Here is a 113947-nt window from a genome sequence, read left to right as displayed (position 1 = left end):
CCTTGAAAATTTAGCCAACGCACCTTGAGTTCAATTCATTGGAAGCCTATTTATACCACCCTGGGTTTATTGAAACATCCCCCCCCCCAAAGACATTCCTCACACTCAAACTGATTGCAGGTTTCATTTTTTTCTGAACAGACCTGCCTCCAATAGTGGAAAGCCCACTAACATTACCATGAGGCTTAATTCTATATTTTCACAGACACTGGGATCCTCCAACACTGTTTCCGCAAAGGTCACCCACTAAGACTTGTTCAGGCCTGACCCTACTTAACTCATATAGCCTGATAAGCTCACAACTCAAATCCTGTTCCTGGTCAATTTGATGGCAAAGCTCAAATTAACTTCTATAGGCGATGCTCCTGAAAGGGGGATTACTGAATGGAAGCACTGGAATGCAGCAGCTGTTAAACAGAAACATTACAAATACTTGAGGAACTTTAAACTCAACATTTGTTGACTTTTTTAAAAAAGAAAGATGGCCACCTTTTCTTAATTACATAGACGCCATGAAGTCAACATATAAGAGAAGCTTAAGTAGTCTTAATTGTATGACTTAATTATCTATTGCCCTTTGGTTTACAAGCCCAACATCCTTTTCCTGTGAAGTTCTTTGTGGCATCTGTTGAACAACTGAGAGTGCAATCTTATGCATGTTTAGATAGAAAAAAGTCTTACAACTCCCAGCATTCCCCAGCCAACCACGAAATTGTAGGACAATTTTTCTGTCTAACCATGCACAGGATTGCACTCTCAATTGCCTTTCTCACTTTTGTGTCTGTAGTAATCTCTCTTTTTTTCTTGCTTATATTTTTGATCGATAACAGAATGTCTTGTAGTCTTAGAATATTGTCTAATTTTCCTTTCTTTTGTTGTATTTGTTATTAAAACCTATAGAATTCCCCATGGGACAGGTTTTTTTTAAAGAGATTCTAGAGACAGTTTCCTTTCTGAACTGTAGGAAGAAAATTTGTCCTTTACTGGATCATAGGGATCAGGGCTGACCCAAGATATTTTGCTGCCTGAGGTGAAGGACATGATGGCACTTCCCCATTCCAGCTACGGAAGCCAACTGGACTGGCAATTGGATCTTACTTCAACTCTGGTAATGGGACAGCATCTTCCACTTCCTCTGAGGGCAGCAGGCTAGTTCAAAAGAAGCAGGGCACGTTGCCTGGAACACACACTTCTGTCCACCAACATCAGGGTAGGGAGATGCTGCTGCCTCCTCCACACCAACCAGCATCTGCCTCCTGAGGCAACTGCCTCACTTGGCCCAGGGCTAGGGCCGGCCCTGACAGAAATAAGTTTCTATATTTGCCCTACCAACCCAATAGATCAGATGTACCAAATGGCTTTCAATGTACTGGGGATCATCCATGTAAAACGTATCTCTCAAACTGATTATGCAATATGTTTGTGATGACCAATGGTTTTTAGCAAAGGCATTTGACTGACTGAGTATAACTACAAACTAAATTGTTCTTATTGTTCTCTCGAGTTTTAATACTCGAGAGTTGCCTTCAGCTGCTATCCTTTAAAAATTGATTTCCTGATGAATCATTTAAAAACAAAATGGAAAATGATGTCGCTCAACTCAGTCCGAGGCAAAATATTAATAAATCAACCTAAATTCTTCATGAATGGAAAAGGAGCTGGAGGGGAGGGGGAGGATAAAAGATAACCAACCCCTTCCACACGATATGTTCACTCAAGATTCTAGCCTTCCAAGGCTATTTTTCTTTAAAAATAAATAAAAATAAAGCAAAACTATAGGGAAACGGTTACACGTGTCTGCAATGTAACTTCGAGTTTAGCCAAAAGGCACATAGACAAGATTGGGCTGGTGGGAGGCAAGAATCCCCAGTTGATGCACTATCTACAAAGGGTTATGTTGACATAGGGAAAGCACAGTGGATTTGGCTAGCAAAGATTGCTGAATAAAAGATGGGGTTATTCATTTATTCCCACCCCATCCCAAAGGCTCAGGCTGCATTTTAACAAATTAAAAACATATTCAGAAAACAATCCGTTAACATCAAATAAAACCTATTTTAGAACACTGTCCCCCAAAGTTTAACTTTGGCCACTAGGTGCTAGATCAAAATCAGAAAACCCGAGAGGGAGGGAGAGAGAGAGAGAGCGCTTCTGAAAGTTAGGAGCTCTGCAGAGGATGGGAATATAGATGTGTTCATGTTAAAAGCATGTTTTTTTTTTGGGGGGGGAGGTTGCAAGGTTGCCTGGGATAGCTCCATCCCCTGCCAGCCACACATTCAGCTAGTTTGTGAAGTGGTCCTATGAGTGGACCAACATACACATCTACAGCACTATTCTACGCGCATACATCAGTGCCTGTGTAGGACAGTTCACACACTTGCTGAATGTTCAGCAAGCTGCAGCTTGGTTGGAGGATGTGTTGGGGGTGGCGTTCCCCATGTGGCTCCCTCGTGCATGCTTTTAATGTGTGAGGAGCTTCATCTGAAACCCCTTAGAACTTACACTTGTAGCCACTGAGAATGTGCTCCATAGCTAAGTGGTAAGAGCACATGCACAGCATGCATGCAGAAGGTCCCAGGTTCTATCCCCGGCATTTCTAAGTAGGGCTGGAAAAATTCCTGCCTGAAACCCTGGAGAGCTGCTGCCAGTCAGTGTCGATGATATGGGGCTTGATGGACTGATGATGTGACTCCGTATAAAGCAGCTTCTTATGTAGCAGAGCACATCTGATCACTTACAAAAAAAAGATGTAGGGGAAAAGAAGAGCTTTTGTGATTTGGGGCCTAGGGATATGTGGATCTATCATATCTTTGAGATTCCTGGTGTGTTTGTCAGTGGGGCAACAGACGTCCTACATTCTCATGTGACTAACTCTGGATACTGAGAATGTAACCAGCAAGCCTAGCTGTCATTGTATAGTTGAATGTTAGCTAATCTTGCTGGTGTAAATGGAAAATGCCTCTGCCTGATTTTCAGGCATTCCCCTGCTATTTAGGAATCCGCCTACCCTCTCAGCTCCACAGCTCCCCCATTCAGCACATTCCCCCAACACTGTGAAAGGTATTTTGGGCAGCTGCCGGGGGTGGGGGAAGAGAGACTGGATAGTCACCTTCCACCCACCCCATCCCATGGGCTTTTCTCTGGATCCAACCCATGATGTCTGATCTTCTAGCACTCTGCAGTTTTGGCCTCTTAACTTGAAAGGTACATGCTGCACTTAATGCAGTTTCTGCGACGCTGTGAAATGGTTGGTTGCTCCCTTCAAGTAAAGAATGCTTCCTAAGTAAAGGGACATCTGGCAACCTTAAGGTTAGAGTAATATTTTATGTGTTCTTCATCTTTCCATAAACTAAACCACTCTGAAGAAAAAGCAATGCTCACGTCTAGCAAAAAATCTCACGAGAAAAGAAATGGATGCTGTAAAAGCAATGTTTGCAATCTGGCAAAATCCGCAGTAACTTTTAGCTCTCGGCTCTCGAGACGCAGTCGCAGAGGAAAATCTAAATTCCCTCATTCCTCAGTCTGTCCAGGAAACCTTTAGTAGCAAGGTTTATGCTGAAAAGAATAATAAAGAACAGAGTCGGCCTCATGGGGTGGGCACACACTTCAGCCTGCTCCTTTATCAGCTACTAGGAAAACGTCTCTGGGCTGTGTTTTTCAAACACTGCTGCGGATGTAATGATTATGGGTGGAGGCTGTTTTGGAGCCAAGGGAGTTTGTGCGAACAAAAGCTTCGCTCCTAAATCTGGGCTATTTCAGTTTCCTTCCTTGTTCTTTCCCTGAAAGGAGCAGCACCGAGAAAAATCCTCAAAGCAGAAGAAAAAAAAGAAGACGTAATTCTATGGAGTTGTAAGCAAATGGGTAATATTCCATAGAAAGGGTCCATTGTACTCTCTAATAACCACAGGGATACAATTAACCCTTTTTCTTTGTAGGGCAGAATACCTGTTTGTTGTAAGGACACAAATGAAAACAAATATGAATCGGCTAGATGGAAGTATCGCTATTTGTACAGAAGCATGCCCAGATGTGGTCTTCGTGGCATAACGCGCACTCCCAGCAACAGCACATTTATCTTGCAGCATTGGTACCTTGAGACCGTAGTACAAACTTGAGTCAAGTCCAATGTTGAAATCCTGGGCATGTAATTAATTTGGCATTTCTTTTGGTTTCCGAGGGCTAGTTCACACTTTACACACCCACCACACCTGTGCCTTGGGAGTACATGTGAGCCACCAGCCAGTGTGCAGACAGGAAGCTCTAAACACCTAGGGCCCATTTGTGAGGATCTGTGGTTTCATGTGGGGCTGTAAATGTCACCACAGCAATTTCCTTGATTATGCTGTCCTGGATAATGTATTGTTAGACAGAGGCCAGAGGGCATTTATCAAGTTATACACAATTTTGTGTTTTCAGTGTTGTATTTGATGTATTACATGGAGTTTCATATCTTTTGTCCATATTCCACTTTTCCTAGGCAGATATGACTTCATTTGGAATGGCATTCCATAGTGTCCCCATTGTGTTCCCACACTAGGAAAGCAATCAAGACCAGGGACACTGATGCCAGAACATCCAAATAGGTCACAATCTACCCAAGTAAGGTAAATATTTCATTAATAGATCCTTAGGTTGCTAGTCAAAATTACCATGAATGTGAAGAGATAGAAATGGATATAAACAGACAGGAGAAAAGAGTTATTTAACAGTGTTAGCATTGAAATATAAAGAACTAACCAATAAAAACCAAACAAAAACAAGCAAAAAAAAAAACCCACGACTGCACCTTCAAGGAAATATTATCACAGGAGTGAGGAACCTCTTTCAGCCCAAGGGCCAAATTCAATTCAATTCAATTTTGGAGACGCTCTGGGGGCCGCATTCCAGTGGTGGCCAAGGCTGAAGGCAAAGGTGGTAGGGTCAAAATACAAACATACCAGTGTATTTTAGCTTGAAGCTCTTACTGCTAGTAACTGAGCCCTAGGAGAGAAATTTCAACCTTTTAGGATGGCAGGAAAACTGCAGAAAAGCTGGGGAACTGTCAAATGATTGGCACCTTGGGGAAAGGGGGTGGGGCCAGGGGAAGATAAATAGATAAATAGAAAGGGGGGAGCCAGATTGGTACCAAGGTCACAAGGGGAAGGTTTAAATCCTATGTGCCCACCATGATCCCCACTGGAATCCCCATAGGACACTTGCTATTCGTAGGTGGAGAAAAGTAATGGCTCAGCCGTTTTTGCCTGGGCCCTCCTACTGCCACTCCCGCCCTGCCATGCTAACAAGGAGGCAAAATTTAAAGATCTGCCAAGATTTTATGAAAAATGAGAGAAACCATTGCTCATTTTGGCATATACGGTTTCTCGCATTTGTTTAGAAGGTTGCCACTAATACCTAGCCCCAAATTATTATTATTATTATTATTATTATTATTATTATTATTATTATTTACATTTATATACTGCCCCATAGCCGAAGCTCTCTGGGTGGTTTACAAAAGTTAAAAATAATGAACATTAAAAACAAATATACAAAATTTAAAACCATAAAAAGCATAAAATACAAACAAAAACAGACAATATCCATTTAAAACAACTAAAAGCCATGATCTTAGGATAATCAAATATGTTTCATTTAGCATGCCAACAGCAGTTAGATATAACTTAGATTTGAATGTTGTTTAGTTCTGAACTACATTCAGAACTAAAAGCAAAACATAATTTAGATAATTTAGATAACATAATTTACTTCACTAATTGTTTCAATCACATTTTTATCTTTGATTTTACTTTCATCTAAACCATTCACTCAAGATTCAGGGTTGAATTCAATGTTTCCCAGCTTTAAGATGGCCGCAACAACTTCAAAAACTGATTGCGTTTCATAGTCCAAAAATCCCAAAAATTGAGATTGTCAGTATCAGCACTTTGAAACTTCTCTGAAGTGTGGCCTTTGCCAATAAATGGATTAAAGTTCATAAAACTGCTTATGGAATATTCAAAATTCTAAACATGATTAGAATATACAGAACATTTAGAAATTGTCTGTGAACTTTTTCCTTCCTGGAAAACACAAACGCACAGAGGTATTTTGGGCTTTTTAAAAAATGACCAAGGAATGGTGTGGGTGGAGCCAGTGTGGTGTATTATTATTATTATTATTATTATTATTATTATTATTATTATTATTAATAATTTCTATAGCACCATCAATGTACATGGTGCTGTACAGAGTAAAACAGTAAATAGCAAGGCCCTGCCGCATAGGCTTACAATCTAATAATGGCTAAAGTGTCGGACTGGGAGTTGGGAGATCTGGGTTCAAATCCCCACTCAGCCATGGAAACCCACTGGGTGACTTTGGGCCAGTCACAGACTCTCAGCCCAACCTACCTCACAGGGTTGTTGTTGTGAGGATAAGATGGAGAGGAGGAGGATTATCTATGCCACCTTGGATTCCTGGGAGGAAAAAAGGTGGGATATAAATGCAATAATAAATGTGGAAATGGTGAGCAAGTGAAAGAGAGAGACCCTATTTTGTCACCATTTCAACTCCTGCTCCCTTCTGGTGGCAGCATAGTTGGAGTCTGTCAGACGGCTTGGAGAGGAAGTGGACTGGCAAGACTCCACCGGTGCAGAGTTGCTAGGTCACTGGAACAATAAAGAGGCAAGAAAAAAACATCCTGGCTGCAAAAGAGGCCAGCTGAGAGTATAAAGGGGCGGAGGGGGGGAAGATACAATGAAAACCACTGCAGCTCCGTGGGCGTGTGGGGAACAGGTTGACTGCAATGAAATACAGTCTCAGCCTGGGTGATCAGAATATTCCCTGGCAGAGTGACTTTGCTAGGTTAATTTATATTGTGTCCGATCTGGATAACTGTAAGGGAATATACATTTGTCTGGCATCTCCTTTGAATATGCCTTTTGATAGGGCAGGAGGAGGCCATGGAAACTTGATTGTTTTCCATATATGAAGATTTTCATTGTCATCCAAATGCCAAACATGTCACATCAAGCTCAGGCTCAGAAATTATGCTAGACAGTAATCAGGAAATAACGACATTCTTATATGACCTGCGATGTGCAGGAAAGCTGCAATTAAACAGGAACAGAACCAAACAATAAGATGGAGCAAAATATTCAGCCAAATTGAATGCCAAAGCTGTTTGAAGGATTGGACATTTCGCAGTTCAGATCTGGGATGAAAAGAGCCTCTTAAGTTTGATTAAGGTTCATTGCCTTTAAACTGATAGCTGAATACAATTAACACGTAAACACTGGAGACATACCTGTGGGACCTGCAACAATATGTTGCAGTATGAAGTGCTTCAGTTCAGTCTGCCAGCCAGCCATGCCTTCTTCCAGGATACTCCATTCCCTTTTCCCTTCCCAAAGGTTTTATGTTTTTCCTCCCAACAGGGCTTTTGCCCCCCCCACCCCTTCCCTGTGCATTACTGGTCGTAGACAGCATCTCATTACACCTCACTGTCTCTGGTTTAGGGCCAGTGTGTATAAAATGGTATCCTAGAGGACAGATCAATTGTTCATGGTATTTAGTAGAGAGAAACTACACAACATGGTGTATAAAATTCCTTATTACGAATGGGTAGTACCCAAATCAAAATTTGTGGATGCTGGCTTCAGCATAATGTGGCCTTCCCAACCTGTGGAACCCTCCATATGCACTGGACTACAGAACCCATCATTCCCAGCAAGCATGGGGGAGTTGTAGTCCAACACATCTGAAGATTGGCAGATATAACCTCTTTATCTACTGAAGCAAAATCTCACGTTGCTGCCGCTGCTATAGCAATAAGACGACAAAGAATCTTGTGGCACCATCAACACTTACACATTTATTATGGCATAAGCTTCCACGGACTACAGTTCACTGCATCTCAAGTGGATTCCCATCTTCAAAAGCGTCTGCCATAATAAATGTATGAGCTTTTAAGGGGGTACAAATTCTTTGTGGTCTTTGCTGCCACACACTAATACGGCTAACCCTCTAGCGATCAGAGTATACATTCCTCTTGCTCCACAAAAATAATCATCTGCACACAACTTGCCATTTCTGTGTGACCTTCGGCCTACTCCCCCCCCCCCCCATTGCAATCCAGGTTTTGTGAGATCTCAGTGACAGACAGACAGGTTCCTACAGACTTTAGCAAAGCTGGGATTTTAGCCAGGAAGTTAGAAGCAGAGCTAAGAATAGTTTCAGATCCCAATCCTGCACTTTAAACCCTAATAATGCCTCTGCCTTCCTCTTCTTAATATGTACTTGAAAAGCTGCTAACTCTGAAAGAGTGGGCCAGGTGTCACCCTTGCTTGTCACAGTCTCCCAGTCATTCTGCTGGCTCTTGATGCTCCTCCACCGTCCTGCCTGCAACATGCAGCCAAAGCCAAGCATCGCTAGGGTGGCCGTATGAAAAGGAGGACAAGGCTTGTTTTCTAGAAAGGGGGTGTCATTTGTATGCCTGCAGCACGTGGTGAAATTCCTTCTTCATCACAACAGTTAAAGCTGCAGGAGCCCTGCCCTCTTTTGTATCTAGTCACGCTAGTATAGCTCCTGCAGCTTTCACTGTTGTGATGAAGAGGGAATTTCACCAGGTGCTGCATGTATACAAATGACACCTGCTGAAATTCCCCTTTAAATGCAACTGTTAAAGATACAGGAGCCCTGTCCTCCTTTTGGATATGATCAGCCTACGCATCACAGAAACAACAACACAAGTTACTATGGCTATCAACAACCCTAAAACAGATCTTGGGTTCTCAGGATGGATAGTTCATAAAAAATAAGCCATCCTGTAGAAACCACACTGTGTTCACACAACACGACAACCCACCATGGGTGATCAGCTTCAGCTATTGGGCAGTATAAAAATGTAATGATGATGATGATGATGATGATGATGATGATGATGAAGAAGAAGAAGAAGAAGAAGAAGAAGAAGAAGAAGAAGAAGAAGAAGAAGAAGAAGAAGAAGAAGAAGAGGAGGAGCCATATTGGATCAGACCAAGGGTCCATCTAGTCCAGCACTCTGTCACACAGTGGCCAACCAGCTGGCAACTGGGAACCCACAAGCAGGACACAGTGTAACAGCATCCTCCCACCCAGCAACTGGTGTATATAGGCTTATTGCATCTGATAGTGGGTTGTCAGGTTGTGCAAACCCGATCAATAGGTATACTAAGGTAGGCTTAGTTACACATACATTTTTAAAAAGCAAGCAAGCAAGAAAGAAGCAGTATGTAGAAACATATTACTAATTGTATATGCTGGAACATTTACCAAATTTCTAAAATGCTACTAGATTTACAAAATTTATCATTATGTATTTGCATTTTATAATATGTAATAAAATTCTAATAATGAGAAAAAAATACTTTGTACTGAGGCAACGTATACACAGAGAGGCAAGTGGGAAGTAAGAATCTATGAAAAGGAACAGTGTGATTCTGTAGTTTTAAAAAAAAAAAAGTGCAATGAATCTGCCAAAAGGCAATTAGCTGGGCAAAAGCCCTAATTAAAATGATCTTTGCATGAAATTGAAATAACCAGGTTTTGTAGTTGAGCGAGTATTGCTTTTTTCAGCATTTCTGCCAGCTTATATGCACGGAATCCAATTCCGCCTCATTGATTTTAATAGGCCTCAGGTGGGCAAGTCTTCCAGTGGAAGTGGTTTGTGAAATGCACAGGGCCAGCTTCCAGCCAAGCCCAGATGGCATTTCTCCCATTTATGGACTGCAGGGCTGCAAGATTCTCTCCTTCAGTGGAGCACCAGCCATCTCCTGTTTGCCTTCCTCCCTCTTCCCTCCTCCTCCTCCCTTTAGACCGTGGCCCACCGACAGTGGAACTCGACGCTCCAGTCCCTCCTCCCCAAACACATACTTCCAGCGCATGTCTCCAAAGGGAGTCATTGCTCCAGCTTGAACTGCAATTGGATCTCAACACCCTGCCATTTTCACCTCTCCCCAACCCTTGACACGAACCATCTTGCCATCTGGCAAGAGGCAAAAGAAGAAGGAAAAAGCTCCAAACTTTGGACAGGCTTTTCCTTTGCTAATCGAAGCCCAACAGGATACGTTTCAACCTTGAGCTCAAAGCGACGAAGCAAGGAGGGAGTAGATTGCAGAGGGCTAAATAATCTCCTGTGATTTAACATCTGCTGCATTCATCCCCACAAAAGCCACAAGCCATTTTGGCCGGAGAGTGGGGAATTGCTTTACTCCAAACCAAGTTATGAGACTAGAAGAGGCTTGTGTGCTACCAAATCTCAGTTTCCAACAAGCTGCTTTATGCAATCTTATCTATCTATCTATCTATCTATCTATCTATCTATCTATCTATCTTCCAACCTGCCCTTCATTCTGCCAGCCAAGAATTCTTGCCAATCTGGCATGCCAGCCTTTCTCAACCTTCCAGATGTGTTGGACTACAACTCTCATCATATCCAGCCAGCATGGCCAATGGGGATGATAGGAGTTTTAGTCAAACACATCCGGAGGGCCACAGGTTGGGGAAGTGTCTTGCATACATGGGCTTCCAAACGGCCTCTGTTCTTCAGCAAAGTGCCCACTTCTTCCATTTGTTTCATTGGGTGCTTTAAATCTCAGCACTTCCTTAAAAGATTGTGGGTCTGAACATTTTGTTCCGTATCTTCTCACATTTATTTTCAAATGCTGTTGTATATTTAGTTTTATTATATTGCTAAAGTCTCTAGAAAACTTTGCAATTATTAGATTCTAATTTCCCTATTTGTCAGCTTTCCTTGGATCCAGACAATTTTAATGGAAGAAGGAACTACATCATGGTCAAACCCAGAGCCAACAACCACTGGTTGCACACACCTATGGTTATACCCCTGGTTATTGCTCTTCTCAGTTTTCAGTGATCATATGAACTGAAACAAAAAAGGGGTTGTTACTTTGCAATATCTTTATCTTGTATGCAACTTGGAAAAAGCAGTTATTTTGAATGAATTAATCTGAAATAATATAGTCCAATGTGTGAATATAATATCACTCCCTCTAAAAGCAAACTCAGGTAGTCAGTTCTGACAGGACTGGAGTCAAAATGGGGCCATTGAGAAACAAGAGGGTGGTATCTCCATGCTTGGGAAAGCCTAAGGTATATGTACAAAAAAAATCCTTAGAAAACCAAAGCTAAGGGGGCAAGTCTGCCCATCTAAAAATAGCACAGTGAGAACTGAGCATGCTTGTAGCCATACTGTCAGATGGAAAAGCAAAATAGGCAGGTGTGGGAGAGAATGGAATAGAGTATCCTGGAGGGCACATGGGTGGATGGAAGCCTGAACAGGATCACCGTTGTTAAGAGTTGAGGGTATCCTGCAACATTTTGTTGTAGGTCTTACTTTTACTCCCACCCACCCAAATAGCAAACAAGTCTGGGATATAATAAGCATGTGGTCACCCAGGCCATGGCTAGACCAGGCCTATATCCTGGGATCGTCCTGGGATCATCCCTGTACATCCAAATGACACAAAGGGGATACCGGGAGCAGACAGGGACAACATCTCCATTTGCCTGGGATAATCCTTAGGTCCCAAGGATTAATCCTTAGGTCCCAAGGCCCCAATCTTGATATTTGGGTTTTGTTGTATTGATGTCATGTTACTAATCCACAGGTGAGAATTCCAGTTGTTGTTGTTACTATGATGATGATGATGATGATGATTATATTTTAAGTCAGACTTCATGAACACCAGCTTTGAAACTTATCTAAATACAAGTAAGTAGGGATGAAAGGGTATCTTTTTCAACTCATTCATTCTGTCACAGAAAATGTGCAGTTAAAAAGAAAGGCCTCTGACCAACTCCATTCAGCTGTTTCTGGGTTTACATTTGCCCAATTCTCTCCATGATTATTCCAAGCTGCGATCATATTACTGCTTTAAGAATGGGTGGTTGAAAGAGCCTTTCTTTGCTGTGTTATCTGCCAGTCCAGCATTATATCACATCCCACCCTGGATAAATGAATTGATAATATCAAAGTGGACTGAAATTTAGTGTCTAGCCCTGTAATTCAAGCTGGAACCAACTAATGATGATGAATGTTTAAATGGCTAGAACTGTTCAGGGCTAAATGTTCATACAATCTTTCAGAACCTGCACCAAGGGCAAAATGTCTTTGTAAGTGATAAGCACTAAAATGTCCTAGACAGACATGCAATTATGCCCAGCTTCCACAATAAAATGTGATAAAACAGTAGCATTTTATACCATGATTAATTGTGAGCCATCAATAGCCCATAAAACAGTCAAGGTCTCAGCTTCATTTTTAAAGTCTCACTAAGCATCCTTGCCACCAGAAATTTCTTCAGCTCTACGGGAAACTCTGAAAGTAGAATTCTTCACTTGGTCATATCACTTCAGCTACTGTGTTTCACAAGTAGTCCCTCTTCACACATGAAGGGTTAAGAAGTGCTTATCCCATCACATCTGAAATGGTTCGTGAAATGGTACATATATACTAAACTGGTCTTGGTCATGTGATGGCAGCAGAAGGTTCTTAGGTGCTGCTGCTGGCCCAATCCAGGCAGCATCAGTGGTCATATATAACATCTAGTAACCAAGAACATTAACCTTGGGTGTCCTGTATATTCTTGTCCCCTTTACCGTAAGCCTCTTTGATCCTTTTTGGCCCTTCTTTCCTCCTACTTTTTGAATTTCACCACTTCTTGTTGCGTTCCCCCCTCCCAACCAAATACCTCACTTTCTGCCCTTGAAAGCAATTCACTTAAAGCCCCTCTTATCTCCTTATCGCCTCGCAGGATGTCCTGTTTCATTGCTCAAAAACAATAGATTATCCACATCCCAGTGTATTCTGGGCTACATCATCTTTCTTTGGGGGAATATTTAATACCGAGTGCAGCTACACGTATAGGGGACGACACCCCTAAATGATCATGTTTGTCTTGACAGATCACACTGACTTTTCTGTCTAGAGACTTATTTTGGGATTTTGACAAACCTGTTGTTTTTGAATAAACCATTGCCTGTGCAATCATTACAATTGTCTTTCTTGCATCTGGTTTGGGAGACATCACACCTCATTTGTGGCTTCCTCCTTCATTGACTAATCCTGTCTCCACCAGGTTCCACTGGTTCGGTGCCCTTCTTGCACCTTTACTGGCCTGCTGAGATCCTTTATCCAAGAGCCCAGGGGGAAAAAAGCAAAGCCGGGCTTATCAGTCTCCAAACAGATGTTGTTAGGGCCTTTATGGTAATAAATTTAACACAACAAATTTAACACCTTGCCTGATGAAGAGATTTGGAGATCTCAAAAGCTTACACATTTTTTACGATCTTTTGGTTGGCCTAGTAAAGGTCAATTATTGAATTTTATTTATGGCCAACACCACTACCTTCACATTTTGGAAATTTTAATGAGAACAGGCATTGGGATATTGAAGTGTGGCAAACACTGGGCCTGTTCAGACAACACACTAAGCCATGGTTAGGCAGCTAAACCTTTTGCAGCAAATGGCTAGTGAACATGTTTACAATTGTGGTTATGTAGCCACCATGTTAGGAATGGTTCACACGCCACACTAAGCCATAATGTTTAGCTCAAAATGCTTAACCACAGTGGCTTAGTGTGTTGTCTGAACAGTGTCACTCTCATCTTAAGGATCTTGCCACCTCCGTCATTGACGAGGAGGCTCTTTCCCCCTATTGTACATTTTGAGGCCCTGAGCACCACGGCATTTCAGAAGGGTGGGTCTGAAGACAAAGTTACAACCAAAAAAGCTTTAGCTATTTTAATAGCTCCAAATGTTGAAGTTTTTAGAACTTCCTTTACTCAAGGGAGCTGCATTCTTCTAAGATTATATTATTACTTGGGCGGGCTGCCTCGGCAATACAGACTCTCATTTCCCTTTTGGGTGGGAAAGTTTTTTCTCCTTATCCGTGGACTCTCATTATGATTTCAGCTGAAAGGATGGGTGTGAATGTTCTGAGCGGTCCAACAAAGCACAGGCCTGCTAGTTGTGCCTCACATGAAACTGCAGGACATCGTGGCAGAACATAGGAGGAATATCAAAATATGTGCCTGCATCGCTTCATATAATTCCCACACAACTCACTCTGCATCTCTGGGACTAGCTTTAAGGAAACTCAGGGTTAAAAGCCTCAGGTTTTATGGGAGTAAGAGATCTCCCTGCATTCAATGACCTCCGAGTCTCCCCTGATGCTATCTGCTTACAAAATTACAGTCCAAAAAGCATGGTTGTTTCCCCCACCCCATCTCTCTCTGACTCTCCCTCTGTGTCTTTGTTGTGCCTCCAAGTGTGCCCTATCACAAAGACACCCAAGATAAAGACTTCATTTCCACGTACCGGCAGAGCAGAGTTTATGGGAAGTGATTGTTATCTCTCTGGAGTGCAAAATTCAATACTTGCTAAGGGGGTTCCAAAACCAAGGAGACTGGAGTGGGGCTGGTGGGTGTGGGGGGAGAGGCAACCTTCAAAACAGTACTAAAAATAATAAATGGAATAGTAAACTGCTCGACACATTTCAGGGGAAACTTTCCTCAGGGACACCAGAATTCCATTTGTTGAGTTATCCTGTTAAGGCAACATCTCTGCACAAAACAAGCACAGCAGAGACACAGAGAATGCTAGAGTTTCAAAGCTATCACAGTTCTAAGCTAAATTCACCGAGCCTGCTATTCCTCCTCTTCCTCTGTGCTGTTGCTGCCTACATGGCCATCCTCCCCTGCTGGACCAGAGGAAGGGAACAAGTGACGAAAAGGAGGAAAAGACACAGAAGCAGTTGCCACCTGCCATTCCCTCCTCTTCCTCTGCGCAGTAGTGGGGATCAGCCCCATGCTGGGCAAAAGCGAGCGAGGAGGCAGAGGCGAGTAGTGGATTCTCCTTCTTGTCACCATCACCACCAGCTCACTCCCCGAGTGTGCAAGGGAAGGCGGACGAGGGCATAGTGACAGTAGGGCAGAGGAAGAGCAGTAGTTCCTACTGTTTGCTCATTCTGGCCCAGAGATAAAGCAGGTAAGGAGGTAGCGATATCACTGCCCAAATGTCACCAAAATCTGGAGTCCATAGTTGTTCTGTCCACTAGAAATAATAGATGCTAAGTCCTAAAACTCTAAAAAGCCTTTAAAGGCTCCGCATCTATACAGGCCTAGAGCTAAAATGATCTTTTCTTCTTTCCAGAGTGTCTCTTTGTCTACTACTATATCAACTGAAGACCTGAAATTGATTAGTTTGCAATCAGGGTCTTCGAGTCTAGTATGAAGGCTAGTATAAATCAAGGCTAGCATGAAGCAATGAAACATGGGAGATGTCTTATACCAGGTCATTCTATTACTCCACCTAGCCTGGCTATGTCTATTCATGGTCTTGGGCAAAGACCCTTTTCATCACCTGCTACCTAACCCTTTTAACTAGAGATGCAGGGGATTGGACCTGAGAACTTTTGCATGCAATGCGTACATGCAACCACTGAGCTATGGTCCTTCCTTTATGATGGATTGATTGGTCATAATGGAGCCATCATGAACACTAATAGGACATGAGGTCATTTACTAGGCAATTCCCTGAGTTTCTAATAACCTAGTTATATATCTAGTCATTTTGCAATGGTGGTGCTGTCAGAATTGACCTGTTTCACTGGAAATCACGGAAAGCCTGACATGGGGATGTCCAAGAGAACAGATAAACTCATTTTGACTGAGAAAGAGTTAATTTTGAATTCATGAGCAGAAAGCTAGTGTGATTATACACATGATTATACATAGTGTGATTATACAAGACAGACTTGCACATGGAAGAATCTTAGGTTCAAGTCCCAGCTGGCCAAAGGTGACCAAATCAAAGCTAGAGTTGAAGTCCTACCCAAGAACTCTGAAACTACAGCATGGGTTCACACAAACATTTTCAGCCATGAGTGCCCATTCTGTAACCCAACCCCAATTTGTAGGTTGTTGTGTCATCCAAACCTGGTGAGGGTGATTTGCTGATGTTGACCACCAACCAAATCACTATCTTATTCCTCTCCACTTATCCTGCTTTCTTCTACTGAAGGGATGAAGTGAGTCTTTTCTTATACACCTGTTTGCTTGAGTGTTTTCTGAATATAGTAATACTAGAACATAAGCTTTTAATAAAACACAGTCTATAAATCTCAATAAGTAATAGTATCCTCATACTCTTATGTATTGAGATTTATAACCTGTATTTTAAGAATGTCACAACAAAATGGCTGCTCATGGTATATATTGATAATGCCCTTAGAGAAGCCACAAAAGTTCTGCCTTTAGTTCCTGCTTAAAGAAGAAAGGCAGGATATAAATGTGTCAAACAAAGAAATAGACTACATTCATTTCTGAATCTCAAGGTACAAAAGAAGGTGGAGAGCCTCAGACAAATAGTTTCATAACCATCTTGAGGTAGCCACATTCCTTCCACTATTGTTGCCGTCTGTCCTCACAATACCCCATATAAGATAGGAAATTCTCAATAATCCATCATAACAAAATAGGAACTGAGATATAAAGTAAATCCTCTAGTTTCCTAAGGTCACAAAGAGAAGTCTGAGACAGAACCAAGCTCTTCTGAATCCCTGCCTAGTTCCTTATCATCTAGACAATTGTTCCTTCCTTCTAATGTAAATGTTCATTTTCTTTTTTACACTGTTTATAGTGGAGCATTGAAGTACTGCCACAGTGAGGGTAGGACCATCTAGTTCAGCATCCTGTCTCTAATAATGGGCAAGACCAGACTGCATATAGTCAGTCACACTTTACCACAGCTTGTGGTAAACACCGATTATCCAAAATGACTAATGGCACTTGATTGCGCTTTCCTTTGTGAAAGGTTTATTAAAAATCTTAAAATACACTCACAATGTTGTGTGTGTGTTTTATGGGGAATCCTTTATAGAATCAGAGGATTATGAGAACTTTGTACTTTATTCGAGTATCACTTCTTTCAGAACATATTGTGAGGCCTTTGATAAATCATTAGGCCTCACTTTCCAGGCTATATTATAAAGCAAGTCACAGAAGGCTGGTATAAAGTATCAATAACTGTGATCTACCAAGGGTAGAGTGCTAGTCAGTAGATGGCACAGCCTATTGACTGACAATAATTTGACCACTGTCAAATATTCTACACAGCCAAAAATGGGCTTTTATAGATAGGAGGCTTACATTTTTTGTTGTTGCAGTTTTGTTGTTCATTCACAAAAAAGACAAGCATGAAAAGTCCTTGTCCCTCCCTGCTGTTCGTTGTGCATCAGCTTCATTGAGAAACGAGCATCTCTGCCCTGCATCATAATCACATTTTTAATGTTGACTTTTGTGTTTTATACTTACAGAACACAATCCAGGACATGCATAGCTGTAGTTAACCCTATTTTATATGGGCTTAAACATAACTATGGACACTAAATAACTAAAGTAAATTAGCATATTATTTTTGTGTTATTATTTATAAGTGCTTTGTCTATCCCTGGAGGTGATATATTAAACTCAACCTGTTTAATATAATTGATTTGTGTGTGTGCATAACATGGTCATCTATAAATAATAACTCATCACCATTGTTTAGAGTTTAATTTCATTGTTTTTAAACACCCATTTTGTAATTAGCATCACTTCCTCGCTTTGTTATAGTCTAATAAACCAGTGCTTTAAATACTTGACCATTGACCAAGGCCTAACTCTAGACCTCTTTCAAGAGCCTGTTGCAAAGGTAAATAATGGTGGTCAAGCATAAATTAACCCAGTGCCATATAAAGACTGGAATGTACCTGCTGAAAATCAACTCCCTAAACAGAGAGACCATTCCCTAACTACATGCATTTGTCCAGATCCAGCAAGGGTGATCTGTGCATGGAAAGAGGTTTGTAAAACAAACAACTGCCTTGAAAACCAAACAGAAAGTCAGAACTGCATTAATAGAGATCTGTGTACCTGCCCAAAAGATTGCTAGTCTGCTCTAATAACACAGAGAGCCCAGGGAGGTGGACTGATCCCAGTTTGGAAAAATTCAACCATGTGAACCTTACACAAAACTAACTTTTTGGGGGATTTTTGAGCTGTGCGTAATCTGCCATATGTTCAGGCACATAGGTCCTCTACTTCAGTGCAAGGTGAACTACACCTGGAGTGCAACTACACCTGGGGTTGCCAAAATATTATGGGTGCGTGCCAATTCTCCCTCCCTTCCAAAGGTTGTTCCTCCATTATTTATTTATTTATTTATTGCCCCCACCATCTCATTTTCTCAAATGTGGAAAGTATATTACATACCCACTGCATATCCTTCCCACCCAGAATTAAATCAAAGTTCTTGCCTCCCATCTTTATGATGCTGTCTATAGTATAATGTCAAAGACATCTGCAGTGCTGTAGGAAGGCTAGGAAACTGCAGCTTCTCTCAAAATGACACTTCACCCAGCACATCTCAGTGCCAGACTTTAGAAGGTAAGACAACCCAGTTGGAAGAGCCATATTATAGCACATTGCTATGTCTATGTACCCACGGGGTTAGCCCCTTCACATTCAATGGGGCTAACACCCTAACTAGTAAGCATGCTTATGATTACAATCTTAGATGACCCTTTGGTCCTTTCCATATTAGATGGAATTCTGTGCATTTGCAATTGCTAACGTTCCCTGAGAGCCCCCCACAATATCACAGAATTCACATACTCCGGCCATTCCAACCAGAGGGTGACCGCTTTGTTTAATCCTCCTGCAGCCATCATTGCTACAGGTTGACTGGCTGGCTGCGAGGGGAAAAGTTTGTGAGTGGGGAAGCAGAATGGCTCTGCTGCACACTTCAGGGTTTGTTTGTTTTTTAAAATCTTCTGCTAACTTTCATGGAAGGCAAACTATGTTGGTGCTTGAATTATAGGAGAAAATGTATGAGGATCCTTAATGAAATCTGTGGGTCCCGTCCCTGACTTTCTCCAATTTTAGCCCAATTACATCTTTCCAAAAACAGCAACTAATGGGTCTGCCACAAAAGGCAAGGGTTTGACATCGCCATCCTGCCCCATACCTAGATAAGTCAAGCTCTGAATGCTGTATCACTCTGTATAATTTAACCCTGACATACATGCTATCTATTTTTTTGATGCTCACACTCTTTGGAACTTAAAGGAAGGTAAAAAGAATTGATTTCATGCCACCCTTTCGGTATGCTACTCAGAAGAGTCTAGTTTGTATGACAGTGCAATCCTATTTATGTTTATTCAGATTTCAGTGGGACTTTCTCCCAGGTCAGCAATATAGGATTGCAGCAGGAATACAAATATTATGGCTGCAATTTCTGGATGTAAGTCCCATTGAACTCAGTGTGGCTTATATGGCATTTCACTATGAAAGTATGACTTTGACACACAATTTTTTCTCCTGAGCCATGCTCTGACTTGACCTGTTCTACAGCCTAGTACAGGTATCATAGAAATAGCAAAAAAAGCAAATAAATATTGATCTGCTTTCTGTAATTTTAAGCATTTGTGAATCATTATCAACTTTAAAAGCACCTTTCTTGAAAATACTTTGGGTATTTTAATGTTATAAAACTGAAAAAGATAAAGAATAAAGATGTTCAAACAGTTTATATCTGATTCAATATAATTTAGATGTAAAAATATGTAACAAAATCATGTCCATTCTATTCCCTGAACAAACCTCCATTCGCTCAGCTATAGCATCAATCATAATGATAAAAAAAAACTAATTCAGTGGAATAAAGAACATTCAGCCAAGTAAGGTGATCTGTGAGTTAGGTCTAATTCTTCATATCTCCACCTACTTTAACTACAGACTTTTGCATGTTGTGCTTAAAAATGCTCAACTATCTCTCTACATTCTTCTATCGAGACCAAATGTATTATTTCCAATTCTTCTTTAATTCCACAGTTTATAACATTTAGCCTTCTGAGTAGCCTAATATTTATTCTTATGTATGGGACCAGAAATGTTAAGTTCGGGCATAATTAAAACATGTTTTTTTAAAAAAGATAATAATCAATATTTGTTTTGATCTTTAGATACTAATGTTCTTGTGAATGGCCTGCTCTTCACACAGTCTTGTTAGATCTGTAAATCAAAACCAGTCAAGTTTTTAAGGGACAGGCTATCATTGTGTTCATCCAGTAGCAGCCCCTGCATGCCTCCTAGCCAAACTTTTCAAAACCCCTTCTGCCAAGGACATAATTCCATTAGACTAGCTTGGAAAAGAGCAGCTGTTTCTAGCACTTGTCTATTAGCAGACAAGTGGAGCTAAGAAAGAAACCTTTCTCCCGTTGCGACCCCACCCCCGCCAGAGCTCTCTCGAAAATCTCCTAAAGCCACATCCCTTTACGGGATAAAGGCTTCCCTCCTAACAGCTGGGGGCGGCGAGGGGTGGGGAGAAAGAATGACAAATAATAGGGTGGCGCTGGGGATGTTACTGTTACATCGGTAGGTAGCTGCTCTAATCACTGGCTTTGCTTTACGCGCAATCCTCGTTGGGACTGGAGGAGGGGTAGAATGGCCAGGGCTATATATCCTCTCTACTTTGGAAAAAGTGGTGGCGACTCGTGTGTGTGTGTGTGAGAGAGAGAGAGAGAGCGAGAGAGAGAGAGAGAGAGAGCTCTATAGGCAGGCAGAGCTATTCTTTATGTCCATCTAATCTGTCTGCAGGAATCTCCCGTCCAAGACGGGATGCAATGGGCTGGAAAGGAGGTCGGAGGGAGGGCTGAAGCGAAGCCCCCTTGAGCACACGCAGTTTCCCCCTCCACCCTTTTCCCCTTCCCATCCTCTCACTCACCCTTGCTGCTACTGCTGCTGCTGCTGTGTCGTCCGTCCGTTGCCGGATCCCAAACACTGATTGACGCAGCAGCGGAAGGCTCCGGGTTCTCTTTCTCCCTGAGACGCAGCAGCGAAGAAGCCGCAGCGAAAGAGGATTCCTCCCGGCTGGTTGCGGATGATCCCCGCGGCTCCGTCGCGGTGAACTGGGAGTGATCGGTGGACCGGGAAGAGGAAGAGGCGGCGGCGGCGGCGGTGGTGGTGGAGAGGGAGGCGAGGGGGAAAGATCCCACGAAGAGATGCAGCCCCACGAGCAGAAGGAGGCTGAATTGATGGATCAGAAAAGTGCACGTTGCTGGCATGATGCTTGGGGCTTCACATGCCCGGTGGTGATTAATAATAATAATAGTAATTAATGCGGTAAGCACCATGCTCAGCGGGCGGAAGGGAAAGGGAGCCCCGTTAGAGGGAAGGCGCAGCCCCTGCTCTAAAAGTTCGCCGCCGGGTCCATCGTGGAGCTGTGGGATGAAGGTTTGTCATGGTCGAGAGCGGGGCTGGAGCGAGCAGCAGCCCAGTGAGTGGCTGGCAGCCGCATGCGAACTGCACGGAGCGTGAAAGTAAAAGCCCACAAGGGCAGGCTCCGCCTAGAGGCTGACATCACCGCGCCAGGCGGCTCCCCTCCCTCCCTGCCTGCCTGCCTGTCTTCAGCTGCCCCGCTCCCCTCCGCCCAGCCAGGCTGCTCCGGCGAACCCCGGGGCAAGCGCGCTCCGCCCAGCTGGAGGGACTGAGGAGGGGACGAAACGTGGTGGTGGAGGTTTTCATGGGAAAGTGTGTTGAGGGCCTATGAAAAGTATTAGGAAACTTCCATATCACCTAAAGAGGCTGAATTGTAGGACAAAGCGCCGTCCGACACCCTAAAATGAGAGAGACATAAAGTTTGCCGCTCAACAGAGCACATCACAAATAAACGGGGAATGGAATATTTTATCCCGTGGGTTATTCTTTAAGGCACCCTCTTTCCTAACCTGGTACCCTCCAGACGTTTTGAAGTTCAACTCCCATCAGTCCCAGCCAGCATGGCCAATGGTCAAGGATGCTGGGAATTGTAATCTAATACATCTGGAAGGCACGGGGAAGGCTGGATTATGGGGAAGGGATTGCCAGTAGCAGTGAGAAAAGCACATTTGCTTTCTGAGGAATGCAAACTGCATTTATTCATTCATGTGTACATTACTCCCTGCAGCAAACTAGGGTGGCCAAATTGTGGCTTATTTATTTCTTATTTACTAAAACCTTTTAATCCAGCCCTATATCACAAGGATCTTAGGGCAGCGTACAAGGAAAATCATACAAACAATATAAAACAATAAATATATACACAGCTAAAAATAAATTAAATCATTAATAAGCTAAAACCAGTATATAATTTAAAAACAGTAAAACCAATTAAAACACTGTTCCGGGCAGGTTGGTAAGGGAAAAAGCGCTCTTTCAGGTATCCTGCTCCCAAGTTGTTTAGGGCTTTATACACTAGTGCCAAAACCTTAAAATTGGCCCGGTAGCAAACAGGCAGCCAGCGCAGTTCCCTCAGCAAAAACTATGGCCACTATGGCTTGTAGGCCATCATGTTTTGTCAATTCTGCCAGGTGACTGGCTGCAGTAAAAACTTTCAAAGTATTTCAAGCTGAACAAGCGCTCCTCCCCCACAGGTGTTATGGCTGTCTAGGACTGCATCCAAAATCTTTAGAAACTAAAACCACATTACACCACAAATTATGGCACCTGCATAATTTGGCACCTTACAGCATGCATAAAAATAGGTTACATAAGCATGAAACTATTGATCTGCTCTTCATCAAATATATACTCCTCATTCCAGAAATAATAAATAAAACTTATTTCTTGTGTAATTATTTATTGTCTGCCTTCTCTAACCCAAACATTATTTCACAATTATTCTCTTCTGATTTCTATCCCACTTTTACAACATTGTGACTTGACTTGGGCAGGACAGAGCAATTCCTCTTGCCAGGTGTTAAACGGGAAGGAGGGAGAAAAACCATACAATGGGGGTATACAGCTCTTGTGTTTCTAAGCTGGATGAGGGCCAATAAACTGAAACTGAATCCTGGCAAAATAGAAGCCCTGTGGGTGAGTGGTTCCCAGTTCTGGAAGATAGGCCCATTGCCTGTTCTGGATAGAGTTGCACTCTCCTTGAAAAATCAGGTTCATAGGTTGCGGATACTCCTAGATCCATCACTGTCACTGGAGGCCCAAGTGGCCATGGTGGCTTTTAATGCCTTTTACCAACTTCGGCCTTTCCTGGACAGGGATAGCTTGGCCACAATGGCACAGGTGCTAGCGACCTCAAAACTAGATTACTGCAATGCACTCAATGTGGGGCTACCCTTAAGGCTGCTCCAGAAGCTGGAGCTAGGGCACAATGCAGCAGCTCTTCTGTTGTTGGGAGCTGCCCCTTTTTTACATGCAACTCCTTTGCTAAGGGAACTGTACTGGCTGCCTATTTGCTACCAGGCCAATTTTAAGATTTTGGCACTAGTGAATAAAGCCTGAAACAATGTTGGAAGCAGGATACCCAGGAGAGCGCCTTCTCCCTTACCAACGTGCCTACTCAACTGCGGTCATCAGAGGGAACGTTCCTCTTGGCTCCATATGGACATATGGCCCAACTGGAGTCCATCCAGAGAAGAGCCTCCAGTGTGGTGGCCCCCCTTTCTATGGAACTCCCTGCCTCTAGAGGTCAGGCAGGCACCACTATTCTGCTCTTTCTAGTGCTTCCTGAAACATCTTTAATTCAGGAAGCCTTCCTTGACTGACCAGCCACTGTTTTATTGAAATTCTGTATTATTATTATTATTATTATTATTATTATTATTATTATTATTATTATTATTCAGACTTTTAGTCTTATCTTATCTTGTATGCTTTATTGTTCACTGCTCCAGAATATGTCTAGATCTGGAGTGATATATAAATATTGTAAACAAAAAAACAAACAAATATGCTATATCTGTAGCATTCTATAGTCCAGGCCATGGAAGCCAGGATCCCATTTGATTCTTAGTAGTTGTTTGGCTACACCACGATAGACTAACATGGCTAGTCTCCTGGATTCTTTTTCGTTAAGCATTCAAAATTATTTCCCCTAGATCCATTGGACTGAACACTCACCAGTAAAACAAGAACTTAACAGTTCAATGCTGCTGTAGGAAGGGCTATCCCATTATCATAGGATGCATCTGTGAGGATGGAGTGACTCAGTACAGCAAGGGCCAGCAGCTAGTTCAAGAAGGAGTCTGACTCCATTCCCCAGAGATTGCTAGGGTATTTCAAGGCGAAGGGGCCCTAGTGCTAATAGGTAGAAGGTATTGTGCAGCTTTCTGGTGTTCTTTTCGGACATTTTTCCTTTAACAGGTTTTCTGGGTAAGGAAAAAGATGGAATAAAAAGTGGGAAAACAAGAGGGATGCAAATGGATAATGGTAATGACGTCATCTAGATTCAGTAACTGAGGCAGGCTGATAGTGCGATAAAAGCCTCATCTGGAAGCACCCATAGACTGAGCTTTGCTTGCACTCATGCTGAAGTTCACAGAATAATACATGGGTACTTCTGATCCAGCATTCTGTCTTGCATGGCAGCAAATTCAATTCTGAAGAAGTGAGTATGTTATCTGAAGACAGCAACTGTGTCAGAATGAAGGTTTGCCTCCACCCAGCTCCATACCTACCTCGAGCTTGACTCACTTTGAGGCACTTCCAGCATTCAACGTGTGGGACTCATGTCTGTACATGAAATGGAACCAGTAACATACAAGATGTCCCCTATTTATTTAGATACCAAAGTTTGTTCTTTTCTTTATCATTCAAATTGGTGGCCCTCAGCCCAATTCATGCATCTATAGAATTGGATTCTAGATCACATTTGTTAGTCCTTAAGGTGCGACAGCAATTTTTTTGTCATTCTGAAGAGTCAAGAAGCAAGTATAGATGGAGCTGAGGCCATCACATTCTTGTAAAATCACTGCTACAATATAAACAATGAAGAGTCTTGTGGAAACTTAAAGACTTCCATATTTACTGTAGCATAAGCTTTCATGAGCTATAGCCCATTTCATCACAAGATGAATATTATGGAGAGTTTTATGGTGATGATGGGAAAGAATTGTAAACACTGAAGTCAGAAGGAAATTAAATTCAGAAAGTACAGAGAGTGACAACTGCATTATTAACATTCATCATCCACTATGCAGTTGTTGCTCATAATACAAACATACAATTGTGTCCCTCCCTACCTCACCCCACACATACTGTATATATACCTGAAACTGTCCATAATACTCCATTTATCTAATGAAGTGAGCTGTAGCCCACAAAAACTTATGCATTTGTTAGTCTTTAAGGGTGCCACAAGACTCTCTGTTGGTTTTTCTGCAATAGACTAATATGGGTTCCCTCTACAAAATGCCACAATATGCTCCAAATTCACCATTGCTACTGCCTCTATAGCTAACACAGAAAAGGAGAATGCATACAGGTTTACCTTCCTTTGTTTTTCTTTGGTGATTGGTCAAGCTAATAAAAAAGAAAGAAAGATGTGCTTTAGATATAGCATTTAACTTTGCACTACTGACTACCAATTCAGTGCAAATTTACAATCTGTTTACGGCTGCCTGATTAGTGTTAGCACAAAAATGAATATTAAACCACCTACAGAAGGGGACTGGATTGTTAAAAATATATGTGAAATGATAAATTATGGGAAAATGCTGCAAGCTCAAATAAGGTGGACAGAAATCTGATTATCTGAATAATCAGGAATCTGAGTAGACTCGTGGCAGTAATAACTTGCAAACTGGGACAAACCATTATAAGAACAAAATCATATGCATGTATGGATTATCTCAGAAGATACTGTTTTCTGTTTTTTATGCTAAGTAAACCAAAATAAAAATCTGAAAGGGTGAGTATAATTTTAACTATAATTATTTTTGTTATTTTTAAGGAAGGATGGTGTGTTCTGTTTATTGTTTTCTGTTATTAACTGTTATTATATATCAATGTTACCAAAAACACCACTGCCACAGTATAAGGCAGATATATCTCTAGTGATGCTGCCATTTCAGAACTACTTTACCTTATTGAGGTTATAATAATTAGAAAAAAAATATTGGCATTAAGAATGTAAGAAAAGTCACTCTAGATCAGACCAAAGACCTATCTAGTTCAGTGTTCTGTTCCCACATTGGCCAACCAGATGCCCATGGGAACCCCACCTGCTTGTGCTCCTCAGCAACTGGTATCCTGGAGATAATATACTGTATAGTCATCATGACTAAGAGACATCCATAGTCTTGTCCGCTATGAAAAAAAGACTAAGGTCATATAAAATTTCCTTATACCGAGTCAGATCATTGGTCTATCTAGAATCTAGATCTAGCAGCTGTACCTAGCATGATTTTTTTTTTAAAAAAATCACAACCATGTGTGCATAACTTATGATTCAGTAACTTCGTTAATCAGCTGCTTTACCTGATCTTGAGATTCCACAACTTCGTATTAAATTTTTAGTAAAACTGTTAAAGATAGAATGGTATGGTAAGTGAGAAAGTTGTTCAATTTTGAAAGCTTTTTCAAAACAACATCTCCCCAGGAAATTGCTATGACCCACAGTTTCAGAGGCCTTAGCTAGACCTACCTTTATCCTGGGGCGAACCCCGGGATCTTCCCTGTACTTCCAGATGACGCACAGGGGATCCCGGGATCAGGGAAGGATCATCCCTCCCTGGCCCCAGGATAAAGCCCTACACTTTGGGCCCAGTTTTTCCGCGGTCCCAGGCTGTGCCCATCGGGGTTAGGGTGGGGGGAGCAGGGAAAGTAATTTTTTTTAAAAAAAAATTATATTCCGCTGGAGCGCTCATGTGCTGCCAGCCCTTTAAGAATAAAAAAAAAGGCGGGCGCAACACCTCTCTTCTTGAGGTCATCGCACCTTACATGTAAATGAGGGTGAGATCTCACGTTATTCACAACGTGAGGTCTCCCCTCCTCTCCCCTGGAACAACAGATAGGTCTAGCTAAATTAGCCCCCAAAATTATTTTTGGTATTTTTTGCCGAATCTGTGTAGTAAAGGCTTTAATTAAAAGAAAAACAAAATGATGTAAATTGGCCAAGTGGAACTGGAGATATTGAATGCTAAAGAAACCACTTCATGTTTTAATATACTCTGTGATGGAAATGCACGTAAAGAATTCAAAGTGCTAATTCGAGTACTAAAATTAATTGTTAACATTATTTATCTCTATACATTTTTGTCATTCCGCATCTTCAGTTACTAAATTACATGCTTAAGCTGCTTCTTTAAAAGCATCATACTATCCCGTTATAAGTCTTGATATCTTCATAACTGGTGGCACCAACAACGAGTAGAGATACGTAGTAACCCAAGAAAATATCTTCCTATATCTGAAGATGAAACATATATTCTCCACAGCCCAAGGCACTGGGGATTGCATACACCAGAGATGCTGAATCTCAGATCCAGAGGCCAAATCCAGCTGTTCAGGATTCCACAGCTTCCATCATATCCTTTCCCCCAATCATTTGGTGGTTTCTCAGGTTTTGTGTACTTTTCTCCCCATTCTAAAATACTTCCCAAAGGTCTTAGTGACTGGCAATTACGAGTTTTAAGATACAATGGGGGGTATTTATAGTCCTTTAGGTCCTCCCCTTTGCCTTTGGTTCCAACCACTGCTGGAATGCTGCCCCCGAGAGTTTCTCCAAAATAAAATTTTGGGGTGAAAAAGGTTTAACACCCATAGCAGTATATTGTTGCTGGGGAAATTAACCACTCCCCTCCAGCTTCTGGGAGGATTGCAGCTAAGTCACCAATCGCCCCTGCTAATAAAAAAATGTCTCAGTGCTTTGACCCTGTGAACTCTAGTTCCACTACATACAGCTATTCCACACAAGTCTGCCAGCTTATGATTTGAATTAAAATTTTCAGCCATCACCTTTGAAACAAAGCGAGAGCCTGCACATCGGCATAGTTCACGTGTAAAAAGGGGATTATGCTGAGATGTTTATAGGTATCTGAGACACTGGATCCACAGCAGTGTTTCCTGACAATTTCATTTTCAGTTTTCTTTCATTTAAGATAAAGGTGGTCCACTTAAATACAAGTATTCACAAAAATTAATTCATATTCCCAAACTCACCCTAACCCTTGCTTTTTCTTCCTGCCTGCCACATCCTTGTTTTATCCTTGCCATCTGGATTCCTACCTAGAAAGCACTCTTGTATTGCCCATTGTATGTGGCTAGAATTTCTCTGCCTTTGCATTTTCACTTTTCTGTTTCCCACCCTCTTTCCCACTCTTCCCACTGCTGCAAAAGTAATTCATGTGTATATCTAGAATAATTTGTTTTTCAAATTATAGGCTTGACACAATTGTACAATTTCAGTATAACAATGGTAAGCAATTGTGCTATTTATTTATATTGATTTATATCTTACCTTTTGGGCCGGGCCACACCCCCAAGGCTGCTTATAGTATTTCCTGCTCTTTCCCTTCAGCTCACAATTAGAAAAGAATATATATATATATATATATATATATATATATATATATACACACACACACACACACACACACACACACACACACACACATATATAAAGAATGGTGGCAGACAATCAAACTCCACCCAAACATCCCCAGAGAAAGCCCAATTATTTATTTATTTCCCTGCCTTCCCAGGCCTTCTAGGACCTAATTCGACATTCGATCACATTGGCTTTGGCCCTATGCAAGACAAACCATGCAGCTCTCATGTAAACAACCTCAGTCCTGGGAGCAAGGTAATCTGCTCTTGGATGTATTCTTATATCACAAATGAAATCTGATGTAAGCAATCCAAGCTAAATTTTAATTGAAGGGAAGTGAGATAGCCTGCAGCACAGATGTGTGCTGAATGGTTCACATTAATTAAAAATAAAATTAAAAAACCTTGCTCCATATTTGATGCTCTCATTTCTTGCAATCTTGCATGAAATAGAATAAACTGAACCTCCTAAGCATTTTATTCTATCATTCACAGTCATCTCAGTTGATTTAGCAATATAACTCCAAAATGAGACATGGATTGTAGAAGCACCATTCCTCCCTCTTGCCATCAACAGTTTTGCTTCTCTGTAGGACATGTTCTGAGAAAGGAACAATGAATAGCTCCAAGAGCTAAAGGGTTAAAGCAAATATCGTATCTGTACATGCCACTTACTCTCTTGCAAGTAGTGGAAGATTAAATTTAAATAAAAACACACATACTCACTCTCTGACACACAATACACCTTTGTGATTAACAAGCATCAAATACTTTGACCAATGACACCTTCCAAAGAAGACTCCAAATATGTAATAGCATACATTGGTTAAGCCTGCTGACTAAATTAATTTGACAATATCTCATTTCAGCAAGTAAAAACTTAACAAAGCAGAAGTTGAATTCCTGGGGGAAACTATGGAAGTTTCTGCAGCACATTTTTGATTTAACTTGCAAGGCTGGGTTGCATTCATCACAAGGGCAGTGGAAATGCATACAAAGTGAGCTGATTCTGTTGAAAAAGGCTGAGAGAACATCCCTTATTTTGATGCAAATGCATAGAAAAATGCATTTGGAATTCACTACCACAAGATGTTTAAAAGGGAGTTGGATAAGTTCCTGGGGGACAAGGCTATCAATGGCTACTAGTCCTTATAGTTATGTGCTGCCTCGCAGTAAACCTATGCACCACTTGCTGGGAACATGCGCGGGAGATGTCCTGCTTGTGGGTCTCTGGTTGGCCACTGTGTGGACAGAATGCTGGACTAGATAGACCTTTGGTATGATCCAGCTTGGCTCTTATTTTCTAATGTTCTCAAAATAATGAATGAGTCTATATTATAATACTGCAGTTCCACAAAATCATGGCCACAATTCTGCACTAATATGCACTCAAAATACCCCTGCTTTGAGAAAAATTCAAAACATCCTGTGCATGGTTAGACAGAAAAAAGTACTACAACTCCCAGCTTGTGTGGCTGGGGAATGTAGTACTTTTTAATGTAGTAATTTTTAATGTTTAAACATGCATGGGATTGCGCTGTAAGTGTATGGAAGTTAGATTGCAACCAAAGTATGGGGGACACTTTGCTAAAAAGAAAGAAAGTCATCAATAGTTTTCTGCAAGTAAATGGTAGGGATGGAAGTAGCTGAACTGTTTTAGCCATAGGCTACCTTAACTACCTCAGCCAGCAAATGTGGGAACTAAGGTTTTAAGAAAAAAGGAAGGGGGAGAGAGAAACACAAAGGAAAAAAAGCAAGATAGAAGAAGGCTATATGAGAATCTTTTTTGAAGAATCAGATATTTCACTTAAAAACTCAATAGGACTTCTTAGCATTAAGAATCATATCCTCTGCTCCTGTCAAACAGTAAAAGGTGAAAAATAAAACATAGAGGTGCTGTTTAGTAACCAGCCTGCATAAAAAAATATGAGTTAACTTACTAACTTTGAGGAGTCCCATTATAGAAGAAAACACAGAACTCTATTACATTTGGAAGTCTGATTTGGTAGTATATTCTTTCTCTGGCACCAACTTTCCAAGTATCTCTGCTAGTATGGTTGCAGCTCCCACTGCGATTGCTTGCACAACAATCTGATTACATGTAAAAAGTTTTCTGCCCATGTGGTTCATCTTGACAGCTTGTTTACACACCATACAAGGTCTCTTTAGCATGATATATACACACAATGGGGAGAAACTGTGGGCTCAACAGCACTCATCTGGGTAAAGAAATTTCTAAAACTAAAGTGCAACCCTATATGTGTCTACTCAAAAGTAAACCCCATTGAATTCAGTGAGGCTTAGTCCCATTCAAGTGAGCATACGATTTGCATTCACGCTTGGACACACACCCTTTGAGCCATTTGAACTGTGGCATCTGTTGAACTCTTATTTACTAAATTCAGGCTCCTCAAAGGGTTGGTAATGTAAAGCTTATTTATAGCTTTCGATACGGAAACTTAGCCAGCTTCCTAATGCAAGCCTGCAGCAAGGTTTCTCTTAGGAAAGGGAAGAGGGGAAAGAAGGTGCCTGGAGGCTGAGTTGTGCTGAAGGTGACAGGATACAATTAATTCACTGGGCCTGAATACCACACATGATTGTTTTGAGCCATGGGAGTTTAAACAAAACTCAAACATTGCAAGAAATGTGTCTGGTATGGGCTATCTATTTCACACTACATGAATAAGGAAATGTTCCATACATAAATAATAAAACACATATAGTATTGTTCTGGACAGCTACAAAATTCCACAAAGCTGTAAAGAAAGCTCAGCTTTCTAATAACTTATCTGCTCTGTTTGTACTGAAGATTGCCATTGCTGTTTTAGCCCCTTCCATTTGACCTGATCTCTGCATCCATGGATTTCTGAATCACATACATACAGAATACAATTAGGGATGACCTATGAACAATCTACAACATAAACTGTTTTATAAAATTAGTATTTATTTTAGAGAAAAAGGTTATCCATTCAGTTTTTTCACAAAAATACCGATGTTCTGGGAAGTTAATAAAACTTCATTTTGAATAGGATATAGTTTGGAAGCCACGGCTGTAAAGCTTGCCTTTGCTCCCCACCCCCTTTAATTGGACGTTTCAGTATTCATTAAATTTGGTTGTTAAAGGGCAAGCCTTTCATCAGGCAATGTGTCTGTGGTCAGTGTTTTTAATTGGCTGGAGGAGTGAATAGCATGTTGCTTTCTCATTGGAACCGATTAACAAACTCTTCTCGGGTGATAACAGAGGAATGGTGGTAGCGGTCCCGGGAGGCAAAATCAGTATTCTCTTCAGTGAGCTGAGTGGTCTCCATGCCAACTGTTGCAAAGGACGGTGTCACAACAAATCGTTCCTCTGCGGATGGCCTTCCCCTGAAAAACAAAGGAACGCAGAACCTTCAGATGCCCCATTGTTTCCCAGTATATCTGCAGCTGCGCGCTGAACTGTGTAAACAAAACAAAAGAGAAAAGGAATCCACTCTGCTATGCGCAAAGACCGGGCACTTCAAGAAAGAATGCAAACTTTTGCTTATGGCTGCAGGGTTTGGCCAAAATTCATCACAGTCTCTTTCCTTATATAAGATTTGTTTCTCTTAGTGCCAGTAAATGTTTTGTCCTTAACACATGTACTTGATTCTTCTTCGTTATTTCACAATGGCTTCAATGCTCCAGTCATATACAACTAAACTATTGCTTCCAGTTAAATGTGGACCTTATTGCTAAATACCAATCGTTTAAAAGGATGCCTGCTATCTCTTTCTAGATATTTTCCAGTTAGCAGGCAACAATCCTGATGAGTAAAAAAGTTTATTGTGCGCGCTCACTGGCTATCAATAGAATAATAAAGGCTACTAAGCACGTTCTGTATTCTGAATGAAAGTTTAAACATACTCCAGACCACCCTCAGCAGCATCTTTCTTATTATGTGTTACTTGCTGAAGAGCAGAAGACTTGTAAACTTATAATCATCAGCCATTAAACTTTACATGAATTGCTAAAAAGTATAGGCAGTTTGTTTTAAACAGACCCTGAGCAAACACAGCTTCTAGAAAGCTCTTTTCACTTGTAATATATCCTCCGAATGGTCCCCACAAGAGTCCCGTTTCACAAGTGTTTTCATATCACCGATCGTAACCACTGTTCCATCTTCAGCTCACAAAAGGGCCAATGCTGCTCCCGTGAAATTCTCAAAGTTGAGGTCTGAAAATTGACAAGGGCCTTCTGTATACTTTGTCCCAAATCTAATTATGGGGGGTGGGTGGGTTGTGGAATCTTGGAACAAAAATGGGAAGGTGGTAAGCTAAACTTCCCTCTTCCTGGAGCTGTGCATGATTTGACAAACATTTAGTTTGGCCTTAGACAGGAAGGTGGCTCCAGATATACTGAAGAGCAGGACAGCTAGCATGATTAGACACAAAGGGGGATTGTGGAGATGTGGCAGGTGTAGCTTGTTAAGAAAGGTGTAAAACATTGCACCTGCTCAAATGCCCTCTTTCACAAAGCTGTTAAAGATACAACAGTCAGGTGTGCCTTTGTACCTAGTAGAAGTGGCTGGTAACATATGCAAAACTTATGCAAAGTGGAAAGAATGAAAAGGTTAACAGGGAAACTAAAAAGTATATAAGGGATGAAGAAAACAGCATGCTAACAAAAAGAAGAAAAGTAACGGTGTGCTTGCTTATGCTTTCAATAGATATGTGTTAAACTTTATTGTGTCCTGGTAGGTATCCCAGGAGACACTGTTCTCCACAGATGGCAGTGCAAAAGGCCTTTTACTGGCAATCTTTCCTTACATACTTTTGTCTCCTCCCTATAGTCACTGCAGATCTGGAAATCAGGCAAGAACAGCATCTGTGCCAGTCTGGCTCTAATGGCAGTAGATTAATTGCAGCAGCCCCCATTTAAACTGCAGAATGTAGCAGAAATTGCCCAGCCAATCTTAGATTTACATATATAGTTTAAAAGAAATTTATTTATTTATGCCTGTAAATAAAATATTTATAAATTGCCTTTTAGGGAAAACCCTCCCAAGGCTGCATTCAACAAAATTTAAACCACAAACATCATAAAACAGTTAACAAAAACAAAGTCAAAAACAGTAAGAATAAAATATCAAAGTTATAAAATATCAAACAGTTTTTATATTGTATTTTGTATTTGGGTTTTTAGATTGTTGATTATTTTATTATGTCCTCATGGTTTGAATTTTTGTGAACCCCCCAGAGAGCTTCGGCTATTGGGCGGTATAAAATTGTAATAAAATAAATAAATAAATAAAATATAAATGGATAGCACCATTGTCGGTGGCCCCTTTCGGCCACCCATAGTTGGGTGGGAACATCATTAAGGCTGGGAACATCATTTTGAGCATTTTTCCCAGAGGGGTAAAAAGTCAGTTTTGGGGGCGTAGCTAAGCTCCCCCTTCTTCAATCTGCCCCAAATTTTACACTTAAATGGCTATCATAATGTGCTAGTGGAGTATCTAGATTTGGTGCATACCAAAGCTTATTATGGAAAGTAATAGAGAAGAAGGATTAGCCCCCATGTAGGACCTCATGGACAGAAGTTAGCTTTGCCCTTAGAGATATAGGTCTGTCTTCTCCAAATATACAAGGATTAAAAACACCTTCCCACATTTCTTTACCATGTTAGGCCTTCCTTCTTCTCTCTTCTTGATCTGATAACATCAGCGTTAGTACATCAATTGTGCTCATGCTGGCATTTTAAGAATATCTTATGAACTCTCGATGCAAATGGATAACAAGGTAATTAATGTGGTATTTTGTGGTACCTAAGTAATTTAGAATGCAATCCTATACACACTTACCTGGGAGCAAGTGTCCTTGAACTCAATGGGACTTACTTCTGAGAACACATGGTTTAATCTTAAATTAATTAAGCATATGTCTTGTCTTAGCTATGAACACCAACCTGCAGGCATTAAACAAAAGTACTTTCATCCATTTGAAAAAGCTGAAGTTGGCTGCTGCACCTGTAGAAAGAACAGACATGAGTTGCACAGCTGACAAGTCACTTCTAATAGGTTGACACATAATCTAAAATTTAGTTTAAAGCTAAACAAAAGAAACAAACCCTCTAGCCCTGCACTGATCTTTAATAATCCAAGTTGACCCAAGTTTAAAGGTCCCAAGTAGTGTGTTTCAGATTTCTCCTTAAACTAAGGGTTTGGACTGGCCTTAAATTGACTAATGAAGACGTTAAAGGGTCAGCAGCAACCCCACCCCACCCATGTCCTTGAGTGGCAATTAGATTTTATAAAGCCTGCATTGGCATACATGGAGGCTTTTAAAAAGCCTAATTGCTACATGGTGGGAGGTAAAATGGGGGCCCTCAGGCCAGATGTGGAGGCCCCATGGGCCAGAGGTTCCATGGTCCTGCTCTGGTGCAAGGTGTAAACAGTTATGTGTGGATGGAGCTGCCTTCTCCATGCAGAAAAGCACCTTTGGTTCCAAGCCCATCTATTAGGGTTAAACTAGCAGAGTGATGGGGAAGATTTGGGATATGTCAGGCTATAAATGTAAATAAAAAGGTGTTAAAGTTAGATAGAAGGCGAGGCATTTCCACTCAAGAAAAACAATGAAAGCTGAAGCAGATCTAATACTTCAAAATAAAAATACGTACCTGGTGGTAGCCCTGGACTCACTTGGCCAATATAGAAATACAGAATAATTGCTAGACCCAAGTTAACAAGGGTGTATATCCACTGAATGACGAACATAATGGCAAGTGAACCTATTGCCTGTTGAAAAATGTAATATTTAGGATTATACTATGGGAAAAGCATATAAAAGCTGATGTTGTTCAGCATTCTGTTTCAAGAGTGACCAACCAGATGCCACAGTGGGAAGCCCAAAGTATGCCATGAATGCAAGAGCACCCTCTTGTTTGTGTTCCTCAGCAACTGGTATAGAGAGGCACACTGCCTGATACTGGTGGTAATACAAAGTCATCATGACTAGTAGCTAAAAAATTCCCCAAAACACTGGGAAGTGGTTGTGCTTGGATCAAAATCTTTGCTAGCAGCTTCCCAATGCTCTAGGCTTCAGGGCCAGCCCAAGATATTTTGCTGCCCGATGCAAAGAAAAAGATGGTGCCCCCTCCCATTCTATGAAGAAAAGTTAAATGGACTGGGCAGTTGAACCTTTCTTCAGCACTGGTGTTCTTCACTGAACCTGACAGCAGTAAGCTAGCTTAAAGGTATCCTGTACACCACCTTGAGAGGGTTCCATCCTTAAAAGTGGAATTGAAAGAATTTTAGATAAGAGAGAGAGCACAAGGAGGACCATGTGGCACAGAACTCAACATCTTCCTGCTGTCTCCAACACCTGCTGTCTGAGGCAACTGCTTCACTTTGCCTAATGGTAGGGCTGACCCTGCTAGGCTCCCTACTTGGCCTCAGACCCCTATTGGACTCAGAGATGACAACTCCTATATAGATTATAGCTCCCTGCAAAGTTCCAAAAATGGAACTAAGGAGCTTACAGGTTACACTGTCTTATGTATGGCCCTAATGGACGTTCTACCAGTGTATAAAGCTTTCTTTCTGGATATACAAGGCAAACAAATCTCTCTGGGCAAATGAGGAAACAAAGTGTTTACACACACACACACACACGTGTGTGTCTCTGGCCAAGGAAATGTGGGCTAGGCCCCAGAGCAGAACAGGGGATCATGCTAGCAATGGATCACAAGGAACAATCTTAGAGATGAAGAGAACCATGGATTAATCTTAGAGTTGTGCTGAAACCATGATTGTGAGTGTGCCCAAGCAAAAAGGAAGAACTGGTGTCCAAACTCAAAGGCAATTATAGGCTTCAAAACAAAGAGTACAAAGGACTCAATGGCTTTGATGCTGTACTCAGGTTGGAAGCAAATGTGCAATTTCTATGGCTCCTCCGCAGCCATCCAGGGCATTATTACTGTTCCTGAAAATCTTCCATGTCTGAGGGTCTGCTGCTTCTTCTGGAACAAAATGTAGTCTTGAGCCAAGGTGTCATGGTACTGTCAATGAAAATACAAAGGACAACTACACATATACAGAGAGCCAGAATGTATGAACTCCTCTGTAACATTCTGAACTTGGAGGTTCCAGTTAGCTATCAAGGTTGATAGCTGTTGATAGATCTGTCCTCCATTAATTTATATAAACACCTTTTGAAGCCATCCCAACCAGTGGCTATGACAAGGTTAACCACCATCTCGTCTCACTCATACAAACATTTTAGTAGGTTTCAATTAAACCTTTTAGCCATATCTGGAAACAACTCCATATGGTTCCATCTTACCCAATCTATGGATAGGCTGTTAGTAATGTTGTGCCTTGACTGGCTGGGCTATTAGGAGGTGACTGAACGAATAAACAACAAAACGTTCTAGGTCACAGTAGCTCTCGGATAATATCACATAATGCCCTGACATGTTCTCATTCCAAACAGCCTTGCCGTTTGCTATTTCTAGGTTTCTGACCTACCATCCCTCCCCTTTCTCCACAGGTTACATGCTTCATATTCAGAACCCCTGCTATACAGTATAATGTAGCCTTTGCCATGAGGTTTCAAATATATCTATGGATATTTTAACAACATTTGTCACCACTTGCCTACCATCCTAAAGAAATGTATGAAATACTGAAAAGTGACTCACCCCGACGAGGGAAACCCAATGATCACAGAGTTTGGAATAGAAGGATGTTGGCATTTTCTGGATTTCTAATTCTTGGCTTTGTGGCTTTATACTTAAATCTGCAGTAGAAGAGAAACAGTATAGCCATCACAGATAGATTCCTAGGCATTTGAGCATGTGTGAAGGAAACCAGCTCCGACTGCAGATACCCCCTGCTAAACAAAGAAATGTAGGGCATCCTAATAATTGTTGGCCATGATTCTGCCTTCTTTGCTCCTCCTCTCAGATGTTAAATCCCAGCTGTAGTGTTTCTTCCACCCTAAAAACCCTATTGCTGCCAGAGAATCCAGGTATTTTGTTCTGACATTTTCTAGCAACTTCAAGGGCTTTACACCCAGTGTGAAAGCCCTCAGATATTCTGTTTTAAGAAGCAAACATCTACAGGGAGAGGTTGCTGATTAAGACCGTGGTTGAAACCAAAGGCTTATTCAGTGTCAGTTCCACCAGATGAAAGGTTTAGAGAGACTCAGGTAGGAACTGTTCCGCTATCAAGCAGAGTTCAGAGTTTGTATTCCTTTCTGGCCAATCAAGGCAAAGAGTAGTGTCCTCATATATTGTAGCAGGGGGCTGCCGCGCTCTAAGGCTTCAGAAAAACATAAATATACTACTTATACAACCTTATTAACATGTCTGGCCTGCTCCACACTCTAGCCCTCCTCCTTTCTAAACTCTTCATCCTCATCCAAATTATTTGAAAATATCAGTTGTGCAAGAAGCAGATACTACGCTACATGTAAATATTGGCTCTTTTTTTTAAAAAAAAAAACTTACATGATAAGAACACGAGAAGGGCCATGCTGGATCAGACCAAGGGTCCATCTAGTCCAGCGCTCTGTTCACACAGTGGCGAACCAGCTATCGACCAGGGACCAATATGTATGTATTCTGATTGCAGAATTTGGAATTTATCTATGTTCAAAATACCAGCAGCCCACTGTAAAAATGTTTAAGTAAGGAGAATTTTTACTTACTTTGTCTACTGAATATTATATACCTTAAGTCCCTTTTATATTACAATTTTACAGAAGGTAACATTTTAGAAGTGGGGAGCATGCAACAAACTAGATTCCATTTTTAAACTGTAGCTGGAGTTACCTGATGAAGAACACCACAGCCATTTGTGCATGTACAGAGTGGGGAGGACTTCAATTCGATGTTCATGGTGTTAACATTTGGAAATCATTCCTTCCCAGGTCATTAAAAAAACACACACACACACACCTCACACTGCTGAATGTATGGAGGATGCATATGTAGACCACTGGATGGAATGCTGTAGTAAATATTCCTGCACTTAATTATATCTGGGCTGCTTTTCCATAGGCAAATTAGATTAGAATCCCCTGTAAGTCATTGAAACAGACTCTATGCTTGCTTGTAAAAAAATAAGAAAAAAAGGGGGGAAAGATTGTTTCTAGGGACGATAGACTGACCATATAAAACTGATCCCTAGCTTTGTCTACAGGAGGGAACCAGCAAGATTCTTCATTTTAAAATGTATAAATTTCATTGTGCCTATAAACTTTTTACCTTCTATTTTTGGACTGGGAGTTTTCTGTATCTCATCAAAATGGTGGTCTACACTTCGGTCGTGCTTCGGCTTGGTTTCTATAGCTGCAGATGAAGATGCATCCTCTTCTTCCTGGTAACTTGGCTCTGAAAAGCTCTGCATATTTCTATCACTGGATTCCAGGTTATTACTGAGAATGTCCTGAGCAATGTTATTATCAACATCCAAGAGAAAGCTGTCTTGTAATGTTTCTTTGGCTGCTTTCCTTTGCCTTCTCTGCTTGACCAGTTGGCCACAGTCCTTGTCCTTTTCTTTTGATTCAGAACCAGTCCTTGGATCTTTACCGAGAGGTCTAAAAAGATGGTCCATATCCTTCGTGAATTCAAGCAAGGTGCCATCCGATCTCCCTTGACCTATTCCATCTGATCCATAACAGGACTGTCTATCAAGTATTAAAGGCCGGGAACAGCCTAGCACAACCCTAGAATCCTCTCTCCGCATCCCTTTGGATTTCTGCTGAAGATTGTAGCTCATGGAGACAGAGAAATAGGAGTAGTCCACCGCAATATATGTAAGCATGAAGTTTATGGTGACTATTGGAGCAAGAACATTCACTTGGCCAATGAAAACAAAAGCCATGGTGATAAGGCTTGTTAAACAGATTGCAGCCACTGGAGTTTTGTTTGGTCCTTTCTGTATTAGGAGCAAGAGAAATACTCATTTGTGTTATATATGTGCAGTAATTTGACGTATAATGTTTCCAGATAACGTTGTACATATGGAAATCTGCCTCTTTTGCCCACCTCATACTTTGTAGTAAGCTATTTGACTGGCCTTGTTGGAAGAGGAACTGTTATGGAAGATCAGAGGGAAGGGGAATGAATAGTATCTGTCATTCCGCATAAGCCCACATAGGGATGGTTCCATTCTCCATAAATTGGGTAGGGTCATTTCAATGGCAAATACACCCCTGTGAAAGATCTTTCCCAAACTATTGTTTTCTTTGCAAATGTTTTGTATTAAACATATTCAGATGGGGAGGGGGGAGCTCTCATTTTGTTTCTTTCCCTCTATAGTTAGATGTTAATAGAAAAGGGTATTTTCCTGCACATATTCTTGTAGGTATAAAAATAGCGGTGTTCTTAGAAAGAATGAGACTTATTAAGATAGGTGACAGATGGTACAGTTTAAAAGGAACTAGACAGCATCATAAAACAACACACTACTCTCTTTATTAAAATAGGAACATGGAGATCTTAAAAATAAAGATTGAAAGAGAACAAACTGGTGTAGGGCATAGTTTGGGCAAAGAATCATAATGAGAAATTCTCAAGGTGGTGCATATAAGAATAGAAGAACTTTTTCCTTTGATTCTTAACTTATTTTAAAGCATTGGTCTTCAACTTATGGGTAGAGATTCAAAAGTGGGTTACAGTTGACCTGAAGGCCACAAATAGCACTACCACCACACACAAATATGGTAAAAAAGAAAGAGAAAAAAGAAAGAAGAAATAAGTGGGTCACACATTGCATGCTTGGACTAAAGTGGGCCCCAAGCCTGAAAAGGCTAAAGCTATACTACATTTTTCCCTCTGGCCATTTCTTCACCACCCACTATGCTTGTAACTTCAAGAGCACATGTGTGATGCCACCTCTTTTACTTCCTTCAAACCCCTCCTCAAAACCCACTTTTTTCATGAAGACTTTAGAACAACCTCCTAGTTCTCAGGCCGTACTTTTCCTTAGCCTATATCCAAGCCACAATTCCCCATCTGAACATAGGAGTCAAATTGGGATCTAAAATCACAGTTTGATCCTGGCGTTTACTTGTTGATCATAGTTTAAACAAAGTACAGTTCCCCAGATTCAGACATCATAGGGAACAGGTATTAACATACGATCAAAACTAAAGTTTTTGCTCCTCGCAGGTGCAAAAGATGAGAAAGAAAGAAGGAGCACCAAAGGAGAACCATAGTTGCAGGGAATTATAGTTTCTCTTCAACTTCTGAACTGAGCCACTGTCCCACTCCATGTATGTATAACCAAATTACCTGACAGTCTTACTAGATTGCATAATTTTTAGTTAGCCTAACATCAAAAGTGGAAGCTTTCAATCACCTCCTCATGAATGTAAAAGAGGAGAGGGTAGGGATAAGCAAGTAAACATGAGATTCACTGCAGCTTGTTCCCTTAGTGGGAAGTCATGGTTTTCTTTACATCTGATCTGAGCCATTGTGTGTGAATTAAACTGAACATATGCATACGGGCCCTTTCTACACCTAAGGTTTATCCCAGGAAAATGGAGGGATCGTCCCTGCCTGCTCCCAGGATCCCCTGTGTGGCATTTGGATGCACAGGAACGATCCTGGGACAATCCAGGGATAAAGGGCTGGTGTAGACATGCCCAGGGAAGAACAACACATGTATTTGTCTAATCAAAAAGAAACACTGCTCTGCATCAGATTTAGAAGTTTAATGGTGTCTTTGATATAGAGAATGTTTGAGGTCCAACTTTTTGAGAGAGAAGAGGGACTCTCTAGGCCTTTCCTCTTGAAAAGAAAAGAAAAGGAACAGTGGCACTCAATAAAAGGCCTTGCTTATTATTTGGCAAATAGGAGTGCTGGACAAGATGGACCCTTAGTCTGATCCACCATGGCACTTCTAATGTTCTTAAGTCCTTAGGAGTACATAAGATACTACAGGCACTGTAAAAAAATGGTGATGATGGTAGCCAAACAGATGTATGTTGAGATGTACTAGATGAGGTACTAACAGTGTGGGATGAAAGTCCATTCCAAATAAAGTTCGTGTTTGGGGAGCCTATTTTTTCTTTTCTTTTTCTAAAACAGAATTTAGAACATTACAGTATTTCCTATTCAGAATGACTGGAGATTCAAATATCACTTCGCCTCTAGAATCTCAGTTATCAGGCAGCTACTATTCTGGCAAAACAGATCTGATAAACCAAAGGTATATATGTCTGAGCTTTTGTGTACTAAAAAGGAAAGGCAGATAAATCTATTTGCCTTGATTACTAACCCCTTGTCCAAGAAATGCAAGAACTGGTATGACTTTCTCTTGGGCAATGCACTGAAGGATTCTAGGTGCTCCATAGAGACCTCCCATACAAGATGCTAAAGATGAAATGTACAAACCAAGTAAGAATAAGAAACCCACCAAGGACACCTAAAAAAAACAGAACAAAAATTAGTGTGTTTCATGGTTAATGCTGCAATCCTAAACACACATACTTCGAAAATACATTTAACAGAAACAGCAGCGTATAGTGGGAAATTTCAAGTACACATGCTCATCAAGACAGTCCACACAGCCATGCCTCCAAGGACAATAGCAAAATGCTGACAGCTGTATTGATTCATCTCCCTGTATTATATGCCTTTTGTAAAGCAAATGGGTTTTAATTATTCATTCAATACCAAGCCCCCACAAAAGACTTTGCATTACAACCAAGATAGCTTACAACAATATATTGTTACTGGGGGTGGGGAAAACATTTCCACCCCAGATACTCTGAGGATGGCAGCTAAACTCAGAAGAAACAGGGATTCCTGAAGTGGGGTGGGTGTGGCAGATGACATTGTCACACCTGCTAATCAAAATCTCCCAGTGCTTTGACCCTGTGAGCCCTGACTCCACTATGTCACTGGTAATCAGTCGCAAAGCCTTTGCAAAGGGGCTGGTGTGGTATAGCAGCTAAGATTGTGAGATGGGTAGTCTAGTGTCCAAATGTCACCTCAGCCACAATTTCTTCTAGGGAGCCTAGGATGAGCAGCTATTTTGTCAGCCTCAGCTCTCATCAGTCTTATAAGGATAATGGTGTACCATACAAGGCTGGCATAAGGATTAAGGAACATGCAAAGCTTTGAATGCTTGAACTGTAACACATATATACAGGGTATAATTACTGCTAAGTAAAAGTGCTTGGGATCATTCAGAAATGCAAACTCCAAAATAATGGTCTAAATCCACCGAGAATCTCTTCTGTTCACTGAAATGAATGGCAGCTGCTCAGGAACACTTTTTTTTAAAGTGGCATTTCAGCGGAGCTTGCCTAGGAAAACATCCTGGTGGATATGGCAACTCTAATTAACAATGTGAAAGTATGCACTTTAATTTGCTTTGCACAGCACATATGACCTATGAACAGAGTGAAGCAATCCCATGGAAAAAGTTCCACTTAGAAGCAATTTAAGAAGAAACCTGTACTGCTTACAGGAAATGCAGTGGAGCATAAGATATTTGATTCCACTTACATACTGGAACAAAGCCTGAACAGAGTTCAGGAAAATGCACTTATGCAGACTTTTCATCAAACAGGAAAAGACACACAAGCTTAAAAGCATCCCGATAGCTGGAAGACAATCCCATTTGTCTAGTAGAGAAAATCAATATTATTATTTTATTTTTTACACAGAGTAAAACCAGATCAAATTTTCCATTTAAATCAAATGTTCTTCTAAGGCATGTTCCAAATAACATAATGCAGTGAATGATCTTGGAATGGAAGATTTGAAAAGCAGCTCCTGTTTAACTTCAGAAGGGCTTACACAAGATGAGCACTAAGTGAATTGTATTCTTATCTTCCTGTCTTAAACGTACAAATCATTTTCTTTTCAAATAGCATCAAAACATAACAACTTTACAGTCCAATCCTATGCACATTTACTTGGAAGTAAGTCCCACTGAGTTCAGTTGGGCCTTATCTTCACAAGCACAGAAGGAGTGCGCAGTGTTCTTATTCTCTGCAGTATGCACAGTTCTGGAGCTAACAACACATCAGAGAAGCGAATTAACAAGTCCCAGAGTTAATTAACACAGGAAGCACATAGATGTCTCTCAGTGGGAACACTAAAGGAGTGAATAGAGGAAGGGCCAGCCCATGTCACAGCCAGGTCACAGGCACACCCAGGATTTAATGTGGAGACACTGGGGCACATTGCAGATCAAGCACCAGGGAGCCGCTTTAACTAAAAGGAACAGAGGAAAAGGACAATACGATACTGCAGCTTTTCCAGCTGGAAGCAGCTGGTTGGGAGCACGCTGGCCACGACATCATGTGTCACCAAGGACCTCACAACATAGCCAAGCTGCAGGAAAAACTCTGTGAAGACACCCCCTTCGTCTTATTACCAAGCACAGGATTACAGTGTTATTCCTTTGAGCAGTTCCAGTTTCCACCTTTTGATCTGTTAGTCCACTTAAACATTTTTATGCATACTAACAAAACAAAACAAAACAAAGCTAGCACTGTTTCTTTATGGATTTTCTGGGCGGTTGGGTGGGTTCCTATAACATTAACTGCATCCCTCAGCTTAGAGTTCCATTCTGCATGATTAAGACATATGAAGACCCAAAAATATATTAAGAAGGTGGACAAAGCAAGCTTGTACAGAAGACAAATGAGATTTGACCAAGTACCAGCCCAACAGTCGGTGCTTCATAGCAAACAAACTTATCTCAACCCCACCAAAATTACTGCTACTTCTGGGTACTATTACCCTTGTTGCTGCTCCTCATACGTGTTTAACCACAGATCTGCTATTTTACTGGGTCAAATGATGGGGAAATGGAGGAAGGTTGAAGTGATTAAACATACATAGGACAAGATCACTTGGGGATCAATTTTGGTTTACATGACCAGAATAAAGCACTGATAGAAGTTGCTGTTAGGGATAGGGAAAGGAAAAGGGAGGATGCCAGGTAGGCATAGCTATTCATTAACCCTGTGTGGCATTAGGTTTGGATCAGGAACTCTAACCTGTTATGTTCGCCTGTTGCTTGGAGCAACCTCTTACGGCAATCCACTAAGCAGTGCACTTACATGGGAATAGCAAATGGTGCTCTATTGGTACCATTATCTGGGGATCACATACTGGTCTTCATGCTATCTTGCTACATCTTCAGTTTCTAAATGCAAGCTAGAATGCAGATGATGATGATGATGATGATGATGATTGAATTATATTTCTCAAGAAAACATGAGGTATTCTAAATATGCAATATATGCTTACTCAGAATTAATTCTCATTGTGTTCAACAGGGCTTTCTTCCTAGTAAGAGTGCTTAAAGCCTGTGTTTTATCTTTTCTCTAAAAGCAGTCTGAAGCACAAGGAAGATGACTTAAAATTTATGAAGAATTTCAAAGGCTGTAACCCTGCCCCCCCCAAATCAAAGCAAGCTTTTTTTCTTCCTATATAACAACACTGTGTTGCTAACAGATAACAGTACAAAGAAAGGGGTGGGTGGATTAGGAAATACGTTTTAATTGGGTAAATATTCAACCCTATAAACAACTAGTTTGAAAATAGCATTGCTACCAATTATAATAATACACTGGAAAACAAACAGTTGATTGTCTCAAGCTTTGCATATCATTTTAGTTACCCAAAATGCCCGTATTTGAAAGAGCCACTTGACATTCAGTTCACGACTTGGGTGGAAGGAGTCTTTTCATTGAGATGGTCAAAAGTACACAAAAACTGTAATGAGGACAAATTCTTCACAAGGAATTCTTAATTCTAGTTTGATCTCTCACATTTAATTACTTCATAGCCTTATCCCCACCACCACCACTTATAATAAAACTGAAAATGAGGATAAATGTTTCTTTAAGTATAAATGACAAATATACTGTCATCATTTTTTTTAAATAGAATTATTTCACACAAGACCAGTGATGTGTAATTCTGCCAACAACAAACTGTGTTTTAATCCCTTCATTACATCATCAGAACTTTGTATTGCACAAAATATAAAGAGAACTCTTGCCTCCTGTTTCCTGCATTTCATGATACATAAGGATGGATTCAAACTTTCCTTCTAAAAGAATTTGCTGAGTATTTGTTTTCCCAAAAACCAAATTTAAACTAGAGTTTTCCATATGGCTTGTGTTCTCCCTTCTCATTAAAAGTATCAGCTACAATTGCTTCTTCTCTACTGAATCTGTTAAATACACACTGGTCCTGTTCAAAAGACACCTTTTAACCATGGCTTTAACCATGGTGGTTAAGCCAGAAAGCCAGGCTGTGTTCAGAAGACACCTTAAACCATGGCTTAGCCATGGTGAATAAAGCAAAAGGCTTTATTCACTGTGGTTAAAGCCATGGTTAAAGTGTCTTGTGAACATGGCCTGGCTTTCTGGCTTAACCACCATGGTTAAAACCATGGTTTAAGGTGTCTTCTGAATGGGGCCATAATGGCAACAAGGCTTGTTTGCTAGCCCAAAACCCAGTATGAACCGGGGCAGGAAAAATGATCCTGCCTGACAAAGCAAAAGATATCCATCAAGAACAGTGAGCTATCTACGGAGTTAATATAATTCCATACAGCAGGCATGCAATGTGATGTAAGGGTTTCACATTGAGCCAGTTATGATTTCTCAACCTAACCTAACTTACGAGGTTGTTGTGCAATAAAACGGAAGAATGCTCTGCTGAAATTCTTGGAGGAAGGGCAAGATTAAAATTGACAATTACAGTTAATAACTTGTGACTCAGAAGCCAAAGGCAGCCCACCAGCCATGCAAAGCACCTTTCCAAATGCCTGACAATCACCCTATTTTTCCAGGCCTGTATCAGCAATAGGACCAAGGTGTTTACTGAAGCCCTGGTGATCTGAAAGACATGCTAGAGGGAACTTTTAGCATAGTTTATCAGGCCTGAGAAACTGATGAACTAGCACATCTGTAAAAAAAAAATTTTTTTTTAAAAAAATACAAAACAAATTAAAGTGATGAGGACACAAAGCTGTCTAGAGGTATGTTGGGTAGAGTGAGTCTTCTAACACTGAGGCCTACCTTAAAATCTGGGCGAGAGGAGAGGAGAGCCCGCAATGCTGTTGCCCTAGTCTACATGTCAGGTGCGATGAGCTAAAGAAAAGACCCGTCGCGTCTGCCATTTTTTTTTAGATTTAAAGGCCTGGCTGTGCAGGAGCGCAAGAACAACAAAAGGTAAGTGTTTTTTAAAAAAAGAAATAGAGTTCCTCGCTCCCCCCACCCTGCCCCCAATGGGCACAGCGGTTCTGGGGAGCACTGCACCCCGTGCGCAGCATCTCCCAGCTACGCATGAGTAATTGCGTGGAGCCGGGAAAAGCTGCAGAACAGGCTACATGCTCGCGGTCTCGGGCTCAGCCCGAGACTGTGGAAAGAATCGGGCTTAAAGAGGTAGGCTATATCCCGGGCCAGGGAGGGTTGATCCCTCCCTGAGCCCGGGATCCCCTGTGCGTCAACTGGATGCACAGGGGCGATCCCGGGTATCAGCCTGGGATATAGCCTGATCTTGCAAAGGCCTGAGAGCCCATAGGTAAGGTAGACTGTTCCTGAAAATATTATTAGACTGAATGCTGAAATATATTTAAAACACATGCAGACAGTTGGTTTCCAAAATTAAAACAATGTATAAAATGCTACTGTTCTTTGCCAATTATGACCGAATAGGTTTATGAATCTAAGCTGAAATTCTCTCCCTATAAATCCAGTTCATGTTTCCTGGACCTTTTTCTCTCTACCATAAATTGAAAGATGTATTTGGATTTTCCCCCCTGCAGCAAGAACAGGGAAAATGGCAACAGACAGCCTTTCAGCATAATAAGATTTAAATTAGGAAAGTGGTTTCCAAAATGGGGACTTAAAAAGCCATTCTTGTACACATATGGGTAACTTGCTCAATTGTACCTCTAATATAACAGAGCATGTATCCCTAGAACAGTCTTCCTTACCTGCTGCCCTCCAGATGTTTTGGACTACAACTTCCATCATCCTTGACCATTGGTCTTGTTGGCTGGGGCTAGTGGGAACTGTAATCCAAAACATCTGGAAGACACCAGGTTAGGGAAGTCTACCCTAGACTTTAAGTTCAATTAAGTATTCGTATCATTCCAATCACAATAACTAGCATGAAAAACAAAAAGAAACCTTTCATACGTGAGACTCCATAGCTACGAACGGGGTTCATACATATTCGAGACCATGGAATGTCTAGCATTTAATAATCCTCTTACTTTTATTCCAGTCACGGTGGGATAAAAATGGAAGTGCAAGATTTGCTTTCTCAAAGAGAGTCAACGTGATTGTTTAGTCATTTTAATTTGGTTTGCAGTTCTAACTAAGGAATGGGACACATTTAACAATATAGAACATTTACTGTTGGGGATATTGGCCTACTTTGGCTCCCAAAGCTCTTAAGGGAGGGATTATATTAAGATGTAGTAATACAGAGTTCTGTAGGAGAATGTAAGCCACTCAAATCAATTTCCATGGGAAGGTTAGAGAGGGGTTTTCAGGAAGGAAGTCCAGAACTTCCATTTTGGCTAGAGCTAAAATTATTATTTTAAGGCAGCAATTTCCACACTTTGTGTTGTGCAAATGGCTATTTTGATCTTTAGGATAATGGGAGTTCTGCAATACACAGAATATACTGTAATATCTTTAAGGCTTGGAGCATAAAGATACCTACTACAGCTGATGATATACTACATTTGCCTTACAAAATCAACAAATTGTCCTGACATGTGAACCCAGCAGTGTGGCTTGTGAGTGACTTGTCAGCATGGGCTACAGAGCTGCTTGGCAATAACTGATGCTGATTAGTACTGCCTGCTCCTTTCTCGACAATGCTGTCTGTCCCTCCACTGATACTGAAATGACACTTGGGATTGTCCTTAACATATTCGCAACCATTCCCCCACGTTTTTTCAGTGCTTCACAAGCGTGCAAATGGATTTGATTTTTTCCAGTCCCTTGCATGTGTACAAATTTACAGGAATGCTTCAATGCGTATTGTCGTATTTTATTTACATGCTTTCTTAGGGCAGTTGTTTTGTAAATAGGCACACATACTCCTGCAATAATCACACCCACCCCTAAAGCTCTGTCTCATTCAGCGGCTGCTTTTTGAGTTCGCTATCAAGAGAAAAGCAAAAGTGAAGGAGGAAACTGACAAGTAGCATTTCAAAACAAAGAATGGCGGGTATCCATCTGCTGGCCGAATGTACTAACAACTAAACTAGTGAAGAATGCAAATAGCCAATGATGAATCTGTGTACTTGCACACTTGCGAAGGACTGGGGGGGAATTACAAACCCATATGTGCACTTGCGAAGGACTGAAAAATGTTTTTTTAAAAAAGGTTAACATAATTTCTCAGTAAAGGGACAGTGAATGGTGGTGGGGGAGTGGGTAAGTAGGGAATGTGTGAATATGAGAGGAGTTGTGCAACAAAGGTCCCTGTGAAATAGGCAGGGAGCGGGCGGGAGGACTAAGGGGCAAGCCACAGAGCACCTCATGGTCTGTTGGGAGTAATGTGGATTAGCAAGTGAACAACCAATCCACCGGAGCTTATTCTCAGCATGATTTATCATGATGTGTGAACAGGCCCACTGTGTGACATGACAGCATTGCGGCCTGTGTTTTTCTGTCCTGGAAGCAGCAGACAAGTGGAGAAGGGCTGCAGAAACTTGCAGTGCAATAATATCCCACAAGAGATTTTGTATTACTGCTAAATGTTGCAGGAGGGAGAAAGGGTGAGAGACAGAGGGCTGCTGTTTACAGTGCTAGCTACGCACTCTCTATAACTCTAATTCTGGTTTTAGAATACAAAATATTTTAAGTGCTCTATGTAGCACTTAAAATATGGATAGTCATGAATATTTCAGAAACACTTGTTGCCTTCTTCTAATTTTCATATCCCTTCCTCCACATGCCCTTAAAATCCCAAGTGCTTAGTTATTACATTTCTATACAGCTCAATAGCTGAAGCTCTCTGAGTGGTTTACAAGAATTGATTTGCTTGCCCCCAAATTCCAGTTTCCTGAAACTTGAAAATAAAATAAATAAAGAAAAGTAACCACATGTGAATTAATTCATACTGTTTGTTCTGTATAGATAATGTGAGCAAAGTTTGGAATTTCTTTGACACAGAAACACATAACCATCTTCAGTGGATTATTTCAGACATAACCGACATCCCTTCTCCAAGGTAATTTCCACTCTCACATCTGATTTAACTGTTTGGTGTTACATCTGAACCCATAAAACTATGGCTTGGATAAACCATACTTGATCTGGTCTCATTTGGATAAAATGGCAAACTATGATTTGTCCCGAAATCAGAATTAAGTTAGGAAATCAGATGATAAGAGGGGAGAGGTAGAGGTAGCGCATGAGCCCAGGGTTCATTCACATAGTGCCAAACCAAACCACATAGTGCCAAACCATTTTTGCTCCTGAGCACAAAAATCCCATACTTTCCCTTAAAAGTAAGTTTAAATAATACACTTTCAATGCTGAAAGACACCCAGTTTTATGTATTTAGACAACTTTAGTTTGTTACCTTTTCTGCTATCATAAAATCATAGCGGAGTGATTCCCGGGTACAAATGGCTCCCAGCAAAAATACAAAGACTATATATAGAAACCACCTGAAAACAATTTAAAAAATAGTCTTAAGCAGATGAGGACCATAAACCATTAAAAAAAAACATATTTAGGCATCTATTGCTTCACAGTATAACACCCCCCTTCACATTAGTAAACAATCAATGATAGTAAAGCATTCTCCCTTGCTCTATACTCTGAGAATAAACTACTTGTTTCATAAACAATCTCATGTTGTGGGATCAGTACTGAAGATATCAGCTTGGATCCTAATATAAGTTAACTTAAGAAAAATTCACAAATGGAAAGTTTCCAATCCCCTTTGCAAACCACCTGCTGCCCTGTAAAGCCTGTCTAGAAGGTCAGGGAGCCTTCTTGAATAATGGGAACGGACGCAGGTTGCTTCTGGAGGAACTAGGGAACAACAAACTTTCCATCCATGAACCTCCTTATGGTTGCAATACTCTGGTCCCTGGGATGATCAGAGAGGGAGACCAACGTCTCCAGCCTCCATGGAAATCTCTGAGGCTCTTGCTTCTACAGAGCTCTGACACAGGTAGAGGCAAGAAGGGGAGGTATGTTGTGGGCAGATCAGGAGAGGCCCTGGAGTTGGCACACATAATTTCCCTTCCATTGGTTGCAAAGAAAAAACAAACAACAGAACAGGAAGGAGGAGCTGAAAGCGAAAAGAAATGGTTTACTTGTTCTGGATGGGGTCACGTTAAACTGCCCAGAGAGCTTCAGCTATTGGGCAGTATAAAAATGTAATAAATAAATAAATCTCCTCTGAAGGAATAGGTCTGGAGTTTGAGGGTGGTCCTATATCCATCTTTATTACTAGAGAGACAGGAGACCCCAGTGGCTGAGAGCACCCATCACCAACTTTTGTTAGTGTAACTGCTATTCCTGGATAGGGATAGCCTAGCCAATGTGGTTCATGAATTGGTAAGTTCACAACTAGATTACTGCTGCAATGCACTCTATGTGGGACTGCCCTTTTGGCTTGTTCAGAAGCAGCAGCTAGTATAGAATGGCAGGTAGCGTACCACTGGGATACCCAGCTATGTTCACTTAACACCTGTGTTGCCTATTAGCTACTGAACCATGTTCAAGGTTGTGTTGTTGACATCTTGGGACTAAATATCTATCAGACTGCCATCCCTACCTATATCCAGGCATGCTGGCCGTTCCATGACCAAAAGAATGTCACCATTAAATATCTCGAAGGTGAACCATCTTGGTGGTGGCTCCCACGCCTTGGAAAACCCTCCCCTGTGCAGTTTGGGAGGCTGAAAATGTGGTTTGTTTTAAATGCCTCTTGAAAATGCTCTTGCTCACCTAGGCTTTCTTTGGCTTGTAATTAATCATATGCTGCTCTATCTTACAGTTTCTTATGTTTCTTTTATTGTTTTATTCTTTTAACAGTGTCTTTTAAATGTGATTTTTAATATTTATATGTAAACTGCTTAGATATTTTATTATATTAAGCAGTAAATGTATTATCAATAAATAAATACACATATGGAGAAGAGTCCTTTCTTTTCTTTTTTCTTTTTAATCCAACCTGGACTAAACTCCAAAGTTCGCCTAAAGCTATTTTCTGGCTCATCAGTCTAATTATTTGATTAAGGAACACAGTCTTCTTTGCACCATTATGCACTGTAAGCTGCAGAATGATTGCCTCTGACTTCTCTAAGCCAACAAAACATCAGGTACTTAACTACTGAACTGGGAGGTAGCTATCCAGTGAGAGATTACTTCTAGGAATGTTGCCAACATCTTTTAACTGTTGTGCCACAATTTCTGGCTACAAATAAAATCATTTATCTGTAAACTAAAGTGAAAAATATCTTACAAATATCAGTGTGTCCTATTTATTATAAATTCACATCCAATAGGCTTCTTTAATTTAAGAATTCTTCTTAAAATCAATTTACTGTGGAATTTATCTAGGGATTTGCAGTGGATGTAAGTTAAAGGCCCAGCTTGTTCATTTTATATTGCTCATGGGTATTTTTCTCACTAGAGGAGAAAGATTTTTCATTGTTTTTACGATTTATATCAGCCCCAGAACAGCCTGATCATTCTGGAAACCTTATAAATCCTCTAAATCAGAGACTGAGTGAAAGAGTAGAAGAAGGGGAGGGGAGTATCAATTAATTAATCTCATTGCTGAGCTGTCCAGGCTGAAGGTGGCAATGGATGATTACTTGAACAGTTGCAAAGATTTGATTTGTCAGATGATGACTGGAATATTATATGGATTTATCACAGCTACGGGGATACACACATGACAAAAAGTAAGTTAATAGGAGGCGTGTTTCCCCGTCCCCCATCTTTCTTTTCAAGGGACTTACGAAATGCCAATGGCACACAGAGATCCAAGAGGTATATCCGATGCAGGCTTCCTGAGATCACCACTCATATTGAACCCAGCCATCACACCTGCAGTTTGAGCACACACAAAAACAACAGGAGACTGTGTGAAATTAATGTAAGAGGGTAACCTTTTAAAAGAAAAAATACCTGTGCATGTACTGATATCAGTACCATGTATACAAGCTTTGTGATAAACTGATCAGGTATCCAGTGGCAACAAGCTGCTAGTTACATGCCCACAAAGAGACTCTTTGTTCTAAACTGGACAATGCTACTCGAAGAAAAGCGCAGATCTGAACAAAAACGGCTTATCTCAAAACTATCACTTGAAAGCAGCCCTTCTCCAAATGTCCGCTGACATTCAAGTTGGCAAATCATTCAAATAGGCCACATAGATTACATGAGTTGTTAACTCCAAATATATTACAGATTCTGACATGTTCACAAGAAATCTCTTGTTACAGTTCTTTTTTCTTTTCTTTTTTTTAGAACATGAGCCTTCAGGACAAAGGAATCCATCTTTTGTCTTTTATGTCTGTGATTATTGCAACCCTATCTCTGCCTCTTGATTAGGGTGGGCTTCCTATCTAAATAAACAAAGGAATTAAAAGTGTTAGATTGCAACTATTTGAGAAGACAAGAGTCAAATATGTACATTCAATAGGAAGTGGAAAGAATTAATCAGCAGCAGCCCTAACACACATATTTCTTCCCAAATAAATCCACGCACACACACACTGGAACTGAACCAAACAGTATTTTCCAATGCTACAGATTACAGCAACCCAGTCAGTTCACAGATCAATATTCAGCCCGGTCACTTCACCACCTACTATGTCCTAATGTGGGCCTTTTCTACATACTTCAATTTTATATTTATATATGTCAAACCCCCAGTTTTGCTTCTGCCCAAATGCTGACTTTAAATATTTCTCCGTCTGTGATCAAGTTTTCTTTCATTGTCTCTGCCCTTGTTTTGATTCTGTCTGGTTCCAACCCAAGAAATGAAACCTTGATCCAATAGTGTTTGACACACTGGATACTATTTGGTCTTTTTAATGTTGTCACATTCTGTAAACAGGTTCCAATGTTCCATTCCAATCACAGAAACTACTGAGTTCCATTTTAGTATCAGTTATACATTTATTTCCATGGGCCTTGTTTAAGGCTGAAATCCTAAGCACACTTACTCTTACCATTGAATTCAGTGAGCCTTACTTCTGAGTAAACATGCTTAAGGCTGCTCTGCAAGCATAGGATCTGAGCCCTAGTAAACATTGTAGAATACATTTCTGTATACAAAAAAACCCTGTGTTGTAAAAAAAAAGGGGGGGAGCGTCTGTCTACATCTGGAATGACTTATAAACCATCTCAGGTTGTTACTGAAATCATTCTGATTTAACACAGTAAAATCAGCATCTCCCACACCCACAAGTTCGCATGCAACTCATGCAACAGTTTAATTGCCTGAATGGATGAGCCACTTCTTCACCATTATGTTACAAAATATTTGGAAAGAAAGTGAATAGCTTCATCTGAAATACTTCAAATATCTAATTCAAAGAAAGGAGCGTAGCTGTAGCAGGCTCTCCACTGTGTAGCTATACATAAAGTAACTCCACAGTAACTTACATCACTGTAGGATGATAAACAAAATAATCCAGAGTTACTGAGCACAAAATTTGACAGAAAACCTTCAATTCATTATCGTTATCATTTTCCTTCCAGGGAGTGTTTAGAAATTACATTTTCATCTCATTTAACAATGCTGGAGCCATGTAGTGACTTAGTTTTAATGAGACCCAAACATGGCCTTGAGTTCTGGCATGTTGCAGTGGTGGCAAGATTGTCCAACCTGTGTAGCTGGAGATCAGATTTAGGCCTGAGCTAGACCTAAGGTTTATCCTAGGTTCATCCTGGGATCATCTCTGTTCATGTAAATGACACACAGGATATCCCGGGAGCAGGCAGGGATGATCCTGGAACGATCCCAGGATAAACCTTAGGTCTAGCTAAGGCCTCTAGCTAAACCTAAGGTCAGAACCTCACCCATTTTCATACAGAGCAGTTTCCTAAAGCCGCATTCTCCCATCCCAGAATGTCAGTGCAAATCCATACATTTTTTGTAAGCTTAACAGGCAAAACCAGACATGGAACCAGGCACTGACAACAAACTCCAGCTCTCTAAAAACCTTTGATAAATGAGGACCATAACTTCTTAACATCCACACTGTGTTTAGTACTGCCCATATGAAACCACTTGCACGGTTATCCACCACAAGTGACCTTTTAACAAAATATTTTATCGTGGTAACTAATTTTTAATCAAGGCTTTTCTCTCCAAATAATTTTAAAATTATTTTGTAGGAATCACAAATAAGAGTAGTTTTGAACATCAGAAAGTCAAACTGATAATAGATATCTAGGCCAGCTTCAGGCATTACCCAATTAGCTAGTGGGCCTGAGGCTGACAACTGCACCAAGCCAATGAGATTCATCCTTTAATTCTAGTGAGATTACAATATATAGTCTGGTGCCAAAATCAATAAATGGGGAGGCAATCCGTGTCAAGCAAAAGAGAGGAAATAAATGCAGAGAGTTTGGGATGAGGAATCTCTGACTTGCTGGTTAGTCAATTATGCATTGCCAGAAAAGAGAAAATGTGTCACCAAATAAGAGGACACAGATTTACATAAAAATCTGTATATGCTAACTGATATGCATAGATGCAAATTTAGAAATGTTTACTATAACTTAAACAGAAATACAATCTCACCATGCTGGAGAAGAAAGTGTCCAGGTGACCTGTAGTACCTGCCTGCTCAGTATGCTTTCCGAGTGCTAACGCTGATAGGCAACTTCAAGGCACCTGCTTTTCCTTCTTTTGGTTCTTTATCTTTAAACTGGACTTGGACGGGCAGTCTTTCAAACAGAGGACTGTCCTCTGAGAGCTCTTCTAAAAGAGGACTGTCCTCTGTAAAGTAAGACACATGGTCACTATGCTAGTGATAGTTTGCAGATAGTATGTCAGATCTCGAATGCTTTACACAAAGCTCTGAGAGAAGCAAAAAGTTGGACTAGGAGCCAATCGAGGTAAATGAGGGCCTTAGAGACTGGCGAGAGGGCTTGGCTAGTTTTGCTACTACCTTCCTCCAGGACTTCTATGCTGGCTTTATAACCCTGGATTTTAAGAATCTAGTTCAGGACATCATAGTTACAGTACAACGACTTAGAAACGTGCAATGATATTTATTTATTTATTTATTTATTTATTTATTTATTTGCAGCATTTATATACCGCTGAATATAATAAAATCTCTCAGCAGTTCACAATCTTAATGTGCTGTTATCCCACCACCACTACCAGTCTATGGAAGCTCACCAGGGGCTTGCTAAACCTTCTTCTGTTATTTGCTTGGGACTGCAAAACAGGAGCCAGCTTAACACCAAGCCACTCTGGTCAACCCTGACCAGGCAACCCAGAAGGATACTATGGTCAATGGTATTAAATGCCAGTAAGAGGCCCAGGAGAACTCAACAGGGAAGCAGTCTGATGAAGTGGATTCTGTTCCACAAAAGCTTGTGCCATGATAAATTTGTTAATCACAAGGTGCCACAAAACTGTTATTTTTTTGCAGAACAAACTAACATGGATATCTCTGTGGAATATGTTCAAGAAGAGTTTAAAGAAATGAGGGAACCTGACTCAAAGCGAAAATTTGGAGTGGGTCATCTTTTGAGACTGTCTGAAAAAGCTTCCCATGGTATGGTCCAGTCATGCCAACTGGGAAGAAGATATCAGTTGTTACTCCATAGTTGCTGTCTTTCATGGATATGAGGATGTAGCCATCATTATCCCAGTACAAGGACCATGAGTTCTTGAAAAGCCAGTAATTCTCTTTTTGGAAAACTCTGTAACATGCAGCCAAGACTGCATGTATTATTTGAACACAAATGATAAGAGGAAAGGTACATTAATTTCCCCATACTACTGATACACGGATATGGTGAGCAGTTAAGTCTAAATGTGATAAATACTTAAAGAATAAAGAGGAAGCTGTGTGGTAGTCACTGAATTAATAACAGACCTAACATACAAAATTGTATTCTGAGAGCGCATTTAGCATAGCCACTGGTTTTACTAATACTAATGAAGTAATAAATCACCAGTACTTTTGAAATAAATTATATCTGTTAGCTTTGGCTTCTTTCCTAGTTGCCAAGAATTAGCAGGAGTGATGAACCATTTTATAACATTACGGGTAATTTTTATTGCTGCACTCATAAATATTGTTCCTTCCATACTTGCATATCTTGAACAGACAGCAGCAGTGATCTGGCCCTAGATGGGGACTCTCGCCCTTGGTCACTTCACATATTATTTTTATTTAATTAATCTCTATTTTGTCTTCCCCCCACAAAAGAGAAGTCAATGTGGCATACATAGGGTTCCATATAGTCTCCCACCTGGGCACTGACCAGACACAGACCCATTTAGCTTCAGTAAGTCTGCTGTTATCATGTGCCTTCAGACCATGCACCATTATGGCATTTAGGTGTTCACCTATGATGATTTAAGTGTATAGTGAAAAACGTAACATACAAATCCATCAAATCATGTTCGCAAACATCTCTCCCTCCCTCCCTCTCTCTTACACACACACTTGTTTCAATGATTAAAATAAAATAAATTACCAGGGTGGTAGGCTTGGCTGCACTTGGTGGCAAACTTTGGTTTGCTCCTGTTTCATATGCAAAATAGCATGATGCCTATGATCAGTTTTGGCTAGTTGCTCAGAACAATGCTAGTTCACTCTATAATCCAAGGATTCATCACTATTGAAACCTTCTAAAATCAGTACCTCTTTATAACTTTGATAAACAGCATCAACAAAAGGTGATTATCTTGATTTGATGTTTATTTCATTTTCACTAGGCATTGCCAGATTTAGAGTTTGGGGGGAATAAACCAAATTGTATTTTAATAATGTTTTGTTAAACTCTAGTCCTGCTTACCAAACTTTACAGCATCTGGACCATCACACCATCCGAACAGGTTCTATTTCAAAGAGGATCTCAAAGACTAAGCCACATAGTCCTACTAGGCAGATGTTCAAATTGTGTACACTGAATGCATGTGGGTAGACTAATGCATATTCAGTGGAATGCCTGCACGAAGCCTACAACGCTATGCATGTGAGAGTCTCTCAGTGTGATCAGGAATTCTGCTCTTCCAGAGCTCTTCATTATTCAGAGAGAGCTGTTTGTGCATTGGCTTCATGCAGACATCCAAAAGAATCCTTGTGAGATGAGTCCTGCTGTTACGATCCCTCTCCTCTTCAAGGCATGTTTATTAAATGTAGTTTGAACATCTGAATTGAGGGGTTGCGAGGACAGGAAAAGGAATATCCTCTAGAAATAGCAACAGGAAAAGGGTGTGTCTGATGTTGGTGCATTGGGAGAAAGCACTGTTCCTAGCTCTGATCGAATTTACAATGCGATGCTTGAATATGCCGAAGGAGTTTTTATGGGTTTTCGTTGTTGTTGTTTTACACCATTGTTGTTCAGCCTCCAGAGAGCACATAACAATTTTGGACTCCTAGTTTCCACCTTGTTTAAAGAGGCAGTATTTGCTTTTGCATTGCTCCTTAAACAATGGTGCAACTTTGCTGCATGAAACGTTTGCATTGGTGAATTTGCCCATCAAAAGGCATAAAAATAATTTATTTTTGAAGGGTAATTTATGAGGGTGGAAGACAAGTTACAAATGTAGCATGCTGGCAAAGCCTGAGGGTGTGATTTTGGTACTGCTGTGTTAATGCGATATTTGCTTCTAATTCAGCAGAAATTAATGGAGTGCAAAGTCAGACAACATTAAAATGTCAGGCAAAATCTATACGTCAACACCATGAATCTTTGAGCTGCAGTGATTAATATGTCCTAAAGGTTGAGAGTATGAACCAATAGAAGCTGCAACCAATATTAATATCTCCTGATACTAACCCTAATGCTTCATAAGCACACATTTTTATTCAGTGGCTACAGTGTTGGACTAGGACTGGGGAGACCCACGTTCAAATCCCTGCTTGGCCATGAACCTCCCTGGGTAACACTGGCCTGTCACTATCCCTCAGCCTAATCTGTCTCACTGGGACATTGTGAGGATAAAATGAGGGTGTGAGGGAAGAACCATGTATGCTGCCTTGAGCAACTTGGAGAAAAAATGGGATATAAATGTAATAAATAAATATCACCTCATACAGCCCCGTAATTCATAACAGCATATTTTTGATGTCATTTAACATCTGTAATAATGGCACCAGGCTAACAAGAGGTGGGAGTGGAAGGCACACATGCTTTTTATCATTATTCTGCTGAGCCAAATTTTATTGTACAATGTAGCATTGAAATTAAGAATATGATCTGAATAAATATATTAATATGTTTTTGATCAGTTTAGTATTTTTCTGTATCTTATAGTATTTTTGTATTTAATGTTGTTCCCTGCCTCGATCCAAGGGGAGAGGTAAGAATTATTATTATTAATAATAATAATAATAATAATAATAATAATTTTATTACTGATAAAAATCTCAGCTTCACCATGAATTTATGGTTGGTGTCAGGCAAGCAACTGAGTTCTTCTTTAGCCTCCTATCTATAATACAGCCTATCATAGACTATAAGACAAGTCCATAAAGAATTAATGAGATAATATCTGCAAGGGACTTTGAGTAATTAGGGAAAGTGCTGTATATATAAATGCAGGACCCATCTGACTCCCCTTTTTCTGATGCAACTATGGTACAGTTTGAAAATTTGTTCCTGAAAGACAGAGAATCCTCCAAATTAGCACTGTGGCTGCAGAGCAAGAAGGGTGAGAAATTGTCAGAAATCTGAGAAACGCACCCTTGGTATGAGTGGTTCATCTAGACGAGGGATGGGCAACACGTGGCCTGCATGCCATATGCAGCCCTGCTGCCCATCCAAGTTCAGTAAAAAAAATGGTGGGGGGGGGGGGGAAGGCATCTGTAGCAGCTACAGATCATCAAAAAGGTTAAAACTATCTTGTTTCCAAGCTAATTTTGATTCTTTTGGCACTCCTTAGCTGCCATGGATGCCATTTTAAATTTTATTCTCCACTCCCATTGTGTATAATGATAGGTTTCCTATCTGTTTTTAGTGTGTGGCTGGGCTATTTCTGCCATTTAGGGACTTAGGCTGGTGTTTTGATGGTTTCCTTTGACTGTGTTCAAATGTTATGCTAAACCATGGTTTAATTTGACAAGAACAAGCCGGGGCGAACCTTGGGTCATGCACTACCCTCTCCTGCGAAATAGTCACAAGAAGGAGATCTTGCTTTCAGTTTCCTTTAGCTGCAGCTTATTGTCTCATCCAAACTTTAAACTGTGGTTACAGCTAACAGTTTGTTTAAACAAGCCAGCTTCATAACCTATTGTTTGAAATTGGTTTCTTTCAAACAAATCATAGTTATTACTCAGGAACCAAAGAAAAATGAAATTGGGACTGCAATTACATGTGAGTTTATCTAGGAGTAAGCACATTGAACATAGTGGGACTTACTTCTGAGTAAATGTGCATAGAATTGCACTGCAAAGTATGGAGAAATATAGCTATAGAGAATGGGGGGAAATAATCCACTGTAGCAAGCGGCTGCTGCTTGCTCCAAGTATCTGGGAGGTGGGTTTTGTTTTTGGCTTTTGCTTACGATGAATTCCAATCAGCATTCCAGCACATTTACTTAACTCTGTAATACATTAAAGAAGCTTAATGTACTAACAAGCTAAAGTACTATCCACAAAACTTAGCCAATATTTGCATGATCCTTTGCCCAACAGATGTATGGAAGCTTGGATTTTGGCAGGGATTGGGGAGATAGGATAGGTGGTACAGTGCAGAAATAAGTCAATGAACAGTCTTCAAACACTCCAGCTCTTCTGGACTGGAGGGGAGGCAATTCAGTTGCTGGGCCTGACTTCATTTAAAAAATGGCAAGGAATACATTAGACTATTGGGATGGGTGAACGGAAATGACCATGTGGCCCATTCAGTGGGCATTTTCATCACACTGCTTTCCTTGCACACACACAGCAGGAAACGAAGGCACATTTAACTGTAGAGGGAAAGATCGGAATTTTCTGGGGTCTTTTATTTTAACGGGAAAACACCCAGGAGGCGGACAGCATTGAGAAAAGGACCTGCAAAAATCGGTGACTGACAAGTAATGAGCGTGCTATAAAATGTTCATCTTATGATCCTCTTTACTTTGCAGTAACTTGACATGTCAGCTTCCTGTAGCCACATCTCTTAGGGATTTTATTATATTACATTTATTATGTTATTATATTTAGTGGTATATAAATATCACAAATAAATAAACAAAACTCCAAGAAAAGTCCAAAAATTCAGGCCCCTGTGTTGATCCATAGGTAGAAAAGTGTGTGAGAGAGTGTAACGGCAAGGGAGACCTCATCAGACATGAAGTTCACTGGGTGACATTTTACCAGTCACTACCTGAGCTTAGCCTCCCCAGGTGCCAGGTCAAGCTTGTTCTCCAATGCCCCAAGTGTACAACACTGTTAAATATGATTCCATATGACATCAGCACTTGTGCTATGAAAAAAGTACCAGAACTGCACTCCTCTGCATCCTTCTTCCACTACACCACAGAGACACTACACTAAGAGACAATAGAAGGACAAGGAGATATTTAGAGTGCAGAAGTGATTCCTTCTCCTAGCTGGAACATGGACCTTTCAGAAGGAAGGGAGTTGATTATTTAAAGCAGATAAAGCTCCCAATTTTTCTCCACTAAAATGAGGAATATATCAGTGACAAAACCTATGGTGGTTCGTGAGTTTTGGTTAAACTGAATACACAAAAGCTTGGAAATCTTTTTTTCAACCATAATGCCAGCCTCTTTTCAAACCACAATGCGCCCTGGGCAAAGGGCCCAGCATGTGTGTGGCAAGTGACACACGTCTGTTGAACCACAGGGCTCAGGGACCTATCAGTCAACAGCCTGACTTCTTGGATCTTTATTTTTTTTAAGGATTTTTTGTTTTAAGTGTTGCCTGGCAAACATTAAACAAGAGAGATTTAGCCAGGAATTGTGGGTGCTTTACACTTTGATTGATTGACCTGGACTAAGCTGTTCTGCCATGGGACTCCAGAGGGCGCCTTTAAATCCCTCCTCCTCTGATTGCATTCCGCAGCTCAGTGCGAACATTCTGAAGCCTCCAATCAACTTCCCTCAATACAAAGTTGTTGTTTTTTTTTAAAGGAAGCTCATATCTCCGCGAATCCTTGACCGACCTCACTGCTAGTTAACCCATTTTTTCCTCAGCTGGGCAAATTTGGCAACTTTCCATCCATATTTCATGCATCAGATGGTTGGTCATGCCTTTTCACACTTTCCCCTCAAATATTCACACTAACAAAGAAGAAGAAAGATCTACCACAGCCTATGCACTCCCACAGACCTATATGTCAAAGGACAATGCTAACTTCCATCCATGTGGCCCTACATGGGCAGCTAATTAATCCCATCCCATAATAAGCTTTGTTATGCATCAAACATAGCTATCCGCTAGCAAATTACCATAGATATCTATTTGCAAAATTTGGGGCAGATCGGAAACCTGACTTTTTGCCCCTATGGGGAAAATGTGCAAAATGGTGTTCCCAATCATAACTATGGGTGGCCCAACCAGGCAACCCAGAATATAGAAATGTATATATATATATATATATATATATATATATATATATATGAATGAAAGCTGAGGTTTTTAGGATTCTATATCTGTGTGACACAGTTATAATTATGAGTGTTTACATACCCATTAAGTATTAATTTTATTTTTAATGTAACTATTAATTTTTCAAAAATCTGCTTAATGATTTTACTTATAGACATGAAACCTCTACTCTTTAAATACAGGACAATATGAAGAAAGGAAGGAGAGATCTAAAAGGGAAAGAATGAGGGAAGGTGGCTGGGAAGGGTTTACTATTTGTATTGTTCTGGAAAAAATTAAAAATCTAATAAATTGTTAACAGCAACAACATATCCTTAAGTCCCTCATAGCCCAAAAAAGACGCCAAGCTGAACGAAACTCCTGGTCCCTGCTGTTAAATGCCTCCTTGAATAATGATTCAAAAATGTTTTGGCAGATTGTGTCGGGCGCCTTACGATCCAACTGCCAAGCACCCAGTTGTACAATTCCAGCTCAGGTCTGGGAGGATCATTTCAGAGCCATTTTTACCGACCCAGACACTATACAATCAGCTCAGGTTGATATGCAGGATGTCACTTTCTCTTCCCTCCCCCCCTGGAATTCAGTCTCTAAGGAGGAAGTGATTGAATTAATCCAACAACTTAAAGGGGGTAAGGCACCCGGCATAGATTTTATCCCTGCTGAATTTATTAAAACCAATCAGGATTGGTGGGCCCCTTTGTTAGCCGCTCTTTTTACCGTTATAAATCAATCTGGCAAAATCCCTGACAGTTGGAGACACGCAATTGTGGTTCCGATATACAAAAAGGGACATCCAAAGGATCCTGGGAATTTTAGACCTATCAGCCTCCTCTCAATAATAGGCAAGCTTTATGCTCGATTTCTATCTAATAGACTAACTGACATCCTCGAGGCCAATAATGTTGTCACGGAGGCCCAAGCTGCCTTTAGAAAGAATCATTCCACTTCTGATCATGGTCTGATTCTTTTTCACTTAGCCGAGAAACATCTAAAGTTTCTACGTAGCAAACTGTTTGTCGCCTTCATGGATCTGAAGTCCGCTTTCGACTCCATCCCTAGAACTAAACTATGGGAGAAATTAGATAAAATCCTGGTGGACAAAAGACTTCTTAATCTTATAATGGTTCTATACAGCAACAGCAGGATGCAAGTTAGATGTGGCACACAGGGACAGCTTTCAAATGAAATTCCTATGTCTAGAGGAGTAAGACAGGGCTGTATCCTCGCACCTACACTATTTAACCTATACATAAATGATATTGAGGAGGCCCTGTCTGACCATGAAGGACACTTGCCCAAACTTGGCACAAGGAAAATTCCTATTTTACTTTACGCAGACGATGCTGTTATTCTCTCCCGCTCTAGACCTGGTTTGAAACATCTTTTAATGAAATTCTCCAACTTTTGTTTGACTAACGATCTGAAAATTAATTTTGAGAAATCTAAAGTCATGGTCTTTGAAAATAGATTTTCTCAACGTCGGTGGTCCCTTGATGGGCATATCCTGGAACAGGTGAAAATTTTCTCCTACCTGGGGCTGCTATTCCATCATACCCTGTCCTGGAGTGCCCATAGATCGGCCACCCTTAATAAAGCTTCAGTCAGTTCAGCTGTAATAACACGCTTTTTCTTTACTAAAGGGGGAATGTTTATACCGTCTGCCATCAAAGTGTTTAATGCCAAGTCTGCAGCCCAGCTTTTATATGCCTCCAATATCTGGATAGGGGGATTAACATCTGAGATAGATAGGCTGCAGACAAGGTTTTTGAGGACCCTTCTTCAACTCCCAAAGTGTGTCCCTAATTCGGTACTTTTGTTGGAAACCGGGGAAAGCTCTCTTTCGCTTAGGGCTTGGTGGTCTGCCTTAAAATTCTGGATGGAAGTTAGTCTTTTTGGGAGGGGCTCAGGTCTGCTTCCCTGTCTGGCTCAGGACAACTACGTGAACAGCTGGTCCAAGCTTCTTGCCAGGAAGGCAGCTTCAATAGGTCTCTCCTCTTCCCTCCTCCTTAATCTGGGCTTGAATTTTGCTTTTAAAGCTATCAAACAAAGACTGTGGGATATAGCCTTCTGCGACTTACGTGCTCGCTCTCATGTCTCTTGCTCTCCCAGTGCATTGCACGTTCATTACGTTGGGCCTCTTCAGCTGGCTGACTATCTAAAGAACTTGTCGGTCGCTAAATATCGTATTGCCTTCTCCAAGGCCAGATGCAATGTTTACTCTATTGAATTACTTCAGGGCAGATATGCTGGTATCCCTTATCAGGAACGACGGTGCCCCTGTAGGAATACGGAAGTGGAGACGATGGAGCATATCCTTCTGTCCTGTAGCTTTTATAATCAGGCCCGCCATCTTATGATTACCCCATTGTTGAGCAAACTGTCCAGAACTTCAGGCAAATTTTATGTGAAGTTTCTGTTGGAAGATAAGTCTTCAAGTGTAACCTTGGCTGTTGCTAAATTTCTTACAGTGGCGGCCAAGATTAGAGCTCTTTGTGTATTAGACTAAAGTTGATAATAGCTCTAATTGTATGATTTCATGTCTGATTCTTGTGTTTGGTTGTTTGTTGTTTGTTTGTTTTCTTTTTATGGATCTATAGATCGCAATAAAGAAAGTAACAACATATCCTATAAAATTTTACAGAACCTACCTGTAGCAGCTGGGAAGAACACTCCAAATACAGTGAAGAAGGACTCGCCTGAGCTGTAATCTGGCAGTGTGTTGTTCAGCATAAGTTCCTCAGAATAGCCCACAAAACCATGTTCTGCATGTTTCAAAGTAAAAAAACAACCACCACATGTTTAATGTCATAACCTGCTGCATTCTTATGCTCTCTTTATTTACATCCCCTCCATCACATGCTGTCGTTTCCCATTTCTGCCCATCTCTGGAGAGGGTCTGTTTTCCCACAAATACCACATAAAGGCAACTGCATTGTTACTGAATCACAGGGATATGAGAACAAATGTTCAAAGAATATTTGGCACTTTGCTGTTCGAGGGCTCTTCTAAACGAACAAATTATGGCATATTCATGATTGGCCATTCACAAAAGTTTGCAGATCTTTTACACAATGTCGTTAACGACCAGGACATCTCCTGCAGTGACCATTGGAAATTTCACCATGAAAAGAACCACTTATAAAGTGGCAATATTAGGGGGAAAGAAGGATCCTCCACCACTACATGATGCTGTTTCAATGGAAGTGAATGGAACACACTTAGAGGGGAAGTATTTAGTTCAAATAACATGGTCACCCCTCTCTGTCTGTGTAATGCAGCCCATAACCATTGTGCTAAAAATCAGGAAGCGAGATTTCCCCCTAATGTTAAGACACCTGAAATAAGGGACATTCTTTAGGCTTCTGAAATGTGACATTTGAGAATAGGGATAGGAAATGTGTGAACCTCCAGCTGTTGTTGAGCTGCAACTCTCATCATCCTTCACCACTGTCTATGTTGGCTAAGGCTGACGGAAGTTGCAGTTCAACAACATCTGGAGGGCCACACATTTCCCACCAGTGCTTTAGAACAAGTGAATCAGTTTAAAAGAAACAGCATGCATTAAAATTAGTGATGTTTCTATTTTGTCAAAATAATAAAGTCAGCAAACATATTTAGAATAGTCAAATCCTGATCACTGCTGGGGCTTGTGATCTGGAGGGCTGATTAGACCATTGCAATCCTATTGGCTCCTTGTGTCGCTTGATTCTGCTGAGCTGGTTGCTGCAGTACTACCCTTCAGCCATTTGTAGTAGTGGTGCTAGAGAAAATGGCAGCACCTCCCACATGCAAGAAGTTGCTGTAATGGCATAGAGAGTAAGACACTTTGGTCCTGCTGTTAGAATTGCAAGCTGATGATAATTAGCAAGCTATGTATATGTTCCATGTTACAACAATTCCTTGAATTCTGCAGCACATATAGGTGTTTACAAATTAAGCCTATTTTCATCTTCTTTTTTACTAAGCATTCAAGGGGAAAGGCACTGAAATTGCAGCTAGTTACTAATATAACACAATACCAGGTGGTAGCTGTATTGTTCAACCACTGCAAATTCACAGTATGTTCAATGGGGTTTAGTTTCCAGGTAGTTGCGTTTAGCAGCTTTTGCCAGCCTTGCACCCTCCAGTTGTACTGGATTTCAATCCCCATCACCTTCCTACTGTCTGGGAATGATGGAATTTGTAGTCCAACACATCTGGAGGATGTTAGTTTAGTGTAGGCTGGTGCATGGAATTGCATTCTTAAATCGCTTGTCTCTGGCCCTGGGGAAATTTCATCTAACAGGCAAAGATACTTGTGAAATGTCAGGTCTTGCCTCAAGCCCACAGTCAATTGAGATAAACTTAAAGTTGAGCCCATTGACATCTGGCAAGACTTCAAACAAAGTCATGGAGGTCATTTCCATCATCATGATTAGTCATCACGAAAAAGAAACTTGTATCTTTCGTGATGTCTTAAACCGATGATCACTGATCCATGAAACCTGGAATTTAGCATTTATTATTCATGGGTCTGGAGGCAAAATTTGCTATAAAACTTTACTTAAAGCTCCCTGGGAGGAGTTGGTTAGACAGTGTCATGCACAACAGAAAAAGGATCCCAGAGGAGGAGTGGAAAACAACAAGATTTAGCACGGAGGCTGTGCACGCATTCCACACCCAGTGTGTAGCATGCCATTGCAAAAAAGCTAAACAAACAAAGCAAACACACATCCATAGCCCTCTCTGGCTTCTCCTAGCAAGTGGAGGGGGTGCCTCCTAGTTGCAGCCTAAATCCTACCCAGAGCACACGGAAGTGAGAAACAGTTGTTTCTACACAATGCTAAATTTCTGTGTAAGGGGGAGGGGGAAAAGAAACTTCTGGGATTTTTAGAGATGTTTAGTGTTTTGGTGTATAGGACACACCTTAGAGGTTTGGAAAAGTTTGAGGTTTCTGCCTAGTGCTTTAAGAATTTGGAAAATGATTTGAGAGGTGAAGCAATGCTGCCAATGAGCAGTGGTTATGCAGGGTGAGCCGATTATGCAACTACTGAGAGGATATCTACCATGCCAAGTTCCGTGGAACCTGGAGTTCATTACAGATTAGTCAAGTTTTGGGTCAAATTCAAGACGCAGTCAGTTCACAAAGTTAACACTAAGGAAACTCTGGCACTGAAGCAGGATTGTACTGCAAACTCAACTATGCAATACAATAAATATTGTATTTCAACAACAGGATTTTATAAACAAGAATTTCTAGAGTAGAGAATGATGAACAAAACCAATACTCAAGACTTCAGTGTTGTTTTTTGTATGCACATTTTAATTATTTTATTTTTGTTTTGTTTTGGAAATAGGACTGGAGTATGGTACAAAAATACTTCTGATAAATAAATAATACGCATGGGTTACCATCATACAGCAGGGAATAGAGGGTCGGACTTAAGGTGGCCATATGAAAAGGAGGGCAGGGATCCCGTATCTTTAACAGTGGTATAGAAAAGGGAATTTCAGCAGGTGTCATTTGTATGTATGCAGCACCTGGTGAAATTCCTTCTTGAAAGAGGGCAGGGCTCCTGCAACTTTAACTGTTGTGATGATGAGGGAATTTCATCAGGTGCTGCATATATACAAATGACACCTGCTGAAATTTCCTTTTCAATGCAACTGTTACAGGAGTCCTGTCCTCCTTTTCATATGGTCGCCCTAACAGGGCTTGAGCACAGCACACCTTTCAAACAGCTTAAGGGTACAAAAAGTCCTACAATTCTGATCAGGGCATGCACCCTAATTTTCTTTTTAAAGAAATTAACTCTGGTTCATAATCCACCCAGTTCTAACACTACTTTTCTTTCAAACTTTGGAAGAACTTTGGAATTTCACCAGGTTCTCCATATATACTGTACAAATGACACCTGCTGAAATTTCCTTTTCAATACAACTGTTAAAGATACAGGAGCCCAGTCCTCCTTTTCATATGGTCACCCTACTACTGGGACTTATAGAGGAACAGAAATACACTGCATTTCTATGCTGGCTGGAAGGAGTGAGCTTTCTCCTCTGGCAACTCACTTAGTTTCTACATTGGACACAGATAAGAAACGAGATGAAGTGCTCTGTCCCTCCACCAGTCTGCATACTCACCTGTATGGAATTCCTTGTTGTTGATAGCTACCAGGCAAGTGCTTAAATACAAGGTTGAAGTATATGCACTTTAAGGAGTTGGCAAATTACACAAGAGAAGTGTAATCAGTCTAGTATTGGCACCAGTAATACAGTTTACCCAACCAGTTTTCTAGTGTGAAACCAGTTCTCTTTCAAGGAACTCTTCCATTTCTAAACAGGTAAACTACTACTGTGGATAGCCCATGTACACATGTCTGCAGGGAGATCAGCACAAGAGTCCACAAAATAGGCCACCAAATAGGTACTAGGTTAAGGATGGTCAATTTCTGGTCCTCCAGGTATTTTGTTTACAACTCCCATAACCCCTCACCATTGGCTATGCTGGCTAGGGTTGAAGGTAGTTGTAGGTCAAAACATCTGGACAGCTACAAATTGCCCACCCCTGAACGAGACAATTGTCACAGGTGACGGATTATCATCACAGAGCTCAAATCTAGTCCACTCCCTTAAACTCAAGATGATAATGCATATAATCCAGATTATGTGCCACATTGAACACAGAACAGTTATCAACAGGAAACAAAGTTACAGGCTTTGGAACAAATCTAGCATTGGCTATAATTTATTTATTATAACAATATAAACACACAGAATTGACAATGACATAATGGTTGACAATGTTACCTCAGATGTTGAAAGAAATATAAAAAGGAAGATTCATGGACTCATTTTGGTGAATAGGTCCTGAGGCGGGAATCTTTTTTTTTAATCTTCCTTTTTACATCTACAGCAGCGGTTCTCAACCTGTGGGTCGGGACCCCTTTGGGGGTCGAATGACCCTTTCACAGGGGTCGCCTAAGACCATCGGAAAATACATATTTCCGATGGTCTTCGGAAACTGTATTGACTGAACTATGTCATGTATCATCTTTTGTATTATTAAAGCTATTGTTATGTATTATTTTCATTAGCAAACCATCCCATGACAATGGATCGTGTAGAGAAGAACGAAAATAATTTTATGGTTGGGGGTCACCACAACATGAGGAACTGTATTAAAGGGTCGCGGCATTAGGAAGGTTGAGAACCACTGATCTACAGTAACACTGTCAAGCATTCAATCATTGTTGATTCTGAATTCTATATGACAAGCAAAGCAAACCTTCCAAAAACAAGAGATTACATACATCAGAAGTTGAAGGGGTAAGAACAATCTAACAAGGGCCAGCCCTGTGAAAGGCAGTTTGGCCTCCTTATCTTTCGATGGAAAAGAATGTGCTCCCTCAGATTAATGACGTGTTTACGCAAAAGGAAATCACCACCCTTCTGATGCACTGACTGTTTGTTCCTTCCAAGTCACTGTTTGGCAATTCTGCGTTGATCTCCCAAAACTTCCCATTTAAAGCCAGCATACAAAATGATTTTCTATTGGTGAGGGTCCCACGTTAACCCTGTCCTGAAAGCTACACTGCAAGGGGGTTAGAAGAATGTATACCACCTGTTATCCCAGCTGCTGCCAATGTCAGTGAAGTGAGAAAGTTTGCTATTTAGGTCATGCTGCATTATTCATATGAAGAGAGACAACTGGGACTTCTTCTAAAAAAACACACCCAGACAACTAAAATATTGCAGAATACCACTTCTACCCACAGGAGCACCTCTTCTCCAGCTACAGCACAGGAATATTTTTATGTTGACAATACCAAAGGAGAAAAGTAGGCTCAAAAACACAATGATGCTTCATCTATGTAATTCAATACAGACAGCGCATGTATATGCTGTAGATACTGCAACTGTACACACAAGTACAGAAATCGGCACTGAGTATCCTGAGAATTTCAGACTGCAATCCTATATGCACTTATCTAGGAATGAGTTCCATTGAACTCAATGGGACTTACATTTGAGTAGTCATGTATATCTTTCATTAAAACAAAAACAACACTAAGCAAAAACATGCTACACCATAGCTCAATGATAGAACACGTTTTGAAAGTTCCCAGGAATTACACTGGCTGCCTATATGCTTCCAGTCGGAATTCAAGGTGTTGGTAATGACGTTTAAATCCCTAGACAGCTTGGAACCTCAATTCTTGAGGGAACACCTCTCCCTATATATGCCTGCCCGAGATTTGAGATCTGTTGGAGGAGCCCTTCTTCTCTGCATCCCACCAACGCGAGATACACACTATGGTGGGTCATGAGACAGGGCTTTTTCTGTTGTGGCACCCCCGCTGCGGTAGGCCCTCCTCTTGGATGCCCGACTGGTGCCAGTACTGGCTTCATTTCAGTGTCAAATTAAGACATGGCTTTTTAACAAAGCCTTTGATGGCTAAATTCACCAAGCCTGTACATAGTTTTATATCCTTGTGATATAGGGCGGAATACAAATATAATCATCATCATCTCCAGCGTCTCCACGTAAGGCTGGAAAACATCCCTGTATGAAACCTTGATGGGCTGCTGCCAGTCAATCTATGTAGACAATGTTGAGCTTGATTAACCAATGGTCTGACTCAGTAGAAAGCACCTTCCTATTTTCCTGTGTTCCATATGGCTGCAAAGTAGGTGTCAATACTTGCTGAAATCTTAGAAGCCTGAAGGGAGTATATGAACTGTATATGGCCAGACAACAGGACTGCAATGCCCCATGACCACTGAGTTCCAATACGCAATTAAATGAATGTGCCTGCTCCATTCCTGCTCTGTACCGCGCGAGTGCTGCTTGTTTGTTGGACCCAGTGGCAGTGGTCACTTAAGCTCTTCTGAATCAGAGTGGAGATGCTTGACTGCAGTGACTGTTCCCCACCCACTGGTCCATTTTGCTAGCCAGCCTGCCTGGTATCACAACAGCAGAAGGCACAGCACCATCCTAAAAGAGGAACTGAAGCACACACACCTCAGGTCATAGAATAGGGCCTCATGCGGTTACATTTTTCTTCCTATCCTCTTTTCTGAGGGAGTATATACAGATTCCAGCTACATTTGGAGTAAAATTTAACTTTAAGCATGTGCTCGTCTTCATGTACACAGCAACAACGTAGATAGTGTGTGTGAGTGTGTGCACATGAGAGAGAGAAAGAGAAAGAAAGCCAGAATAATATGAAAAAAAGACCTAGTTGTCATCTTGTTTGAAAAACGTGAGTTCTGCCATATTGAATTTGGAGAAACCAAAGATGGGAAAGCGAGAGCCTGTCTTGATGTCCTGGGGTGAATCCGCAGTGGCAGCAGGTCATCTACTTGATGCAGCCGCCATCGCAAAGCCATCCAAGGGGCAAACACCACCACCCCCGCAGCCGCCAAAGCTCTGCTTTTAAAAAGTCAGGCACTTACCGTGACTTTTTTTTCTCTTGGAGCTGTGGCAGAGGAGTGCCCCAGCTGATGGCTACCCCTGATTGGTCACCATCGGCTGGACATCCCCTCCCCCTTGTTTTTTTTTAATTTTTTGTGTTATCTGTAAAAGGCTGTCAAAAAAGCACCCCATCTGTTAAAGATGATGACGACGATGATGATGATGATGATGATAGCAGCAGCAGCAGGAGGAGCAGCAAGAACCTGGTCCTCTTCCCCCTCCAAGAGCCACTGGGTTGTGAGGGGGTTGCAGTCCATATCCCTGGCTCCCTTTAACTGCGACACTTCGTAGTTAGGGTGACCATATGAAAAGGAGGACGGGGCTCCTGTATCTTTAACAGTTGTATTGAAAAGGGAATTTCAGCAGGTGTTATTTGTATATATATATGGGGAACCTGGTGAAATTTCCTCCTCATCACCACAGTTAAAGCTGCAGGTGCCCTGCCCTCTTTTAAATCTGGTCACTCTAGTATAGCTCCTGCAGCTTCAACTGTTGTGATGAAGAGGGAATTTCACCAGGTTTTCCATATATACAAACGACACCTGCTGAAATTCCCTTTTCAATACAACTGTTAAAGATACAGGAGCCCTGTCCTCCTTTTCATATGGTCACCCTATTCGTAGTTAAAGATTAGTGTAAGAAGAAGATGAAGAAGAAGATGAAGAAGACAAAGAGCTTCATCACACCAGAGTTATACTGTGAAATCACTGTGGATTGGGTGCAAAGGACTCCGAAGTTTTCCAGTTTATAACCTGCTTTGACTGTGAAGTACTCTCATGCATCCTGCTTTAATTGTGCTATAAAGCCAAAAGACCCGTCCTATTTTGATACCCCTTTAAGAGCGAATCGTTGTTTTCTGAGCGGCCACTGGGGGCGCGGGAGGAGGATTTGAGAGGGTTAAACTACCAATTAAACAAATGCTTACATCTGCATAAGTTTTAAAGATAAATACATCAAAATTGGAACAGTAATAGATATTAAGCAGAGCTTTAAACATACCAAATTTGAATCGGATTGGGTCATCTGTTGATTTTTTTAATGATTTTTTACATTTCTCCCCCTTAACCTTTTTTCTGGTATGCAAAGGATCTTAGGAGCGCTGCCGCCCAGGGTGTGATTTAGCTAGCAACAACAACAACAGCAGCGTTACACTGTAGGAGATAATTCAAGGGAAACAGGTACATGGAATGAAGCTAGAAGAAGAAGATGAAACCTGCTCCTCCTGCCCTCCAAGAGCAGCGCCGGCATGTTTTTAAAAAACGAGCAACCAGCCCTCCTCCCCTGTAAACCCCGCATTAGCTCCTTCATGTGGGGTCAATGCAAAGGGGCACAAATGCAGGGTCTCAGGGCTCATGGGGCTAATGCACCGCCATCAAGACAAGCCCCAAGTCAGATTGGAACACATATAATAAAAAAAGGCAAAATATTGTAGACAGCGATAAAACGTTTACAAAGCTAACTGCAAGGCAGTCTAGAAGGAAAATTTCTGAAATGCAGAAAGAGATAAAAGATTAATTAAAACAAAAGAAAACAAGGCTTAAACAACGGTACAGGAGAATGGCATTAGATAATCATGATGAAAAAGGTCATGGCTCGAGAACAGTGAATGGAACTTTAAGATACTGTCTGCCCAGCCCAGTTTATTGACCAACTCCCATCCTATGGACAAAGTCAAAGAGAAAGACTGGCAAGCCTATCAAAGTAGATTCCTGTTGTTTTCCTCAATTTTAAAATATCTTTTTTTTCCTAACAGCCATTGCTATCTCATTCCACATCCTTAGCACCTCCCAAGTTGCTCAGAGAGGTCTTTCACTCCCCATCTTCACATCAAGTCTTTCAAAACCATTTTTGTATGTGTCTTGTATGTTTATCACCCAACACATGCCACTAAACGTATTTCTGTAGTATGATCTACAAGATGAAGATGGGTAAAATTAAAAATGAGGTGAGGAAAGCCACAGCAGCAATTGATGGAAGCAAAATATATTCTAAATTGTTGAAATAACCAAAACTCTCTCTCTCACCCCACACTCCTAGCAGCAAAGATCTACTCATGCCCATGAAACTTCACTGAAGTTGTAAATACCCTTTGTGCTTGAGATTATACATCACAAGATCCAAAAGCAAACTATAAAGTGACAGACAAAATTCAACAGTAGTAGTGAGATTTTGTTCATATTCTACCAGCTAAAGAGATGCCATGGAACTGGTAAAATTAGACAGCAATCCTATGCATGTTTAGAAAGAAAGAAGCCCTCCCAGCTGGGGCAAGCTGGGAGTTGTAGTCCTTTTTTCTGTCTAAACATGCATCCGATTGCACCGTGAAGTAGTTAATTTGTCCCTCCATCCCTTCTTCCTCGAAAGTAATGGGTAAGTCTTTTATTTTATCCATGATCTGTCTTTGAAATATCTACTTCAGAGATTCTGCAGGCCTCTGTAGGCCTGTCAATGTAAGGCCCCTTAACAATGTTATCATTAAAAAAAGAAAGGAATATGTCTGCATTGCAATCCGGACTCCAGACAATTGGCAGGTAACCAGTTAATAAATTTCTTCTCCAGACTGTTGAATAGACTGGCCTATGGTCAAAAGTGATGTCACATCAATTCAATGCACTATAATTGGAAAAATGTGGGTGGAAGCAAGCAGGGTGGCTTTTTATAAATAAAAGATTGCATTAGCAGTCTCCTGCTTTGTTCACCCATGGTGTCTACCTTGTTCAGTAGCTTAGTGGGATTTCTGCTGCTGTTTTTGGTCAGTAGTTTTGCAGCTCAGGAATTCAATGCCAACTTCCAGATGTGTTTCAAGCCAGAAGTTAGGAATCAGGATGGCAAAGCCTGGAGGACAGATCACCATAATTCTTCCCACAACGCACACACACACACACACACACACACAATCTTCTTCTGCCTTCTCTTTCAGAACTGTGGCACACCCTTCATGCTCCTAAATAGACAAAAATATTTTAAAGCATTTGGCAGGTGGCAGAATCATCTAGTGTGCTACATTCCACCCATATTCTGCAGACACCCAGTTAAAGATCTCTGCAAAGAAAGAAACCAAAAGATAACCTCAGTTGTAAGTTAACCAAAAAGATAACCTCAGTTATAAGTTAACACAAAATTTCATTTCTGCTACATTAGACATGAAGGCTGCAATCCTACATACACTTACGGGGAGTAAATCCCACTGAATTCAATGGGGCTTACTTCTGAGTAGGCACACCTGAGTGCCACACCTTCTGTGCCTGAGTGCCACACTTAGTGCAGCAGAATAATATATTCATGAAATAACTCTGCTAAAAGTCACAGAACTGAGAGGGGACTATACTGCTATTCAGAGTATGTGTCAAGATGTCCAGATTTTTCCCCATGGAATATTATTATTATTATTATTATTATTATTATTATTATTATTATTATTATTATCATCATTTATATGCCACCCCATAGCCAAAGCTCTCTGGGCGGTTTACAAAGATTAAAAGGCTGAATATTAAAAATCAATATACAAAATTTTAAAACATAAAACAGCTAACATTTAAAACAATTTTTAAACACTTAGCCTGGCCAAAGCTAGTTCTGGAGTCAGTTAAAACTCAACTTATGCTGTTAAATGTCTGGGAGAAAAGAAAAGTCTTGACCTGGCACCGAAAAGATAACAAAGCTGGGGCCAGGCAGCCCTCATCAGGGAGATCATTCCAAAATTGGGGGGCCACAACAGAAAAGGCCCTATTCCTTGTTGCTTGAGGGGGAGCCGGACAACATTAATAAGACTCTTATGTTCTTTTTCCATTCCTGTAGTATACTAAGCAAAAAGAGGCAAAGAGGACTTGATAACTCAACTACTGACAGGGTTTTCCGGGCTTCGGATAGTATTTGATTTGAACAACATTCTTCCTTTAGGGAATGTGTATGTGTCCTAATTAGAAATGCTAAATTGTTAGAAATCTAACAAGCACTCCTCCTATGACCCAATAGGAACTGGAGACCTTTAATCTAGAACTTGCCTAATTGTGAATATGAAAGAGTAGTACATTTGCCACATGGCTTTTACTTCTGATGCTGCATGCACAATGACATAGGTCAGAGGAAGAGACATACCTTTCTATCTGTCCTTCTCGTCTGGCTGTCCCCCACCCCAAGAATTCTGGGTTTTCCACAATGGGTTCAACTGTATCCCCCTGCCAGTAGCCTTGTTAAAAGGTTTTTAAAAAATATTTTAGCATTTTTAGTATTTTATTTATTTATTTACGTTTCTATACAGCTCCTCTTCTAAGAGAGATTTTTTATTATTATTTTAGTCCCTGTGATGTGGATATTGTTGGGATGATTATTGTTATTGTTGTTGTTTTATATAGTAAAATACCTAAAGAAATTTATTTTATGGGGCATACATAAATAAATAAAATAAGCAAATACATTGAGTGCAATGGTGGCTGTTGGTCTCAGACAGGTTACAGAAGGCAGGGGCAAGTGAGTGGAAACTGTTGTGATTCAAGGAGTTAAGGAAACAGTTAGTTCACATGTGGAGATTAGAACCAAAGTATGGACACAGAAACAGCATACTGCAAGGGCCTGGAGCTGGTTATTTCAAATCAATGTACAAACTCAATCCTTGCCCACTTCTACAGGCCCTGTTGACTGGCGCTTCTCTGTTATGCCCATTTATCTCTCCCAATTTCCTTCCCCTCTCAGGTTTTTCTTCTCTTCTCCATTTCTCTGGATCACTTACTATTCCAGTCCTATTCCTAGAAGCAGCTGGAGTGCCTTAGAGCACAATTTAGTACGCAAATCTGAGAAAGATTCTTTTACAGAAAATCTTATACAGGGAGATAGGAAGATGATCTGAGGAAAAAACCCTTTTAATGTAAAATGTATGTCTGCCTTAATATTCTAAAAATAAAAGCAAGAAGGGGAAGGAAGTGACTGAACACTGGGATAATATTGGTGTGTGTGTGTGTGTGTGTGTTTGGGGAAATGGGAGTGATACAGCTAGGAAACTCCACCCAAGCATAATCACGTAGTGGTTTTCATTTGAAATCCACAAGAGGATGCACACAAGTTTGGATGAGGGCTGTTTTTCTATAAGGATGAAAAAGGGAATAAACCTAGTAATGTAAGATGCCTATGAGAAGATGAACAACATATTGACATGCACAAAAATATTTACTAAAGATGCTTTGGTTTCAGAAACATCCTAATTAGTAATTATAATTATGAATGGCTTTATATTTCCAAAGAGCAGTACAGTTATATTCCTTAGCGCCGTTTCTCTTGGAGACAATCATATGTAAATATCATGCTCTTTTTACAAGTAGAAAAACCAAATTGCAATAATATAAACTTATTTCCTAGAAGTGATATATCAAATAACTGGAAGGTGCAGGGTTAGAACACACCCTTATTCCCAAAACTGACTGAATACCATTTGAGTGTTTTGCCTCTTTACATAGACTCAGCCATTTCAAAGCTCCTGAGAGAAGCTTGCTTATGAAGATAGATAGCAGTTAACCACTAATCAAGGGATAAAGCCAAGGATAATTAAGGGGAATAAGGCAATACAAAAATGGTATTGACTCTGGATAGCAATCATTCAAACTGTACACCAGGCATCAAATCTTCTCCTGCACAGCTGCAGTTGCTTCTGCTATTTTTGGCATTTATTGACCATTTGTCTTAGTAGAAAAGATCAAATCACTTTAAAAAACCCTCTTATGTACAATTATTATTTAGTGCCTTTGAAATTCATGAGGCTTGTAGGGGATTGCATGCATACACACACACACACACACACACACACACACACACACACATCCAACTTCTTAAGAATACTGCTACTACTTTTCAAACACACATGCAGAGCACTTCTTTGGAATATGCTATAATCAATGCTCAGATACCACTCATAGGACATCTGTGGTAATGCAGGACTTCCAAAGTAAACAGATTATGAGTAATAAAGAAATATATATATCACATACAAATCTCACTGGGCCTGTTCAGTCAACACGCTAAGCCATGGTTAGGCCGCTAACCCTTTTGTAGCAAATGGTTAGTGAGCATATTTAAACTGTGGTTATGTAACAACCATGGTTAGGAATGGTTTACCCGACATGCTAAGTCATGGTTCACACGACATACTAAGCCAAAATGTTTAACTCAAAATGCTTAACCACCATGGCTTAGCATCTGAACAAGGTCAATATAAACTACACAGAGACCTACTTTTCTAAAAAGAAAAACAAGTAAGATAGGGTGACCATATTTTGGAAACCAAAAAGGAGGACAACATGGTCGGGCCCCCAAGGGAGCGTGTCCAGTACCAAGGGGGCATGCCCACCCGAACATAGCCTTGGTCACGTCTGATTTTACAGCACACATTTAAGACAAATCTGTTCTACATAATATCTTAATGTTAAAATCACTGAAATAAAGAACAAGTGAGAGATTCAATGTATCTGAAATTAACTTCACTCACTCCTACTTTTGTAGGTTTTGCTGTACTTTGAAGCTTTTGCTATACTCTGTGGGTTACATTCTCCCCTTCCCTCAAATATCTTTTCTGACTGTATCTTCACTCATTGCAAGCTGCTGTTGTTGTTAACAGGGTTTGCTACTGGCCCCAGATCTGTTTCAAATTTGGTATGGCTAAAGCAATACCTAAAAGTTATCATGGTGCCAACTTTCAGCTTTTTATCTTTAAAAATGACAGTTTTAAAAATAATAATTTTAAAACCTCATTTTTTAAAAAAATCCTAATTAATCAATGGATGAACGGATCTGTTTCAAATTTGGTGTGGCTAAAGCTCTACCTAAATCCTATCATGGTACAAAGTTTCATCTCTTTAACTTTAAAAATTACGATTTAAAAAATAATAATTTTAAAACTTCAATTTTTAAAAAAATCCTAAAAAATCAATGGATGAACGGATCTGTTTCAAATTTGGTATGACTAAAGCCCTTCCTAAGAGCTACCATTGTGCCATGTTTCATGTCTTTATCTTAAAAAATGACAGAGTTATAAGCATTTTTGTTAATTCCCATTAGAGCTCCTCTGAAAAAAAATCCAGATTTCCCCTCCCCCTCCCGGATTTGCCATCAAAAACCTGGACAAATCCGGGCAAATCTGGTCATATGGTCACCCTAAGTAAGATATTCAGTGACGCTACATAGCATGCATTTTGTTCTAAGTCTTCCATCTTTCACCCTCAAAGCATAGAGTTCCATTCTGACTGAGAAATGTATCTCCTTCGCATTTGAAGGACTTTAGTTAACAGCTGGTTTCCTTGCTGAAACAGTGAAGAGAAAAATGTATGGTGCTCTTTTACAGAATGCTCTAGACCAGATTGTTAAACTAGGAGCTGTGAAGCAGGAAGGCACTGGCTTAAATCTCCCCTTCGTTATGAACTCACTAGACGGCCTTAAATATGCCATTGTTTCTCAATCTGAAGATTTGATACCGGACTGTAATTATTAAAGTCCAGAGGATCCAGGGAGGGCTTTTTTTTAGAAGCAGCTGTAACGATCATTTTTTTAGAAATTAAAGATAATTAAGGTATGCTCAATTATTTAATGAACAGGTGTTGTGGACATGCACATTTTAGCTTCACTGTTGCTAAGTTCTGAGCTGAACCCTGGCATTGAATACTGGCTTCACGTATGAGCCCTGGTTCAGTTTAAATTCTGCGAAGTAGATGCTAAATGGTCCTAAGCCTTAAAATGTAATACTTTAAGTAAGCTTATACATGCCCAGGGAGTCCCTTTATCACCAGAGTTATGTAGGTAATCAAAGTATTTTATTTATCATGCAGGTGCGCTCCGAAAACAACAGTGCATTCCTATGCACGTTTACTCAGAGTTAACGTCCTAAGCATTCTTATCCTTTGAACCACATTAAACATGTTTGCAGAAATTCTCTTCACAGAAAAAAAAATGAGTAGGAAACTTTGCAAGGTGACTCATCTCTTCCTGTGCTGGCCATTACATTTTTATTTCATGGTAGACTTTACAAATAAAGGCAACACCAACAAAAAGGAAAATAAAAAGAAAAGGAAGACTGCGTAATAACAAAAAAGTGAAGATAAAGTGACACCTTCTGTTTAGCTGCATAACTACACTTAATTTCTTTTGCACTTAAATTTGCTCCTACCACAATTCCAGCTTCTTTGCAACTGGTCCCTCTTGGTCAGTTTGCCCTTTGTCCCTAAGACTTGTTAACCTCATAAAAATATACTTCTTCACACATGCTTGGGATCATAAGGACCCCTGCTCAAATTAAGCCATAAATATTCTCCTCTGAAGTTTTCCCACCTCTTATCTGTCTTCCTTTTCAAGCATAACCTCCAAACAGCTGGATCTGAGCACTGTTAACATGAATGTCCTATGTACATTTGCACTGATATACTGTATCCCAGGAGGCCATTTAGTTTGTGGTTATGGGTGGGGTTGTTGGTTTTTGCTGGTGGTTGCTGCTGTTATAGGTCATATTTTTCACAAGGGCACAGAGAATTGGCTCCATAACTGTATATGGCATACAAGTATACGGCGCTTTTACTTTTTTGTGGTTAAATTTATGTGTCAACAAACACTAACCACACACACACAAAACCCCATGGTTATCTGCACAAGGTTTCACATCATTCACTACTTTAAATAAAGTAATAGTGGAGAGCATTATTCCACACCTGGTGCCTTCCAGATGTTCTGGAGCTCCCCGCAGCCTAGGCAACTATAACCAAAGGTCAGGAATGATGGGAGTTATAGCCCATTTGGAGGGCAGCTAGTTGGGAATGCTGATCCACAACATTTTGCTTTACATAGCCAGTTTCAAGATAAAAGAAATACGTCTCAGTTGCACAAATGGGACTAATGTCCAGTTCTTAATAGAATACAACAGTAAACATTTTGAGCAAATATATTTTTAATTGTTTACGGTAGTTGCTGAACAAACCACTTTAAGGCTGTAATCCTATATCCGGTTGCCTAGAATAACTCCCTTTGAATTCAATGGAGTTTATGTTTGAGTAGACATTTATAGGATTGTGTTGTAAAAGGTGTAGCTAAGAAAAAGAGCGGAAAAGGCTGAAATCCTTCCTGAGGTGAAGGGGAAAGTTTGGGCAAGCAGCAAAACTAGAGTTGGAACAAATAGCACAAAAATGAGGCTAAAATGAGCCTAGAAATGCAGAAGAAAGTTTGTATTAAATGTTCAATATCCTTTTTTGTAATTTCTTAATTTGTTTTATAATTGGATAGTTTTCACTACATGCTTTTATTGTCGTTAGCTACCTTGAACAATTCTATGGAGTTGGCAAGTATATGTAACTATTTATTTATTATTTCAAGAATTTCTAACCTACCCTTCATCCTAACAGATTGTAGGACACTTGTATATATAAACCCCATTAATAAATAATAATATATAAACAATAGCAGGCATCTTTTTTACTGCTAGTCAAAATATATCAGAAGCACTAGAGAAATGAAAATGCTTAACTATAAGGGTTTTACAGTAACATCCTCCTAACCCCCTAATATTGATATGTGAAGAGGATTAGGATGGTGCTTTGGTGGCTCATGGAGGACCCACTGGGGAAGGGAAGGGGCTACACCCAGGTTGGTGGAAAGCTGCCCACCAATGGTTCTCCTTCCAGCAACAGACAGCAGGAAGACCCCCAAAAAGGCATTCCAGGGATGGGAAGGAGCTGGCTAAGGAATTGTTGTATCCAAAGCTTTTCTATTCCACCAGACAGGCCCTGTTTCAGAATTGGTGTACTGATACATTAACTGTTTTTCCTGAATAGTACAACAAAGTATTTATTCATTTTTTAAAATGGTGCATCAATACATCTGAGTATGACCTCAAAAAAGTCCTTGTTAGCATCCATTTGAGTCTTCCTTTAATAGCAACATTTGCACAAATCATCCCTAAAACATGTTTTGAAACCCTTCACATTATTTGTGAGTTTTTATTAAACTAATATGCTAAGATAGAAACAGTCGTGAGTTACTAAAACAAAATGCTACATTTGAACCAAGGGAAGCAAGGGAAATGCAAAAATTAATCTTACAGTCTGGTGTGAAAATTAACTCAGTTCTTTCTAGCACCATCTGAGGCAGTGAAAAGCTGCATGAGGGAATGGTTGCCTTGATCAAAGTCACCCTTTTATTCTCTAATCAGTGTTTTAATTCATTAATCCAAACAGATACTCTGTTAAATGCTTTCAATCCCTGCTCAAAAGCAGGAACAGAGACATGTTTATATGATTGGTGTTTAAGAGGCTCAGCCTTTCTTTCCTTCCATGAAAAGAGGTCCACGTCAAAGCCAAGTGTATTAAAAGAAACGTTAAAAGCCATCACAAAGCACTGCATGTAGTAGCCAGGCTGCAAGTGGAAATACCCAGGCCAGGCTATTTAACTCTTACAAACCTAGGTCTGTAATAAACGCATTTCATATCCTTGTGATCCTGATTTGCATTAAGCCAGTACAGTTGTAGCTGGATATATACAGTGTTAAGTAACCTTATGTGGCATTCTGTTGCATATTTTTTGCTTTGTTTTGAAATTCCACCAAAACATTTTAGTTATAAGCTCAGCAATAATTACTAGGGTGGAAGCATTTAAATTAATTATCCAGATTAATCAATTAAGTCTGCAGTCCTATAGACACTTCCCTGGAAGTAAATCCCACTGAATCCAAGGATGTTTACTTCTAAAAAGACACATGCAGGATTCCACTGTAAAACACATTTACAGCAATATCCTGTACATAGGTGTGTCTACTCAAAGGTAAATCCCATTGAGCTCAATTATCCTGTTCAGATGACACATTAAGGTGTCGAAGGGACAGAAAAAAGGGGAAACTTTCACTGCTGATTGGTGGGAATCCATTACATACACAACTCAAGATGATGCGACAATACAAGTCCCAGCTGCCTTTCAAAATTGTGGTTTCAATAAAAAAAGAAAAGTATATTGATAGCAAATTGAACTTACCTGTATGAGCTCAAAATTATTATTATTATTTTGTATATTTCTGTATATTGAAAATCAATAAAAAAAGCTTGTAAAAAAAAATGACACACTAAGCCACAGTGGTTAAGCATTTTGAGCTAAACATTTTGGTTTAGCGTGTTGTGTGAACCATTCCTAACCGTGATGGCTACATAACCACAGTTTAAACATGCTCACTAACCAGTTGCTGCAAAAAGTTTACCGGTCTAACTATGGCTTAGCTTGCTGTCTGAATAGGCCCATTGGGTTTTATTCCCAGGAACGTGTGGATACGATTGAGGCCTTAATTGACTAAAAATGTGCTGCTGATTAACTGGCTAGCAGATTTTAAAAATTACTTTTAATATGAGTGTTCATAACATGAGGAGGAATTCTTCTACTTATGATACATGCATGTATAAACTCAAACAGACTTCCCCAACCTGGTGCCCTCCAGACGTGTTGGATTAATGGGAGTTGTGGTCATCTGCAGGGATGCTGGGAGTTGTATTTCAACATGTCTGGACAGCACTGAGTTGGGGACAGTTAAGTTAAACAAAGGAAGTAGGCTTCCTGATCCAGAAATGTGTTTTTTTTACCCATAAGCAAATTTGATCAAGAGATTAATAGATTAAAACTCAGATGATTATTCAACAAGGTTTCTTTAATCAGCTTGCAGCCATAGTTATTCCAGAGCTAGATAATTTGGGAAAACTTTACCTGGATCTAGGTGCGTGAAAGATCCAATGACAAAATCCAGTGTAGACACAGCAAGTAGAAAGAGGAGTAGCAGCTGGAGACGGATTATCCATTTCACTCCAGCAAGGTTAATTCCAAGCAAGCCCAACAGGACAGCAAGTGAGATGCCTCTAACTGCCCAAATGTTACTGAAGCTCAGGAGATCAGAGATAGATTCAGCAAATCCAGTAATGTACATTGCACCTGCAACACACTGAAGGATAGTTTTACTTGTGAAATTGCTAAGTAGTAAGTTACAAGGCACCTGTACTTGAGAACTTCAGTACTGCATGGGTCAAGAATGTGGTGTAGGAATTGAGTGGATGTTTATTCTGTGCAAGGAAAAGAATCTAGCTCCCCAACTTGAATGTTTTTTCCTGCTTATAGGTTATTGTAGTTGGAGGCTGGTGGGAGTTGTAGTCCAACACATCTGGAGGGCACCAAGTTGGGAAGACTTGGCTAATTCAGTTGGCATGTTGGGAGCCTATTTCTCATATCTGATCATACTGTAAACAGCCATAACTGGATGTAATCTACATGATCTGTATTGGAGATTCCTGGAGGTCATGTAGCATATGTTTACATGTAGTGAATGAGCTTGGTGAATGAAGCCAGAAAGGATCTTTACTGTCAAAAGAGTCAAGCTACAGACAATCTGTCACCCACTCAGGAACCTCTAATTCAACTGCCCAGAGAGCTCCAGCTATTGGGCGGTATAGAAATGTAATAAATAAATAAATAAATGTTGTTTGCATGGTTGGAATATGGGTCATGAGCTACAGCTGACTCCATGCACAGAGGTCTTTGACAGGATCAAAATTAACAGACTGCAAGTGCCAATTTGGATACTCCCAGAGGTCTTTAACGCTTGCAGAAAGTTGATCAAGAGTTCCTTTGAGGGAAACTGTAAGGGTAGAAAGACAACCTGGAATTCACACCACTTTGCAAATGTGCAATAAGAAATCTGTTCAATACTCATGTAAATGTTAAAGGTTATGGCCTTCATACATATCCGGATAAAATATTTACTTTCTATGACTAGCCAAGACAAACTATGCTGATTCAAAACCAGATTATTATTTTTACATTCTGATTTTCAGCTATCTTGGGTATTTGTGTCATATTTGTATATTACTACAAATTTAGATCAGAAGGGCTCCTAACCTAAATTTATTTCTAAAATACCAAACAGAAAGAATTTGTCTCATTTATTCACTGCGTAACTGTAATGAGATATAAAGATGTCTCCAACGTCTTTTCCTCCAAGGCTTTAGAATATTTTGTTTATCTCGGAGCAGTAATTGGTGCCTGGGACTTGGACAACAAACTTAAGCTAAAAAGCATCCCCTGCACAGACCTGTAAAACAAGAGTCTTGTTTTACTTTTCAAACTGTCAAAGAATTTTTAAAGAGAACTAGCCCTTGGGTTTGCATTGCATCCAAGCATTGCTAAGCAAACTTGCATTCCCAGCAAGGCAAATACAAGTTTAGGCACCAACCCTATTCATAACACACTAGAATTGTGTAACTATATACCTTACTTTTAAAAAAAATCTTCCTGAGAAGAACAATAGAAGCTGTAAGCGTTGTATATTATTGACTGGAACAAAAATGGGAACGTTAAATATAACGTTTTATAAACAAATCAAGGCATTTTCAAGTAATCTTACCTGACCAAATATATAAAGGAGGCCAATAGTCCCTCCAACTTGACCTCCAAGGACAGTAGAAATCATTGAGTAGACTCCTCCACTTCCAATGTTGCACCGCTCACAAACCCCAATGCCAGACAAGACAGTTACTAAGGCTACCAAGATGACAAAGGACACCAAAAACATGCCCATTAGAATGCCAGTGTTCCCCTGAAATGGAAGGAAAAAGAAAATACTGAAGACTAAAAGGGAAAAGTGACATGTGAATTTAGTATCAATGTTATAGGCAAATCACCACATGGACCATGTGTAGACAGTTTGTTGGTGGAGGAAAGATATGGGTGGGCACTGCAGATGGACAACCACAACCAAACTTCACTGTTGAGTACTCAAAGCATGGAATCACTCATACATGGTGCTGAGCCCAGGCAGTTCAGCTGTATGACTTTTTGCAATATGTATTCAGATTCAGAAAAAGTTAGGATTTGGCAGTGGCATTATGAATAACTAATTGAGAGCTGTATCATCTACTGCTACTATATATAAAAATGAACTCTCCTGAACAAAAACCACATCATTTGAAATCTACATTTCAAAGACATTTCAAGTACACACACCACTTTGACTCATTGGTTCCTTTGTTTGCTTGCTTTCTACAAAAGAATACAATGCTTTTGTACTTGATGCAAACTGGCATGCCTTATTTGCCACTGTCAAAATGTTAGAAAGTTTACATGAAACCAGTTGTAAGAAGGAAGCTTCGGGCTGCAGTTTCTTAATAATTATTTGAATGCTTCTACAAATCACTTCCACATCTGAAAAAGCAATATGTGTGTGTGTTATATATACCTAATTTTCTCAGCAACAAAATGGCACCACAAGACAGAGAGGGGCTCGACCATTTCACAAACATGTACATATAAAATGGTAACTTCCAGGGATCATTTCATGATGGGGATTCTTTAAAATGATCTCTTTGGAGAGCAAGATATGAAAGGCAGAAGGCAGCAGCAGTGTTCCTGTGTTTCCACAGCTTTTATCATACACAAGCTCCATCAGAATGTCTTCAAGTGTTATCAGTGTGCAGATGCTAAATAAAAAGTGACCTCTTAAACCTTTCCTCTGAGCTTTAGAGATCCCCATTGTGAACAAACTCCAGCATTTTGCATCTTTTAGCCATCTTCAAAGTGTTGCTTTTTCCCTACAGGCGTGGTGTTCCTTCCTGTGATGACTCTCAATGAGGGGCAGTGGCTTTTAATTCCTTTTGCTTACTAACTGTTCCTTTGTACAAAAGATGTTAGGTTCACTTGTGCCACCAATATCTCCAAGTAGCAGCCAATATCCCTGGCCAGTTTGAAAAATGCAAGATATTTAGTATAGACAAAATTGATAATGCTCTTGCTTTGTTTTTTAATTAAAACAATAGTTGTTGCAAAGTTAGAACAATGTTTTCCTTTTTAAAAAAAGCCACTTGGGGAGGGAGCATAAAAAGGGTTATATGCTAGCAGATGTGTGCATGCTGAGTGCTGGCTCCAGTCCCCCTTGATCTGCTGGCTCCAGTCCGCCTTGATCTGATGCAATCATCATCTAAACCAGCAGGAGACTAAACTGAAACAGTATTTCATGAAGGCAACAGGATTCTGCATGCATAGCACTTAGGAGAGAGAGAAATGGAAAAGAGGAAATGAGATTCAGCGAGAGAACAGCTTTAAGAAGGGTCCATCTAGTCCAGCACTCTGTCCACACAGTGGCCAACAAGCAGGACATGGTACAACAGCACCCTCCCACCCATGTTCCCCAGCAACTGGTGCACACAGACTCACTGCCTCAAATACTGGAGATAGCACACAACCATCAGGGCTAGTAGCCATTGATAGCCTTTGCCTCCAGGAATTTATTGAACCCTTTTAAAGCCATCTAAATTTGTGGCCATCACTACATCCTATGGTAGTGAGTTCCATAATTATCTATGCACTGTGTGAAGAAGTGCTTCCTTTTATTTGTCCTGGATCTCCCACCAATCAGCTTCATGGGATGACCCCGGGTTCTAGTATTTTGAGAGAGGGAGAAAAATGTCTCCCTATCTACATTCTCCATACCATGCATAATTTTGTACACCTCTATCATGTCTCCCCTTAGCCTCCTTTTTTCCAAGCTTACAATCCCAGTTGAAGTAACCTTTCCTCAAAGGGGAGATGCTCCAGCCTATTCATCTTTTTAGTTGCCATTTTCTGCACTTTTTTCAGTTCTATAATATCCTTTTTTAGGTGTAGTGACCAGAACTTTCTAGTTCTAATGAGAAATCAATGAATGGAGGTTCACCAGGTAAACACTAAACTTAATTTTGTGACAGAGAGAGAGAGAGAGAGAGAGAGAGAGAGAGAGAGAGAGAGAGATCAATTTTAGGGCAGGTGGTCCAGGAGGTTTATTTTATTGCATTTATTTATTTCTTATTAATCTTATTAATCAACCTATAGTTACAAGCTCTCAGGGCAACATACAGTGAAAAACAAGGATAGAAATGTCACTCCACTTCTGAAATCTCTTCATTGGCTTCCAATTCACTCCAGAATCCAATATAAACTTCTCCTGTTGACCTTCAAAGCTTTTCACGGTCTAGCTCCTGCCTATCTCTCCTCTCTCATCTCACACTATTGCCCCGCTCGTGCTCTCCGCTCCTCTAATGCCATGCTTCTCGCCTGCCCAAGGACCTCCACTTCCCTTACTCGGCTTCGTCCTTTTTCTTCTGCTGCCCCTTACGCCTGGAACGCTCTTCCAGAACACTTGAGAAGTACAAACTCAATCACAGCTTTTAAAACTCAGCTAAAAACTTTTCTTTTCCCTATAGCTTTTAAATATTGAGTTTGTTCTGACTCTATACTGTTAGCTTCACCCTACCCGGTGCCTGTTTACACTTCCCTGTGCCTGTTTGCATTCTCCTTCCCTCCTTATTGTTTTCTACAACTTTATTAGATTGTAAGCCTATGCGGCAGGGTCTTGCTATTTACTGTGTAATCTGTACAGCACCATGTACATTGATGGTGCTATATAAATAAATAATAATAATAAATAATAATAAATCATCATGGGAAAGTAGCAATTAGAGAATGCCATCAAAGGTGTGTGGCAATGCACTGGACTTTGATGGGAGAAGCTAAAAACAGCTGAAGTTACACAGGAAACTGTCTTAAGCAAGAGACAGTGTAGTATAGCAGTTAGGATGCTGGTCTTACACTCAGATTCAAATCCCTGCTCAGCTCTAAAGCTAACCAAGTGGCGGTGGATAAGTACCTGTCTTTCAGCCTAATGCTGCCTTCCTCAACCTAGTACCCTCCAGATGTTTTGAACTACAACTCCTAGCATTCCTGACCACTGGCCATGCTGGTTGAGGCTGATGAGAACTGAAGTCCAAAACATAAGTTTTGGGCACTAAGTTTGAGAAGTCTGGTATAACCTAACTTGCCAGGGTTGTTGTGAGGGTAAAACGCTGCCTGAATCTCCTTTGAGGTATGGCAGGATACAAAAGTAACAAGAGAGGATGCAATGGCACGATACCTCTATCCCTAGCATAATTAACTCAGTGATAAAAGGAAAAGGTCAGAGCCACCAAATATAGAGATTATGCATTAGCCGATTTGCTGCATCCTTCCCTAAGATTCAAAGGATCTCCACAGGCAGTGATTGAGAGCACATCCCTAAATGGTACATAAGCTGGCGAATATCCAGCATTTATTTGAAGGACTGAACTGGTTCATTGTGGCACCAAATACATCTTTCTTCTCTGCTACCATGGTACTTGTTTAATACCATCCACATTGAAAGTTTCAGATGGAGAGTGATCTATTACAACTTGGCTCCTCCCATCCAAAGGCAGAACCGAAGGAAGCCCACTTTGACAAGTTTGCATTTATTTATTTAATTTTTAATTTTTGCTGCATAGTGCACAAGCCACACATTTGTGGAAATAAGTGAGATATAAGAAAACTGTCAAAGGTGCCGTTTTATACAGTGTCTGGGTATTTGTACAGCTTTGTAACTATCATCATCATCTTCATCATCGCATTACAACTTTGTGTTCTACTAACAAAAGCCTTATTTCACTTGGCATACTAACTCCACATACACAGGACAAGGACTGCCTAGATCAGCTTTCTCAACCTGGTGCTCTCCAGGTGCATTGGACTACATCCTCCCAATGGACACTGTAGTTCAACACTTCTGCACAGTGTCAGATTGGGGAAGGCTGACCTAGACATTTATACCACCAAAATATGCATTTGTTTTCCTTTCTGTGCACAATTCATATGTTTTTAATTATCTCTCTTTTAAACTAATTATCCACTGATCAAGATAATGTTTGAATTCTAATTCAATCCAGTTTCCAGAGCCAATCTCCACAGTGTGTGTGCATTCTGTCTCATTGGAAATTTTACAACACAGCAGAATTTTACCGAGGGAGACAGATTCCTACTAAAGGAGTTGAACTATTTGGGGAGGGGTGTGGACTCTTGGGGAATAATTTTATGTGAGAAATTATGAAAGAAATTATTATTATTATTATCATCATCATCATCATCATCATCATCATCATCATGACAGAAGCTTGCAACCATAACCTAAGACTACACCAGATTCTTTAAGTAGTGCTTGGAGGAATGTGGAGATGGCAGCATGTTTCACCTGAACATTTGTTCACCTTCCCTATAAATAACCCAAGCTATTATTTTGTTGTATTTTGGCTTTTGTAGAGCAGCATAAAAGAAAAAGATAACAAAGCCAGCAAGTCATTTCTGGGCTTTTAGTTGCTCAGTAAAAGGAAATGTAAAGCACAATGGTTTATAGATCAGAATGTTAATGTAAATAGGTACTTGGAAATAAGTTCATATGATTTCACCAGGACTTACCTCCAAGTAAACAGGGTTAGGAGCAGGATCTAAGAGGAATGCAATGTCTGCCGCACTAGTAGAATATCTGACTCTGTAATGTGGTGTGTGCACAGTGAGTCAAATCAGGATATTGCACAGGTACCGCCTACTACCTTGGCAACAGCTATCACCATCACAGTCCAGCACCTGACAGAGGTGTGATTTGGAGTACTTCCAGATAAGGCTTTTATTGGGCGCTTGCCCTGCCTCACTTACAGAATTTTACCGAGTGACCAGGTGATGTCATCTTTCATTTGTAGACCTATGTTTTTCTCAGCATTTCTTTGTTCTTTTTTGTTACCACACACACACCAATAATGAGGGAAAGATGGAATAGTTCTACAAAACCTTTTAATTGGTAGCTGTCTGTCTGGAATCATCTTCCATATGCATTTTTGGCACCAAAGCTGTCAGCTACATGCTCAAAATTGGTAGACATAGGATTGGCAGCCCAGCGGAATAGATTTGATAGATTTGTACCACTTGCAAAATATGAAATGCTGCTGCTGCACTACATCTGCGCAAGCCACTTTCTGCATCACTACAACTACCCACATTTCATCACAGCACAGAAGGTCCAAAAGATCATTTAGTCAAATCATTTTGTTGTAGTAAAGGCTAAGAGCACCAAAGGCTTCATGTAATGCAAATAGCTCCCGGTGATATAGATCAGAGGACACAATCAAGTATGCCTGTAGGGCAAAATGTTGATACCACAGTATATTGGTTTAAAATTATTTAGTGCTGCAGGCAAAATGCAGGGCAAAATGTTTATGCCAAAGCACATTGGTTTAAATTTATTTATTCCTATTGCAGTCTTCATTAGGTTGTCAACTAGGCTGCTTGCCAATGTTCCAGTGATATCTCCCACTTATTCATAGCATTATTGTCAGCAAGCTGTTTAAAAAAACAAATAAACCATAACTGGAAATAAAATACGTGGTAGAATTCAAAGAGACATGTATTAAGCCCTTATTATAAAATAAATTGTGGAAAGCCCTGCAGCTGTTTACTTGAGTGAAGGACACACAAGTAAAACAATGGTGACAATCCTTACAGATTGTTTGTCATCACTAACAAGGACATGTAATGCCCAAAATCGCCTTAGCAAAAGCAAAGCAAAACTGCACACAAAACAGCAGCAGAGTAACTTGTTATTTAGTCCCCTATACTTACTACAAGCCACCCTGTCCTCAGAAAGAGAACTACTCCAAAAATGTTGATCATGCAAGAAGTAAAGACTCCATCCCATGTTCCAAAGAGGACCGGTTCCCAAACAAAAAGGTGGATCTTCCACCATGGTCTGTTGTGCATTTGAGAACTCTAAAAGAAAGTAGAATGCTTAAGTTACTTTTGTTCTTTCATCTTCCTAAGCATGACAGCAAAAAGGCACAAAGGCCAAAGCATGCAAAATACGTTATACTAAAGATGACAGGACCTGTCCTGTTCTTCGTACGAAGCACTTTATTTCAGGGGAATGACAATCCGGAAGTGTTTTATGTAGGGTAGTCATACTTCCTGAATTCCACTCTGGTTGTTACAGACAAAACCTAGGTCTCTTGTTGATTTTAATCTTCCAAGCTCTGTTCAGCAACTAGATTTCTTGGAGGGCCACTTTGAGAATGAACTCTACAAGAGAGGTCAAAGCTTCTGTCTTTTACCCTACCGTGCCACCCAAAAATATTAAATTATAAATAATAATAAATATGAACAACACTGCCAGTAAGTCCTTTTTCTGCAAATGCTACATCCTGCTTTTGCTCCTAGCCATTTAAAAACAAACAAACATACGCTTTAAAAACAAACAAACATAAATGTGTAATTATTTATTGATATTCAGAAAAGTTAAAAAGGAATTTGGAGAAATTTCAGGGAACCTGTGAAATCTATAAGGAACACAACATAAATACAAGCCCTCTATAATGCATTGCTCCCACCACCTTCCAAAGTTTCAGAAGTAAGAACTCAACGATAGAGAAACAGGACCTTCTCAGCATACCTGTTGTGCTTCTTCATGAAAAAGTTCTTGCACGTGCCCATCACTCCTCACACTGCTGTTGCTGCCCCTGGGTGAAAATGCTCTACCTTTCACATTAAAGCCATAGCCGGACAGTGCTGCCATAATGACCAAGACAAGCCACTAGGGACAGAGCTCAAGGTCAGCTATTATGCTCAGGTGAATTTCTGCAGGGTTGCTGAGGTATGCACAGCAGAAACTTCATTGCTTTCCTTCACCTGGTCTAGTGAGAAAACAGAAGAACTTGCTGTCATATTCACAGATATAGGGACAACAGTTTTATCAGCATGGGGAAAACTGTAATAACAACATCACAATGGGGCTGTTCACATGACACAACTTATCATGGGTTATCCATGGTGAGGCTGCATTGTGTGCAGGATGTGTGGCCATCATTTTGAATATGCAACTCTTGCTCAGGGGTTGTTGTGTCGAGCAAACCTAGCAAGTAGGGGTTAAGTGAGGTTTAAACAACCCTTGCATAATCCATGGACTGGTTTCAGATGACAAACTGCAGCTCATGATGAGTTATTTAAACCATGATGAGCTGCGGCACCTGCAGGCACCAGGTTGCAAATCCAACTCCCCCTTTGGGGGTTGTCATGTCGTGTGAATCTAGCCACCATGGGTTATGAGAGGATTAAACAGACCATGATATATGCAGAGATTGTTTAACCCTTACATAACCCATGCTCGCCAAGTTCACATCACATGACAACCTCCGAGGGGGATTTCATATTCATCCTGGCACCAGTGTTGCATATGGTAACAGAAAGATTGCACTTATTAAGGTGGGCATTTGTCCACTACCAAGAAAGAAAAGAAAATGTCACCCAAAAAAGACAAATGAGGAAACTGTTTTATATAAAATGTGTACAAGTTAATATATAGGTACAGATGCAAATTGAGAAATTTTATAATTTAAATAGAAGTATAATACATCTCACTATAGTGGCAAAAGGCTGTGTGCTTTGCTCAGTCTGTTGTCCAGATGCTGTGGATGGGCAACTTCAAGGTCTTTGCTCTCCCTTATTATGGAGATTTTTAGCATTTAGCTATAAACTGAATCTAATTTATTTCTGTCCAAGAATTGTTGAGCCTTTTATGTTTATTCAGCAATATCAAAAACCTCTGCTTTTGCACCTTAGGATATTTTATCAATAAACACATACTAAGGAAGCTCGCTGAGCCAAAACCACTGCTTTCCACAGGTGTCTGGTTTCAAAAAACAAAAAGTTTAATATATTTCTAGCCATACACACGTGTGGTCTCACTAGCTTCCGATGTGGCTCCCTTTCCTATTAGATGGGTTACTTATTAGCTACATTACGTAATGTGAACTGACAGCTCATATGACAATTTAAAGCCTTAGCCCACATCACAGCTGATTTCTTTAAAACACCTTTGTTATGGCACCCAAGGGAAAATAAATTAAAGATAATTGAAACTGAATTAACACAAATAAAGCCTAAGGAAGAGGCAGTTAGATTTTATTCAAGCACATTCATTTTACTGAGGTACACTGTAACTTTCCAGGTAGCTGCTCCTTTCAAATAAAGCCAGGAAGGTGGGTGTATAGGAATGGAGATTATCACATTAAGGAAAGTATTCTATACAATTATCTAGCAGCTTTTGATTCAATACCAAGTACTACAGCAGAACATTGTGAGCTAAACTCCTGCATTGAAAGCTACTTCTAATATTTTAGAGAAAAGTTAAATCATCATCATCATCATCATCAATAAATCAGTTACTAGGACTGGATCCAAAGCGACCCCAGCGTGAGTAGAAAATGCTTCTGCTCACACAAGAGAAAGTCCATGATTTCCAGTGAAACTCCCCTCCATCTGCAGCTCTCTGCACCACATTGCATGTCATTCCTAAAAGTCCCTTGACCCTTGGAACTGGCTTTGCGAGAGACACAACGTGGTTCAGCAGGGAGGAAGGGGCCATGAAAGCCCCATTCTGCAAGTAGAAGTCCACATAATGTGTTAGATCCAAGATAATCTTTAGACAAATTTAGTTTGACATTGTTTCTGGAGCATTTCAAGAATCTGGCGAATCTCATGCAACAGATCATAAATATGTTCCATACATACAGTGTTCTGAAGTTGCCTAATAGTATCTATGTCATACAAGTGGCGCCGTACAACAAAATATTGCAGTCTATCTCTGGTTTGCATGAATTACCTCAGTTTGTGTCTGACAGGATTGAAAAAAACAGAAGTTAACATCAAAGACAGGAGCCCCTGTTCTAAATTGGATCTTACTTCATGTTTTTTTCTTTCCTTTTTTTTTTTTTTTTAGTTTTTGAACATTTAAAAGTGCAAACAGTCTGCATGCAAGTCAATGGAGCACAAAGCTTCTGTATGCAATTGAATGCTTGATTTGGTTTGGAAGAAGATATGAGGCTACTTAAATTTACCTTTGCTACAACCTGTCAGGTATGGGGGATTTTTGACTGAGAATATGAACCTTCTTCAGCTCTATACTGTCTACATTAAACAGTCACTGATTTCTATGGGCAGTTCTAATTTCCATCCAGGAACATTTAAAATTAGCTTCTCGGTGTGAACCAGTCAATGACCTATCCAGATAAATTGATTCTCTTTAACTGTTCTATATGTCCTTTTCCAGCTATTCCACCCTCTTTTGCCAGCTATTTAAAAGCTACACATTTAAATTCTCTCTTCCACCCTGCTGTTCACGACACGGGAAGGGATATGCCACCATGCCTGCTCAAGCATGAGCCTCACTGAGTGCAATGGGGGACTGACTCCAGTCCCAAACCGCTGGGGGAGGGCAACCCCAGGCCGCCTTCCCCCGAATGAACGGGACTGCCCCGTCAAGACGAGAGCATTGCTCCTGAGAGCGTCTCCTGAGGAGCACCGCCTTGTGGGCGGTGCGGTGGGCTCACTTTGGGCGGGCTTCCTTCAAGGGCTGACGAGGCGGCCCGCCCTGGAACAGGGCCAGCCCTCGCTTCCACGCCCGCCGCAGGAGTTTCCTGGATCCGGGAGCCGCCACCTGTTGCCATTGTACCTCGGCAGCCAGCCTCCAACCCCCCACCTCTCCAGCCGCAGAAATCCCACACGGGGGAGAAATGTCCACCCACCCCCCGTCCTCTCTGCTCTGCCTGCGTTCCCGAGGGGGCGCTCGCTCGCTTGCTCGTGTCCTCATGGCAGTCAGCGGGACATTCTCCCACTGTAGTTCGGACCGGCCCCCGTTCTGCTCTCCGCAGCCTGCAAGCCCCCTCCCCGCTCCGGCTGCTGGCGTTCAGCTGGGCTTCCTCCCCACCCGCGCATTCCCTGGCTGCGGCTCTCTTCTAATTGCTGCCTTGCCTCGGAGAGTGATCACTGCTCCGGCCGCCGCCGCCAGCCCTTTCAGCCTAGGTTGCATGCTGTGCCCTCCTTCATCACCTTTGCAGCTACTGGGGGAGTCTCACGGCTCACCTTGCTTCTTCTCAGCCCCGCGGAGGAAAGGGAGGCAGCTCTCCCCTCGCCGCCGTTCAGCCTCCCTGATCCCAGCCTCGCAGCACCTGCTACCTTCTTGGGCTAGGCTGACACCCAGGTGCCACGTGGGCTGAACAGGGGGGTGGCTCTTTGCAGGGCAGGAAAGGATATTTCCAGGATGTTTGGTATGATTTCGGCCCTCCCTTCTCCACTGTTGTCCTGCAAAGAAGTGTTTGCGGAGTCGTCGTTCCTGAGCACCGGAGAGAGCAATAGCATCCTCTTTACCTGTGCAGATACGGACTTCTAGAGTGGCAGACTGTGTACCTCACACTGATTTGCATCACACCTGATTTTCAAGTGAATGTAACTGTTGACATCTTTCTTTGGTAGGACGTTTTAATTGCATGCATTCTTAAACTCTCTATAGCTCCACGAGGACTAGAAACTTACTTTTAAAACGGGGGGGGGCAGGACACTTGAACCCAACAATGAAGGTTTTTGGAGCTGGCAGAGATTCTTGGAACCTCTTAGATCACAAAATTTGATGTTACTAAATATGTGGTGCTCATTGGTTTGTTCCTGTGTATTTTTCTATAAGTAGGGAAACAATGTAGGAGGACAATTAGTTACCACAACAGCCTTTACATGTTATGCTGAGGAAAAGACAGCAGAAAGTAACCAAAAAATGAGTGTGAAGTGAGTTTCACCTCTGAAGTTTTCACTTCTCAAGAATTAGAGGCCAGTAGAGTTATTTATTTTTGGTAGTCTTCTCCTCCCTTCTCACCATAATAAGACATTTTACTTAAAGTTCAAAGAAAGGGAAGAGCAGTAAATAACTGCACTTTTATAGGAAGTTCACAATACAGCTGTAATACGGTGAATAAATAAGAGAGCACAATAGTGCCGGACTAAAGCTTCAAGGGTTTATCAAGGCCAAAGCTAAGATACAAAATCTATAGAATTCCAGAAACTAGTGCTTTAAGAGAAATGCTAGCCTTCATAGTTACATTACCCACAACACAGAAATATGCCAGATACATGAGGTGGACTCCTCCATGTAATCAACCATTTCCTAATAGAATCATATTTTTCCAAAGTGCTATTAATAAACACTTTGTTTTGCTAATAATGGAAACAAACTAACGTTTTGCCTATTACAGTAAGCAGCCTTGGAAGAGAATAAATGTAATGGGTCGTTCTATGGTGTATTCCTGTGTGTTGACATAAGTAACAGTTCCCCTATCAAGGCAAGTTTATTTTCTTGCTCTTCAAACTGATTAAATTTGTTTGGGTTTGTTATTTTTTAAATAATAATAATAATAGTCTGAGCAATTGTCAATTTTCTTTCTGATTCATAGAGAGCAAGTTATGCACTTCCTAAAGTCATGCAAATTATCTCCAGCCGCATTGAAAACTTGTAAAGTGAAATATGTCCATGATCCTCAAGCAGTAAACAAGAGTCTAGCAGGAAGGCATGCTAACATGCCTTTGCTGTAATATCTATCTATCTATCTATCTATCTATCTATCTATCTATCTATCTATCTATCTCAGTTAGGGTCCAGGCACAGACAACACATGGCCCACCCACTGCATATGACTTTTTCTTTTCTTTTTTAGAACCATGGGAATCTCTGTTTTGGAAGAGGAATATTTCCAGTGATTTGAAAGTTAAGGGCAGGATGCTTGAAAAGCTGGATAACTAATGGCATATAATTGTGTCATGTTTCTTATTTATTATATTTTATGATATTTCCCCTCTTCAACCCAGAATTTCTGTAGGGATTACAAAATGATTTTTTTAAAAATAATAATGATAAAAGATAAAATCAAGTAAGTCACAAAACTAGCAGTACAACAAATCTCAGCTTGAAAATAGCATAAAAGAGCAGAAAACGGAAAATCTAAATCTCCTAGGCAAGTAAAAAGCTCTTCCTCTGGTGCAGAAAAGACATCAGTTGAGGGTTCCTGCACTTCCTACCTGGGGTGCTATAGCAGAAATGCCCCTGCTTCTGTTACTACCTGATCCAAAGGCAGTGGGATCCAGAGAATGACCTTTGAGGAAGATCTGAACGATTCAGGCAGGTTCATAGAGGAGATGTCAGCCCCTCAAGTTATATAGAGCCTTAAAGGTAAGTTCCCTGTACCTTGCATTGCACTTGGAAATGGATCAGGAAGCAGCACAGGAGTCTTTGAGAGGAAAGTTATAATGTCATAATTACTATTCCCAAAAAGTAACATGTTGAAGCATTGCAAGTGAAGAGCTGCCAGGACTGGTAAAGAAGTTAAAGAAACTCCATCCCACAGGATCCAAAGCTGCTTAAGTTCACATGAGGACTTGTGGAAGCTAGCCAAACATCAATCTTAATTTTCTGTGCCCCCTCCAAACACCTAACCCTACTATGATATATTAAAAAGCTGCTTTTCAAATTCCTCTTGGTTTCCAAAAAAAAAGTTTGCTATGTGGCATTTGGTGTGAGGTGGGTGGAAGCTGCTGTTCAAGAAGCATCAGCCTGTTCAAGAAAAACAAGTCTAAAACCTTTTCGGTATACATGACTGGTTTCATGTTTCTGTACATTCTGGCCAGTATGAGCACTGCTGAAGGTGCTATATCCAGCTGAGTACACAAAATTATAATGTTATGTGTGTACAACCCACTTCCAAGTGCTGAGAAGTTTCAGGGGTTCCAGAGCTCATCCGGGATTTAGTTTTCTTAGAAGGAGGTTACTGGAGACTAAGGCCCTTTCTGCACCTAAGTGTTATCCCAGGAAAATAGAGGGATTGTCCCTGCCTGCTCCCAGGATCCCCTGTGTGGCATTTGGATGCACAGGAACAATCCCGGGATATAGGGCTGGTGTAGACATGCCCTTAGTCGGTTTCTGTGATATAGATTATTTATTTATACATACATACATACAAACATACATAGGTATATAGGCTGAGCATAAAAGATGGGTTTACAGCATTAAGACTCCCAACAGATTCTTGCTCCTCGTCAGATGTCCAGGGGAGCCCAAAGTGCCATAGGATTTCCTACAGAGAGCAAAGTCAGCGCTCTGCCTCCTTTTCAGATCCACTTCTAGCAGAAACCGATGTCCAGTTACACTTGGGGAAAGCAACATGGTGTCCACCCCCCGATATCATTTTTGGCACCCATTGAGGTGCCCTACCCTTCCCACTTTTTTTCCTTAAACAAACACAAATGTTCTTGCCAGCAGCTGGGATTGCTGAGGGCCTCTAGTCACTGCCTCTGGGCCACATGTGGGGGCTCAGAGACATGCTTTGGGAATGGAGATGCTGGGCAACTGCTGGTTGATTCCTGTGTAGCATTCCCAGCCACTGAGAAAAAGGGAAACAAACATGAAAAATGGACTTCTGACACTTCTTTCTGCTAAAGTGGGCACGGGGCGGGGGTGGGTCCTTAGGGGGAACGGTGGTAAGCCAGCTGGTGGGGCAGGGAAGCCCATGGGAAGGGGTTCAGGAGATCAGCAAGGAGTCAGCTAGGAGCATCCTGGGAGATATGGATTGTTGTGTGCTTGAATGTCTGAATGGATGGGGGCTGTACGTGTGTGCGAGGGACAGAGGTTTTAGGGGGGATCCTGAAAAAGTGGTTTTTTGTGTGCTTGCAGTGAGGCAGCAAAGGGAGGGACAGAGGTTTATGCAGGCATGATGGATACATGGGCTGTTTGGGGAGAGATGTAGAGGTGATTAATCAGATGTGGGAGAGAGTGTATGGGTAGTAATCCAGTGTGCGAGAGAGAATGAGATGGGGGGGGGGATGAGTTTGCTGGCAGAGGAAGGGGAGAGAGAAAGATTTTGCCTTCTGTGAAATAGGTTTCTGTTGGCACTAAAAATGTGGATTCAAAGGAGTAATTTAATATGTTGGAGCTCAGACCTCACCTCTGCCTTGTCTTTTGGGTAGCTTACTTGTCTCCCATGGCAGCCATTTTGTGATGGTGCCTTGGACAGTTTCTCAAATTGCTAAATGCACTCATGGGCCCAAGTGCTACACTCACAGACCTCCGAACTAACACATTCTTTAGAGAAGAGCAGGAGAGAAAGGTAAGTTCTCTTCCAGAACCTCTGAGATTGTCCATCTCTGAGGACAGCTACCATTCAGCTAATCTCCATAACAATAGGGAATCTGCCAGGCTGAACTAGACATCTCTTTTCCAAGCCACAGATTCACAGGGTAGGTGGGGAATCCTTAAGAGACCTTTAACCCTCACCTTACTTTTTTGGGTGCATGTATGGTACCTATGGGATGATGCCCAGATACACAACTATATCTCTCATCTCCGGAACTCTTTCCTGATGTTCACGATCGTATCTCGGCATGTCTTTCAGATATCTCAGCCTGGCTGCTTCATCGTCGTTTGAAACTTAATATGGCAAAAACTGAACTGCTTGTTTTTCCTCCTAAACCTTCTCCTCACCTCTCATTCTCTCTTACTGCCAATGATGTCATGCTCTATCCGGTCAAGGAAGCTCGTAGTCTTGGCTTTATATTTGATTCCTCGCTCTCCTTTATTCTTCATATCGAGGCAGTAGCTAAATCCTGTCGTTTCTTCCTGTATAATATTGCCAGGATTCGACCATTTTTGTCTGTCTCTTCTGCCAAGAGTCTCGTTCATGCACTGGTTATCTCTCGGTTGGACTACTGCAACCTTCTTCTCTCTGGCCTTCCTTCGTCTCACATCAGTCCGCTGGTCTCTGTCCACCACTCTGCCGCTAAGATCATCTTCTTGGCCCGCCGCTCTGACCATGTCACTCCACTTCTGAAATCTCTTCATTGGCTCCCAATTCACTCCAGAATCCAATATAAACTTCTCCTGTTGACCTTCAAAGCTTTTCACGGTCTAGCTCCTGCCTATCTCTCCTCTCTCATCTCACACTATTCCCCCGCTTGTGCTCTCCGCTCCTCTGATGCCATGCTTCTCGCCTGCCCAAGGACCTCCACTTCCCTTACTCGGCTTCGTCCTTTTTCTTCTGCTGCCCCTTATGCCTGGAACGCTCTTCCAGAACACTTGAGAACTACCAACTCAATCACAGCTTTTAAAACTCAGCTAAAAACTTTTCTTTTCCCTATAGCTTTTAAATATTGAGTTTGTTCTGACTCTATACTGTTAGCTTCACCCTACCCGGTGCCTGTTTACACTTCCCTGTGCCTGTTTGCATTCTCTTTCCCTCCTTATTGTTTACTGCAACTTTATTAGATTGTAAGCCTATGCGGCAGGGTCTTGCTATTTACTGTGTATAATCTGTACAGCACCATGTACATTGATGGTGCTATATAAATAAATAATAATAAATAATAATAATAACAGTGACTAGTCCTGAATGACAATTCTTCCCTTTAAAATAGATAATACAATGAAATGAATAGCCAACCTGAATTGGCATAAGACGCACATATCTGACACATATCTCTTCAAGGCTACATATGAGGCATAGTTCTAATATTGATGGTACTTTACTGCCCAAACTGGGCACTCATTGAAATCTAGACTCCTTATAGTCTTTCTAGCAAAATCAGTGGAGATTTTCAATTCTCATTTTAATGTAATCACCACCATTATCATCTCATTTATAAGTCACTCAAAATATTTCACATACATTATCTCAATCATCCTTTCACAACACTGTAATGTAGATCAGTATTATATATTACAGAAAGGGTGCTCAGAGAGGTTGTCTAGCGAATATATTATGGCTACAGCAAAATTTGAGCTAAGGATTTCGTGGTTCACAACTCAAGCCTCATAGAATGTAATCCTATACCCAGTTTGAATTCAATGGGACTTACTATTGAGTAGACATGGATAGGATTGCATTGGTAGCCACTAGCATTGTCAACTCAGCAGCTTTAAAAGTTAAGAAGTTCAAAGAAATGTTATCTGTTCTAAAAGCCAGCATTTGCCTAAGCAATAATTCTGGTGAACTGAACTGTGCCAGGTACACAACAAATGTAATTTGTGACTAGGGAGTACTGCAGCTCAGCTATATAATGGTACACAATGTTTTTTAGGCCTGCAAGTTGCCACAGCAACAGCCAAGCTCTCTTGTCAAATTAGGGTGAACTTTCACAATAAGGTAGCTGTTCCACAGGAGTTCATAGTCTTTGGCTTTTGTAAATGTGAGGCATGAGGGTGGGTGGGGGGGATCCATTTTAATATTGTACTTGCAAAACATCATCGTCATCCTTAGCTGAGAAAGCAAGTCTAGTAATGAAAAGAAGAGCTATAGCTCAAGAAAAATGTAGATCCAACCAGAGGCCAAAACATTGTTTTATTCTATACCCATGAAGCACAAATGTCTGGACAGTTCAAATGGCTTAGCCTTAATGACAACAACACTTTGCATTTGAATGACATCCTCCTTTCAGGAGGAGGTTGATCACTGCTTTTTGCCCTAGTATAGTTATGGGTTTGTCTGTCTAGATTTTATTGGGTTTTTTTAAGGTGGCACCTGAGAGCATGACAGAAGAACCTTAATGTTCCTACAAGTTGGTTCTACCATTTGTGAAACTCATTATTATTATTATTATTATTATTATTATTTATTTATTTATTTATATAGCACCATCAGAGATAGCTATGAACTGGTTGTAGTGAGTTTTGCTACTCTGATTTTGAGAGCTGTGAGTTGGCTGGAGATCCTTGGAGTTCAGCTGTTCTCTTTGGGAACCCAATGCAGAATTAGTGGCTGCATGATCTGCTCATAAAAGTGTATTTGCCTCCACTCTTGTAAATAAAGCAAACATTACAAAGACACTGTATGCCTCCAAATGTCCCTAGAATGTCTTGCTGCTTGGACGTGGGTAGCATGTAACATTGGTGCTAGCTGTGAACTGGTGAATGAGCCAAGATGGAGGAAGCCATTAATAGCACTCTTGAAAGAAATCAGAATGTCCCAACAACATTCCCAGCAGAAAATAAAGGCTTCACACTGGCAGTTTACTGAGAGGCTTCAGAGAGCTAGTTTAATGAGGAAATGGAGGTTTTGCACCACCACTTTTACAAGTATCTTCAAGCCTGTGCATGAAGAGGCAAACCCCTTTTATAACTAATAGCTACCTCAAACTGAGCCAGATGAAATTTTTTCAGTCTGGAATGGTGGAAGAGTTCGCAAAGCCAGGTCCAGTTTTGAGGTAGGGGGTCTTCAGTAAGATGCCCACTGCCTGCCCCTTCAAATGAACCCCCCTCCTTGCTGTTGTCACTACTGCCTATTTGTATGCCCCCCCAACCCATCCACACCACTGCACAGAAGGTGGTCAAGGCAACCAAGGGCTGCTGCTCCTGTTTTCACAATTGGATACAGCAACAGTGGGAAGGAGCAGTAGGGCCAGGAGGCTTGGCCCCTGCTGGGGTGTGGGTCTCCCTAGGTGCCTGATGATACCAACCCGAGATGCTGAGAGGTCCATAAAGTTGCTGATCATCAGATGGACTTTTGCTATGAAGGTTTGGGAATTAGTAATTTAGCATTCTTTTTTCTCGCAGAAGGCTGCTAGCTGTGAGGAAGGTGCAAATCTAAAGGAACAGTCCCTAAAACTGAAAAAGATGTTGAGAAAAGAAACTATAGGAAGTGAAGCAAGAGAAATAACAGTCTGCACAGTGAGAAGGCTTAACAGGAATCAAATACATCATCATGGGTGAAGAACCAGTGGTGCAGCTAGGTCATTTTAGACCCTGTACTTAATGAACTTATGGAGCCACCCGCCCCATTTTAGATGGCCATGAGTATTACTTCAGTTGTGACACATACAACATTTCATTTCTACATCCTGCTCCCCCACTGCCATTCTATGCTTTACCAAAGCTTCTACATTCCTGAAATCTTAGGAAAAGGTTTTTAAAATAAAATTTAAAAAAAGATTTAAAAAGCATGTACAGTTTCACATTTTAAACTCACTTAAATCAAAGTAACATCATGACTACAGGAATAAAAATGAAGTTTGTTTCTGCAGCCCAGAAGCAAAAACACATTTACTGAGAATAAGCACTACTTTGTTCTAGTAAAGGATAATATATATTTTAAAGTAAAAGAAAATGAGCATCTGTAACCATGTACATGTATGGCCATCTACCCCCAGTCTATAGTGAGCCTGTTCAGACAACACACTAAGCCGTGGGTTAAGGTTGCTAACCATTTCGCAGCAAATGGTGTTTAAACCAGTGAGTGAGTTTAAACCGTGGTTATGTAGCCATCATGATTAGGAATGGTTCACATGACACACTAACCCATGTTTAGCTCAAAATGCTTAACCACCATGGCTTAGTGTGTCATCTGAACAGGGTCAATATTTCAGCCCAGATGCTGATGTTGGGCCTGTCTGCTGCTACTTTGATTACCTGCTATCTCTGGATGGACATTTGGCTAATGGGGTGGGATGTGGGGTCCAGCCCTAGCAGCACTACTGTGAAGAACTCATTAAAGACTTTTATAGTCCATGAGCACACTGTGAAAGCCTTGATAGGTAGGATCAGTGCTGTTGCAGCTGGTATCCTTCAGAAAAAGCCCTGCCTGTAATAGTCCAGAAGCCTGTGATTTATGGGGGCAAACTGTGGGAAATTTATCTGCCTTAGATTGAGATTGTGTCCATTATAAGTAATTGGTATGATGATGAGGATTTACTGCCAGCCAGAGTGTATCAGCCCAGTTAGTCCACAAGTTTGGACCAGGAGACAAGTCAGAGTAAGCCAAGAACCAGTGAAAGAAGAAAGAGGGATCTCTTGCAGAATTGAAAGCAGAGGGAGAGGGCAAGAAGGCATAGTTGGAGAGGTCAGAGCAAATGGATTCAATTTTAGCACTGAAGGAGGAGAAATCTTGAGCAGAAAATTAGAGTGGGGTAGAGGTAAGGATTAGCGAGGAATCAAAGGCACTTTCCTAGCACTGATGTGGAACAGAGAGGTGAAATAGCATTGTTTAGCCAGGTTCATGGCAAAGGAGAAGGAGGAGAGGATATATTTATAGTGGACAGATTCAGCTAACTTATTTTGTTTTCCTCCAGAGGTGTTCAGCTGCTCAATGAACTCTTGAAAAACTATTTTTTATGTGCTTCCCTCTCTCACTAATCTATTCCCATTTATAGGATTTTTTCCCTACTGTTCTCAAATCAAACTGTAGCTTCATACTCACGTTCTTTAAAACGTTAAACTCCAAAGATAACAATTTGTTAATAGAATTTAAATACAGATACATTTGTTAAACCATTATTGTAGTTTCTTTCCCATCAAGTACATAACTTGCTTCTTTTACTCTAGCAAGAGTTTGATTCATCCTGTGGAAGACTGGATGATAAAAGGAATCCAAGGTCAGTAAGACATAACAAAAGCCCGGGGGGCTGTCTATTCACCCTGTATACTCTGTGGTGGCTGCGCGGTGGCGCTGCGTTTATGCGATGCAGCCGTCAACTCGCAATCTCCACGGCCTTTTCCCTTGAAACCGTGTGCTTTAAAAGTTGCCGACTTACCACATTTTTTTCTTTTGCTGCAAGGTCACCACCTTCTTTCCGCCGTTTATCAGTGGTGACCTCATTTCGGGTTCAAGCTGGGGGCGTTCCTAGGGGAAGATCGAGGCCCAGGGTAGGTCTCGATTACCTGGGAAGGCAGGGGGCGCTTGACAAGCTGAATGGCCGCCGGCGCTGCAGCTTTTTCAGCTGGAAAGTCCAGACTCCCACCTGCAATCAAGATTTAACGAGAGAACGAGCAGCAAAGGTGTCCTCAAGACACGGCCCATGATGTATTGGCTTCATTTGTAGATCTTGTGGCTAAATACTCTGTGGAATGGTGATGCAACCAACAAACCATTTGGCAATGAGAGCTGAATTCTGGGAAGAAATGCAGATGAGTCAGATGAGTAGATCTGGCATTCTACTTACAATGGTATCAGAATGCCATACATCTTCATCACATACAACTAGCATAGCATGGGAACCAGGATTTGCAGGTACTGGTGCACTGGATATAACATCCACAGGGAATCTGGGCACAATGGAAACTGTGTACCAAGTAGGCTACTTACCCACATGAATGTTAAATGCAAGTTACCTAAACTCTGATTTTACACTTATGGGGGCTGCATGCCAGCAGGGGGCAGGGCTAGAGTTCAAAGTGGGGGTAGCACCCCAGTCTTGCACACTCACCCAATTGCATACTTTGCACTTCCAGCTAGCACCCCACAAATCAAATCAAAAATCACACTCAAAATTGCACTTTCAGCTACAAACCAATGCAAAAACCAAATAGTTTTCACTTTGATACATTATTAAAACCTAACTCAAAGTTGCATTTTCAGTCATCCAATCTAACGTTCCTCACCCCCACAGTACAGAAATGCCCTGATGGAAGGAAAGGAGACAATTTACAGATTAATAACGCAATATGCTAAATATGGCTTTACCTATGAAAACAGCTCTGGAGAAATGAGGAGTCTCAAAGAGCTCAGGAAAGAAATAAAGGCTAAGCAAAGACTCCTGAAGATATCTCAAGTTGGGAAGCAAACCTCATGTCCTGACAGTGTTTGAAACATGTCGAAAGAACAGATCAAAAGTGAGAGATGTGTGGCAAGGGTGGTGAGCACAGACAGCCTTGTGGGCTGGGTTCAGAGGCTTGGCAAGCTAGATTAGGTCCATGGGCTGGCGGTTCCCTGTCCCTGCTCCGGCACACATCAGTTTTTAAAAGCAGCCCTATGGTAAACAAACCAGTTGGAAGAGCCTGGAAGGACAACCATCCCTCTCCACATGCAAAACTTGCTCAAATTATGGATTTAGTGAAAAAGTAATACTCCCAAATAGGTGCATCTATCAGTAAATTTCATCCACCTTTTTCACATTATTCTGTCAATATCTCACTGCATTGTGAAATGTTTGTTAGAAATGTTGTCCAATCCTTAACCATGTTGTGTGGAAATCACTGTTCTTTACTGCTGGACTGAAGTCCAATTCTGGTCCAATTTAGTATGAAGGCTGTCTTAATGGACCAAAGATAATCAAGTTTCAGATACTATATTGTTTCCCTAAAGAGGTGTCTATTATTTCCATAGCTGAAAATTTGAGGGGATGTTTTTCTTAATAGTATTGCTGTATAATTTTTATTTATCTTTTTGTGACTTGAGTGCCTGTTTTTGAGGTGGAGATGCAGTGGAAGTGGCTAGATAGATTGTTAGATTAGCCTTTCATCGCAATTGTAGCCCCCCCCCCCCCATTTGTTTCTCAGCTATTTGGATCCATAGCGTTTCTATCTGTGATAGGAGCTCTGGTCATAGATCCACAACTGCAATGTATCCATACAATGAGAAACACTGATAACTTATTACTGATGATGTTAGTAATCAGAGCACAGCAGTTTCTCTCTCTTCTGAGAAGCAAAATCATATATGAAGAGTTTATTCATGTCAACACTCTTGGTAAACTTCTGATAACACGTGATAACATGAACTCTCTGGAGCCAGTTTCATGCTTCAGAGGCATATCAATTTGATTTTAATCTAAGATATATGACACATTCGCATTCTACCTGACACCCCACTCTTGAATTGTTACTAATGGGAGAAAAGCAGGGTAGGGATGTAAGACAAGCACCTCAGGAATAGTTCTAAAGTGAATGTTTTTCTGCAGGCAGGTTCTCAATCTTTCCTCTGGAGCTGGAGCCTGCTCCTTATCTCCATTTAAAGTCCACATATCCCCCAGTCCGTTTGCCAGCAAATTTTGGCTTGACGTTGGTAATGTTTGGCTAATACTACTACAACCACAAAGGCAGTATCTGAAGCTGGAACTCATCTGAGGTCAAAACATCACAGATTCTTTGCTTTTCTGTCTAGCTTCTCCTGGTGGTATCAGGTCTATTAGCTAGTGCCCCAGGCTTCCATTTTTGGTGGGTCAATCATTGGTTAGCAGTTGGCACCTGATTCTGGCCAATTCATGGTGTCATGTGTACAGTATTTTCTGTTTCATGTAGAATGGATGTATGGATCCACAAGAAGCCTGATATAACCACTATCCTATACATTTTACAACACATTACAGCAATGTAAATTTGAGTGGACTGTGCCTGAAAAGTATATTAAATCATTATTAAGACACTTAAATAAGTGTACTACTTTATGAGATCCTGTGAAAAAATACATTTCATCTTATTTACTTGTGTTAGTTCTGAAGTATCTGAAACAAGTCATGAATGCTGTGAGGGTTCAGAAACTGAAGCTGAAACCAAACATGAAGTTGGTTGGTGGTTTTTGCAATTTAGGCAAAGATACCTCCTGTCTTAAATAGGATCCGATGGAAACCTAGAAAAGGTGGTTTGCTGTCTGAAAATGCTTTAGGATACTAAGGATATGATACACAAGTTACATCCGCAATACAGAAGACTAAGGCAGGTTCAGACATTATCTATATGGGGATACTGTTGAAACTGTTTGAAAACCATATCTGGTGCTGCTGCACTCACAAAGGAGGCTCCGATGCAGTGGCGCCCTGATTCTGGAATGTTCTCCCTAAAAAGGCTCAACTGGTGTGAATACTACCATTTTTCCGGCACCTTTGCTAGCTTCCCAGGCATTTTAGAGGAAACTTTTTTCTGTTTGTTTCTACGGTTGTGTTTGGATGTTACTTTAAGCCATGATGGATTAATAAACTACTTGTGGTAAATTATTTAGAAAATAAGCTAGTGTTATCCCACACACAATGAGAAATACAAGAAACTCTGAGTAGCTTATTATGTTACTGTGCGTAAACTGAGTCATCCTCCTGCCCCGTTCTGCTGTAGCCTTCCCACACCAGCTGCACTCCTTCACCCATTGACAACATCACAGCAACCTGTTTGAACCTTCCACAATATCCCAATGAGAGGGGAGAGGTTAATTTAGCTCTTCCAACATCACCCAACAAGGAGACAGTGGCTCTAAAGTGCTGGAAGTATTCAGGATTGGGACGAAGCTTCATACACAGCCTCTCCAGGTTGGGAGGCACCTGATGAATCCTGCATAATTGCACACAAAAGGAGCAAATACCCCAGGTGCACCAAAAAGGAAGTGGCACAGATTAACCCTTGGAAATTTGCAGAATCAGGACCAAACTTCATACGCACCCTCCCTTGAACAGGAGGCACCCAATGCACCATCAAAATCCTGCATGGTAACATACCAAGGAGTGAAAACCCTGGGTGCACCAAAAAGGGGAAGTTGCAAATAATCCTTGGAAGTTTGCAGGATTGGGACCAAACTTCATACATAGCCCCTCCTAGCAGGGACGCAAATAAGGCCCATTGAAAACCTTGCCCACGGATAAAGCCACATGAGTGAAAGCACCTTTTCGCCAAAAAGAAGGTGGCAACTAAAAACTCCATGGAAGTTTGCAAAAGTGGGACAAAACTTTAGACAGTATCCCCTGGCAAGGATGCACACAAGGCAAATTGATAACCCTGCACAGCTGCCGCCACCTGACCAAGATGGTGTTTGACACTTGGGAAGTTTGCAGAGCACATTGCTGGGGAAAGGGTTAGGGCGGGGTTGGGCTGCGAGCACAATCAGTTGCTAGGCAGATCATGGAAACAGAGATCTGCCTGCTGGCGGCAACAGTTCTGACAACTCTTGCCAAGCAACTTTGCAGGTGACCAAAATAACCCATGTGGCAAGTACTACAATGATGGAATGTTGGGAACGAGGAGGATGGAGAGGGAGGACAGTTAAGAAGTGGTTAGGAAAGCCAGCGGGAGGAGTTACTGTAAGCCTAGTCCTCTGAAGAGGGTGCAGAGTTGGTCAGTGGGACAGGGAAAGTATTGGCTTTGGAGGGACTGTGGACAATGAAAGAACTGGATTTGGAGAGAATGACGTGGGACAGAATGGCCATAAGGAGCAGGTAGATTGGGAGGCCTGCAGTTAACGAACGAGAACGAGAAAGTCACAGATCACCAACTGTCTTAAAGAACAAGATACAGATCTTCAGTGACCAGACAGTGAATTGCTACAATTGTTAAAGTGTTATTAGAGATTACAGGGATATTGGAGTACTTTCATTTTCGTGGTTAATGTTCATAAAAATTGTAATTCTCAACATTTACCAGTGTCTTCTGGAATTTGTCCAATAGCTATCTCAGATTGTCCTATAAAGAAACGTTACACCCGTTTTGACCACCACACAATAACCCATGATGGATTAAATAACCCACTCTGCAGACCATGAGTTATCAGAATGGGTTATTTTGGCCAAATAAGCCATTGTGGGTTTAAAAAAACCTGACAGATGATAGGTTATCGTGATTCCTGAACCCAGTCTTTGTCTTAGGCCACAGCTAGACCTAAGGTTTATCCTGGGATCATCCAGGGTTCGCCCCTGCCTGAGCACTGGATCCCCTGTGTGTCACCTAGATGAACAGGTTTGATCCCTGGACAATCCAGGGATAAACCTTAGGTCTAGCTATGGCCATAGTCTTCCCCCGCACATAAATTGGTTGTACTTTATTATAGTTATTTACTATTTTATTATATTGCATTTATGGCTTAAATCCCATGGCATGTGAATCCCCCCCCTCTCCTCTAATTGCAACCCCACACCCACACCCCAAATCTCCAAAGCAGATTTGGGGGGCATGTGGAGGGCTGCAGTGGAGAGGGGGAAACCAGTCCACCAATGGTTATTGTTCTGCTACCAGATGGCCAAGGTTGGATGCAACCCCATATGTTTGCATGAAGTTTTATTTGCACATTTGAATACTATACTGGAATTTTCTTGATGAAAAGCAGTTAAAAATATTTTAAATAAACAAAATAAATAAAATTAGCAGTAGGCAGATGGAACATGTAAAGTACATACACTGTTAGTTGCACTGTCTGTTTTTGATCTTCACAGAATCATTCACAGCTGGTAATTATCTGCAACGCCTTATGGGGGGTTGAAGCTCTTTGTTTCTTAAACGTTTTCAGCCATAGAACACCTCCCACCAAGATCTACTAAATTCCATCTTTCAGGGAAGTTAATTAGCAAGGGCATGAAGCAGCTCCCCTTCAATTGTGACACATGCCTCTGGAGTGGCACTGTTGAAGAGGACCTGACTTTGCTTCAGAAGAAGCATTGAAATTTTATTCTGATATCTATGGCTGATAGATTTGTATGATGTTATATTATTATTATTATTATTTATTTATATAGCACCATCAATGTACATGAAAGTCTACAAAACCCCAATCCGAATGTTGGTGAAAAACTGAATCACCTCCAATATTCAGTGGAGCAGAAAGCCATGTTTGGTGAATATGCCAAGAGCAAGTATCACTCAAAGTAAGAAGAGAAACTTTTCAGAATGAAGGACAATGGCGTTTGAGATTTCTCCCCAATATTGGCAATAGAAAAGTACACATTAATTGTACAAATTTGGCTGAAAGATCATTAGAAAGTATAATATCCCCCTCCCCTGTAAGTTTTTCTTAAAAGGGATTCCAGCCAATGTTGTGTGAATGGAAATTTGAATTCATCTTCCTCTGCTCCCTCATGCCCCCCAAATCTGTTCTGGAGAGTTCCCCAACATTGGGGGTACTAGGAGAGCTACAGGGAAAGAGGAAAGTCATCCACCAGCAGTCTGTTCTGTTGGTTCATGGACACTGTTGGAGACAACCCAATTTATATATGATTCACAGTGAAATCATACATTTTATTCAGAAGTAATTCCCACTGTGTTCAATGGGGCTTACTCCCTCGTAAGACCATAAGTAATCAAATTGATGTGTTTAACTATTTTCATTTCTACAGACATTTTAATTCAAAAGAATATACCTTGTATAAAAAGTAATGTACATATACAGTTTGAAGTCAGATTTATCTTATGAATACCCAGAGACTGATTGTCAAAAATGAAGCTGAATGTTTTGCTACATGAGAAAGGCATGCATTCTTTAAAAGGTTTAAAGTAAATTATCATAACAAATCTCTCTAGCAAGCAAGCCTTAATTCATAAAGCAGGATTTTATATTTTTATTTTCCAGCAGCTGGAGAGCACACTGAAATTTCAACTATTGCAAATATACATTTATTAATCATTTAAATTTAAGAAAACCTGATTCCTGAGAATACATATTTAAATGGCATTATAAACTCAAAGTAAATTCGCCATAAGGAAAGAATGAGAAAAAGCAGTGAAACCCAGTATACCACTTAAATAGATAAATCCCATCTCAGAAAATACTGTTCAGCAGGATCATACATCTTTCACTTTATCATACCTGAAGACAAAAAATCATTCCTACTTAAGTTTATTGACAATCAAGTGGTTCAGCATAGAGGGACTAGTTAGCTTAATGTGTGGATGGACTACAGCTACATACAACTGAACAATAATTATGGCATTTTAGTAGATGGTGACAATTTGTGCAGATATTTCAGCTCATAGATTTGAAATTGTTACTTATCACTCATCAAATTTAAGGCAACCTTTAAAAAATATGAAATTGGGTGACATTTTAACTTGTTCCCGTCTTGTTTAGATCATGCAAACAACAAGAATGCAGAACATTTTGATGCACCTGCTGTAGTTGGCTGGAGAGGTAAGAACTGCTGCTGTCTTTTTTGGCAACCCAGGGAAGCAACCTGGATATATTCAATTCTGCTAGTCAGAGAGAGAGACACACACACACAGAGAGAGACACACAGAGAGAGTTAGGACTCATCCCTCTTTCTGTCCCTCCCAATCACTATTTTACGCTTGTTTCAAAGAGGCTCTTTATTTAAACCAGAGTTATCAAATCTATTTAAAATGTATTTTAACATTTTGTTATTTTGAGAGAGAAATATAAGAAATTATCAAAATGGTGTCAATGGCAAAACATCAATATCCCATCTGGGGATGCTTCATAACTTTAAAAAAAGACTTATTTTGACTGTTTTAGGATAAATCTCTTTCCTACACCATGGCCTTTTCTACACCTAAGGATTATCCCTGGCAAATGGAGGGATTGTCCCTGCCTGCTCCCGGGATCCCCGTGTGTCATTTGGATGCACAGGGATGATCCCGGGATGATCCCAGGATATAGGCATGGTATAGACATGCCCGAAGACATTTTAATTTGATTATGTGAGCAGGTCTTCACCGTTTGCAAGACAGTGATTGAGGGTGTGTGTGTGCTCTACCTGCAAAACTCACTGCTTGTGCCACTATAGCTGAAACAATCTATAAAATGGAGCTGCCTGAGAATACACAGCCTGGCTGAAAAGTACATACTTAATGTGAGTCCAGGAACACACAGATCCATGGAAAAGGGCACAAAAGAATGCTGGTCTGTGATGCCTTTTTGTTCCTGAAGGAAATAAGAGCTATTCCAGTGACCTTCGGTTATTACAAGTGGGCAACTGGCCATATTAAAGCTAATATCTGGGATTAAAATGGGCACTTCCTGGTCCAAAGTGCATACAAGTATTGGCTGTGAGTGCAGAAACAGGTGTGCACCTCACCTAAGGACTGCACAACTCATATTTTGAAAAGCCTAGACCTGGGGTGCAGGTATGTTCTCAGAAAATTCCACAACTCTTACAAAATCCATGCAATTTTTGAATGTATTTCCATACACAACCACCACAAAAACACACTTTATCATCATGAATTTCCTGATTTCTCAGGAATCCTGCATCACCTAATTTATTTCAAATACAAAATAATTACACAAATTCATACTTTTGAGGTTTATACAAAAGGATCTGTATTACTTATACACATCTTAAATTTTAAACTGGGAATTCGATTGGTTTGATAAAAATCAACACTCACAGTAAAACGTACATATCTGTTGTTGTATGTTAAAGTAACACTGCATTACCATTGAAATAGATCTCCCTTGCTCGTATTTTAGAGGATTTTATGAACTGAAAGACAAAGAAGGCATATGGACTCCAGGATAAAGAATACTATATCAGAAAATACATTCCAGCAGCATTCTCCCCTGTCCCCAAACATTGTTGTTTTAGTTTACTGTACAATAAATCCTGTACTTTCTTCCTGAAGTTCTCAGATTTTTGAACTCATTTGCAGATCACATAGCATAGTATACTGAGTATACTCTTAAAAATGTAGAATTGAGTTTATTTGAATATCAAGGTCCTTTTTCTGACACCGTTAAAATAAAAACAAAACTACAGAGACATAATCCAGTATAATTAGTTTCCAACAATAAAATTTCCCCAAACACTGTTGCAAAATTCCTTCTACTGAAATGCTTTGCTACAATAATAAAAAGCATACATTACATATAAAAAGATACCAGTGTACTAAAAGTGACAGAAGTGAACTAGCAAATCCTTCAAAGCACATATTATATAAATGACTAGCATTTAAAAACATTTTCTCCTATAAAATGTAGGTCATATACATTTATAAATCGGTGATCTTTCCCCACTAAAGCAATGATGACAGTTTTCAAATAATTCTCTTGCTCTGTACAGCCTGAAAGCATAGTTCAAACTTAACTTAAGTTTGAGTTTTTTGTTTTGTTTTGCTGGAACTGGATAAAGCTCATTTCAGCAGCTGGTAATTCCTATGGCAAAAATAATTATGTAAAAATAAACCATGACTCAA

General features: G+C 40.7%; 1 protein-coding gene across 1 annotated transcript; it reads right to left on the bottom strand.

Moving 5' to 3' along the window:
• Positions 1 to 31408: 31408 nt before the first annotated feature.
• Positions 31409 to 92050, bottom strand: SLC12A8 (solute carrier family 12 member 8). Its single transcript, XM_063116661.1, has 13 exons — positions 91928 to 92050; positions 91105 to 91251; positions 85022 to 85213; positions 83335 to 83566; positions 64817 to 64930; positions 52365 to 52452; positions 49964 to 50051; positions 41655 to 41801; positions 38636 to 39308; positions 37067 to 37164; positions 35045 to 35162; positions 34334 to 34394; positions 31409 to 31774 (listed from the first exon to the last, which is right to left on the bottom strand). The coding sequence occupies exons 1-13, from the start codon at positions 92048 to 92050 to the stop codon at positions 31609 to 31611; spliced, it is 2247 nt and encodes a 748-aa protein (XP_062972731.1). The 3' UTR covers positions 31409 to 31608.
• Positions 92051 to 113947: the final 21897 nt, after the last annotated feature.

The sequence above is a fragment of the Elgaria multicarinata genome, chromosome 2 (genome assembly GCF_023053635.1).
Source record: "Elgaria multicarinata webbii isolate HBS135686 ecotype San Diego chromosome 2, rElgMul1.1.pri, whole genome shotgun sequence".
NCBI lineage: Eukaryota > Metazoa > Chordata > Lepidosauria > Squamata > Anguidae > Elgaria > Elgaria multicarinata.
The sequence above is the reverse complement of the archived record's forward strand: the minus strand, read 5'-3'. Positions and strand labels throughout refer to the sequence as shown.

Coding starts and splice junctions, on each gene's coding strand:
- SLC12A8 (XM_063116661.1), bottom strand. CDS start 92,050: ATGGCAGCACTGTCCGGCTATGGCTTTAATGTGAAAGGTAGAGCATTT. Junction 50,052..52,364: donor CTGTGTGCCATTGGCATTTC/GTAAGTCCCTTG, acceptor AATTGTTTTCAG/GTGGTTTCTATATATAGTCT. Junction 34,395..35,044: donor GAGTCCAGGGCTACCACCAG/GTACGTATTTTT, acceptor TTCTTTCTACAG/GTGCAGCAGCCAACTTCAGC.